Below are 144,179 nucleotides of genomic sequence, written 5' to 3'. Positions count from 1 at the left end.
TCAGAAAGATTTAAACTGTCAAGAGGAGTAAAACAAGGTTGTCCACTATCGGCATATCTATTTATGATGGCCATCGAAATGTTAGCTATTAAAATCAGATCCAACAATAATATCAAGGGATTAGAAATCCAGGGCTTAAAAACAAAGGTGTCATTGTACGCTGATGATTCATGTTTTCTTTTAAATCCACAACTAGAATCACTCCACAGCCTCATAGAGGATCTAGATACATTTTCTAACCTCTCTGGATTACAACCAAATTATGACAAATGTACTATATTACGTATTGGATCAATAAAAAATACAATTTTTACATTGCCATGTAGTTTAACAATAAAATGGTCTGATGGTGATGTGGATATACTCGGAATACATATCCCAAAGGAAATAAATGATCTCACTTCAATAAATTATAATAGAAAGGTAGTAAAAATAGATAAGATCTTGCTACCATGGAAAGGTGGGTGCCTGTCAATTTGTGGAAAAATCACCCTGATTAACTCTTTAGTATTATCCCAGTTTACCTATTTGCTTATGGTCTTGCCTACGCCTAGCGAACAGTTTTTTAAATAATATGAGAAAAACATATTCCATTTTATTTGGCAAGCCAGACAAAATTAAACGGGCCTATTTGTATAATGAATATGAATTCGGAGGACATAAATTATTAAATATTAAAGCATTAGACCTATCACTAAAAGCTTCAGTCATACAAAAGTTATACTTAAATCCGAACTGGTTCTCTGGCAAATTAGTATGATTGTCTCACCCAAAGTTCAAGAATGGCCTTTTCCCTTTATTCAGATTACAACCTCTCACTCTCAGTTATTTGAAAAGGAAATCATCTCCCAAATATCACTATTTCCAAAACAAGCCATAGAAAGTTGGTTGCAATTTCAATTTAATCCTCAAGAAACGACAGAACAAATAATGCAACAAATATTGTGGTTAAACTCAAATATCCAAATTGACAAAAAAATATTTTTTTGGACAACATAAAAAAATAAAGGTATAATCTTCGTAAATGATATCATAGGTAGGACTGGTGGAGTTATGTCGCACATGCAGCTAACAAAAACATATGGAAATGTCTGCTCTACCCAAAATTACAACCAAATAATTGCAGCATTACCGCAAAAATGGAAGAGGAAAGTGGAAGGAGGAGAAAGTAAGAAACTTGTCTGTCGGCCTTGCATTAAATAACATAATTGGTTAAGGAAAACTGTGATAAATAAAAAAGTATATCAGCTTCATTTAAGGACCAAAGGTTTGACAGCCGTCCCATACAGATTGCAAAATAGTTGGGAAGAGATTTTTGACGTACCGATCCCATGGCATAGTGTTTATGAACTGATACGCAAAACGACACCGGATTCAAAACTTAGAATCTTTCAATTTGAATTATTATATAAAATTATTGCTACCAATAGACTGTTATTTATATGGGGGATACAATCTTCCCAGCTCTGCAGATTTTGCTGCGAAGAGACAGAATCATTAGATCATTTGTTTTGGTACTGTCCATTTGTAGCATGTTTTTGGACACAGGTCCAGGAATTGCTAAAGGATTGCAATATTTATCTGGAGCTAACCTTGCAGATAGCACTACTGGGTGATCTGAAAAGACATAGTCAATCGATCAATAACATAATAATACTATTAGCAAAAATGTTTATTTTCAATTCACAATCTGTAGGAACAATGAGAATAGAAAGGTTCTGAACTTTTGTAAGACATCACAGTACAGTTGAAATATATATGGCAAATAGAAATCCTATATGGATGGTGTTAAAAGATAGATGGGAGGTGTTGAATGGAATTGAAGGATGGGACTAATAACAACTAACAACAAACAATAACAAGATAACTAATAATGTAGACACGCTGTGTCCATAATAAGTGTATGGGTTGTAGGTTGGGAGCTTTTGTGAAGGAGCACAGTTAGAAAGATATGGCATATAGAAGCAAACCGGATGGACATCATGAAAATGATTGGAGAGGTTGAGAGTAGAATAAGTTCAGGAGAAAGAACAAACAAAATGTAATTACTGTAAAATTGACTGTGTCCATAAAATGTAGATAGTGGGTATGGGCTGGAAGTAGAGGCCTAGGCGTTGTTGTTCACTAGTTTACTCCAAGTGGGGAAAGGGTGGCGGGGTTGGAAAGTAATAAAGGGGAATATATATATATATTTAAAGGATATGTATGTGTATGTATGTATGTATGTGGGTGTGTATGTGTGTGTGTATGTGTGTATATGTATATGTGTATGTATGTGTGTATGTATATATATATATATATATATATATATATACACTGCTCAAAAAGATAAAGGGAACACTAAAATAACACATCCTAGATCTGAATGAATGAAATAATCTTATTAAATACTTTTTTCTTTACATAGTTGAATGTGCTGACAACAAAATCACACAAAAATGATCAATGGAAATCAAATGTATCAACCCATGGAGGTCTGTATTTGGAGTCACCCTCAAAATTAAAGTGGAAAACCACACTACAGGCTGATCCAACTTTGATGTAATGTCCTTAAAACAAGTCAAAATGAGGCTCAGTAGTGTGTGTGGCCTCCACGTGCCTGTATGACCTCCCTACAACGCCTGGGCATGCTCCTGATGAGGTGGCGGATGGTCTCCTGAGGGATCTCCTCCCAGACCTGGACTAAAGCATCCGCCAACTCCTGGACAGTCTGTGGTGCAACGTGGCGTTGGTGGATGGAGCGAGACATGATGTCCCAGATGTGCTCAATTGGATTCAGGTCTGGGGAACAGGCGGGCCAGTCCATAGCATCAATGCCTTCCTCTTGCAGGAACTGCTGACACACTCCAGCCACATGAGGTCTAGCATTGTCTTGCATTAGGAGGAACCCAGGGCCAACCGCACCAGCATATGGTCTCACAAGGGGTCTGAGGATCTCATCTCGGTACCTAATGGTAGTCAGGCTACCTCTGGCGAGCACATGGAGGGCTGTGCGGCCCCCCAAAGAAATGCCACCCCACACCATGACTGACCCACCGCCAAACCGGTCATGCTGGAGGATGTTGCAGGCAGCAGAACGTTCTCCACGGCGTCTCCAGACGCTGTCACGTCTGTCACATGTGCTCAGTGTGAACCTGCTTTCATCTGTGAAGAGCACAGGGCGCCAGTGGCGAATTTGCCAATCTTGGTGTTCTCTGGCAAATGCCAAACATCCTGCACGGTGTTGGGCTGTAAGCACAACACCCACCTGTGGACGTCGGGCCCTCATACCACCCTCATGGAGTCTGTTTCTGACCGTTTGAGCAGACACATGCACATTTGTGGCCTGCTGGAGGTCATTTTGCAGGGCTCTGGCAGTGCTCCTCCTGCTCCTCCTTGCACAAAGGCGGTGGTAGCAGTCCTGCTGCTGGGTTGTTGCCCTCCTATGGCCTCCTCCACGTCTCCTGATGTACTGGCCTGTCTCCTGGTAGCGCCTCCATGCTCTGGACACTACGCTGACAGACACAGCAAACCTTCTTGCCACAGCTCGCATTGATGTGCCATACTGGATGAGCTGCACTACCTGAGCCACTTGTGTGGGTTGTAGACTCCGTCTCATGCTACCACTAGAGTGAAAGCACCGCCAGCATTCAAAAGTGACCAAAACATCAGCCAGGAAGCATAGGAACTGAGAAGTGGTCTGTGGTCACCAACTGCAAAACCACTCCTTTATTGGGGGTGTCTTGCTAATTGCCTATAATTTCCACCTGTTGTCTATTCCATTTGCACAACAGCATGTGAAATTTATTGTCAATCAGTGTTGCTTCCTAAGTGGATAGTTTGATTTCGCAGAAGTGTGATTGACTTGGAGTTACATTGTGTTGTTTAAGTGTTCCCTTTATTTTTTTGAGCAGTGTATATATATATATATATATATATATATATATATATATATATACAGTGGGGAGAACAAGTATTTGATACACTGCCAATTTTGCAGGTTTTCCTACTTACAAAGCATGTAGAGGTCTGTAATTTTTATCATAGATACACTTCAACTGTGAGAGACGGAATCTAAAACAAAAATCCAGAAAATCACATTGTATGATTTTTAAGTAATTAATTTGCATTTTATTGCATGACATAAGTATTTGATCACCTACCAACCAGTAAGAATTCCGGCTCTCACAGACCTGTTAGTTTTTCTTTAAGAAGCCCTCCAGTTCTCCACTCATTACCTGTATTAACTGCACCTGTTTGAACTCGTTACCTGTATAAAAGACACCTGGACTGGCTAGGCCACTCCAGGACCTTAATGTGCTTCTTCTTGAGCCACTCCTTTGTTGCCTTGGCCCTGTGTTTTGGGTCATTGTCATGCTGGAATACCCATTCACGACCCATTTTCAATGCCCTGGCTGAGGGAAGGACGTTCTCACCCAAGATTTGACAGTACATGGCCCTGTCCATCGTCCCTTTGATGCGGTGAAGTTGTCCTGTCCCCTTAGCAGAAAAGCATAATGTTTCCACCTCCATGTTTGACGGTGGGGATGGTGTTCTTGGGGTCATAGGCAGCATTCCTCCTCCTCCAAACACGGCGAGTTGAGTTGATGCCAAAGAGCTCGATTTTGGTCTCATCTGACCACAACACTTTCACCCAGTTTTCCTCTGAATCATTTAGATGTTCATTGGCAAACTTAAGACGGGCCTGTATATGTGCTTTCTTGAGCAGGGGGACCTTGCGGGCGCTGCAGGATTTCATTCCTTCACTGCGTAGTGTGTTACCAATTGTTTTCTTGATGACTATGGTCCCAGCTGCCTTGAGATCGTTGACAAGATCCTCCCGTGTAGTTCTGGGCTGATTCCTCACCGTTCTCATGATCATTGCAACTCCACAAGGTGAGATCTTGCATGGAGCCCCAGGCCGAGGGAGATTGACAGTTATTTTGTGTTTCTTCCATTTGCGAATAATCGCACCAACTGTTGTCACCTTCTCACCAAGCTGCTTGGCGATGGTCTTGTAGCCCATTCCAGCCTTGTGTAGGTCTACAATCTTGTCCTTGACATCCTTGGAGAGCTCTTTGGTCTTGGCCATGGTGGAGAGTTTGGAATCTGATTGATTGATTGCTTCTGTGGACAGGTGTCTTTTATACAGGTAAAAAGCTGAGATTAGGAGCACTCCCTTTAAAAAAACATATTTTACATTTAGCAGACGCTCTTATCCAGAGCAACTTGGGTTAAGTGCCTTGCTCAAGGGCACATTTTTCACCTAGTCAGCTCGGGGATTTGAACCAGCGACCTTTCGGTTACTGGCACAACGCTCTTAACCACTAAGCTACCTGCCGCCCATTTGGGGGAATGGAAATGATGCAGACAATTACATTGATGGAAGTTACAATCTATCTGCAATATTAAAGCTGATCTACCCCCCCCCCCAAAAAAAAAAAAAATAATAATAATAATAATAATAATTTGAAGGGGGAAAAAAAGAAAAAAAGAACAGCTGATAATGGGTCCACTGAATTCCAAAATATTTTTCTTCGTAGTCACCTCCGCCGCTGTATGCATAGCAGGTTGAAGATGTCTGACTATGCAAACCGATACTTAGCTTTCCAGTCACTGAGTAAGCTTTGAAGCAGTGCCTCTGATGGACAACCAACCTAATAAGGGTTTGTGGAAACAATATCATTCACTGTCACATGTTTTCAACCAAGCTCGAGCTGTCATGACAAGCCTAAAACAACAGGATATTATGTGAATGAATGGCGTGACTTCAACTGCAACTCTACTGTATCTAGCTCCCTGACTGCTGAGCTGTCCAGTTGTAGAGGACTTGGAAGGAGTCCAACCTCACAAGACTGGCCTATACCTGTTAGGAAACCCACCATTGACACAGAACTGCCCTATGTGTGCTTTGCCAAAAGGTTATGACAATCTCTGCGATTTAAGGCACATTTCTCACATGCCTGTTTCTGCCTGTTTGCCAAGTTAATTACCGTACACCACAAAGGCTTGGCTGAATAAATAGTGTTTCTGCTACCTGCATTTACAGGGCCCACTGCAGTAATATGGTGCTGAAAGTTTTGCCTTGAACCGCAGAGCAGGGTCCAAAGTCAACACTGTCAAACCAGTCTCCGGTTCACCTCCATCTGCAGCGAGTTGAGCAGGTCAGTGTTTAAAGCTCGACTATGAGATTCCAACCACACCTCTCAAAATAACATGGTGGCCAACTGTGTCATGGTGGAAAGACAGCAGGGATGGGATGTGATGAAAACCAGGATGGGTGGAGACGAGTTTGACAATAGGTGACGATAATGTCTCCTTTATCTGTGACAGGACCTAAAGTAATGTCTCCATGAGGCCATCCAGCCAGGTTCCAGAGCCATCACCTACTGTCTGGCTGAAACACATCCAGTCCATCCAGCCAGGTTCCAGAGCCATCACCTACTGTCTGGCTGAAACACATCCAGTCCATCCAGCCAGGTTCCAGAGCCATCACCTACTGTCTGGCTGAAACACATACAGTCCATCCTCACTTCTTATGACAACAGGAGGGGAAAAGGCCACCTGTTATTCTGAAAGATAGTCAAAAGGACCTGACAAAGCATAAATGTACAGCTTCTACTAATACTCCTGTCTGTGTGCTCAGCAAAGCTCACCATTCTAGGTGACCACCAAAGCCACAGTGGATTATCTGGTAGCAGAGATAGAGCTCATTCCGGCGGAGGGTGTGTGGGGGAGGAGCTCAAGGGACTGGGGGAGATGGGGTTGAGGAGGTACTAGTGGTGGGGGGAGAGGTAGGCCACAAAAGCCACAGCCCTTCAGAGGAAATGGGAGCGAGGGAGGCCCTTCTTTTCTCACCATATCCATCCTCCTTCTCACTTCCTGGTCCGAGAGCAGCAGGGTGTCATTAGATGGGCTGGCAAACCAACGGCAGCCACAGGCAGCTCCCTGCACAGCACACCACTGCTTCAAATACACCTAGCTACGGTCTTACAGCTCCCTGTACAGCACACCACTGCTCCAAATAGACCTCTCTGTCATTTCTCTCTGTAGCTCTCTCCCTCTGTGTCTGTCTCTGTAGCTCTCTGTCTCTCTCGCTGTCTCTCTCTCTCTCTCGCTGTCTCTCTCTCTCTGTCTCTCTCTCTGTCTCTCTCTCTCTCTCTCTCTCTCTCTCTCTCTCTCTCTCTCTCTCGCTCTCTCTCGCTGTCTCTCTCTCTCTGTCTCTCTCTCTGTCTCTCGCTCCCTCTCTCTCCTGAGGCAGTGAGTAGAAACCTTGCCTTGAGAAATTGTGACAATTGCGGTTTTAGCATGAACTGCGGTACTACAAGCAATACAAATGGGTACTGAAATGTCCAGTAGAAATAGTCATGTTCTAGATAGGGAGTCAATAAGACTTCTTCTGATCATCCCCATCATGATTTATGTGTTTATTATCTGTTCCAGGCCACATTGGAACCCCTGTAGCCTGCCTGGTGAGAGGGACGGGTGCCTGGTTAGATGAAACACTACCTATTGACACCTGGTGTGCATCCCAAATGGAACCCTATTCCTTACACTGTGCACTACTTTTAACATGTGGGCCCATAGGGCTCTGGTCAAAAGTAGTGCACTATATAGGGAATAGGGTGCCATTTGAGAGACAGCCATGACGTCAAGATGGGGCTGGCCTTTCACTGTGAAAACAAACATGGCAGGGTGGTGGAGAGAGGAGTGGAGGGAGGGAGCCCCTCTGCCTAAACATCCCCCAGGAGACAGATAGTCACGCACCTGGCCTTGTCCACAGCAGAGGCGTGAACGCTATCTCTCAGGAACACATCGGATAACATGGAAAATAAAACACACACTCACACAAACATGCAGTAGGTACACAAAGCTGAAACACGCAGTAGGTACACAAAGCTGAAACATGCAGTAGGTACACCAAGCTGAAACATGCAGTAGGTACACAAAGCTGAAACATGGAGTAGGTACACAATGCTGAAACATGCAGTAGATACACAAAGCTGAAACATGCAGTAGGTACACAAAGCTGAAACATGCAGTAGGTACACAAAGCTGAAACATGCAGTAGGTAGGACCTTTTGGGGACCAACAATTGATTCCCATTCAAAATACTATTTTCCTTAAACCCTACCCTAAACCTAACCCTTACCCTAACCTTAACACCTAACCCTAACTCCTAACCTTAAAACCTAACCCTAAACCTAACCCCTAACCCCTAAACCTAACCTTAACCCTAATTCTAATCCTAACCCTAACCCCTAAGCCTAAAATAGCATTTTTACAAGTGAGGACCGGCAAAATGTCCTCACTTCTATTAATTTTTGTCGGTTTACTATTCTTGTGAGGACTTTTGGTACTCACAAGTATAGTAAAACGTTCACACACACACACACACACACACACACACACACACACACACACACTATGGTTCAGGAGTCACAGATTCCTACTGCCCACTCAACCTTTGACGTGCTCTACAGAGACCCTACCCAACTGAAACATCAAAAACACGGGAGTGTCATGGAAAACTTTTATTCTTATACCCTTCTGGGTGTGTCCCAAATGGCACCCTATCCCAATATAGTGCACTACTTTTGACCAGGGCCCATAGGGAATAGGGTGCCATGTGGGACACAGCCTCTGTTACATATATGTGTCTCATCTGACTACTAACCTCCTAAAGCCAAGACCGTGGCGAGGCCCTCCGCTGCTCTGGAAGATAAAACATGCTTCCAATATTTGTCGAGCAGATTGAAACAATCCTTTTTGCGCAAGAGAATTGAATCTCATAGTGAAGGAATGTGAAACATCCCTTTTCGCCGGGGTTCCTGTTATAAACACACACATTAAGAATAATGCTTCAAGAATTCCACTTTAGAAATGAGTGGAGTCGGGTGACGACGACCTACATGTAAGAGGGATGTGAATGTTAACAGAGGAGCGGGCACCACAATGATTCAAAGAGCCATCCTGCTCTGCCGCGGCAGGAAATCCCCAGTGTTCGGGGGCAAGGACAATTCCGGGTCTTCCTGTTCCCTCGCCTTTGCTCAGCGGCCGCGAGGCCCGGTGCTTACTCACTCCCTCACTCAGCTGAAGACCTGTAGCCCATCTGGTCCTAATCAAACACAAACACCCTGTCCCCGAGCCCATCACTATGTGAAAGAACGGGCTCCATATGCTGTGTTATCCTAGCCACGGACTTCACTGAGAGACGTGCTGTACAAATTGCCAGAATGAGGGCGCTCATTCTTCACACTAAACTGGCAGAAAACAACCACATTTATGGCCATGGCATTCCACCCTTTATGATTCGCTACGGTCTTCCCGCGGAAACCCACATTTCCGTGTGTTTTTTTTCTCTTGGTGGAGGAAGACTACTGGATTTCTGTGATTCCCAGCTGGAGTTGATAAAGCTCCAGCGGTGACTGGTGCGACTCTTCCCTCCAGAACTACAAGCCGAGCCAGCGATGTACAGTAACTGCAGATGTCTCTATTGACCTAAGAATAACATAAAAGGGAGGATAACCATAAATTGGAGCGGGAGGAAGACCGCCAGTCACGATTCTGGGACCGGCCCAAGCCAAAGACGACATCAGAGGTGCACGAAAGAGCACCGAAAAATATAGCGAATGTAATCCAAAGGTGATAGCGAAGTTTTCCTAAAGGAATCCGTCACAACTGCAAGGTTAGGGAAACAATTCACGGACAGCTGTCATTGGTTTGATATTGTTGTGACAATGACATGCAGTTTGAGTTTCCACAGGTGGATTATACCGGAAATCCATGATGAGCAATACCCTTCGCACTGACCATGAACACAAGCTGTGGGACTGGGCTCCTGTCCGGAAGGTGCTAAGTTCAAACCCAGGTTGGCACATTGTAATAGAATTCATAATATGCTGCCTCAGTGTGTATTGAACTGTCTGACTAGAATGTGAAAAAGTAAACGCAGACAGGGCCTCTAGTAAATAACTCAGTCATAGTAAACTACTGCAATACACGTCCGAAAGGTGAATGGGGTTGTTTTAAGGTGACAGCCAAGCATGGCTAAGCCAACTGTTTCTGTCTTTCGTAATGTGACATATTCGTGAGATGTGTGTATACTCTGCGATACTGAACCACAGCATACGTCACTGTAACAACACAGAGCAGTTAAGGGCAGTTAAAGGTCCAATGCAGTCGTTTTTATCTCAATATCAAATAATTTCTGGGTAACAATTAAGTACCTTAATGTGTTTTTTTGTAATAAAAATTTAAAAAAAAAAAAAAAAAAAAGATTCTTAGCAAAGGGCAATTTCTCAATCAAGAATTTTGATAGGACTGTCTTGGAGGGGTCTGAGTGGGGAGGGGAAACTGAAAATGAGCTGTTATTGGCAGAGAGGTTTGGAACTCTTTCTAATTGGTCTATTATTGAATTTACTGCATGGTAATGTCACCATGGAAGGCCAAAACTCCATTCACCGAAATAGGCTGACATTTCTGGCATTTTTCAAACAGCTCTTACACTAAAAGGGCATTATGATAATTTTCACAATTTCACAGTATCATTCCAACCTCATAGTGTGGGAATATATATAAAACACAGGAAAATCACGTTTTTGACTGCACTGGGCCTTTAAGGGCAGTTTACCAGCCTGGTGTTAGAATGAGAGTCTGCATCACTGTACATCACCCCACATTACAAGGAGTCTTACCCTGGCACTGGACTCCCTTCCCTTAAACCAGAGTGTGCCTCTTCTCCTGGCCTTACAGAGTAAAAGCATCCCCTAGTGCCAATATCCACTGCAGGGCCAGGACAGGGTGCTGGAAAACATGTCCTCTTATAGTAAGGAGTCAACTGGCAGCTTTAGTCACTATGTTAACTTTATTACATGTAAATAACCGTTAAAGTATATTTGGTGTGTTTCTGTATATTTTCTGTATATTTCTTGTGTTGACTTCATAGTATGTTTCTGTATATTTTCAGTATATTTATTATGTTTCTGTATATTTTCAGTATGTTTCTGTATATTTTCAGTATATTTCTTGTGCTGAATTCATATTATGTTTCTGTGTTATTGCCTACTTTTTAAATTATATAGTATTTGTATTTGTGCTATTTTTTACCTACTGCCTATTGTTCCTATTTCTATGTTTTATATTGTTAGTGCACTGTTCAGATGACAGCTCGCAAGTAAGCATTTCATTGTACCTTTACGCCACACTGCATCATGTGCATATGATGAATAAACTCTGATTTGATCTCAGAGGACACCAAATAAACAATCCCTCTCCAGTATCTATGCACATACAGGTCCCCTGGTAATGTCAATATAGGGTCATGATGGCAGTATCAGAGGACATTTTGAGGTCTAACCTCATTTAGCTGAATCGTAAACATGCAAAGATAAGCTGTAGGACAAATGGGGCGGCAGGTAGCTTAGTGGTTAAGAGCGTTGTGCCAGTAACCGAAAGGTCGCTGGTTCTAATCGCCGACTAGGTGAAAAACCTGTCGATGTGCCCTTGAGCAAGGCACTTAACCCTAATTGCTCCTGTAAGTCGCTCTGGATAAGAGCGTCTGCTAAATGACCAATTTATTTATTTTGATTCAAATGTTAATTCATAGTCTATACATTCTCCCTATCCACCCTGCTTCATTACTTTCTACTGTCTACTACACTACATCCTCCCTATCCACCTTGCTTCATTACTTTCTACTGTATACTACACTACATCCTCCCTATCCACCCTGCTTCATTACTTTCTACTGTCTACTACACTACATCCTCCCTATCCACCTTGCTTCATTACTTTCTACTGTCTACTACACTACATCCTCCCTATCCACCCTGCTTCATTACTTTCTACTGTCTACTACACTACATCCTCCCTATCCACCCTGCTTCTTTACTTTCTACTGTCTACTACACTACATCCTCCCTATCCACCCTGCTTCATTACTTTCTACTGTCTACTACACTACATCCTCCCTATCCACCCTGCTTCATTACTTTCTACTGTCTACTACACTACATCCTCCCTATCCACCCTGCTTCATTACTTTCTACTGTCTACTTCACACAGCCTTTAGACTCCTATCTGCATGTTGTAAATACCCATCACTCGTCTCAAAGCCACTGTTTACACATCTGATAAGCCCCCATTGTTGTCACCTGTAGCTTCACTGGGGTCACGTTTCATTCCCCCTCATTAGAAGAGGCTCTTAATGGCTTTTATACCTCACCCTGAGAGAGCTGTCTGATTAAAGGGCAGGCTAAAACAAGGATACTAACTAACGGAAACAAGGATACTAACTAACTGGGCAGGCCCAGATGTTGACACGCTGCATAGTTACCGGTGCCTACACTCATCGTATAACATCTCATGATGTTTTAACGTGGACTTGCAGATGTCTCTTAAAGACGCCTGCCACCTACTGTACTGTACAGTCCTATACAGTACATGCCCCGTGGTCTTGTAAAGTACACAGTTAGTAGTACACAAGTCCCTCAGCAAACTTGTTTCTGTTCTGTTTTAGTTTTTTGGGGGCGCGCTGCTTGGCAATGTGCTGTACCCCTTTCAGAGAGGGGGAGAGGAAGATTAATCTAATTGGCTCATGTTCAGTCCTCTCGGTGACAAGTGTGGAGTTCCAGGGTTTGGAGAGGGTTGTGAGACGTTTGTATCGGCTTCGGGCTGAGTCAGGGAAGGAAGGGGGAGATGGATGACGGGAGAGCCAGAGGATGAGGTTCATCTCGTGTGACACAAATGTGTCATTCCTGCTTCCTGTTTACTCAGAGCATGCTGAGGCATCTGCAGCACAGAGGCAGAACAGGGGTTAAATCTAGCACGTAGAGCCTTTGTAGAGCCACCTTTTGCAGCAATTACAGCTGCAAGTCTCTTGGGGTATGTCTCTATAAGCTTGGCACATCTAGCCACTGGGGTTTTTGCCCATTCTTCAAGGCAAAACTGCTCCAGCTCCTTCAAGTTGGATGAGTTCCGCTGGTGTACAGCAATCTTTAAGTCATACCACAGATTCTCAATTGGATTGAGGTCTGGGCTTTGACTAGGCCACTCCAAGACATGTAAATGTTCCCTTTAAACCACTTGAGTGTTGCTTTAGCAGTATGCTTAGGGTCATTGTTCTGCTGGAAGGTGAACCTCCGTCCCAGTCTCAAATCTCTGGAAGACTGAAACAGGTTTCCCTCAAGACTTTCCTTGTATTTAGCGCCATCCATCATTCCTTCAATTCTGACCAGTTTCCCAGTCCCTGCCGATGAAAAACATCCCCACAGCACGATGCTGCCACCACCATGCTTCACTGTGGGGATGGTGTTCTCGGGGTGATGAGAGGTGTTGGGTTTGCGCCAGACATAGCGTTTTCCTTGATGGCCAAAAAGCTCAATTTTAGACTCAATCTGACCAGAGTACCTTCTTCCATATGTTTGGGGAGTCTCCCACATGCCTTTTGGCGAACACCAAACGTGTTTGCTTATTTTTTTCTTTAAGCAATGTTTTTTTCTGGCCACTTTTCCGTAAAGCCCAGCTCAGTGGAGTGTACGGCTTAAAGTGGTCTTGTGGACAGATACTCCAATCTCCGCTGTGGAGCTTTGCAGCTCCTTCAGGGTTATCTGTGGTCTCTTTGTTGCCTCTCTGATTAATGCCCTCCTTGCCTGGTTCGTGAGTTTTGGTGTGCGGCGCTCTCTTGTCAGGTTTGTTGTGGTGCCATATTCTTTCAATTTTTTAATATTGGATTTAATGATGCTCCGTGGGATGTTCAAAGTTTCTGATATTGTTTTATAACCCAACCCTGTTCGGTACTTCTCCACAACTTTGTTGTATATGCAGTGCACAATAGTGTCTTCAGGTAGTGTTGATACAGAATGCCTTGAAATTCAGTGGGGTGTTCAGAACACCAGTATTCCATACTGTGGCTTATCCATCTTCTCCACAGTCTCTATCGCTCAGGGTGAGATGGTGCCAAAGAGTTCCAGACCACACTCTCTTCACGAGGGCTCAGGCTCTCGGCCCGTTTGATGAAGATCGCTGAAAGCTTATTGGCTCTCGGGCTGCGCGACCCTCACTGATCATAGGGCCTCCCTTTACTTAGGGAAGAAGCCCAGTCTCTTTTATGTCCCATCATGTGTTTACGACAGGCTATTATGATCAGCTGCTCTGACTAGGGCTGCGTCATAAATGACCCCTTACTGCCTAGTGCAGAACTTTTGAATGGAGCCCTATGGGCGCTGGTCAAAAGTAGGGCACAACATAGGGAATAGGGTGCCGTTTGGAATGCAGACTAGGTCAGTCAGCGTTGAGATGAAAACAGAAGTTGAGCATTTGCTAATGGGTTCGGAACACTCCATCAATCAGGTTGTGAGATGGGTATGCTGCTAGACAGAGGGACATAACACCAACTGTGCTACACTAGGAGCCTACAGACAAACAGATAGCGTTCTATAAATCCTATAATGAGGGAAATTATATTGCTTCAGGACCATGGAGGATAGTGCTGTTTAGAGAGGCTTTATTCTATCTTGTCAATGCTCCATGAAATGTGGAATGCAGCGAGAGGCCTGAACGCAAGCTGGGACTGTGATTGAAGAAATGGGAGGAATGTCAGCAAAGCTGTTGAGACATTGTGTACACAGTGTGTGTGTGTGCACACTGAGTGAACAAAACATTAAAAACACCTTCCTAATATTGAGTTGCACCCCCTCGTTGATTTAGGGTGCTGGCAAAGTAGAGTGGATTGGACCTTGGCAGAACGTAGCATCCTCTCAGAGCCAAAACGCTTTTAAGACATAGTCATCTGCTAGCACCACTCCATCAACGCAATGTCACACACAGGCCAAACAAACACGGTGAGAAATCGGTGCCCGTGCCCATTTCTAGATGATCGCTGGGAGTATGATACGATTAGCACATTCAATTGAGTTTAAATCATGTTCTGGACAGAAACCACTTAGATTTTCTCTGCACAGAAAAAGTAAATCTAATGGACAAAAAGTGAAGAGCTTAACGTCTCGTACTTTCACAGCCAACAATATCCGATTCTCCCCCACTGGCCGCCTGCCGAGTGTAATAGTTTAAGCAGAGAGCACCATATGTGCACTGCAAATATGTTGGTTTAACTCTTAAGGAGTTAAGAGCAACCTGCCGTGATTATATCAAGTGTTACATGCTCTTCTTCTTCTTCTCTCCTCTTGAACAGCTTATTATAGTTGGCGGAGAAGTAGAAGGTCTGGTTTCTTGACTGGCGTCCAAGGCAGTGTTACGATTGGCAAGATAACGGCATCTCGCCTCCGTCAACAGAACCTGATTGTCCTGAGTTTCCACCGAGTTCTACCCCCGCCCCACATTGTGATATGCTGACTGGAACTTGAGTCATCTCCAAGTCGTGACTTAACAACCTTGGGTCATTGTTTTTTTTTTATCTAAGCATTTATTTGTTTGAAGTACAACGACGGCGGGCAATATCCCCTACTACGAGTAGAGACGTATCACTGGCGCTTTGACAATTATTAAAAGTCGGTTTCCACAGGTGCAAATGGATATCATCAAACCTCAGTGCATCTGACAAAACAGTTTTGGAGCTTTTATTCAATGAAGCTAGAAATTGACTGAGTGCGAGTCTCGCTCTCTCCCTCTGTGTCCAGTGAAGCACCGCTAAAGAGCAGCGCTCGTGGCGGAGTGCTTAAAGCCTCACGCAACGCACCCCATTTCTCTTCATTAAAGCCTCCTGACGAAAACCAAATGGGGCTGGAGGGGGCCGGCGGGCAGTCCACCCGCACCGTGCCCAATTAAGGTCCTCTCTGAACAGGGCCCAGGCAGCCGATTCCGCTGCCAAACCCTAAACAGCGGTCAGGAGTTAATCTGCCCGCATGGCGCAGCACGGTGCGTCTGCCTGCCATATGAATGACCTGACACATCATCATCCATCGGTGGGCAACGCCGTGCGGGCACAGGGCTATAAAAGGAGTCGTGTGAGAGACGCGTGCCTCTCGCTTTGTTTTGACTAGTGCTGCTTATGTCTGCTGGAGTTGCCGGTCCAACAAGCAGAGAGGCATAGAGCTGGTCAGACTGTACACATGCTGCAGGGGGGGAGGTTATTGTACACATAACAGGCTCCTGTCAAAAGCAACTCCATCTGAAATAATATGCTATGTGTGGGTATGTGTCCTTACAGCGTAGTACAACTTGCTCAGTGACCTGTTCTTGTATTTTTAAGTGCGGGTCAATTTGCCAATGCACCATGACTCATGAAGCTGTTTTTTCTTGACAGATCAACACTGAGAGCCTATGGCTCTTCTTGTGGCAGCACCACACCCAACAGCAACGCCTGACTGTTTGGCTACAGCTTTCTCTGATATCTCTGCAATGCTACAAAACTATTTACCATGTGTCCTACTGGTGGTCACTGCAATGCAGCAGCTAGTGTATGTAGACAGAGTGCTACAAGCTAGCGGAGTGATTGACAGCGCTTAAGGGCTGGTTGTCCCAAAGAGAGAAATCACTCGGGTCCATTCCTTCAAAAGAACAGATGCATGCATTAGCTCAACATCAATGAAAAAGCCAGTCAAAGTGTGCAATTTGTGGAGCACTTTGTGGCAATGCAGAAAATGAGTCTGTCTGCAGGTCTAGACCATGGTGATTGAGGGACTTGAGAGGAGGCGATAGATTGTACCGAACGGGCCATGTGCACATAGATTAGGGCTTGGTCATCGACTCGATCGCACTGAACCTTTTGTGGTCATAAGATAAACAACACATTCCCATTTCACTTAGCTGGCTGCATCCAAAGCTGTGTCCCTTTTCAGCGTTATTCCATTTTGAAGCAACTCTGACTTATTTGGAATGGAATGCCATAAAACCTGATTTTCATGCCTAGTTTCACTGATACACTGGCTCCAGAGTTAAATGCTTGGTGCAAATATAGGGCAAACGCAGTAGTCAGCCTCTGGCCTGAGGTCGTCACTATTTAACACAGCCACAAAGTCACAAACCCTGCCTATTTCTACAATTCATCTTCTTAAAATCTGCTTTTAAACGTAACCATAACCTTAACCACACTTCTAACCTTATGCCTAACCTTTACCTCAAAAAGCACATTGTAGTTTAGATGAATTTTTACGATATAGCCAATTTTGACTTTGTGGCTGTGTTATCTAGTGGAAAACCTGGCCTGACAAAGTAACTTATCATTCTCTCACTCAACCGTTTCATGGGCAGATACTGTATGTTATGTTAGATTTGGGTTACAGAACGGTTACGGAAAAGTTTGTTATAACAGTAGTTTTTTTTGAAAGCTTGAAGTCATTGCACGGTGATTCATCTTCAATGCTCCGTTGTGGGAGCGTTTTATTTGATCCAGACTAGGCAGTGGAACCTCTGGCAGCAGAGAAGCCAGTCCCCATTCTGGACTCTAATACAATTTTCCACCCAAACAAATGGCGTCATGGCACCTGTCACAGCCAGCACAGCGAGAGCTCAGAGCAAGGAGAGCTATCCCAGGGGGCAATGCTCCTCTGGTCCAGTGATGACCTGGTTGCTAGGAGAATTTACCTAAGTTAATTAATTCATCCACTACCCAATACAGTTTCTTCTCAGGTTCTTTATTCATATTGACAATGTCTCAGGGTTCTGTTACTGTTAGCTAAATGCTAAGTCATCAGGGGACTATGATGCTGTACGAATTGGACTATGAGGGCACTTAACCAAAGCTTAACCTTGAGCAGCCATGTAGACTGACTAGGAAGAAGAGAAGGAACAGAAAGATATGGCCACCGCTGAGAACATAAGTAATACTCCCAGGTCGTTGAACAGGACATGTTGGAGACATGTTTCAGTGATGAGTTGAAGCTAGGTCTCTCACCAGCCAGGTCTCAGTGGGGGTCAGGTCTGAGGCCTATGATTGGCTGGGCCTCCTGGAGCAAGTCAGATCACAGCGTGGAGAGAGCGCTGCCCCCTCGGCCCCTGTGAGAAGCGCTTAGATTGCTGGACTGTGAAATTACCACCAATACACAGCAAAAATGTCTTCTCCCTGTATCATGGGGCAGGAATGTTAATTTCAACCCCACCAGACTGTGCAGTGGTGAGATGGCTGTATTACCATTCTGTGTCCTCAGCACAGAGACAGAGTTCAAATATATAAACAAACAAAAAGGGGAAGAAATGTAGAAAACACAACAAAGTCCCACAGAGCTCCAGAGCAGCAAAAGATTGTTGGCAGAGGTCAGACGATTTCAAGTTTTGCAAATGCTTCGCAGATGGGCTGCCCCACAGCCAAGCACAAACGACAGCACACACAAAAAAACATCTGAATAAATATATAAATAACAAAATAATACGGTTCGCTCCTAAACCCTCAGGAAGTAAATGGAGGATGACTGAAGGTTTAAATTGAGACACCAGCCGTAATTAGATCCGGATAATGATTTTTTTCCCTCTTCTTTTTTCGTTCAGACCCAAGACATATTCACTGCACGCCCACTTAAACATGAGGTCAGCAGAGCAAAGATTGGCTGGGCCGAGGCAGTGGGATTGGTGGGAAACCGTCTCTCTCCCCGTGCTAATACCCGCTGGAGCCACTGTGCAGAGCCGCTGAGGAATAGGCCTAATACACACACTCTATTGGCAAAAGCAGCAGTGATGCTCCACTGAATGTTTGCACAAATGGGGTTGCACCTACTAATTATGGTAATAGCGTGCACTTAAAGGCTGACGTATGGACAAACTGTTGCGGTGGGCTGGCATGGAGTGCGGACTAAGGTCGTGGCTCAGAATGCTGAAGCCAGGAATCCGCTGTCCTGGTATAACCTTTTTTGAGACAGACATTTTGTTTTCATTTTCCTCTAATTCGTTGTATTAAATTGGCTCTTAAAAGCAATTTCTGCAAAGCACCTGGAATAAAAGGATTTGGTCGCCCTTAACTTTGTTTATCTTGGTGTGGGGATCTGGCATCGCATCTCTGGGATAAAGCTCTTAAGACTGCAGACCCTCTCCATTCCCAAAATATCCCTCGTGGACTAAAACCCCCTCCTTTTAAGTCCAAAGTTATCCGCCGACAGGTTGATGTATGCTCTGTTAATTTGCTCAGGGAGATAGGCATTCCCTATTCAACTATCATATCTTGCTGCTACATCTGGGCAAACCTACCTATCTTATTCTTGTGGGTTTATGCACACAGCTGGGTATCAACTAAGTTAAGATAAGCGTTGAGCTCAAAGCTACACTGTATGTGTCTCTCCCAGAGTTTGAACTTGCAGCCCTCTGGTCACAAGTTCATCTCCCTTCACAACTTAGCACTACTGTTCAAAGAGTACATGATGCCAACACAGAGTACATGAGGCCAGACACAAAGTAAATCAGGCATGCTTAGGGTTGCAAAAATCCAGTAACTGTCCCAAAATTCCCAGGTTTTCCAGAAATCCTGGTTGGATTTCCTTTTTATCCCCTCCTGATTCTGTGAATCTTCCAATCGGAATTTCTGGAAAACCTGGGAATTTTGGGAAAGTTACCGTAATCTTGCAACCCTAGTTCATGCTACACTGATCTGAAAACAGTGGTGTAAGTCTCCTCTTCCAGTGGGCCTGTGCTGTGCCACTGGCTGCGTCAAAGAGCAGGGAGAAATGCTACAGTACTTACTAGGACAGCAGTAACAGCAGTACTCAAACCAGACCCCCAGAGGAGTACTCACATCAAAGCAGCGCTGCACTAAGCCTCTCTCCTCCTCCTTCTCCCTCTCTCTGCCTCCCTCTCTCTCTATCTCTCCCGCTCTCTCTGCCTCCCTCTCTCTCTATCTCTCCCACTCTCTCTGCCTCCCTCTCTCTCTCTCTCTCCCTATCTCTCCCGCTCTCTCTGCCTCCCTCTCTCTCTTTCTCAGTTTATTTCTGCCTCCCTCTCTCTCTCTTTCTCAGTTTCTCTCTGCTTCCCTCTCTCTCTCTCAGTTTCTCTCTGCCTCCCTCTCTTTCTCTTTCTGTCTTGCTTGCACTCTTCCTCTGTATCTATCACCCACTTTGTCTCAGTACAGTAGGTCTACACCTCCCTCCCTATCCACTTTTCTCTTGCTTTCTCTGTCTGCCTGGCCATTAGAAAGGAGGAGGAAGGGGAAAGAGAGAGAGAGAGAGAGACAGAGAGAGAAAGAGGCAGAGAGAGAGAGAGAGAGAGAGAGAGAGAGAGAGAGAGAGAGAGAGAGAGAGAGAGAGAGAGAGAGAGAGAGAGAGAGAGAGAGAGTGAGACAAGAACCAGTCAGACTTGAAGTCCCTGCGGGGAGTGGTGCTGCCTTTATCTATAGGAGACATCAGGGTTGTCTTGGGCCTATCGTACAACGAGAGCGGTTTGGATCGTGTTGCCTGAGGATGTGTAGAGGCTAATACTGCTGTAAAGAGAACGCTGTGTCCCCCCGAGGACATCCACACAAGACAGAGAGGAGATAAAGCACAGCAAGACTCATTACTGAGAGAACGGAACAAAATGACGCAGGCCAGATGACAAGACAATGGAAGGTTTTTCGATTTTATGTGATTTGATATGAATAAAACAGCCTAGCACATTGTCTCCAGGGTTCAAAACAAAAGGTTGTTGTGTCAAATGAAGAAATAAATATAGACTTTTCTGTCATTGTCATCTTAAGGCTGGTGTGAAGCATATCAGTGGGGGTTAGGTGTCCATGCAAAGCATTATTCACTATCTCTGTCTTGGTCGAAGTGAAAAACAACATGTATTGTGGGAAAGATAGCTTACAACAGAAGTACAGCCATGAATCATCTTCACATTGCAGACTTGATAATCACTTATGTCATTTACTAGGGTAAAGAGATTTTTGCTGTCAAGTCACATGATCAGGAACAACCCAGGACCCTATTTATGAATGGTGCTGAGCTTTCCTAGCCAGCCCAGAGGGGGAAGCTGTAGCTGTGCTGTGCTATGGGGCAGAGGCAGAGGTAGAGGAAGCAGACAGTCAGTAAATGGATTAAATGGGGGGGCACGTTCACAAACCACAACAAGGCTTTAGCGCCTCGACGCAGCAGCGATTACAGTCTTTTCCACCGTAATGCAGCTAGGGAGACGTGGGGCTGGCAAGCCAGAGACAAAGCATTGTATTTACTGGCATTAGCAGAGACAAAGGGCAGGGGCTAGGGGATTAATCATGATCACCCTGTCAAGTGGGGAGGCATCAAACACCGGTCACAGAAACGCAGGAGGTTAGGCTACATGCTAGGCTGCATGCTAGGCTACATGCTAGGCTACGTGCTAGGCTACATGCTAAACTATTTGTTTTCTCCTCTTAAGCAGAGAACATTAAAGACTGGAGCTCTCCTGTGTGCCTGAGCGTGTTAAAACAAAAAAGGAATTACAATGAAATCCGGGTGTTGCTCTGTACAATGTCCCTGGTCGATGCAATTCCAACAACGCGGAGAGAGGAGTGAAAGTGTTTTTATTGTTTCGTTACATTCTAACCACCTAACCAAGAGAGACGACCAAACCTAAAAATCTATCGAAACGTGTTTTCTTAAGTTTAGTCATTCACAGTCAATGGACGTGGTAGCTGTATTGAATTTGACAGCATATGTGGTCGTGGTTCATGAGACAGTCTGTCACTGGGCGATATGTTTTCTATTATCTTATTGGACGATTAACTGAGACGCAGGCTCATCCTAAATGCATAAATCACTCAGACGTAAAACTCATTAATCTACTGGCCGTGCAGCAAGAGTTGCACTGCATCCCAAATGGCACCCTATTCCCTATATAGTGTACTTCTTTTGACCAGGGCCCACAGGGATATAGGGTATTACATAGGTAATAGGGTGCGATTTAGGACGCAGACTAAGATTTGGCCTTGAGAGGGATTTGAGAGATAGCAGGACCCCTCACTGGTAAAAATACTCTCATCTCCACTCGCATTAACGCATTTCTATTTGTCAAAATCACAATTTACACATCAGACCTGTTATTTGTCATGACAAAAGGGTATGAGATGTCACACACTGCCTGACAGGCGTAGAGGGTGAAGACATGACGACAAACGAAGAGGTGAAAGCTATTGCTTTTCAAACAATGTGTCTGGCAGGAGTTGCAACCCCTCCTAGTCGGAGTGCTCCGAGCAGCCCTGTACCACCCTGGTTCAGCGAGCTAGCTATTCATCCTCTAACTATATTTTAATGAGGGCCTGGTGAACTTGTATATGATTCTGATTAAGGTCTCTGGATGCTGGCCTGGGTTGTTCTGTTATGGCTTAGTCCTCCCTGGTAGCCGGTGCCAGCTCCAATAATGTTTACTCAGTTGAATAACATAGCATGAGAAAGTCCAGGGCTGCCCATCTCTACCATGACTAGCCTCTGTTGGGTTCTTTAAAACCTTTATGAGCGCGCGCGCACGCACACACACACACACACAGACACACACACACACACACACACACTCACACAGCTACAGGTAGGGAAAAAAGTATTTGATCCCCTGCTGATTTTGTACATTTGCCCACTGACAAAGAAGTGATCAGTCTATAATTTTAATGGTAGGTTTATTTGAACAGTGAGAGACAGAATAACAACAAAAAAATCCAGAAAAACGCATGTCAAAAATGTTATAAATTGATTTGCATTTTAATGAGGGAAATAAGTATTTGACCCCCTCTCAATCAGAAAGATTTCTGGCTCCCAGGTGTCTTTTATACAGGTAACAAGCTAAGATTATGAGCACACTCTTAAAGGGAGTTCTCCTAATCTCAGCTTGTTACCTGTATAAAAGACACCTGTCCACAGAAGCAATCAATCAATCAGATTCCAAACTCTCCACCATGGCCAAGACCAAAGAGCTCTCCAAGGATGTCAGGGACAAGATTGTAGACCTACACAAGGCTGGAATGGGCTACAAGACCATCGCCAAGCAGCTTGGTGAGAAGGTGACAACAGTTGGTGCGATTATTCGCAAATGGAAGAAACACAAAAGAACTGTCAATCTCCCTCGGCCTGGGGCTCCATGCAAGTTCTCACCTCGTGGAGTTGCAATGATCATGAGAACGGTGAGGAATCAGCCCAGAACTACACGGGAGGATCTTGTCAATGATCTCAAGGCAGCTGGGACCATAGTCACCAAGAAAACAATTGGTAACACACTACGCCGTGAAGGACTGAAATCCTGCAGCGCCCGCAAGGTCCCCCTGCTCAAGAAAGCACATATACATGGCCGTCTGAAGTTTGCCAATGAACATCTGAATGATTCAGAGGAGAACTGGGTGAAAGTGTTGTGGTCAGATGAGACCAAAATCAAGCTCTTTGGCATCAACTCAACTCGCCGTGTTTGGAGGAGGAGGAATGCTGCCTATGACCCCAAGAACACCATCCCCACCGTCAAACATGGAGGTGGAAACATTATGCTTTGGGGGTGTTTTTCTGCTAAGAGGACAGGATAACTTCACCGCATCAAAGGGACGATGGACCGTCAAATCTTGAGTGAGAACCTCCTTCCCTCAACCAGGGCATTGAAAATGGGTCGTGGATGGGTATTCCAGCATGACAATGACCCAAAAGACACGGCCAAGGAAACAAAGGAGTGGCTCAAGAAGAAGCACATTAAGGTCCTGGAGTGGCCTAGCCAGTCTCCAGACCTTAATCCTATAGAAAATCTGTGGAGGGAGCTGAAGGTTCGAGTTGCCAAACGTCAGCCTCGAAACATTAATGACTTGGAGAAGATCTGCAAAGAGGAGTGGGACAAAATCCCTCCTGATATGTGTGCAAACCTGGTGGCCAACTACAAGAAACGTCTGACCTCTGTGATTGCCAACAAGAGTTTTGCCACCAAGTACTAAGTCATGTTTTGCAGAGGGGTCAAATACTTATTTCCCGCATTAAAATGCAAATCAATTTATAACATTTTTGACATGTGTTTTTCAGGATTTTTTTGTTGTTATTCTGTCTCTCACTGTTCAAATAAACCTACCATTAAAATGATAGACTGATCATGTCTTTGTCAGTGGGCAAACGTACAAAATCAGCAGGGGATCAAATACTTTTTTCCCTCACTGTATGTCTTACTATACTTGTGAGTACTTTTTTGGGACCAACAATCGATTCCCATTCAAATTCCTATTTTCCCTAAGCCCTAACCCTAACCCTAAACCTAACCCTAACCCTAACCCTAACCCTAAACCTAACCTAACACACACACACACACACACACATACTCACACACACCCAGAAGCTGAAACAAACAAACTGTAGGGTGGGAAATCTTTCACACAGTTTTCCTCCAATCCCCTGGCTCTCTCTGTATTAACACAAGACTGAAGCGATATTTTTAACGCAGAAGTCCCAAAAATAACAAGTGGTATAACACTTTCTATCAGTCTGTCTCGCAGTCTGTCTCTCAGTCTGTCTGTCTCTCAGTCTGTCTCACAGTCTGTCTCTCAGTCTGTCTGTCTCTCAGTCTGTCTCTCAGTCAGTCTGTCTATCAGTCTGTCTCTCAGTCTATCTCACAGTCTGTCTCTCAGTCTGTCTGTCTCTCAGCCTGTCTGTCTCTCAATATGTCTCTCAGTCTGTCTCTCAGTCTGTCTGTCTGTCTGTATCTCAGTCTGTCTCTCAGTCTGTATGTCTGTCAGTCTGTCTCTCAGTCTGTCTGTCTATCAGTCTGTCTGTCTATCAGTCTGTCTCACAGTCTGTCTGTCTATCAGTCTGTCTCTCTGTCAGTCTGTCTATCAGTCTGTCTCTCAGTCTGTCTGTCTGTCTGTCTGTCTCTCAGTCTGTCTATAAGTCTGTCTATCAGTCTGTCTGTCTGTCTGTCTCTCAGTATGTCTGTCTATCAGTATGTCTCTCAGTCAGTCTGTCTATCAGTCTGTCTCTCAGTCAGGCTGTCTCTCAGTCTATCAGTCTGTCTATCTATCAGTCAGTCTATAAGTATGTCTCTCAGTCTGTTTCTCAGTCGCTCAGTCTATCTCTCAGTCCGTCTGTCTCTCAGTCTGTCTGTTTCTCAGTATGTCTGTCTCTCAGTCTGTCTCTCAGTCTGTCTGTCTATCAGTATGTCTGTCTATCAGTCTGTCTATCAGTCAGTCTGTCTATCAGTCAGTCTGTCTATCAGTCTGTCTACCTATCTATCAGTCTGTCTCTCAGTCTGTCTCTCAGTCTGTCTCACAGTCTGTCTCTCAGTCTGTCTCACAGTCTGTCTCTCAGTCTGTCTGTTTCTCAGTCTGTCTGTCTCTCAGTCTGTCTCTCAGTCAGTCAGTCAGTCAGTCAGTCAGTCAGTCAGTCAGTCAGTCAGTCTGTCTGTCTGTCTGTCTGTCTGTCTGTCTGTCTGTCTGTCTGTCTATCAGTCTGTCTATCAGTCTGTGTCTCTCAGTCTGTCTGTCTCGCAGTCTGTCTGTCTATCAGTCAGTCTGTCTATCAGTCTGTCTACCTATCTATCAGTCTGTCTCTCAGTCTGTCTCTCAGTCTGTCTCACAGTGTGTCTTTCAGTCTGTCTCACAGTCTGTCTGTCAGTCTGTCTCACAGTATGTCTCTCAGTCTGTCTGTCTCTCAGTCTGTCTCTCAGTCAGTCAGTCTGTCTGTCTGTCTGTCTATCAATATGTCTATCAGTCTATCTGTCTCTCAGTCTGTCTGTCTCGCAGTCTGTCTGTCTATCAGTCTGTCTCTCAGTCAGTCTGTCTATCAGTCTGTATCTCAGTCTGTCTATCAGTCTGTATGTCTGTCTGTCTCTCAGTCTGTCTGTCTATCAGTCTGTCTATCAGTCTATCTATCAGTCTGTCTGTCTGTCTGTCTCTCAGTCATCTCTCAGTCTGTCTCCTTCTCACTCTGTCTGTCTCTCAGTCTATCTCTCAGTCTGTCTGTCTGTCTGTCTGTCTCTCAGTCTGTCTCTCAGTCTGTCTCTCAGTCAGTCTGTCTATCAGTCTGTCTACCTATCTATCAGTCTGTCTCTCAGTCTGTCTCTCAGTCTGTCTCACAGTGTGTCTCAAAGTCTGTCTCTCAGTCTGTCTCTCAGTCTGTCTGTCTCTCAGTCTGTATGTCTCTCAGTCTGTCTCTCAGTCAGTCAGTCTGTCTGTCTGTCTGTCTATCGGTCTGTTTATCAGTCTGTCTGTCTCTCAGTCTGTCTGTCTCGCAGTCTGTCTGTCTATCAGTCTGTCTCTCAGTCAGTCTGTCTATCAGTCTGTATCTCTGTCTGTATCTCAGTCTGTCTCTCAGTCTGTATGTATGTCTGTCTGTCTCTCAGTCTGTCTGTCTATCCGTCTGTCTGTCTGTCTCTCAGTCTTCTCTCAGTCTGTCTCTTTCTCACTATGTCTGTCTCTCAGTCTGTCTCTCAGTCTCTCAGTCTATCTCTCAGTCTGTCTGTCTCTCAGCCTGTCTGTCTCTCAATATGTCTCTCAGTCTGTCTCTCAGTCTGTCTCTCAGTCTGTCTGTCTGTCTGTATCTCAGTCTGTCTCTCAGTCTGTATGTCTGTCAGTCTGTCTCTCAGTCTGTCTGTCTATCAGTCTGTCTGTCTATCAGTCTGTCTCACAGTCTGTCTGTCAGTCTGTCTCTCTGTCAGTCTGTCTATAAGTCTGTCTCTCAGTCTGTATCTCAGTCTGTCTCTCAGTCTGTCTGTCTGTCTGTCTGTCTGTCTGTCTGTCTGTCTCTCAGTCTGTCTATCTATCAGTCAGTCTATAAGTATGTCTCTCAGTCTGTTTCTCAGTCTATCTCTCAGTCCGTCTGTCTCTCAGTCTGTCTGTTTCTCAGTATGTCTGTCTCTCAGTCTGTCTCTCAGTCTGTCTGTCTATCAGTCTGTCTGTCTGTCTCTCAGTCTGTCTCTCAGTCTGTCTGTCTATCAGTATGTCTGTCTATCAGTCTGTCTATCAGTCAGTCTGTCTATCAATCAGTCTGTCTATCAGTCAGTCTGTCTATCAGTCTGTATCTCAGTCTGTCTCTCAGTCTGTCTCACAGTCTGTCTCACAGTCTGTCTCACAGTCTGTCTCTCAGTCTGTCTCACAGTCTGTCTCTCAGTCTGTCTGTTTCTCAGTCCGTCTGTCTCTCCGTCTATCAGTCAGTCAGTCAGTCAGTCAGTCAGTCAGTCTGCCTGCCTGTCTGTCTGTCTGTCTGTCTGTCTGTCTGTCTGTCTGTCTGTCTGTCTGTCTGTCTGTCTGTCTGTCTGTCTGTCTGTCTGTCTGTCTGTCTGTCTGTCTGTCTATCAGTCTGTCTATCAGTCTGTCTGTCTCTCAGTCTGTCTGTCTCGCAGTCTGTCTGTCTATCAGTCAGTCTGTCTATTAGTCTGTCTACCTATCTATCAGTCTGTCTCTCAGTCTGTCTCTCAGTCTGTCTAACAGTGTGTCTTTCAGTCTGTCTCACAGTCTGTCTCTCAGTCTGTCTCACAGTCTGTCTCTCAGTCTGTCTGTCTCTCAGTCTGTCTCTCAGTCAGTCAGTCTGTCTGTATGTCTGTCTATCAGTATGTCTGTCTGTCTGTCTATCAGTCTGTCTATCAGTATATCTGTCTCTCAGTCTGTCTGTCTATCAGTCTGTATCTCAGTCTGTCTCTCAGTCTGTATGTCTGTCTGTCTGTCTATCAGTCTGTCAGTCTATCAGTCTGTCTATCAGTCTGTCTGTATGTCTGTCTCTCAGTCATCTCTCAGTCTCTCAGTCTATCTCTCAGTCTGTCTGTCTCTCAGCCTGTCTGTCTCTCAGTCTGTCTCTCTGTCTGTCTCTCAGTCTGTCTGTCTCTCAGTCTGTCTGTCTCTCAGCCTGTCTGTCTCTCAGTCTGTCTCTCAGTCAGTCTGTCTATCAGTCTGTCTACCTATCTATCAGTCTGTCTCTCAGTCTGTCTCACAGTGTGTCTCTCAGTCTGTCTCAAAGTCTGTCTCTCAGTCTGTCTCACAGTCTGTCTCTCAGTCTGTCTGTCTATCAGTCTGTATCTCTGTCTGTATCTCAGTCTGTCTCTCAGTCTGTATGTATGTCTGTCTGTCTCTCAGTCTGTCTGTCTATCCGTCTGTCTGTCTGTCTGTCTCTCAGTCTTCTCTCAGTCTGTCTCTTTCTCACTCTGTCTGTCTCTCAGTCTGTCTCTCAGTCTCTCAGTCTATCTCTCAGTCTGTCTGTCTCTCAGCCTGTCTGTCTCTCAATATGTCTCTCAGTCTGTCTCTCAGTCTGTCTCTCAGTCTGTCTGTCTGTCTGTATCTCAGTCTGTCTCTCAGTCTGTATGTCTGTCAGTCTGTCTCTCAGTCTGTCTGTCTATCAGTCTGTCTGTCTATCAGTCTGTCTCACAGTCTGTCTGTCAGTCTGTCTCTCTGTCAGTCTGTCTATAAGTCTGTCTCTCAGTCTGTATCTCAGTCTGTCTCTCAGTCTGTCTGTCTGTCTGTCTGTCTGTCTGTCTGTCTGTCTGTCTGTCTGTCTGTCTGTCTGTCTGTCTGTCTGTCTGTCTCTCAGTATGTCTATCAGTCTGTCTGTCTGTCTGTCTCTCAGTATGTCTGTCTATCAGTCTGTCTCTCAGTCAGTCTGTCTATCAGTCTGTCTCTCAGTCAGGCTGTCTCTCAGTCTATCAGTCTGTCTATCTATCAGTCAGTCTATAAGTATGTCTCTCAGTCTGTTTCTCAGTCTCTCAGTCTATCTCTCAGTCCGTCTGTCTCTCAGTCTGTCTGTTTCTCAGTATGTCTGTCTCTCAGTCTGTCTCTCAGTCTGTCTGTCTATCAGTCTGTCTGTCTGTCTCTCAGTCTGTCTCTCAGTCTGTCTGTCTATCAGTATGTCTGTCTATCAGTCTGTCTATCAGTCAGTCTGTCTATCAATCAGTCTGTCTATCAGTCAGTCTGTCTATCAGTCTGTATCTCAGTCTGTCTCTCAGTCTGTCTCACAGTCTGTCTCACAGTCTGTCTCACAGTCTGTCTCTCAGTCTGTCTCACAGTCTGTTTCTCAGTCTGTCTGTTTCTCAGTCCGTCTGTCTCTCCGTCTATCAGTCAGTCAGTCAGTCAGTCAGTCTGCCTGCCTGTCTGTCTGTCTGTCTGTCTGTCTGTCTGTCTGTCTGTCTGTCTGTCTGTCTGTCTGTCTGTCTATCAGTCTGTCTATCAGTCTGTCTATCAGTCTGTCTGTCTCTCAGTCTGTCTGTCTCGCAGTCTGTCTGTCTATCAGTCAGTCTGTCTATTAGTCTGTATACCTATCTATCAGTCTGTCTCTCAGTCTGTCTCTCAGTCTGTCTAACAGTGTGTCTTTCAGTCTGTCTCACAGTCTGTCTCTCAGTCTGTCTCACAGTCTGTCTCTCAGTCTGTCTGTCTCTCAGTCTGTCTCTCAGTCAGTCAGTCTGTCTGTATGTCTGTCTATCAGTATGTCTGTCTGTCTGTCTATCAGTCTGTCTATCAGTATATCTGTCTCTCAGTCTGTCTGTCTATCAGTCTGTATCTAAGTCTGTCTCTCAGTCTGTATGTCTGTCTGTCTCTCAGTCTGTCTGTCTATCAGTCTGTATCTCTGTCTGTATCTCAGTCTGTCTCTCAGTCTGTATGTATGTCTGTCTGTCTCTCAGTCTGTCTGTCTATCCGTCTGTCTGTCTGTCTGTCTCTCAGTCTTCTCTCAGTCTGTCTCTTTCTCACTCTGTCTGTCTCTCAGTCTGTCTCTCAGTCTCTCAGTCTATCTCTCAGTCTGTCTGTCTCTCAGCCTGTCTGTCTCTCAATATGTCTCTCAGTCTGTCTCTCAGTCTGTCTCTCAGTCTGTCTGTCTGTCTGTATCTCAGTCTGTCTCTCAGTCTGTATGTCTGTCAGTCTGTCTCTCAGTCTGTCTGTCTATCAGTCTGTCTGTCTATCAGTCTGTCTCACAGTCTGTCTGTCAGTCTGTCTCTCTGTCAGTCTGTCTATAAGTCTGTCTCTCAGTCTGTATCTCAGTCTGTCTCTCAGTCTGTCTGTCTGTCTGTCTGTCTGTCTGTCTTTCTGTCTGTCTGTCTGTCTGTCTGTCTGTCTGTCTGTCTCTCAGTCTGTCTATCAGTCTGTCTGTCTGTCTGTCTCTCAGTATGTCTGTCTATCAGTCTGTCTCTCAGTCAGTCTGTCTATCAGTCTGTCTCTCAGTCAGGCTGTCTCTCAGTCTATCAGTCTGTCTATCTATCAGTCAGTCTATAAGTATGTCTCTCAGTCTGTTTCTCAGTCTCTCAGTCTATCTCTCAGTCCGTCTGTCTCTCAGTCTGTCTGTTTCTCAGTATGTCTGTCTCTCAGTCTGTCTCTCAGTCTGTCTGTCTATCAGTCTGTCTGTCTGTCTCTCAGTCTGTCTCTCAGTCTGTCTGTCTATCAGTATGTCTGTCTATCAGTCTGTCTATCAGTCAGTCTGTCTATCAATCAGTCTGTCTATCAGTCAGTCTGTCTATCAGTCTGTATCTCAGTCTGTCTCTCAGTCTGTCTCACAGTCTGTCTCACAGTCTGTCTCACAGTCTGTCTCTCAGTCTGTCTCACAGTCTGTTTCTCAGTCTGTCTGTTTCTCAGTCCGTCTGTCTCTCCGTCTATCAGTCAGTCAGTCAGTCAGTCAGTCTGCCTGCCTGTCTGTCTGTCTGTCTGTCTGTCTGTCTGTCTGTCTGTCTGTCTGTCTGTCTGTCTGTCTGTCTGTCTATCAGTCTGTCTATCAGTCTGTCTATCAGTCTGTCTATCAGTCTGTCTGTCTCTCAGTCTGTCTGTCTCGCAGTCTGTCTGTCTATCAGTCAGTCTGTCTATTAGTCTGTCTACCTATCTATCAGTCTGTCTCTCAGTCTGTCTCTCAGTCTGTCTAACAGTGTGTCTTTCAGTCTGTCTCACAGTCTGTCTCTCAGTCTGTCTCACAGTCTGTCTCTCAGTCTGTCTGTCTCTCAGTCTGTCTCTCAGTCAGTCAGTCTGTCTGTATGTCTGTCTATCAGTATGTCTGTCTGTCTGTCTATCAGTCTGTCTATCAGTATATCTGTCTCTCAGTCTGTCTGTCTATCAGTCTGTATCTCAGTCTGTCTCTCAGTCTGTATGTCTGTCTGTCTGTCTATCAGTCTGTCAGTATATCAGTCTGTCTATCAGTCTGTCTGTATGTCTGTCTCTCAGTCATCTCTCAGTCTGTCTCCTTCTCACTCTGTCTGTCTCTCAGTCTGTCTCTCAGTCTCTCAGTCTATCTCTCAGTCTGTCTGTCTCTCAGCCTGTCTGTCTCTCAGTCTGTCTCTCTGTCTGTCTCTCAGTCTGTCTGTCTCTCAGTCTGTCTGTCTCTCAGCCTGTCTGTCTCTCAGTCTGTCTCTCAGTCAGTCTGTCTATCAGTCTGTCTACCTATCTATCAGTCTGTCTCTCAGTCTGTCTCACAGTGTGTCTCTCAGTCTGTCTCAAAGTCTGTCTCTCAGTCTGTCTCACAGTCTGTCTCTCAGTCTGTCTGTCTCTCAGTCTGTATGTCTCTCAGTCTGTCTCTCAGTCAGTCAGTCAGTCTTTCTGTCTGTCTATCAGTCTGTCTATCAGTCTGTCTGTCACTCAGTCTGTCTGTCTCGCAGTCTGTATGTCTATAAGTCTGTCTCTCAGTCAGTCTGTCTACAGTCTGTCTCTCTATCTGTATCTCAGTCTGTCTCTCAGTCTGTATGTCAGTCTGTCTCTCAGTCTGTCTCTCAGTCTGTCTGTCTCTCAGTCTGTCTGTCTCTCAGCCTGTCTGTCTCTCAGTCTGCCTCTCAGTATGTCTCTCAGTCTGTCTCTCAGTCTGTCTGTCTCTCAGTCTGTCTGTATCTCAGTATGTCTCTCACTCTGTCTGTCTCTCAGTCAGTCTGTCTCTCAGTCTGTCTGTCTCTCAGTCAGTCTGTCTGTCAATCTGTCTGTCTGTCTGTATGTCTGTCTGTCTGTCTGTCTGTCTCTCAGTCAGTCAGTCTATCAGTCTGTCTCTCAGTCTGTATCTCAGTCTTTCTCTCAGTCTGTATCTCAGTCTTTCTCTCAGTCTGTATGTCTGTCTGTCTGTCTCAGTCTGTATGTCTGTCTGTCTGTCTCTCAGTCTTCACTCAGTCTGTCTCTTTCTCACTCTGTCTGTCTCTCAGTCTATCAGTCTATCTCTCAGTCTGTCTGTCTCTCAGCCTGTCTGTCTCTCAGTCTGTCTCTCAGTCTGTCTCTCAGTCTGTCTGTCTCTCAGTCTGTCTGTCTCTCAGTCAGTCAGTCTGTCTGTCAGTCTGTCTATCAGTCAGTCTGTCTATCAGTCAGTCTGTCTATCAGTCTGTCTCGCAGTCTGTCTCTCAGTCTGTCTCACAGTCTGTCTCTCTCTCTGTCTCACAGTCTGTCTCTCAGTCCGTCTCACAGTCTGTCTTTCAGTCTGTCTCACAGTCTGTCTCACAGTCTGTCTCTCAGTCTGTCTGTCTCGCAGTCTGTCTGTCTATCAGTCTGTCTCTGTCAGTCTGTCTATCAGTCTGTCTCTCTGTCTGTATCTCAGTCTGTCTCTCGGTCTGTATGTCTGTCTGTCTGTCTGTCTCTCAGTCTGTCTGTCTATCAGTCTGTGTATCAGTCTGTCTGTCTGTCTGTCTCTCAGTCTTCTCTCAGTCTGTCTCTTTCTCACTATGTCTGTCTCTCAGTCTGTCTCTCAGTCTCAGTCTATCTCTCAGTCTGTCTGTCTCTCAGCCTGTCTATCTCTCAGTCTGTCTCTCAGTCTGTCTGTCTCTCAGTCTGTCTGTCTCTCAGTCTGTCTGTCTCTCCGTCTGTCCCTCAGTCTGTCTTTCTCTCAGTCTGTCTGTCTTTCTGTCTGTCTCTCAGTCTGTCTGTCTATCAGTCTGTCTCACAGTCTGTCTCTCAGTCAGTCTGTCTATCAGTCTGTTTGTCTCGCAGTTTGTCTATCAGTCTGTCTCTCAGTCAGTCTGTCTATCAGTCTGTCTCTCTGTCTGTATCTCAGTCTGTCTCTCAGTCTGTCTGTCTCTCAGTCTGTCTGTCTCTCAGTCTGTCTGTCTCTCAGTCTGTCTGTCTCTCAGTCTGTCTGTCTCTCAGTCAGTCAGTCAGTATGTCTGTCTGTCTATCTGTCTGTCTGTCTGTCTGTCTGTCTGTCTGTCTGTCTGTCTGTCTGTCTGTCTATCAGTATGTCTGTCTCTCAGTCAGTCTGTCTATCAGTCTGTCTCTCAGTCTGTATTTCAGTCTGTATTTCAGTCTGTCTGTCTGTCTCAGTCTGTCTGTCTATCAGTCTGTATATCAGTCTGTCCGTCTGTCTGTCTCTCAGTCTTCTCTCAGTCTGTATGTCTGTCTGTCTGTCTCAGTCTGTCTGTCTGTCTGTCTGTCTCTCAGTCTTCTCTCAGTCTGTCTCTTTCTCACTCTGTCTGTCTCTCAGTCTATCTCTCAGCCTGTCTGTCTCTCAGTCTGTCTCTCAGTCTGTCTCTCAGTCTGTCTCTCAGTCTGTCTCTCAGTCAGTCTGTCTATCAGTCAGTCTGTCTATCTGTCTGTCTACCTATCTATATGTCTGTCTCTCAGTCTGTCTCACAGTCTGTCTCTCAGTCTGTCTCTCAGTCTGTCTCACAGTCTGTCTGTCTCTCAGTCTGTCTCACAGTCTGTCTGTCTGTCTGTCTGTCTATTAGTATGTATCTCAGTATATCAGTCTGTCTATCTATCAGTCAATCTATCAGTATGTCTCTCAGTCTATCTCTCAGCCCATCTGTCTCTCAGTCTGTCTGTCTCTCAGTCTGTCTGTCTCTCAGTCTGTCTCTCAGTCTGTCTGTCTATCAGTCTGTCTGTCTCTCAGTCTGTCTGTCTTTCAGTCTGTCTGTCTCTCAGTCAGTCTGTCTATCAGTCTGTCTCTCAGTCAGTCTGTCTATCAGTCTGTCTCTCAGTCAGTCTGTCTCTCAGTCTGTCTATCAGTCTGTCTGTCTATAAGTCTGTCTGTCGCTCAGTCTGTCGCTCAGTCTGTCTCTCAGTCTGTCTCTCAGTCAGTCCATCTATAAGTATGTCAATCTATCTATCTATCTATCTATCTATCTATCTATCTATCTATCTATCTATCTATCTATCTATCTATCTATCTATCTATCTATCTATCTATCTATCTATCTATCTATCTATCTATCTATCTATCTATCTATCTATCTATCTATCAATCAGTATGTCTCTCAGTATGTCTCTCAGTATGTCTCTCAGTATGTCTCTCAGTCTATCGCTCAGTCTGTCTCTCAGTCTGTCTGTCTCTCAGTCTGTCTGTCTCTCAGTCTGTCTGTCTCTCAGTCTGTCTGTCTGTCTCTCAGTCTGTCTCTCAGTCTGTCTCTTTCTCTCTCTCTCTCTCTCTCATGGCCTCCTAGGATGGCTTATCTCGGACACAGCGTGCCGGCCAGAAGGAAGTGGGAACACAAGCGAGATTCCAAGAGTCCCCCGGGCCAGACTACTGTTGAGACAGAAAGAGAGGACTGGGCCAGACTACTGTTGAGACAGAAAGAGAGGACTGGGCCAGACTACTGTTGAGACAGAAAGAGAGGACTGGGCCAGACTACTGTTGAGACAGAAAGAGAGGACTGGGCCAGACTACTGTTGAGACAGAAAGAGAGGGGATTGAGAAAGAGAGGACTGGGTCAGACTAGCGTGACGTGAAAGAGAGGAGGTTGTGTTCAGAATATGCAGTATTGGGTAAGCGCTGCATCAGACCCTTGCGGTCAGGTTTTACTCAACAAAAATACATTATATTGAAAGAGAGGGGATTGAGAAAGAGAAACGGGGTGGGACTAGTGTGAGGTGAAAGAAAGGTTGTGTTTAAACCACTCAGAGAGCAAGACAGGAGGTTTGTGTGGGACTAGACTTTGAGCACGAGACAAGAGATTGGCAGGGTTCAGTTTACAGAGAAAATGGATTCTTAAGTAGTTGAAAAGTAGTCTATGCAACAAACCTTCTACAGGTGCAGCGTATAAACCAAGGCCTTGCTGGAAATGGAGGGAACAAACGACACGTGGAACAGACCAGCATCACATGCAGACAGAGTACAACAGTATCAACACTGATTAGCGCTGAGGAAGTCTGTCTGATTCCCTCCCAACAGATGGCAGCATGGGACACGGCTTAGAGAGAGACAGATCCCCCATTAGACGAACCCCTCATTCACCACCATCTGCATAACACCAGCAAGAGACACAGACGAGATGACCTGATTGGGCAAAAAAAAAGAAGACAAATGGAGCGAGCGGTCCAGCGTTCTCCCTAACAAAGCCGATATGTAAACAGAGGCGGTGGCGAAACACCTGCTAGCAATCTATTAACACGCTGAGAGGAGGGGGGCGCCAGGGCGAGGTGGGGGGAGGAAACGGCCCATCTATTATCCTAGAAACTGATCTGCTCTATTAGCATATAAGCCAAAGAGGCCTTGAGTGTGGAGTAATTTGGGGGGCTGCAGGTAGTACATACAGGGGCTAATGCACTTAATTAGGTTGCATCCATAATGGCACCCTATTCCATATATAGTGCACTACTTTTGACCAGGGCCCATAGGGTCTGTTCTCAATAGTGGCTAGCGCAGAGTAATTAGAGAGAGGAAGGAGGAGGGGGGAGAGAGAAAGAGAGGGAGAAAGAGAGAAAGAGGGAGGGAGAGAGAGAGAGAGAGAGAGTGGGCCCCAGTGCCCCTGGTCTGTAAAGTAGACTGGTAATATTAGTTCTGCGTGATTTGGGTAATTACTTCAAGAGCTGTAGGACGTGCCTGGCCACCGGAAATACTCCAGGGCCCACGCACGCAGCACGTTGGTTCCCCCATAATGCTGAGCGGTGCATATAGATGGCATCCTACTGAATGACCTTAACATACGCTGCTACTATTTAAAGGTTTTCCTTCTGGGTTTCAGATGAAAAAACAACCTCCCAGGCATCGGTAACAGTCGACATCCTAAAAGGTTTTCTTTGCTGAAAGGTGCAGAATAAATACGTGTTTTGCGTATGCATGGAGCCGTGCAGATACATAACTCACCGAGCTGTGTCACCACACACAGTGACCAGTCAGCACTTTAGCCAATTAATAAATAAATGGCGACCAGTGTCTGTTTTAATGCCGAAGCTAAATGTAATCCAGGGTGTTCCGTGACAGTGATGGAGAATCTGGGCTGTCATCATGGAAAATGGACAGGGGCTTGTCTTCACAAGACAGATTTCCTCCCTTTTCGCTGTTTAACACTTATTTGGGCTTTCAAAAAACCTCACCAAAGCTCACAAAAACCTCAAGGCTGCCATTTTGTAAGGAGAAGAGGGTTCTGACTTCGATGGACAGGTCAGGAGGTCTCCTGGTGTACAAAAGACCCGGGAGAGGTCTATCACTGTAGAGGTGATCACAATACAGGACGGGCCATTCATTAAAAACATCTCCATACAGCACTCACTTGGTTTCCTCTCTCTCTCTTCTTTTAGGTTCCACTTCCTTCTTTTGCCCTTTTGTGTTTTTCTCCGGTTGTTCGAGGACACACAGCAACCCAAACGTCGGCCCAGACCCGGGTTCAAATACTATTTGAAATCCTTTCATATGCTTTATTTGGGCATGATTGCACTTTCCTGGCGCAATGGTATCAATAGAATAGTCATAAAATTGCAAACCCAGCCCATCTGCCATCCTGGAGAGCAAACGCTAAAAGTATTTAAAAGATTTCAAGTAGTATTTGAACCCAGGTCTGCATTGGACACAGGCAGTAATGTAGTTATGCCTTAGAGTAGGACTTTAGACCAGACAAAGTGAATGGTTGGCCTGGGAGGCTCATTAATCATCCATGCTGTGTTGAAGGCACTCCTGCAGTAAAAAGGTCAAATTCGATATTACGTCGCCCCATTATCTGTTATTATGCTACCAGACAAGGAATCATACAGGCATTCCGAACGGACGCCGTTTCCTGACTGCCACCCCTGGATACGGGAGAGGAAGTAATCATTCAACTAGCATCGTATGACTATTGTCAGCACAAGACAAAACCCTTCATAGCCCACCCAAATGGAAAATTACAGGCATGTTTTCTATTCGACTTTGGTCCATTCAGACCATTACACCACCTCAAGACAAACCAAAGAAATAGGCTTTACAGTACAGCTAGCTACAGTCCTTCACACGATGTACAGGCCAAACCAACACAGACACTACCTGATACATAGTAGCTGAAGATAAGCGTCCATGCTCACTGCCATAAATAGATCCACCCTGGGAATACACAGTACACGTCCTGGGTAGAGCTGGTGCCTTTTCCAGCCTAGAGATCCAACTTACAGTACAGCTGGTCTGAACCAGTCCGATGCCACTGCTGCTTCCCAGAAACCCCCTGGAGGGAGATGTTTTGGGTGGCAGTGGCGTGTAATTGCTCTCATACACCCTAGCTCTTTATGAATGGACGATGTCAATTAATAATCATGACAGATGAACGGTGACTGTGGCGGCTCCACACCACACAGCCTGTGACCACTCCTGCTGCGATCCGTGCAGATGCCTACACAGCTACCGACTGCTAAACAGTACATGGTGATTGTCTATAGTAAGCTATAGACAGTTGTGGTAACAACAGAGATGGACTAAGACAGTAGTCATGGTGATTGACTATAGTAGGCTATAGACATTTGTGGTAACAACAGAGACGGACTGAGACAGTGGTTATGAAAAGTAAATGCTACTGATCTGCTCTTTAAGAAGAAAACATTCATGCAGGTGGGGAAAGATCCAGGATCGTGCTGCTTGCTCAGAGATTTTTGTGCGCACACACACACTTATACCCACTGCACTAGTAATTGACCGTAACCCCACTATTCACTATTCTCCACAGCAGCCGACACTAAGCTTGACATTAAACAGTGTCTGTGAGTAGTGAGTGTGAATTTAGAGACATACCTTGAAAAGCTCCATCTGATTGGGGTTCTGTTATGTTTGGAAGTGATAAAATGGTGGAGCTTTCCAGGAGGGATCATAAAGTAATTATCATACAATAGCAATGTCACGCTCTGTATAAACTCTGTGAACACTGTGTGCAATGGGATCCAAATAAAATAAATAAAATATAATTTCTAAGCCACTCTTACATACATACACACACACACACACACACACACACACACACACACACACACTATGCACAAAAACACACACTTGCATAATGCATGCAACTAACTATAAACCCTTTGTTCTCAGCGGATAAAGGTCTCTGAGCAATTGTACTGTATGTATAATCAGTCTAGAGCATAAGGGATATAGAAATCGTACATTTAGATCAAACGCAGCTGCATGCTGTAGAAAATAAAAATCCCCTCTATTGGAGACAGACACCCAAGAGGCTATCAAATAGAATCCATTGTCAAACTCTCTGAGAAACTAAAACCCTCAAAGCAACCCTCTGTCCAGTCTACTATACAACCACCCTATCACATTCTTATCCCAGTCACTCTCATCCATTCATTCATTCACTGCTTTCTGTCCTAGTTCTCGTGAATGGTTACTGAATGTGACCTCTCGGACCGCTGGCTCTGACCCTTACCTGCTTGGTGGACAGGTCCCCCTTGGAAGGCACGCTGGGGCTGCCCATTGGGCTCACGGGGGTACTGCGGCTGCCCCCGTTGAACAGTGCCTGCACCGACGCCAGCCACTTCATGATGGAGCCTGACGGGTGGAGGGGGGCCTTGGCTTCAGTTGTGTCCAAAAAAAGAGTCTGGAACCTTGGCACGGCAGTCACAGAGGGTCAATGTAAGCTATGGTCTGGAGCTGTGATGACGTAGAGCACTCTGCGGTTGTTGTCTACCTTGTAGGACTGTTTCTAAAGCTGGTTCCTGTCCTCTCCTTGTAGGACTGTTTCTAAAGCTGTTTCCTGTCCTCTCCTTGTAGTGCCTCAAGCCTATCACAGCACAGGGGACATGGGCGTGACTAGCTCAGCTCGCTCGCTCCCCCCACCAGCCACCAGCTCCAGTGACACTCAATCCTCTCACCCCATCCCACAACCATCTGTCACTTTCTCTTTACCCTTCCACTTTTCTCCCCTATCCCCCTCTCCTAGCCCACCAGCCCCCCCACTGAGCCCAGGGTGATTACTGATGGCAGTCTGCACATCAGATAGATGGCTAGCATTAGCGTAGCTTGGCGTGCATCATACGCAGTCTGTGGGACAGTGGCCTTCTCCATGGTTGAGCAGGGAGCTAGAATAGGGGGGTGGGGACAGGGCTGGTGTAGGGTGGGCTGAAGCTATAGGGAACCAGATCTAATGTTTCAGCCCAGAAGGTCAAGTCGCCCCAAGGTCATCGGTGACTAGCCAAAACAATTCCACACAACCCGAACACAAGCAGCTGGCTGGCCACTGAGAAGAGCAATAACTGGTGTGACTGATTACAATGGTGCATGTGCATTTGTCACTGGATAGTCTATCCAGCCCTTACTCCTCTTCCCCAAGTACTACTGATGGCTGTTTAGGTCTCTACTACATCCAGTCACCTGCAAGAGGAGAACTGTGTGTGTTTGTGTGTTTGTTTGTGTGTGTGTGTGTGTGTGTGTGTGTGCGTATAGGTTCCACGAGTTAGGAGTGGTCAGGGTTGGCAGGCAGGCCGGTATCCATGGACACACACCTCCCTGCGGTGCGCAGCTTCAGCATAATTTAAATGTTGTCACAGAGCATCTCGTCATGGCTGCCTAGACCCTGCATGCCTTCACAGTGAGGGGGACAGAGACGAAGAGGGCCACTACATCACCCGGACAGCCCTGTAGTCCGTCACCACTTCATCTGGGCTCTGGGGCTTCATCTAGGTACAGATCTAGGATCAGCTTCCACTCCCCCAACCCTAACCGTAACCATTAGTGGGGGAAATGCAAAACTGACCCAAGATCAGTGTCTAGAGGCAACTTCACCCTACTTTAATCAGGACACAGTGACATGAGGACAAGGCATTTAATTAAACCAAGACATTTAGCTCCAACGCAACAAAGGAATGAACCATGAATATATAATGAACATGTAAAATGCATGAGGTAATGCCAAATCACTACATAGCTAACATCCTAAAAAGGTATAGAATAGATCTGAATGATTTCACTCGTTCATCACTGACAACCCTGTAATATAGCTTAGCCTACATTATTCATTGCGGCCAAGTGCTCCAACATGCAATGGGGTTGTACTGTAGTCAGAATCTGTTTCGCTCAAGTCATCCCAGGACAAGCTTTTATTTTCCATCTTTCATGGGAAGAATGTCCTCGACATCCCTCAACTGTCATTATCAGAGCCATACTCTCACAAAGATCGGACAGGTGGTTAGACTACAGTACCTCTCTGACAGACAGGTGGTTAGACTACAGCACCTCTCTGACAGACAGGTGGTTAGACTACAGTACCTCTCTGACAGACAGGTGGTTAGACTACAGCACCTCTCTGACAGACAGGTGGTTAGACTACAGCACCTCTCTGACAGACAGGTGGTTAGACTACAGCACCTCTCTGACAGACAGGCGGTTAGACTACAGCACCTCTCTGACAGACAGGTGGTCAGACTACAGCACCTCTCTGACAGACAGGTGGTCAGACTACAACACCTCTCTGACAGACAGGTGGTTAGACTACAGCACCTCTCTGACAGACAGGTGGTTAGACTACAGCACCTCTCTGACAGACAGGTGGTTAGACTACAGCACCTCTCTGACAGACAGGTGGTTAGACTACAGCACCTCTCTGACAGACAGGTGGTCAGACTACAGCACCTCTCTGACAGACAGGTGGTCAGACAACAGCACCTCTCTGACATTTGAAGAGATAGTGACTGATGTTATCCACCACCACAATGAACCTGCTTGATAATAACAACCCATCCCAAGAATGTGTCAATATCCCTGGCTGTGTCTGACTAAACACACATAGTGCACCGGGCTGCAGGCTGGAGCCATCTGGGGAGGGAAGCCTCCATATTGGTGTCCATGTGGCGCTGAAGATAGGGCCAATGGCTTAGGATGCATACCAAATGGCACCCTATTCCCTATTTAGTGCACTACTTTTGACCACGGCCCATAGGGAATAGGGTGTCATTTGGGACCGACCTCTAGAGTTCGATGTATTTTCTAAATCCCTATCGCAGCGTGCCACTGCATATTTCTGTGAGTATACAGGAAGAGCAATGTGTGTCTGTCTGTCTATCCTGGAGACAAAACACACACTCTGAAAACATGCGAAGTGATCTGTTGTGGAGGAAAGTGATCTGGTGTGGAGGAAAGTGATCTGTTGTGGAGGAAAGTGATCTGTTGTGGAGGAAAGTTACAGTGAGGGAAAAAATTATTTGATCCCCTGCTGATTTTGTACGTTTGCCCACTGACAAAGACATGATCAGTCTATAATTGTAATGGTAGGTTTATTTGAACAGTGAGAGACAGAATAACAATCCAGAAAAACGCATGTCAAAAATGTTATAAATTGATTTGCATTTTAATGAGGGAAATAAGTATTTGACCCCCTCTCAATCAGAAAGATTTCTGGCTCCCAGGTTTCTTTTATACAGGTAACGAGCTGAGATTAGGAGCACACTCTTAAAGGGAGTGCTCCTATTCTCAGCTTGTTACCTGTATAAAAGACACCTGTCCACAGAAGCAATCAATCAATCAGATTCCAAACTCTCCACCATGGCCAAGACTAAAGAGCTCTCCAAGGATGTCAGGGACAAGATTGTAGACCTACACAAGGCTGGAATGGGCTACAAGACCATCGCCAAGCAGCTTGGTGAGAAGGTGACAACAGTTGGTGCGATTATTCGCAAATGGAAGAAACACAAAAGACCTGTCAATCTCCCTCGGCCTGGGGCTCCATGCAAGATCTCACCTTGTGGAGTTGCAATGATCATGAGAACGGTGAGGAATCAGCCCAGAACTACACGGGAGGATCTAGTCAATGATCTCAAGGCAGCTGGGACCATAGTCACCAAGAAAACAATTGGTAACACACTACGCTGTGAAGGACTGAAATCCTGCAGCGCCCGCAAGGTCCCCCTGCTCAAGAAAGCACATATACAGGCCCGTCTGAAGTTTGCCAATGATCATCTGAATGATTCAGAGGAGAACTGGGTGAAAGTGTTGTGGTCAGATGAGACCAAAGTCGAGCTCTTTGGCATCAACTCAACTCGCCGTGTTTGGAGGAGGAGGAATGCTGCCTATGACCCCAAGAACACCATCCCCACTGGGGTGTTTTTCTGCTAAGGGGACAGGACAACTTCACCGCATCAAAGGGACGATGGACAGGGCCATGTACCGTCAAATCTTGGGTGAGAACCTCCTTCCCTCAGCCAGGGCATTGAAAATGGGTCGTGGATGGTATTCCAGCATGACAATGACCCAAAACACACGGCCAAGGCAACAAAGGAGTGGCTCAAGAAGAAGCACATTAAGGTCCTGGAGTGACCTAGCCAGTCTCCAGACCTTAATCCCATAGAAAATCTGTGGAGGGAGCTGAAGCTTCGAGTTGCCAAACGTCAGCCTCGAAACCTTAATGACTTGGAGAAGTTCTGCAAAGAGGAGTGGAACAAAATCCCTCCTGAGATGTGTGCAAACCTGGTGGCCAACTACAAGAAACGTCTGACCTCTGTGATTGCCAACAAGGATTTTGCCACCAAGTACTAAGTCATGTTTTGCAGAGGGGTCAAATACTTATTTCCCTCATTAAAATGCAAATCAATTTATAACATGTTTTTTTTGTTTGTTTTTTGTTATTCTGTCTCTCACTGTTCAAATAAACCTACCATTAAAATTATAGACTGATCATGTCTTTGTCAGTGGGCAAACGTACAAAATCAGCAGGGGATCGAATACTTTTTTCCCTCACTGTATCTGTTGTGGAGGAAAGTGATCTGTTGTGGAGGAAAGTGGTCTGTTGTGGAGGAAAGTGGTCTGTTGTGGAGGAAAGTGGTCTGTTGTGGAGGAAAGTGATCTGTTGTGGAGGACAATAGAAATAGAAAAAGTGACAAGCGCTGGTGGCATTCCAGGGAAAAGAATGACTGGTGACTCACCCCAGTGTGTGTGTGTGTGTGTGTGAGCAGGGGAGCTATGACTTGTAGACCTAATGAAAGCCGTTCTGGTACAGTGTAAGCAATATAAGCTGTTCAACATCACTCGTAAGGAGGCAATTAGATGTTATATGATGCAAAACCAAGCAATAGTACATCTTAAACATTAAACAAAGACAATAACAATGAATGAACTAAGTGCACCACACATTTCTGTGACCAACAAAATGAAAAACTTCAAGCTGAACACATTGTGTCACGTGTTGTTATTGAATCTCAGATGAGAATGATAAAGTCTTCCTGGTGAAATGAACGGGAAGCAGACCTCTTAACAGATCACTTGGCAAAGCTTGATTCCCATACTGTGTGCATATGAGTGCAAATAACTATTATTGGCTTCACTTCAGATGTAACCTGGCGATATGTGGTGATTTTAAATAACGTATTTTGCGTACCTTTCATATACTTGATGTCTGAAAAATGTTCTCTTAAGAAGAGAAGAGAATGTTAGTAAGGCCTGTATGACATCCCTATACCAACCATAGACGCCTCCAGAATACAGACTTCCCTCTGGTTTCACTGCAACAGACATCCCTATATCAACCATAGAGGCCTCCAGAATACAGACTTCCCTCTGGTTTCACTGCAACGCTAGACTTTCGCTATCCTGGTCACCGTGCCAGACTGTTGGCTCAATAACCGAACACCATCTCTCCCAGATAGATAGGTGCGTCCCGAATGGCACCCTATTCCCTATATAGTGCACTACTTTTGACCAGCGCCCTATGGGCCCTTGTCAAAAGTAGTGCACTTTATAGGGGATAGGGTGCCATTTGGGATGCAATCATTGAATTGGCTCTGGAAACTCTACAGTCTCAGCACCACCGCTCCCCAGTCCAAGCGCACAAACATCCAGCTCCAAACATGTTGAAGAATCACAACCAGAGGGGGGCCTTTCTTTCCCAGCAGCCTTTGAGACTAAGGGGGTCGTGGAGGGGCGTCATGAGGGTTGCTGGTGCGCGGGCTCCAGTTTTGGATGCCCTCCACGTTTCCCCTGCTCTCACATCCCTGCTTTTCAGCACTCACTCCATGTTGAATGCCTGACGGAGACGCGGGCTTTCATCCCCGTCCAAGCGGCTAGGGAGAAAATCAAGAGGGCCGTAAACGTCTCCTCATGAGAGAGGCATTAAAATAAACTCACTTGTGGTTCCCCTAATCCAAGCAGGAACGAACAGGCCTCCAGCTCCAGCCCGATAGACATTTTCTCCACAAACCTCAAGAGTTGCAACTTGCCACCTTCACAAAAAGAGGATTCGTTTTGGACACAAAATACTGTCGCGGGTGCCTGTGTATAGGCTACATGCTAGTCTGGGAAATTACTTCAGCTGTCACTCACAAGCTGAAGGTTGAGGCTGATACAGATTGAGTGTGTAAAAGCTCCATTTACTGCAACATGGTTTCATATAGGATACAGTGATGTCATGAATCATAATGAACACCAAACAGAGAGTGAGTTCATTAATTCAACACAGTGCCCTCCAAGAAAGACAGCAAATCCCCATGGAGGTCCTGTCTTGACACAGAGAGAGAGAGAGAGAGAGAGAGAGAGAGAGAGAGAGAGAGAGAGAGAGAGAGAGAGAGAGAGAGAGAGAGCGAAAGAGAGAGAAAGAGAGAGAGAGAGAGAGAGAGAGAGAGACCGAGAGAGAGACACAGAGAGAGAGAGAGCGAGAGAGAGCGAGAGAGAGACACAAAGAGAGAGAGAGAGACCGAGAGAGAGACACACAGAGAGACACACAGAGAGAGAGAGAGAGAGGAGAGAGAGAGAGAGAGAGACCAAGAGAGAGACACAGAGAGAGAGAGAGACCGAGAGAGAGACCGAGAGAGAGACAGAGAGAGAGAGAGAAAGAGAGAGAGAGAGAGAGAGAGAGAGAGAGAGAGAGAGAGAGAGAGAGAGAGAGAGAGAGAGAGAGAGAGAGAGAGAGAGAGAGAGAGAGAGACAGAGAGAGAGAGAGAGACACAGAGAGAGAGAGAGAGAGAGAGAGCGAGAGAGAGTCCTCCACCCAGACGATTACCATTAGTGTGTCAGAGGAAATGATGAGGCCTGAGTCCTACAGCTGGAATGCCCAAACACCAGAGAGCCAGCTGACTCCCAGAAGGGATGAAATGTACAAAGACATTAGGAGTCAACTTCAGCTTCTCTGCCCCCTCCTTGTGAGGTCTCCTCTGTGTGTGCTGGTTTCCTTCTACAATAGAACAATAAGGACACTTAAATATGGACTAGACATGACATTACAGTATTATTCCCTGAAGCGGAGCACAAGTAGCAACTAGCACCGAGCGGTTCTTTTCTGGTCTGTTCATAATCATCACTTGGGTGGTTGTTTGGAAGTGCGGGTCCTCCAGAGCCTGGTTCTCTTCCTTGTTGCACTGGGACTTTTATCATGGATGCACCTCAAACTCACCCCCTCCTCCCAACTCGCCTCAATGGACACCTTCCTCACGACAAAATAAATGTTGTAAATGCCATTAAACGCAGCAGCATAGTGGGCAGAGACGTCCATAAATCAACCAGTGCGCAACGCTGCAACTCTGCTTTAAGTAAAATGTCACAAGTCACGTCTTTGCCTCCGTAACACTTCTTCATCAGTTCGTGTTACCATAAACACGCCTTTGTTTAATTAGGGCTCCCACGTGGCAGGTTGTTTGTAAGCAAGGCAACACAGACGTTCCTAATTTAACAGTGATATACTGCAGGCAGAGACGTGATGTTTTGATACCATTACATACATACAAACATACCGCAAATTACAAGGTTATTGCTGAGATATACAGGAGAGTGGAGTAAATAAAGTGACCTATATAGGGACACCTCTAAGCATCATGGGAGAACCTGGGTGTTGCAGCAGGCAGCACTTGGCTGGAGTTTTCACTGTCTCTTCATTGTCTGCCAGCGGATCTGGGGCGGGGGAGGGGGGAGGGGGGTGGGACGATGCTCGAGAAGTTGAGTTTCTGGCAGATGCTTTTGGACCCACACAGATGTAAACAATTATCCAGCAAAACGCACATGACGGGGAGCGGGGGGCTCCAGTGTTTGTATTAATTGACCACTCTCTCTTAATAACAGGGCAGGAACCCATTTGACTTTCCAGACCAGAGGATCTGGAACAGCCTTAGAAGAAGCCAAGGCAGGCCAAGCCCTCCAACTAAAACAACAGGGAGCTGAACAACAGCCATTCTTTACATGGGGGGGGGGGGGGGGGAGTCTGGCAAAATGTTCCAGTTGAAAATATCATGGACCAAATATCCCCACCCCATAATGCAGAGTTTGTATCTCACATGGCAGCTTCACAGGAAAGCTAAAACAAATTCAGCCTGATCCCATTACCTAACTACTAACATTTCCTGTGATGTGGGTCCTGGGCAGTAGCCCACTGGCCTGTAGGCGCGGAGAGTGAGGGGACTTGAGGACAGGTGGGGTGGAGTGTTGAATGCTGCTGGACAGATTTGATCAAACATACGCTATAACTAAAAAGGTGGTGTAATAGGATCTGCAATTAGATTACAAAAGACCATCCCCAATAAACAACTCACAGGAGTAATATTATTCAGTCAATATGTCAATAACATCCAATCTTCCCATCACTCTTTTTTTCACACAGTTATTTTTTGTCTCTGTTTCTCCTGTAACAGCAGCAGTAAACAGAGCTAACTCTCAAATTAGCTTTTGTAGAACTCCCTCTCTTCCTAGCGCAAATAATCCCCTCCGTTTTGCTGGGGAGCTGGAAAGTTACAGCCCAAAATACATAGGCGTAATAAACAAGCCCTTTCACATGTGTAAAAAAAGAAACTGGGAGTTGTGGGTAAAATAGAGCTGTTGGCATGGCAGCGGTGGAGGCAGGCGGTGATATTTCACCCAGCGGTGAGTCGGGGCGCGGGGCAGAGCAGGAGGAGGGCAGGTGTTATCAGGTCAGCTCATCAAAGAGCCATCTCTCATCTGGGTGTGTGCTGCCTGGCAGGAGATGTGAAAGGTTAGAGAGGTGGAGGAGGAAAAACAGACACACACACACACACCTCTGTAGGAATTTTCACAGTGGAAATAGAAATCAAACCCTGATATCTGATAAAAACTACAACATTAAGGGCTCTATTTGAACAAACCTAATGCAATGGTCAATATAAGTGCTATAGGTTCAGGGGTGGTTCAGAAATATTTTTAGTTATTTTCACTAATCACAATTATTGGCGCACTTGCTGGCGTTGGCGCAAAAGGGATGGTTTTTGATGAATAAACAAGTTGTGGGTGTGTCGAGGCTTGGCACCCTCAGCGGCCAATCAGAACATGCTCCATGGTGAAATATGTGGTTGCTTCAGTTTGTGTATTTTACAGCCTTTTATGTATTGCCTTGGAATCAGGCGCAGGTAAGGGGCGTACCGGGCTGGTAACACGCACCACTGGTTTGGTGCGGGGAGCATGTACGGGCCGTACCGGACTGGATACACGCACCACTAGTTTGGTGCGGGGAGTAGGTACGGGCCGTACCGGACTGGATACACGCACCACTGGTTTGGTGCGGGGAGCAGGTACGGGGCATACCGGGCTGGCGACACGCACCACTGGTTTGGTGCGGGGAGCAGGTACAGGCCGTACCGGACTGGATACACGCACCACTGGTTTGGTGCGGGGAGCAGGTACGGGGCGTACCGGGCTGGCGACACGCACCACTGGTTTGGTGCGGGGAGCAGGTACGGGCCGTACCGGACTGGGGAGGCGCACTGGTGACAGTGCGTAGAACCGGAGCAGGATATACTGGACCGTGGAGGCGTACTGGAGGTCTGGAGTGTACAGCTGGCACAACCCGTCCTGGCTGGATGACCACTTTCGCACGGCATGTGCGGGGCGCTGGCACAGGACGCACTGGGCTGTGAACGCGCACTGACGACACAGTGCGTATCTCCGCATACCTTGGTTCCTCAATGAACACACGCTCCTTTTGTTGCCTGACCAGCTCCTCTCTCCGTGCATCCACTATTTCCTTCTCCCTACGGGCCTCCTGCAGCGCCTCCTCTTGAAGGGAGCTCTCCTGCTCTATTCTCGCTATCAGCCCCCGTAATGTGGTGGCCTCCTCTCTCAAATTGCTGATCCGCAGGTCTTGGAGGACCTCTAAAATAGCGGCCTCCTCCTCTACAGTCAGCCCTTTCACGGCCTCCTGCTGCTTCGTCGACCACCCCGTGTGCCCCCCCAAAATTTTTTCTTGGGGATGCCTCTCGGGTCTCCTTCGTCGTCTCGCATTTTGGAGTCGCCGTCTTTTCTCCCTCGCTGCCTCTGTTTGCTCCCAAGGAAGGCGATCCATACCATCCTGGATCTCTTCCCACGTCCATGATCCTTTTCCTTCCAGTATCTCCTCCCATGTCCAGGCTTTCTGCTTTTCCTGGCCACGCTGCTTGGTCCGTTGGTGGTGGGATCTTCTGTCACGGTCGTTGAGTACAGGATTGGACCAAGGTGCAGCGTGGAATGCATACATGTTTATATATAAAGTAAACACACGACAAAACAACAAAAGCAACGTAACGTGAAGCTCACAATGGCTACACACACACACAAGCCAAACAAGAGTCAAGATCCCACAACTAAGGTAGGCAAAATGGCTGCCTAAGTATGATCCCCAATCAGAGACAACAATCGACAGCTGCCTCTGATTGGGAACCACACCCGGCCAACATAGATCTAAACATACTAGATCATACACATAGATATACACATTACATAGATACTCACACCCTGACCAAACCAACTAGCGAACTCTATGTCAGGGCGTGACAGTCCAATAGTTCATTCTCAGCTGAACAACAAAAGCTTTTCTTGGGTCAAAACTAAGGACCTTAGCCCTCTAACATCTCTTCTAAATGAAGGGTGCGTGTCCGAGTTAGACTCAAGCTTTTCTCCAAGGCAGTCGTCAAATCCACGGAGGCCCTCTATGTTCACGCTTGACTGGTCTTTCTCCAAAGAGCAACTCCAAGAGGAAAAGCCAAATGTCTGTGACATAATGTTACATTACAATGAAATTAATCATGTCTTTCTCTGACAATTCAATTAAATCGGCACGACATTTCACCCTCCCACAATTTCGTATTTTTGGTTCCCTTGGCAGGTGCTTAGTGGTGACAAACCTCTCTGTGTTTCTGTGTCGGATCAAGGGCTTTTCAATAGCACGCATACCCGCACTCACACAAATACACACACAGTGTATTTGTGCATTTTCCCAGAGGTAACTCAGCCAGATGGCCACAAAGCGAATGAGTTTTAAAGTGGGTCGGGTGACACAGATCAGCACGAGGTCACATCCCTGGGCCCAAAACCACACTGTCTCCTTTTAGCCCTCAGTTTGATGGGCTTCAAAGTTTTGGGAAAGACTACCCAACGCCAGAGAAAAGAGGGAGGCGGAATATGCTAAAATACCAAGTCAGTGCAGCAAACGCCAAGGAACTTTCACTGGCCTGACACACTCTCATCCAAAACACTGACTGACCATTGACTTGACATCAAATCATGAAGTATATAGAAGTATTGAAGTCCATCCAACTAAATCAGTCTAAAGCAAGCCAATGTCTCTGGGCCGGTCAGTATGATTTCTGTTGCCCCCCCAAACGTTTTGGCGACGCAGACGGACAGCTGCCAATCCGTAATGAGGAACAAAAATGGCATGGTGAAGTGGTGCATCTGTTGTGGATTTGGCAAGACAGCCTCAAAGAAAACTCTGACCTTTTATAGAAACCATAAAAAGACCGCAGTCAGGGATAGGATAAAAAATTCTGGGTAAACAAAATCTGTTGGCTACACAGATCTGGGATTGGCTGTAAATGTATGTTCATGTTCTCCAAGGTATTGAGAGGACACCACATCGTCTAATCGTCCGGAATATTTCTCCAGGATCTTCCAAAGGAGGGAAATCTATACTATCATTATATCAGTCCCGTAAGGGAGGAAAAAACCTCACAACTCTTGGGGTTTTGGAGAAGACATCTCATCCAGATGTTGATGAGCCAATCCAGTGTTTCGACACATATCAAACGGGAGCATGTGTGTATCCTGTCATCTGTGGCCTCCGAATCATCCGAACATGATATTTTACGGCTGCTGAGAAGGACACCATTAAACCTCCATTTGCACTAACCTCATAACCTCAGGGTCACGTCTAGAAAAAGACATCCCTATCTATCAACCTGATGAAGCCCTGTTCAGGTGAATACATCCCTATCAACCTGATGAAGCCCTGTTCAGGAGAATACATCCCTCTAAACATGATGAAGCCCTGTTCAGGAGAATACATCCCTATCAACCAGATGAAGCCCTGTTCAAGAGAATACATCCCTATCTATCAACCTGATGAAGCCCTGTTCAGAAGAATACATCCCTATAAACCTGATGAAGCCCTGTTTAGGAGATTACATCCCTATCAAACTGATGAAGCCCCGTTCAGGAGAATACATCCCTATCAACCTGATGAAGCCCTGTTCAGGAGAATACATCCCTATCTATCAACCTGATGAAGCCCTGTTCAGGAGAATACATCCCTATCTATCAACCTGATGAAGCCCTGTTCAGGAGAATACATCCCTATCTATCAACCTGATGAAGCCCTGTTCAGGAGAATACATCCCTATAAACATGATGAAGCCCTGTTCAGGAGAATACATCCCTATCAACCAGATGAAGCCCTGTTCAAGAGAATACATCCCTATCTATCAACCTGATGAAGCCCTGTTCAGAAGAATGCATCCCTATAAACCTGATGAAGCCCTGTTTAGGAGATTACATCCCTATCAAACTGATGAAGCCCCGTTCAGGAGAATACATCCCTATCAACCTGATGAAGCCCTGTTCAGGAGAATACATCCCTATCTATCAACCTGATGAAGCCCTGTTCAGGAGAATACATCCCTATCTATCAACCTGATGAAGCCCTGTTCAGGAGAATACATCCCTATCTATCAACCTGATGAAGCCCTGTTCAGGAGAATACATCCCTATCTATCAACCTGATGAAGCCCTGTTCAGGAGAATACATCCCTATCTATCAACCTGATGAAGCCCTGTTCAGGAGAATACATCCCTATAAACCTGATGAAGCCCTGTTCAGGAGAATACATCCCTATCTATCAACCTGATGAAGCCCTGTTCAGGAGAATACATCCCTATCTATCAACCTGATGAAGCCCTGTTCAGGTGAATACATCCCTATAAACCTGATGAAGCCCTGTTCAGGAGAATACATCCCTATCAACCTGATGAAGCCCTGTTCAGGAGAATACATCCCTATAAACCTGATGAAGCCCTGTTCAGGAGAATACATCCCTATCTATCAACCTGATGAAGCCCTGTTCAGGAGAATACATCCCTATCTATCAACCTGATGAAGCCCTGTTCAGGAGAATACATCCCTATCTATCAACCTGATGAAGCCCTGTTCAGGAGAATACATCCCTATCTATCAACCTGATGAAGCCCTGTTCAGGAGAATACATCCCTATCTATCAACCTGATGAAGCCCTGTTCAGGAGAATACATCCCTATAAACCTGATGAAGCCCTGTTCAGGAGAATACATCCCTATCTATCAACCTGATGAAGCCCTGTTCAGGAGAAAACATCCCTATCTATCAACCTGATGAAGCCCTGTTCAGGTGAATACATCCCTATAAACCTGATGAAGCCCTGTTCAGGAGAATACATCCCTATCAACCTGATGAAGCCCTGTTCAGGAGAATACATCCCTATAAACCTGATGAAGCCCTGTTCAAGAGAATACATCCCTATCAACCTGATGAAGCCCTGTTCAGGAGAATACATCCCTATTAACCTGACGAAGCCCTGTTCAGGAGAATACATCCCTATAAACATGATGAAGCCCTGTTCAGGAGAATACATCCCTATCAACCTGATGAAGCCCTGTTTAGGAGAATACATTATGTCATTTGCTCACTCTCTCACTGCCTCCTCTTTCTCTCTCTCTCTCTCTGCTAATAAGAAATACGATTTCCCTTTATAGGGGCAGGACGTCATTGCAAATAATAATCTGTTCTTAATTGACCTCCTGTATAAAGGTTTAATAAATATAAGGAATGTATACTATAGCATTCCATAATAGTTTCAGCCATAGCTCTCGATTGCCATGTACGGAGAAGCATCATTGAAAATCTCCACCAACGTAAACACACTGTGCCCAAGAAAACCCACAGCTTTGGCTTTGGCAAGGCGCTGTCACAGGCCCGGCAGAAAGCCTGGATGAAAGCACTGCTGAGCCTGGCGGCGGCTTGCTTCCACTGCACGCTGCATTAAGGGGAACAACAGGTCTGCAGCAATTCCATTCCCTGCCCAGAGTTCCCCTCATCCCCCCATCCATCCTTTAAAAGGATAACACAGCCCAATCCCTCCTGGACCACGCGCTAACGCAAGGATTTGTTAAGCTAATGCTAGGATATGCTACGCTAACGCTAGGATATGCTACGCTACCGATGCGATATGCTACACTAACACTAGGATATGCTACGCTAGGCTATACTAGGCTACAGTGCTTACTCTCTTCCTGGCACAGGGGCTCAGTAGCCTAACGATAACGTCAGGCCAGAGGATTGGGCTTACTGAGACATAAAAGAAAGGAGTCTGGTCTCTCAGGACACAACAGCATTCAAACTTCCAGGCAGATACCCGACTCGCAGATGTTTGTAGTCTGGCCAGGACACACCATCATTTACATTACATTTACATTTTTAGTCATTTAGCAGACGCTCTTATCCAGAGCGACTTACAGTTGTCCGCTGTGCGCCAAAGCCAGAGTCTGTCTCTTAGACACTGTTCACTCACTCACTCAAGAGTTCCTCCATCTGTGTTCGCATTTGTGTATGTGTGTGTTTTAGTGTGTGTATGCACATCTGTGTGTGTGTGTGTTTCAGTGTGTGTGTATGTGCGTGCGCATGTGTGGGTGTATGCACATTTGTGTGTGTGTTTTACAGCTCTGTGAAATGGATTCACATCACATGTGAGACAAAGGAATGGGCTAATAAATGGGAAAAATGTGAAGACAGACAGTGGGACTGAAAGATGGACAGCTTTATGGACGCCCACTTCTCACTACTTCCTGGAGTCTCTTTTGACATTAGGTGAAGCAAAGCCACAGGATATTCCACTTCATCCATCGGCAGATGGCAGAGGTGACAGTTATTGTCCAGGGGTGTAAGCACTAGGAACCAAATGGAAGCAAACGGGATGAAACGGGGAGGGACCTACCTGAATGTGTCCAATAGAAACTCCTGTTTTCATTGCAAACTGTTTTCCGGTTTGCTACAGTGTGTGTTTGTGTCCTCAGCATAGGAGGGGATGGATTATGGATTATTATCATTATCTGAACAGAGAGGCATAATTCCGTCTGTTATAATGATGACAACTCTATCATCTACTAGTTATTTATTTAATTGATCATTCCCCCGCACCCCTTTACTGCTCAGAGATTCTGGGCAGAAAGTGGCAGACAAAGGAGCCAGCAGGCGTCCGTGATAGCGTTAGGTCTTTTTGATGTTATTTTGAACAAAGTTTGGTAACAGAATGACAGATTGTTTGTGCCGTCATTCTGTTACCAAACTTTGCATCTGCACTGTTCTTCAAGAAAATGTGTTTTTGTGAAATGTTCAGTGGAAATTGTTAAAAGTAGTCCTTGTGCATAGAGTTGTCTGGTTTGTTCAACTTGCCAATCATTGTTTTTTATTTGGACATACATTTTAAAGTAATACATCTGAGTCTCAGGATCACTCTGTTACCGTGGAATTGCCCAACAACAACTCTCAACGGCTGTTTTCATATGGGGATGAAGAACACAGTCTACTTCACATGAGCACTGCATTCATTCGTTCCATGGTCTTATTGATAGTCACAAATGGAAATCACTCCACAACGCTTTGGTCTGCATCCCAATTCTCCACCTTCCTCCCAAAGTCTGCACTTGTCTCCCTGTCATGGATTTTAAAACATTGAATTGGTGTTAGTATTGGCTTGAGGGAGTTTTCACCACGACAGGGTGCACACTTTGGGAGAAGGGTGAAGAATCTGGACGCAGCCTTTGTTCCAGATAAGAACAGGAGTTTGATCTGCGATCACTGACTGGAAATGATGTTCTGAATGACAGCACAGCAGGAACACCAGCAACATCAACTGAAAGGTGAAATGTCTAACCACAGCCAGCCAGCCCCGGTCCTCTGCTAAAGAAAAAGGCCATTGAGCCAGACTATACCTGCTTTGTCTCTCGCTAATGACTCCATGTTTCAAACCCAGCGGAGGCTGAATAATTCAATAAATCGCCTGCTGGGCCCAAGGCAAATATTAATACTCCTGGATGGTCATTTCAAAAGACAAAAACAGTGCGTCCCAAATGGCACCCTATTCCCTATATATGGGCTCTGGTCAAAAGCAGTGCACTATATAGCGAATAGGGTGCCATTTGGGACGCAGACATACAGCCATTTCTCTTGGATCCATTATTTATGGAGACCACCTGAGCTGGGGGAGCTGAGCCCTCTAGAAGAGAAGCCAAGACCACCATCTTGGGGGCCAAGACCACCATCTTGGAACGTGCAGGGTGACATTTTCGACACTTCCGCTGCCTGACCACAGAAATGCACCAGTTCAGAGTCAAACAGAGAACACAGGGCTGACTCCTCACTGGGATGGAGCCATTTATCACTCTAGTTCAAAGTCAAACAGAGAACACAGGGCTGACTACTCACTGGGATGAGAACATTCATCACTCACTAGGTGCTAAAGGGCCGTCACGCCTCTACATCTCTCTGTTTCTCTCTCTTCCTCTGTGGAGTCTCTTTTGCCCACTGTCTTGCTCTCTCTATCTCCCTCCCTCCGTCTCTGTGAGGACTCCCTCTCCATGTCTATCTCCCTCTCCCTCCATCTCTCTCACTCTCTCTCTGGTGACATACAGTAAGAACCTTGGTCGGTGTTTTCAGGCCAAGACGGATGAGTCAACATCTACCATCGCTTGTTACTCTAATGACCATGTTTAATGGGAGGAAGGGGGCCAGGGGGATGGCTGGGTGGGTGAAGAGGTAGGTGGGTGGTTGGGTAACTCAGAGGTTCCTTCCAAATGGGCCATCTGGTTCTACCGAACACACAAACATACCCAACAAAAAAGACTGTGGAAAACGCATCTGGAAGACTAATGTTTACAGTCTCACTTGGCCACTGTTCCCACTCAACACTTGGAGAGGAACTGGAACTGAGTGCCAAGCACGGCGCTACCAAAACAAGTTTACATTGAAGCCTTTTTTTTATCTGATCTGTGTGTGGTCAGCTTCCTACTCAATCAGCACTCTTTCTGCGTCCCAAATGGCACCCTATTCCATCAATAGTATACTTTTGAACAGGGTCCGTTACCAGAAGTAGTCCACTATGTAGGGAATAGGCTGGCATTTGGGAGGCATTGTTTACGTCCGGCCCTTCGAGGCTGAGGGGTTCGCTGTTATTGCTCTCTCTGTCACTGGCTGCTTTGAATGAATCTGTTGTTTGGACGGGCCAAGCTCCGGTCTTAAGGAACATCCATAAAAACATCAACAGGAGTCTCTCCAGAATAGTCATGGTCAGACCCACCACTCTACACTGCTGGAGTGTTCAGTAGGCTGCAGTGACCTAAACAACAACACAGGATCCAGTCTGATACTGTGACGGTGCCGTACCAGCTTCTACTCTGGTAAGACAGAATCAGCCTTCGAGCTAGCACTGTGGCAGCGTCCCAAACGGCACCTCACTCCCCTGGACCACCCATACGTAAAAATGTATGCACACATGACTGTAAGTCGCTTTGGATAAAAGCGTCTGCTAAATGGCATATTATTATTATTTATTTATTACATAGTGCACTACTTTTGACCAGAGCTCTATGGGTCCCGGTCAAAATAGTGTACTATATAGGGTGCTATTTGGGATGAAGCCCATCCTCTGGTCTTTTTGAACAGCTGCAGTATGGTTGGATATGAGAGAGGCTGTGTTGGAAGCCTTGGGCATTGGGGAGACAGACCCACTGAATCAGGGCTCTTTCCCTGTTCTGAACCAGAACAGAAGCGACTAACACAACCGCAGGTGCAGCAGAGGCAGAGGCAAGGACAGGTAAACCACCTCCATTAACAGACCCTGGAAAACACACAAACAGCATTAGCACTGGGCAGTCAGGGGACATGGGGATATGACAGAGATGAACCTCTTAAATATGAGAGACAGAGATACAAACAGCTCTCTAGTGTCTCGTGGGTTCAAACACATTTTATTTCAATTCTGAGAATATACACACTTTAGTATTATATTATAGTATTCAGCACTGTAGTATTTATTTAGTACCGTTCTAGTATTTAGAATGTGTCACGCCCTGGCTCTGGGACTCTGTTATGTTGCGCCAGGGTGGGTTGTTTCTATGTGTTTTGTGTGCTAGGTTGTTTATCTAGTTCATTTGTTTCTATGTTGGCCGGTGTGGTTCTCAATCAGAGGCAACGTGAATCAGCTGTTGCTTGTTGTCTCTGATTGGGAACCATACTTAGGTAGCCTGTTTTGCCACAGTGTTTGTGGGATCTTGTTCCGTGTTGGTTTGTGTAGGTAACCAAGGACTTCACGTTATCGTTTTGTTGTTTTGTTTTGTGTGGTGAAATAAATAAAGTATGTTCACTTATCGCGCATTGGTCCACTTCCTTCAGCGATCGTGACAGAATGACGTGTGAAGTGATTTTTCATAAGCCTAAACCATTACATCCATGATGTAGTCCATCTGTCAAGTATTTCTTGATTTAGTGCAAATTAGACTTGTCAGGCCGTCATTGTAATTAAAAAAAAAAATAACTGACTCGCCTGGTTAAATGAAGGTTAAATAAATCAATAAAATAAAATGTTTCTCTTCAATTTAGATTCCCGGTGAAGGTGTATCTCCTTGTTCTGTTTGGAGTAGGCTGAAGTTGCCCCTAGACGCTGAACTTGGGTCAGTTTTGCATATGCCCACTAATGGTTAAGGTTAGGATTGGGGGAGGGGAAGCTGATCCTAGATCTGTACCTAAGGGAAACTTCACCCTGGAGCGGTCTGTTTACCGAGCGTCGCCATTCTATTTGTCAACCGCCAACGTTCCCCGGTTAGCAGCACGGTTGCACAACACTTATTCCGCTGGGTAATTATTGCAATAGTATGGCTGTACAACAGACTAAACATCCTCTGTCTACCTTATCATTACATCCATTACTTAGCCCGGGGTTGGCAGTGAAACCCTTTTGGGGTAATTGCACACTTAAATAATTAAAGCCACTTAAGAGATCACCAACGAATGGGAGGGATGGGGTTAGGAAGGAAAACATGGGATGCGTCCCAAATGGCACTCTATTCCCTAAATAGTGCACAATAAAGATCCTATGAGCCCTGGTCAAACGTAGTGCACTATAAAGGGAATAGGGTGCCGTTTGCGACGTAGCCATGAGGTTATGTCACATGGTTCAGTCACACATTATCTTCTAGTCTCTTACGTCCCACGTATTACGACTGTTAAAAGCCAAAAGCCACTAGAATATTAGTCCAAGTGTTGTTGTTTTTTAATGCTGCCCCCCTAATAGTGCCTCTTTGCCATACATGTCTGAGTGTGTTCAATTTAGGATTATGCGGCCTCACACGCATGTAGACAAGATGTGGCCCTTTTGTTGGACGAAGCATCGAAGCCAACATGGGGGATTCATTTGCAGTCATGACGAGCTGAGGATGGATCTCTTTCACAGGCTTCATGGTTGGCTTGAGGACACCGGGCACATGCGTATATTATGATGTCATTTCCCCTGACGATTCAATACATGGACTCGGTGATGTCACTCGCAATCGATTGATATAATGCTTTTGCTACTGTGGAGTTAAGGGGTTAGGGAAAGATGAGCAAATGCTTAAATAAACAGAATTAAAAGATGTCTTGTCAGGGAGTTGGTAAGGAGTGACAGAACAAACAAATTGAAACTAGCACACATTAATCACAAAGTAGGAAAAGATGCCTTGTGACCATAGACATTAAAGTGTCCAAATGGTGTTCAATCATGTAAACATATTATACTGCCTTTTGGCGGCTCAGTTAAAACAAAGCCACTGAATCAGGGACGGCCTGTTCAATAGGGCGATATGGGCGACGCACTGCCAAACGGGAAAAGGAAGGGATTTTTTTCTAATCAATTATATCACGGCAACAGTAGTTATCAGTGTTCTAATCTGATCTGACTGCCACTAAATGTCAAATCAGGCTAAAGTCGTGCTTCAAATGGCCCCGCCCGTTTTTGGGGCGATTTCAGTCAGGTTGAAAATCGCCCAGAAGTCTCTCATAGCCTGTCATGTAAAATCTATTTTTTTCAAATTTCAAAGCTTTCAATACATTCTCTATGGGTGTCTGTGGGCTTGCACTTACGCGCTTTCGTCATACGTGACGTAACCATGAACGTAACTAAGAAAATAGCGGCTAGCAGCGTCTCTGTTGCGACCTGCAGTGTGGCGTTATTTTATGTTTTTAATTTGTAGACTTAGTTTACAAACATTCTGCCAACCATGGATTTCCAGTGGTGGGTTTTGGACTGATCTTGTTGATCGTGTACATACCCGCTACGAACGGACTAAATAATGAAAACGCTGCTGGCAGCGGAATCCAATACAGCTGGGAGACTTGGCTGGATGACAGAGTCCCGGACAGAGAAGTGGAGCCGGCCGGCTTCACCCTGGTCAGAGCGGACCGCGATCCTGGTAAGAGAGCGACTCTGTACCCCCGACATTGAACTGCTTTCTGTGTCACTGCGACCTTACTATCTGCCCCGTGAGTTCCCCCAATTGTTTGTTACCGTTGTGTACTGTTGATAATCACAAGTTTACTGGAGAACTGAGACCAAGTAGAGACTTTGGACAGGGTGGATATGGTATAATAAAGGCAGTTTATTCAGAGGTAAAGATATCTGGAATCGCGTGCACGGACCCGTTCGTCAAACTCTTAGGGAGCTATCTGAAGAGAGCCCCGAAAACATTGTGTGCAGACATTTTATACAATAAATGATGTAGGTTGAATCTAGTAGTTCTGATCTTCTGATTGGTCCTGATGAGTTGGGCGAGGTCCCCTCCACTGTTGCATTGGCTCTGAGTCGGGTTCTCTGTCTTCAAATGTTCAGCCTAAAGAGAGGGGATTTTTGTGTGTGTGTGTGTGTGTGTTTAACAGTGATGATGTGTGTGTGTGTGTGTGTTATCAGTGATGATGTGTGTGTGTGTGTGTGTGTGTGTGTGTGTGTGTGTGTCCTCAGAGCAAGAACTCGTGAGTTGGAAGAACTGAGAGACCTATGGCGTGGGTGTTGTCCTTGGCCACCTGCTGACAAGGCTGACAAGATAGGACTCTTTTGTCCATTGTTATAGGATAGGAACAGCATTGATTGAAAACAAACGCCCAACACAAAATGGGTCATGCACAAGATTTTAGTCAGACCAAGCTATAACATTATATATTTACTACGACAGTACATTCAACCAAAAGCTAATATAACAAAGGCATCAGAGATTATTTATAATCTGTCACAGAAACTGGAATCCATCTCCCCAGATCAGTCAATAAATGCTTCTGGTATTGACTTATATGCTGCCCCTGTCTTCATGTTGTTGCTGGACATATCTTTTTTTAAATGTGTGTAGGTCACCTAAATCATCAGAAAAATTGCCCCTCCTGAGAATTTTTTCAGGAGCCGCCACTGCACTGAATCAATTAACCCCTTCTTCACATTTATCCTCTGCCCAAACCCTGACCTTCCTGGCCAGGGAACGAGGGGTTGGGTTTCTTGCTGCTGGGGATAGCTAAGGGGGGAGAGGGTTCTGGGGTATACCAACAGCTGCATCCACAGAGGTACACAGACTTATAAAAACCTACAACCTGCTGTTTAACATTCAGACCTAGTGATATGAGACGAGCCTGCAGTGAGTCAGCCAGCTAGTCAGCCAGGTAGTCAGCCAGGTAGTCAGCCAGGTAGCCAGCCAGGTATCCAGGGAGCCAGCCAGGTAGTCCGCCAGGTAGGCTCACGCTGCCTGAGTAATAATGGCCTCCCCAATTCCCGGAGGGAGGAAGACTGAGTAAAACACCTAGAAACGTCTGTGCAAGCACAGTCGCTAACACTCACACAAACGCACCCATGCATGTACTGACACACACAGATATGCAGGCACACACACACGCATACAAGTGGGCACACACACACACACAGCAGGCCTGTCCTCCCAAGCCAGCCACCTGCTGTTACGTAACAGGGTAATGTCAGAGCATTAACAGATTTAAATAGCACCTATCTGGAGTAAAAGAGAGGTCTACACAGATCATAGGCTCGAGTTGTTTCCCAAATGGCACCCTTATACAGTGCACTACTTTTGACCAGGGCCCATAGAGCTCTGATCAAAAGTAGTGCTCTAAATAGGGAATAGGATCCCATTTGGGACGCACCCTACTATACAGATCATAGACCCAGTCACACTACAGAGAGTGGTGATGAGTGATGTTTCGCCCCCACAATGTGGTTTTCATTATAGGGGGGTAGCCTGTTTAGTTATCTCTCTAAATCCTACAGACGTAGTGTCATAGTGTCCCCATTGTTTAGATATCTCTCTGAATCCTACAGACGTAGTGTTATAGTGTCCCCATTGTTTAGTTATCTTTCAGAATCCTACAGACGTAGTGTTATAGTGTCCCCATTCTTTAGTTATCTCTCAGAATCCTACAGACGTAGTGTTATAGTGTCCCCATTGTTTAGTTATCTCTCAGAATCCTACAGACGTAGTGTTATAGTGTCCCCATTGTTTAGTTATCTCTCAGAATTCTACAGACGTAGTGTTATAGTGTCCCCATTCTTTAGTTATCGCTCAGAATCCTACAGACGTAGTGTTATAGTGTCCCCATTCTTTAGTTATCTCTCAGAATCCTACAGACGTAGTGTTATAGTGTCCCCATTGTTTAGTTATCTCTCAAAATCCTACAGACGTAGTGTCATAGTGTCCCCATTCTTTAGTTATCTCTCAGAATCCTACAGACGTAGTGTTATAGTGTCCCCATTCTTTAGTTATCTCTAAGAATCCTACAGACGTAGTGTTATAGTGTCCCCATTGTTTAGTTATCTCTCAGAATCCTACAGACGTAGTGTTATAGTGTCCCCATTCTTTAATTATCTCTCAGAATCCTACAGATGTAGTGTTATAGTGTCCCCATTGTTTAGTTATCTCTCAGAATCCTACAGACGTAGTGTTATAGTGTCCCCATTGTTTAGTTATCTCTCAGAATCCTACAGACGTAGTGTTATAGTGTCCCCATTCTTTAGTTATCTCTCAGAATCCTACAGACGTAGTGTTATAGTGTCCCCATTCTTTAGTTATCTCTCAGAATCCTACAGACGTAGTGTTATAGTGTCCCTATTGTTTTTCCCCTGGAGATGCCTTCTGAAGCAGCTTAGTGTGGTACGTCTGGGCTGATTCATTCACAAAAACACAATCCCTCTCAAGTCCTCCTCCGTAGAGATGAAGACATCCGAGCGCCTTGCCAAAACCACTTCAGCAATCACATGCTACAATCTTCTCCAAATAAATATCCCAAAAGAGAGCCCACAGAGGGCCAGTGGCCCGTCAGAACACCAATCTCCCAAAGGAGAGCCCACAGAGGGCCAGCGGCTCGTCAGAACACCAGTCTCCCAAAGGAGAGCCCACAGAGGGCCAGCGGCCCGTCAGAACACCAATCTCCCAAAGGAATGCCCGCTGAGGGCCAGCGGCCCGTCAGAACACCAAACCATGTGTGTTAAGTGTAACCCCGTGAGAACAGCAGACACAAACCATATTCCTATTCATTGGCCAGATAGACCATTGTGTCCTGGGCGCCGCTTTCCCTTCCAGTGCAACCAACCAAGACAAGGCTGGCAAACTTCACTCCCCGAGCCAGACTGACAAATTACAAGCTGTAAGATCTTGGGGTTTGTGAGGACAGTAGTAAAGCACCAAAGGCTGGACAGTATCGTTCAGAACAGTAGCATTATTGATCCAATGGATGGGTGGTATAGTTCAGAACAGTAGCATTATAGACCCAGGGTGGTATAGTTCAGAACAGTAGCATTATAGACCCAGGGTGGTATAGTTCAGAACAGCATTATAGACCCAGGGTGGTATAGTTCAGAACAGTAGCATTATAGACCCAGGGTGGTATAGTTCAGAACAGTAGCATTATAGACCCAGGGTGGTATAGTTCAGAACAGCATTATAGACCCAGGGTGGTATAGTTCAGAACAGTAGCATTATAGACCCAGGGTGGTATAGTTCAGAACAGCATTACAGACCCAGGGTGGTATAGTTCAGAACAGCATTACAGACCCAAAGGCTGGGTGGTAAAGTTCAGAACAGCGTTACAGACCCAAAGGCTGGGTGGTATACAAAGACAGTATATGAATAGAAAAGGTGTGTACAGCAGTAGTTATATAGGATGAGCCTTGACTAGAATACAGTATATAAATATGAAGTGGGTAAAACAGTGTAAACATTATTAAAGTGACCAGTGTTCAATGATTATGTACAAAGTGCAGCAGTCTCTAAGGTGCAGGGTAGAGTACCGGGTGGTAGCCGGCTAGAACAGTGACTAAAGTTCAGGGCAGGGTATTGGGTGGAGGCTGGCTAGTATTAACTATTTAACAGTCTGATGGCCTGGAGATAGAAGCTGTCCCAGCTTTGATGCACCTGCACTGTCTCCGCCTTCTAGATGGTGATGTAGAAAATTGTGTTTAACTTATAGTCTACTGAAAAATCCCCATTAATGGTAGCGGGGTGAACAGGCTGTGGCTCGGGTGGCTGAGGTCCTTGATGATCTTCTTGGCCTTCCTGTGACACCGGGTGCTGTAGATGTCCTGGATGGCAGGCAGTGTGCCTCCGATGACGCGTTGGGCTGACCGCACCTCCCTCTGTAAAGCCCTGCGGTTGCGGACTGTGCAGTTGCTGTACCAGGCAGTGATACAGCCTGACAGGATGCTCTCAATGGTGCATCTGTAGAAGTTTGTGAGGGTCTTAGGGGCCAAGACACATTTCTTCAGCCTCCTGATGTCCAAAAGTTTGCACCGTACACACGGCCACACGGTCACTTTCCCCAGCGCCTGACACCCTCCCTACCGCAGCCACTGACTGAGCCACCCAATGGCTGCTTAGCTTTCCAAACCCTCGCATCCCTAATTGAAGCACACGGCAGTGGCAGAGCCTGTGATCAAGCGCACGTCATTCCCTTTGATCTGGCCATGCCTCTGTCCAGTGTCCACACCTCCCTCTTGTGGTCAAGACAGACCAGACCACCACAGTGTAAAACAGGGGAGATTGTGGGCATCATGTCATAACAGACATATATGGATTACCGGGTTTAGGGCCTTTGCTGTGGTGACATGAGGTTCCACACTGCTGCCTTGCAGTGCTCAGGGCCTCTGGGAGGTTAGGAGAGGAGAGAGGCGGAGAGGGGGAATATTTGTTTGGTGGAGAGGAACAGCCACTAAATTAACTTGAGGCAGGTGAGAAGGAAGTATCAAAACAGAATTAATGGTAAATCCCAAAGCTATATGAAGGGAAAATGGGAAAATATAACAGTTTGATGGATAGATGTATACCTTGAAAGTTTGCTCCTCTTCACACAACTACAAAGAACAAGTCTGACTCAGAGAGAGAGTTCTGATTCTTGACTAAGCTGTAATAACAAGGCAATAATGTATATTACTAATACAGCTGTAAAACAAGGCAATAATATATATTACTAATACAGCTGTAATAACGAGGCCATAATATATATATTACTAATACAGCTGTAATAACAAGGCCATAATATATATTACTAATACTGGTTTGAATTCCCAGACAGAGTAGGTGAAAAATATACCGATTTGCACTTGAGCAAGGCACTTAAACCTAATTGCTCTTGTATGTCGCTCTGGATAAGAGCGTTTGCTAAATGACAAAAAAAAAATCCAGATTACAATAAAAAATAAATGCTTTTCGGGGGGGAACCACCACAAAACCCTATGGGCATGCAGTGTGTATAACTGATACCCTATGGGCATGCATTGTGTATAACTGATTCCACACGGCGAGGCTGGCAACAATACAACAGAGAGACTATGCATTCCCAAGGGATTCCCGGGAGTCAAAGAACATGTGGACATGGATCACCGCTCCTTAAGCAATCTGCATGTGTTCTGCCCCGTTAATCTGATGGAAATGCGTTGACCCATAGCAGAAATGAATGAGATGTGCTTTCATCCTGGAGTGTAAACAAGGTAGGGATTTATCTCTCATCCCCCCTTAATTAATTCAGATTAAATTAATTAACTACTACGGCGGAGAATGCTAAACGAATTACTAATTCGATTTAATCAACACAAATAAGCGTTTGATAGGCCGGGCCTCATCATTTCCATGGCATTCGTTTACTATTCAGACGGAGCTCATACATTCCACCTGGATAGATTTATTGACGGTCGTGTTATCTCATCACTTCAAATCAGGGTTTAGCAAAGAAGAGTGTCATCCAATGTTAACCTGATGAGAATCAGTAGACAAGGGAGCATTGTGATCTCTTGTCTACACACACACACACACACACACACACACACACACACACACACACACACACACCAGTACAACTCACAAAAGTCAGACCGTAACTTTATCATTTATGACAGAAGCCACCTCAGGCAAACTTGGATGAATCACCACTCTGGTAAAAACACACAAACAAATCACACACAACACCGGCAATCATCTTTATTAGTCACCTGGCTGCCAATAAAAGTGTTTACATGCTACCGTAGAAGGCAGGCCCGTAGCATCCGCAACTAATGGTACGGTTGAGTGGGCCTAATTCCATGCGTTTACTGCGACAATGACAGGTTTGGGGAGCATACCAAAAGGCACCCTATTCCCTACATAGTGTACTACTTTTGACCAGGGCCCAAAGGGTAGTGCACTATATAGGGAATAGGGTGCCATTTAGGATGCAACCTTGGCCTTCCTCAGGTCTAAAACATAATAATAAACCATCTCCCCCCCAAAAAATTGAAACTCGTCCGGGCCCTCTGTTCCAGAGGTTGATAGTGTCCATGTCTGGCATACTTTAGCGCTGATGAGATTTACAACGGCATAATTGATGGGGGAACTGCAACCAGACAGTATTTCCTCGAACCGCAGGCATGAGGCTTCGGCACACAAAGCTGCTGGATAAGGCTTCTCCCCGGCAAAAACAATTAAAGAGTGGATGATTTGTGAGGTGAACTCCTGGTCCCCTTTTTGGATCACTCTACTCTGAGGAAGTCAGAGTCAGGGAAGAGAGTGTGCACAACAGAGGACAATGCCTTTAACATTTTACTGCAGTGAGCTAAATCAGGGTCACACAGAGTGTTTCTTGGTAGTCTTGAACAAATCTACCAAGAAACAAAAGTATACACCTAACACACATGGTTATGGGCTTACAAAAAATAAGACACCTGACCATGTCAGATATAGAGTTGAAATGTATTACATTATGATTTTGCATCCCAATATTATACTTTATATACATCATAGAACACTGAAATATAACAAAACTGTTTGACAGTAAAACACTGGATTTTCACCGTAAAAAAAACAAAAATGTTATTAATTATAGCATTCCACTCATGAGGCCAAAGGGGGCGCTTTTGGTCATTGACTGCAGGAAAGGGCTACAGATAGGAAATTAACAAAGAGTCATTCATACATTCATTCAGCCACCTTGCGTGCGTTGAGAGGCGATGAGTTCAGAAATAGGCAGGTATGGGTCTGATGAGCGTCGGTAAGGATAGAGGGGGACTGACAGTGCTGTGAGCAGCGATGAGGAATGAGGAGACTGAGAGAAAAAAGGGGCAGCCTCATGGGCTCCGCTGATGCCTTCCAACAACAGACGTGTGCAAACAGGAAATACCCCCGGGGTCGTACATGTGTTCCCGTTCAGCAAAACCACTCAGGTAAAAAAAAACTATAAGGAACGGGAAAAAAGAGTGGAGGATGGCATAGCACAGATAAAAAATGAGTGGAGGATGACATAGCACAGATAGAACCTCTAAATGGACTGTAACTACACTGTACAATATCCACAACGTGCTGATGCAAACCCAGCTCTGTTTTCCAAGAAGAGCAGCTGATAAAAACTATGAATGAACGGGACCTATTTTTCTTTTTCTTCTAGGAATACCTGTCTGGGAGGGTGATATTCTCAGAGAAGAGGCCGCTTCCCACATTGGGGAGAGTGGTGGTGAGGTTTTTCCGACGGGGGGTTCCGGTCCGGAGGGGGTCGTGTCTCTTAGATGTTTCGGTAGCTGTTGGAGCAGGATTTGGCTTTGGTCTGACTCACCGTGGCTTGACTGTAATCCTACAGCCCATTAGAACAGAGGAGAGGGGCCATTTTCCAGACCTCCACATGACTTGGCCCCTAATAGTTAACATAAAGGAGACTAGTGACCGTTGCTGACAGGTGTATAAAGTCGAGCACACCGCCATGCAATCTCCATAGACAAACATTGGCAGTGGAATGGCCTTACTGAAGAGCTCAGTGACTTTGAACGTGGCACCGTCATAGGATGCCACCTTTCCAACAAGTCAGTTTGTCAAATTTCTGCCCTGCTAGAGCTGCCCCGGTCAACTGTAAGTGCTGTTATTGTGAAGTGGAAATGTCTAGGAGTAACAACGGCTCAGCCGCGAAGTGGTAGGCCACACAAGCCTAAGATCACCATGCGCAATGCCAACTGTCGGCTGCCGTGGTGTAAAGCTTGCTGCCATTGGACTCTGGAGCAGTGGAAATGCATTCTCTGGAGTGATGAATCACGCTTCCCCATCTGGCAGTCCGACGGATGAATCTGGGTTTGGCGGATGCCAGGAGAATGCTACCTGCCCGAATGCATAGTGCCAACTGTAAAGTTTGTTGGAGGAGGAATAATGGTCTGGGGCTGTTTTTCATGGTTCGGGCTAGGCCTCTTAGTTCCAGTGAAGGGAAATGTTAGCGCTACAGCAAACAATGACATTCTAGACCATTCCGTGCTTCCCAACTTTGTGGCAACAGTTTGGGGAAGGCACTTTCATGTTTCAGCATGACAATGTCCCCGTGCCTGTGGGCGTACCAGTACAAGTCAGTTGCTCAGGTTTCCCAGAGGCTCAGAGGTGGCCCCTCTGACACTGACCTGGGGAACACAGCCAGAGATGGGAAAGGCCATGGAGAGAACCAGAGAGGACGACGATTAGCTACTGTCAGTCAGAGCTCCACTAACTGTACCTCAAATGGAGGGATACCCCAATACTCAGTACCCAGTTCTCTCTGCACTGCTGTGGTAAGGCGACACACACACACACACACACACACACACACACACACAATGTTCACTGTGATTTAACACCACAGGTGCCCCCGAAACCCAAAGCTCTGGCAGGGTGAACCTGTTGAATGAAAAGACAGGATTGAAGCATTAAAGAGCAAAGTAGAGGCGGAAGTCGTAGAATAACAGGAGCGGAGTCGTACCTACAGTGGGGAAAAAAAGTATTTAGTCAGCCACCAATTGTGCAAGTTCTCCCACTTAAAAAGATGAGAGAGGCCTGTAATTTTCATCATAGGTACACGTCAACTATGACAGACAAAATTAGAATTTTTTTCTCCAGAAAATCACATTGTAGGATTTTTAATGAATTTATTTGCAAATTATGGTGGAAAATAAGTATTTGGTCAATAACAAAAGTTTCTCAATACTTTGTTATATACCCTTTGTTGGCAATGACACAGGTCAAACGTTTTATGTAAGTCTTCACAAGGTTTTCACACACTGTTGCTGGTATTTTGGCCCATTCCTCCATGCAGATCTCCTCTAGAGCAGTGATGTTTTGGGGCTGTCGCTGGGCAACACGGACTTTCAACTCCCTCCAAAGATTTTCTATGGGGTTGAGATCTGGAGACTGGCTAGGCCACTCCAGGACCTTGAAATGCTTCTTACGAAGCCACTCCTTCGTTGCCCGGGCGGTGTGTTTGGGATCATTGTCATGCTGAAAGACCCAGCCACGTTTCATCTTCAATGCCCTTGCTGATGGAAGGAGATTTTCACTCAAAATCTCACGATACATGGCCCCATTCATTCTTTCCTTTACACGGATCAGTCGTCCTGGTCCCTTTGCAGAAAAACAGCCCCAAAGCATGATGTTTCCACCCCCATGCTTCACAGTAGGTATGGTGTTCTTTAGATGCAACTCAGCATTCTTGGTCCTCCAAACACGACGAGTTGAGTTTTTACCAAAAAGTTATATTTTGGTTTCATCTGACCATATGACATTCTCCCAATCCTCTTCTGGATCATCCAAATGCACTCTAGCAAACTTCAGACGGGCCTGGACATGTACTGGCTTAAGCAGGGGGACACATCTGGCACTGCAGGATTTGAGTCCCTGGCGGCGTAGTGTGTTACTGATGGTAGGCTTTGTTACTTTGGTCCCAGCTCTCTGCAGGTCATTCACTAGGTCCCCCCGTGTGGTTCTGGGATTTTTGCTCACCGTTCTTGTGATCATTTTGACCCCACAGGGTGAGATCTTGCGTGGAGCCCCAGATCGAGGGAGATTATCAGTGGTCTTGTATGTCTTCCATTTCCTAATAATTGCTCCCACAGTTGATTTCTTCAAACCAAGCTGCTTACCTATTGCAGATTCAGTCTTCCCAGCCTGGTGCAGGTCTACAATTTTGTTTCTGGTGTCCTTTGACAGCTCTTTGGTCTTGGCCATAGTGGAGTTTGGAGTGTGACTGTTTGAGGTTGTGGACAGGTCTCTTTTATACTGATAACAAGTTCAAACAGGTGCCATTAATACAGGTAACGAGTGGAGGACAGAGGAGCCTCTTAAAGAAGAAGTTACAGGTCTGTGAGAGCCAGAAATCTTGCTTGTTTGTAGGTGACCAAATACTTATTTTCCACCATAATTTGCAAATAAATTCATAAAAAATCCTACAATGTGATTTTCTGGATTTTTTTTCCTCATTTTGTCTGTCATAGTTGACGTGTACCTATGATGAAAATTACAGGCCTCTCTCATCTTTTTAAGTGGGAGAACTTGCACAATTGGTGGCTGACTAAATACTTTTTTTCCCCCACTGTAAGTAGTACATTATTTGGGCTCTGGCGCAGCAAAACATTACCCAGCATGCATTGCGTTGTGGTGGAGGGAGAAGGAGTATTTCTATGACACAGAGTGAAATTGTATCTCATCCGGGAGCCAGCCAGACAGGTCGGTTTGGCCCGCGGGCCAACTCTTAACGAGGTGCAAGAGTGATCAACTCCCCTGCCCAATGACAGCGCCCCGCCCAGACCTCGTCTGAAAGCCACCCAAAACAAACCACCGAGGCATGGCGCAGGAACTCAGCAGAACAAAGCTGTCTAACCCCATACTGCCCTGAAATTATGACATGTCTTTTATGTCACAGAGCCTTTATTTAAACAGACCATTTCTTCATAGTTACAGAGAGATACTGTTATGTGGGCAGCTTATCTCTCCCTTTTCTGTTTCCCTTCCTCCTTGTTTTGTCCCCTCTTTGTCTGTTGTATCTGTATGTGGGTTTGTCCCCATTATGTTGGTGCGTCTGCCGGTGTGTGTCTGGAGTGGATCGGGGGGCGTGCTCAGGATCTGCCTCTCCTGTGCAGCTGCGGGTTGTTTCCAGTGATTCCTGCCTACGCAGCTGCATCCTATTCTCTCATCAACCTGCACTACTAATTCCTGGGCATGGCTCTCCACCGGCGCCAGATCGTTGTTCTTACTAGAGCGGTAACTTGGCTCACCAGTAGAGTTAAATTGTCTTTGTCTTCAGCCTGGCTCTTTACTCTCCTTAACCTGTCGTTTGTTTTGTCTTCAGTTCAGATATACCTCCCAACCTGCCTGCCTGCCTGCCTGCCTCAGCCTCTCCTTCCTCCGGAGCCGACTAGCCCACTCTGTTCCTTTTCTTCAGTTGTTTTTGGACTAAGACAAATTGAACTTTTATTAAAATAATTTTTGTTTCTTCCACTCCCTTAGTCGTGTTTTGTTTCTCTGAGTGCTGGGTTTAACCATAGCTTAACAGAACGATCTGGCCATGGACCCAACAGAGAAACAGCACGGGGCAAACGAAGACAGCTTCCAACAAGCTATCCAGGCTCAAGGAACGTTGCTAGGACAGCATGACCAACTGATTCGGACTCTTTTGGAAAATATTCATCAACTGCTGAACCAGGTGACTCAGTTAACAACACAAGTCTCTAAATTGTCTGTTATCAGTTCTCCATCTCTCTCTGACCCCCAGTTTGATGCACCCCAAGTTGTTTCCTCTGACATTATGCAGGCTTCGTTCCATCGGGAACCCCCTGTCACGTCGCCTGAACCGTTCAATGGAGAATTGGACAAGTGCCGGGGATTTTTGCTTCAGTGTGACTTGATTTTTCGGCAGAGACCACTGTCGTTTTCTACTGATTCCTCTAAGGTACATTATGTTCTGGGGCTGTTAAGAGGGAGAGCTCTGGTTTGGGCTGAGGCTGTGTGCTCAAATCAAACTTTGACTGGATTGACTTTTGCTGATTTTTCTGCTAAATTGAAGACTGTTTTTGACCATCCTGACCATGTGGGTAATTCCTCCAAGATACTTTTTAATTTGAGGCAGGGTTCTAACAGTGTGGCTGAGTACTCTATTGAGTTCTGGACTTTGGCAGCGGACTCCAAGTGGAACAATGTGGCACTTCAAGGAGCATTTCTAAACGGTTTGAATGAAGCCATTAAGGATGAACTGGCTGCTCGTGACGAGCCACATGATTTACATTCTCTCGTTTCCCTGTCCATTAAGCTAGACAACCGGTTGCGGGAGAGAGGCGGTCGGCCACATCTAGGAGGACGAGTTCCCCAGCCTTCAACCACTCGAGTCTCGCCTCCCCGGAGCCGGCAGCTTCTTATTCCTGATCCCATCCCGAGCACAGAGGTGGAACCAATGCAAGTGGGTCGAGCTCGACTACCTCCAGCAGAGCGGCAACGGCGCCTCCAGGCAGGTGAGTGCCTGTACTGTGGAGACGCCACACACATTCTGGCTACATGCCCTAAGCGACCAAAAGACAAGGCTCGCTCGTAACGGTGGGTCTACTTGCGAGCCCAGAGTTAGATCCTGAACCCATCATTCCCCGATTACAAGTACCTGTAACCTTACGTTTCCAGAGTCATTCCCTGCCACTCTCAGCTCTCATAGACTCAGGTGCAGAAGACAACTTTATTAGCCACCAGTTCGTTACACAAGCTCGTATTCCCGTGGAGCCACTACCTACCCCCATTTGAGTCACAGCCCTTGATGGGCGCCTCCTCGCGGAGATAACTCATCAAACCACCCCCGTTTCCCTAGTGATTTCTGGCAATCATTGTGAAAGCATTCAGTTAAGAGTTATGTCTGGCTCAGCTACCCCCCTAATCCTTGGCTTCCCCTGGTTGGCTCTTCACAACCCACAAATTGATTGGACACGTCACACCATTCTCAGTTGGAGCACTAACTGCCATTCAGAGTGCCTTAGGTCAGCGGTTCCCCCCACTAAGTGTAAACCAACTCATCCCTCAGCTCCTCCCGATCTGTCATCTGTCCCCAAAGAATACCATGACTTAGCTGAGGTTTTCAGGAAGGACAAGGCTCTGTCTCTACCACCACATAGGCCTTATGATTGCCCTATTGAACTGCTTCCTGGTGCTCCCTTGCCCTCTAGTCGCTTATACAATCTGTCCCGACCGGAAAGAGAGGCAATGGAGCAGTATATTGGTGATTCTCTGGCCTCGGGCATAATCCGTCCCTCGTCGTCTCCTTTGGGTGCAGGTTTCTTTTTCGTTGAAAAGAAAGACAAGTCGTTACGCCCCTGTATCGATTTCAGGGGTTTAAACAACATAACTGTTAAAAACAAGTATCCCCTTCCACTCATCAACTCAGCTTTTGAACCTCTGCATGGCGCCACAGTTTTCTCCAAGCTCGACCTCAGGAACGCTTATCACCTTGTCAGAATCCGAAAGGGAGATGAGTGGAAAACCGCTTTCAACACTCCACTGGGGCATTTTGAGTATTTGGTCATGCCCTTTGGGCTCTCAAACGCCCCTGCTGTATTCCAAGCCATGGTGAACGATGTTCTTAGGGATTTTTTGAACCGTTTTGTCTTTGTATACCTGGATGATATTCTTGTTTTTTCCAAGTCACCCGAGGAGCATGAGTCACACGTCCGTCAAGTCCTTCAGCGGCTCTTGGAGAATAAGCTGTACGTCAAAGCAGAAAAGTGTGAGTTCCACAAACAGTCTACATCGTTCCTTGGTTTCATCATTGAGAGCGGGCAGGTGAAGGCGGACCCCGAGAAGATCCGGGCAGTGACGGAATGGCCCACACCCACCACCCGTAAGCAACTTCAACGATTTTTGGGCTTTGCTAACTTCTACCGTAGATTCATTAAGGGTTTTAGTAAAGTGGTGGCACCCCTTACTAGACTCACATCCCCAAAAGTCCCTTTTCTGTGGTCCCCTGAGGCGGAGCAGGCGGTAGGGGTTTTGAAGGAACTGTTTTCCACCTCCCCCGTGTTGATACACCCCAATACCTCTCTGCAGTTTATTGTGGAGGTGGACGCGTCTGACTCAGGTGTGGGAGCAGTCCTCTCCCAGCGCTCCCCCACTGACCAAAAGCTTCACCCCTGTGCTTTTTTCCCCAAGAAATTGTCACCCACAGAACGGAATTACGACGTTGGAAACCGGGAACTGCTGGCGGTCAAGCTAGCACTGGAAGAATGGCGGCACTGGCTGGATGGAGCTGAACTGCCATTTGTGGTCTGGACAGACCACAAAAACTTGGCTTACATCCAAGCCACTAAGAGACTCAACTCACGCCAAGCCAGATGGGCCCTGTTTTTTAGTAGGTTTAACTTTATTCTAACATACAGACCGGGGTCAAGAAATGTTAAACCAGATGCTTTGTCCCGCCAGTTTGCTGACCCTTCGGAGATCAGCGAGCCTGAGGCAGTCTTACCTTCCTCATGCGTCGTGGCGGCAGTACAGTGGGAGATCGAGTCTCTTGTGAAGACTGCACTTGCCACGGACCCGGGACCGGGTGATGGACCTCCCAACCTACTCTTTGTTCCCGAGACGGTCCGGTCTCAGGTGTTGCAGTGGATTCACACCTCCCGTTTTGCTGGTCACCCTGGGATGAGACGCACGTTGACGCTGCTTAAGAGACATTTTTCGTGGCCTTCAATGGAAACTGACGTTCGGGCTTTTGTGGCAGCCTGTTCAACCTGTGCTCGGGGCAAAGCCTCCCATCAGTCCCCTTCGGGGCTGCTGCTACCCCTCCCAGTTCCCAGCCGTCCCTGGTCCCACATAGCCATGGATTTTGTCACCGGCCTACCCAAGTCTGAAGGTAATGATACTATACTTACCATTGTGGACAGATTCTCTAAATCTGTTCACTATATAGCATTACCAAAATTACCGTCTGCCAGTGAGACAGCGGACCTCCTAGTCCAACATGTATTCCGTCCCCATGGAATACCTGTGGACATCGTATCTGATAGAGGCCCACAGTTTACTTCCCGTGTTTGGAAGGTTTTCTGTTCTGCTTTGGGTGCTTCCGTTAGTCTGTCCTCAGGGTTTCATCCCCAGACCAACGGTCAAACAGAAAGAGCCAATCAAGACCTCGAAGCAACCCTTCGTTGTGTGGCTGCTCAACATCCATCATCCTGGGCCAAACATCTGCCTTGGATAGAGTACGCCCACAACTCCCTCACCACCTCTGCCACCGGCCTTTCACCCTTCGAAGTAACCATGGGTTATCAACCCCCTCTGTTTCCTGCTCAGGAGAAGGAATTGGCTGTTCCTTCGGTTCAGGAGAACCTCCGCCGCTGCCAGAGAGTGTGGAGCGACGCTCGGGAAGCGTTGCTTCGGACCACCGACAGGAACAAGACGACAGCGGATAGGAGCAGGACTCCCGCACCTGTGTTTCATCCTGGTCAAGAAGTTTGGCTGTCATCAAAGAACGTACCTCTTCGTACCAAATCACGCAAGCTGTCTCCTCGGTACCTGGGTCCGTTTGTGGTGGAGTCCATCGTTAACCCCGCTGCGGTTCGTTTGAAGTTGCCTTCAGCCATGAAGATACACCCTACTTTCCACGTCTCCCAACTGAAACCTGTGTCCTCCAGCTTTTTGTGTCCGCCGGCAGATCCACCTCCACCGTTTCGCCTCATTGACGACCATCCGGCCTACACCGTCAGTAGGCTCCTGGACTCTCGGAGGCGGGGTAGGGGTCTCCAATACCTAGTCGATTGGGAAGGTTATGGACCAGAGGAGAGGTCTTGGGTCCCTAAGCGTTTTGTGTTGGATCCTCAGCTGATCACGGACTTCCATCACGACAACCCTGACCGGCCTGGTGGGTCGCCAGGTGGCGACCATTGAGGGGGGGGTACTGTTATGTGGGCAGCTTGTCTCTCCCTTTTCTGTTTCCCTTCCTCCTTGTTTTGTCCCCTCTTTGTCTGTTGTATCTGTATGTGGGTTTGTCCCCATTATGTTGGTGCGTCTGCCGGTGTGTGTCTGGAGTGGATCGGGGGGCGTGCTCAGGATCTGCCTCTCCTGTGCAGCTGCGGGTTGTTTCCAGTGATTCCTGCCTACGCAGCTGCATCCTATTCTCTCATCAACCTGCACTACTAATTCCTGGGCATGGCTCTCCACCGGCGCCAGATCGTTATTCTTACTAGAGCGGTAACTTGGCTCACCAGTAGAGTTAAATTGTCTTTGTCTTCAGCCTGGCTCTTTACTCTCCTTAACCTGTCGTTTGTTTTGTCTTCAGTTCAGATATACCTCCCAACCTGCCTGCCTGCCTGCCTCAGCCTCTCCTTCCTCCGGAGCAGACTAGCCCACTCTGTTCCTTTTCTTCAGTTGTTTTTGGACTAAGACAAATTGAACTTTTATTAAAATAATTGTTGTTTCTTCCACTCCCTTAGTCGTGTTTTGTTTCTCTGAGTGCTGGGTTTAACCATAGCTTAACAGATACAGGGCAAGAGCAGAGAAAGTAGCTAAGGTGTCGGGGGGATTGAACCCCTGACCTTCAGGGCTCTGATATGTGCAATGTACCAGGGGTGATGCCACTCAACCACACCGGCGTACAGTTCAAATCAAATCAAATCAAATTTTATTGGTCACATGCGCCGAATACAACAGGTGCAGACATTATAGTGAAATGCTTACTTACAGCCCTTAACCAACAGTGCATTTATTTTTAACAAAAAAAGTACAAATTAAACAACAAAAAAAGTGTTGAGAAAAAAAAGAGCAGAAGTAAAATAAAGTAACAGTAGGGAGGCTATATATACAGGGGGGTACCGTTGCAGAGTCAATGTGCGGGGGCACCGGCTAGTTGAGGTAGTTGAGGTAATATGTACATGTGGGTAGAGTTAAAGTGACTATGCATAAATAATTAACAGAGTTGCAGCAGCGTAAAAAGGATGGGGTGGGGGGGCAGTGCAAATAGTCTGGGTAGCCATGATTAGCTGTTCAGGAGTCTTATGGCTTGGGGGTAGAAGCTGTTGAGAAGTCTTTTGGACCTAGACTTGGCACTCCGGTACCGCTTGCCGTGCGGTAGCAGAGAGAACAGTCTATGACTAGGGTGGCTGGAGTCTTTGACAATTTTGAGGGCCTTCCTCTGACACCGCCTGGTATAGAGGTCCTGGATGGCAGGAAGCTTGGCCCCAGTGATGTACTGGGCCGTACGCACTACCCTCTGTAGTGCCTTGCGGTCGGAGGCCAAGCAGTTGCCATACCAGGCGGTGATGCAACCAGTCAGGATGCTCTCGATGGTGCAGCTGTAGAATTTTTTGAGGACCCATGCCAAATCTTTTCAGTCTCCTGAGGGGGAATAGGCTTTGTCGTGCCCTCTTCACGACTGTCTTGGTGTGTTTGGACCATGATAGTTCGTTGGTGATGTGGACACCAAGGAACTTGAAGCTCTCAACCTGTTCCACTACAGCCCCGTCGATGAGAATGGGGGCGTGCTCAGTCCTCTTTTTTTTCCTGTAGTCCACAATCATCTCCTTTGTCTTGGTCACGTTGAGGGAGAGGTTGTTGTCCTGGCACCACACGGCCAGATCTCTGACCTCCTCCCTATAGGCTGTCTCATCGTTGTCGGTGATCAGTCCTACCACTGTTGTGTCGTCGGCAAACTTAATGATGGTGTTGGAGTCGTGCCTGGCCATGCAGTCATGGGTGAACAGAGAGTACAGGAGGGGACTGAGCACGCACCCCTGAGGGGCCCCCGTGTTGAGGATCAGTGTGGCAGATGTGTTGTTACCTACCCTTACCACCTGGGGGCGGCCCGTCAGGAAGTCCAGGATCCAATTGCAGAGGAAGGTGTTTAGTCCCAGGATCCTTAGCTTAGTGATGAGCTTAGAGGGCACTATGGTGTTGAATGCTGAGCTGTAGTCAATGAATAGCATTCTCACGTAGGTGTTCCTCTTGTCCAGGTGGGAAAGGGCAGTGTGGAGTGCAATAGAGATTGCATCATCTGTGGATCTGTTGGAGCGGTATGCAAATTGGAGTGGGTCTAGGGTTTCTGGGATAATGCTGTTGATGTGAGCCATGACCAGCCTTTCAAAGCACTTCATGGCTACAGACGTCAGTGCTACGGGTCGGTAGCCATTTAGGCAGGTTATCTTAGAGTCCTTGGGCACGGGGACTATGGTGGTCTGCTTGAAACATGTTGGTATTACAGACTCAGTCAGGGACATGTTGAAAATGTCAGTGAAGACACTTGCCAGTTGGTCAGCACATGCTCGGAGTACACGTCCTGGTAATCCGTCTGGCCCTGCGGCCTTGTGAATGTTGACCTGCTTAAAAGTCTTACTCACATCGGCTACGGAGAGCGTGATCACATAGTCATCCGGAACAGCTGGTGCTCTCATGCATGCTTCAGTGTTGCTTGCCTCGAAGCGAGCATAGAAGTGGTTTAGCTCGTCTGGTAGGCTTGTGTCACTGGGCAGCTCGCGGCTGTGCTTCCCTTTGTAGTCTGTAATAGTTTTCAAGCCCTGCCACATCCGACGAGCGTCAGAGCCAGTGTAGTACGATTCAATCTTAGTCCTGTATTGACTCTTTGCCTGTTTGATGGTTCGTCGGAGGTCATAGCGGGATTTCTTATAAGCGTCCGGGTTAGTCCCGTTCCTTGAAAGCGGCAGCTCTACCCTTTAGCTCAGTGCGGATGTTTCCTGTAATCCATGGCTTCTGGTTGGGGTATGTACGTACGGTCACTGTGGGGACGACATCATCGATGCACTTATTGATGAAGCCAGTGACTGATGTGGTGTACTCCTCAATGCTGTCTGAAGAATCCCGGAACATGTTCCAGTCTGTGCTAGCAAAACAGTCCTGTAGCTTAGCATCTGCGTCATCTGACCACTTTTTTATTAACCGAGTCACTGGTGCTTCCTGCTTTAGTTTTTGCTTATAAGCAGGAATCAGGAGGATAGAGTTATGGTCAGATTTGCCAAATGGAGGGCGAGGGAGAGCTTTGTATGCGTCTCTGTGTGTGGAGTAAAGGTGGTCTAGAGTTTTTTTTCCTCTGGTTGCACATTTAACATGCTGGTAGAAATTAGGTAGAACGGATTTAAGTTTCCCTGCATTAAAGTCCCCGGCCACTAGGAGCGCTGCATCTGGATGAGCGTTTTCCTGTTGATTTATGGCCTTGTACAACTCATTCAGTGCAATCTTAATGCCAGCATTGGTTTGTGGTGGTAAATAGACAGCTATGAAAAATATAGATGAAAACTCTCTTGGTAAATAGTGTGGTCTACAGCTTGTCATAAGATACTCTACCTCAGGCGAGCAAAACCTCGAGACTTTCTCTTCCTCACGCGAATGACAGGGATTTGGGCCTTGTCAGGTGTCTGTATGATATCCTTCGCGGCCACCTCATTGAAGAAAAAATCTTCGTCCAATACGAGGTGAGTAATCGCTGTCCTGATATCCAGAAGCTCTTTTTGGTTATAAGAGACGATGGCAGAAACATTATGTACAAAATAAATTACAAATAACGCGGAAAAACACACATAATAGTACAATTGGTTAGAGGGCTGTAAAATGGCAGCCATCTTCTCCGGCGCCACTTTCTCCAGTTACAGGAGTTATAAAAGGATAGATATGTGCAAAGTTACATTTTATATTTTTAACATTTTTGTCATTTAGCAGACACTCTTATCCAGAGCGACTTACAGTTTAGTGAGTGCATACATTTTTCATAAAAAAAATTTTTTTGGTCTTTTTTTTTTTGCCCTTTCCAATGACTACAGTAAAATGCTATTGAGCTATTTCATTTAATTTCATCAAAGACAATCACACATAATACAGTTCAAACAGAATGTGAGGGTGATTCTGCAAGCAGAAAATGAGGATATACAGTGGGGAAAAAAAGTCTTTAGTCAGCCACCAATTGTGCAAGTTCTCCCACTTAAAAAGATGTGAGAGGCCTGTAATTTTCATCATAGGTACACGTCAACTATGACAGACAAAATGAGGAAAAAAAATCCAGAAAATCACATTGTAGGATTTTTTATGAATTTATTTGCAAATTATGGTGGATAATAAGTATTTGGTCAATAACAAAAGTTTCTCAATACTTTGTTATATACCCTTTGTTGGCAATGACACAGGTCAAACATTTTATGTAAGTCTTCACAAGGTTTTCACACACTGTTGCTGGTATTTTGGTCCATTCCTCCATGCAGATCTCCTCTAGAGCAGTGATGTTTTGGGGCTGTCGCTGGGCAACATGAACTTTCAACTCCCTCCAAAGATTTTCTATGGAGTTGAGATCTGGAGACTGGCTAGGCCACTCCAGGACCTTGAAATGCTTCTTACGAAGCCACTCCTTCGTTGCCCGGGCGGTGTGTTTGGGATCATTGTCATGCTGAAAGACCCAGCCACGTTTCATCTTCAATGCCCTTGCTGATGGAAGGAGGTTTTCACTCAAAATCTCACGATACATGGCCCCATTCATTCTTTCCTTTACACGGATCAGTCGTCCTGGTCCCTTTGCAGAAAAACAGCCCCAAAGCATGATGTTTCCACCCCCATGCTTCACAGTAGGTATGGTGTTCTTTGGATGCAACTCAGCATTCTTTGTCCTCCAAACATGACGAGTTGAGTTTTTACCAAAAAGTTCAATTTTGGTTTAATCTGACCATATGACATTCTCCCAATCCTCTTCTGGATCATCCAAATGCACTCTAGCAAACTTCAGACGGGCCTGGACATGTACTGGCTTAAGCAGGGGGACACGTCTGGCACTGCAGGATTTGAGTCCCTGGCGGCGTAGTGTGTTACTGATGGTAGGCTTTGTTACTTTGGTCCCAGCTCTCTGCAGGTCATTCACTAGGTCCCCCCGTGTGGTTCTGGGATTTTTGCTCACCGTTCTTGTGATCATTTTGACCCCACGGGGTGAGATCTTGCGTGGAGCCCCAGATCGAGGGAGATTATCAGTGGTCTTGTATGTCTTCCATTTCCTAATAATTGCTCCCACAGTTGATTTCTTCAAACCAAGCTGCTTACCTATTGCAGATTCAGTCTTCCCAGCCTGGTGCAGGTCTACAATTTTGTTTCTGGTGTCCTTTGACAGCTCTTTGGTCTTGGCCATAGTGGAGTTTGGAGTGTGACTGTTTGAGGTTGTGGACAGGTCTCTTTTATACTGATAACAAGTTCAAACAGGTGCCATTAATACAGGTAACGAGTGGAGGACAGAGGAGCCTCTTAAAGAAGAAGTTACAGGTCTGTGAGAGCCAGAAATCTTGTTTGTTTGTAGGTGACCAAATACTTATTTTCCACCATAATTTGCAAATAAATTCATTAAAAATCCTACAATGTGATTTTCTGGATTTTTTTTCCTCAATTTGTCTATCATAGTTGACGTGTACCTATGATGAAAATTACAGGCCTCTCTCATCTTTTTAAGTGGGAGAACTTGCACAATTGGTGGCTGACTAAATACTTTCTTTCCCCACTGTAGAGGCCCTGGCTATCCTGGAGCGTTGGCCTTCTCTGAATCATCTGAAATCAATGGCTGTTTATTTGGGGGCTGCAGTGTCTGATAATGAACTTCCCAGTATGGATTCATGCCGTGCACTAACTCTACCGCCCCGCCTGCTCCCCCTCCCCCCCCCCCCCCCCTCTGTCTCTGTCTCTCCATCTGTCTCTCTGTGTCTCTGTCTCTCTGTCTCTCTGTCTCTCTGTCTCTCTGCCTCTGTCGCCCTCTCTCTGTCTCAGTCTCTGTCGGTGTCTCTCCATCTCTGTCTCTGTCTCTGTCTCTCTCTCTCTGTGTCTCTGTCTCTCTGTCTCTCTGTCTCAGTCTCTGTGTCTCTGTCTCTGTAGCCGTCTCTCCATCTCTGTCTCTGTCTCTCTGTGCCTCTGTCTCTGTCTCTCTGTGTCTGTCTTACTTCTGTCTGTCTGTCTGACTCTCTCAATCAAACATCCTCTCAACTCACCACACTGTCTCCAATTAACGTGCAATCAGCCACACTGTAACGAGAGCTTAAACCTGCAGTGGGATAACAAATAGAATGAGTCCCAAATGGCACCCTATTCCCTACATAGTGCACTACTATGGGTCAAAAGTAGTGCCCTATGTAGGGAATAGGGTGCCATTTGGGACACAGATATACAGTAACAGAAGATACCCAGGAGCCCAGAACATTTCCACTGCAATTACCACTGGATACCCTCACCTGTGTTTTAACAGGTGTAGAGTGAAGTTGCCCCTAGACGCTGATCTTGTGTCAGTTTTGCATTTCCCCCACTAATGGTTAAGGTTAGGATTGGGGGAGGGGTAGTTGTTCCTAGAACTGTACCTAGGAGAAACTTAAACCCAGAGCATTTTGACAGAAAAGCCAGTGCGAGCCCTGCAGCCTCTGCTTCCTAAAGAGCACGCACAATTGACCCTGGTATAATCAGGCGGAAGTGAGCAGGGTTGCCAGTGGCAGAGCTTGACTGCACTTGTTAAACAAACCTCTGCAGTATTTGGCGCTTTCATTAGCGGTCGGCACAATTATTTTATTTTTTTACATTTTAGTCATTTAGCAGACACTCTTATCCAGAGCGACTTACAGTTAGTGAGTGCATACATTTTCATACTGGCCCCCCGTGGGAAACGAACCCACAACCCTGGTGTTGAAAGCGCCATGCTCTACAAACTGAGCTACAGGGGACTCACAACTGAGGTCAAAGCGTTCGTGTTGAATCTGGTAACTGTGTGTGTGTGTGTGTGTGTGTGTGTGTGTGTGTGTGTGTGTGTGTGTGCATAATGTGACAGATATGCTGCCTGTTGAGATGTTGACAGGAAGGTTGAGGAAATTGGCATCTTCTGTGTGTGTGTGTGGGGGGGGGGGCCTTACCTTGCATGACCACGGGTGTGATAGCATAACACCCCAACAGATGGCACTGTTCAGTCTGTGAAATGACTATGAGGGGAGGGGAGGGGAGGCAGACTGGAGGAGCATGGTTAGCCCCCTGACACTTAGACAGTCCTGATGCATCTAACCTAGGAGGTGATGACACGCTGTAGATATGAGCTCTTAATGGGATAAAGCGTTTTTGGGGTGGAGCGGTGGAGCGGTGCTCTCTCCTGACAGGCCTGAGTCTGAGGCATTGCTGATGTTAGCATCATCTATCTGTCTAAAGAGGGGACACAGACAAACTGGCCTCTTATTGTGTGTGTGTGTGTGTGTGTGTGTGTGTCTGCGTGTGCGTGAGTGTGTGTGCGTGTGCGTGAGCGTGTGAGTGTGTGTGTGTGCGTGAGTGTGTGTGTGTGTGTGTGTGTGAGTGTGTGTAGTCATAAAGAGCTGTGTCTGGCAGAAACAGAGGCTATTGGGAGGCAGAGAGGATATACCGGCAGGCTTTGCGTGCCCTCCAAGTTTCACAAGTTATTTACTTTCTGATCGACTGACCCATTTTGTGTGAGGGCTGAATCAATCTCGCTTGAACTGGGGGAGAGAGGGAAAGAGTAGAGATGGAGAACTGGGGGAGAGGGGGAAAGAGGAGAGATGGAGAACTGGGGGAGAGAGGGAAAGAGGAGAGATGGAGAACTGGGGGAGAGAGGGAAAGAGGAGAGATGGAGAACTGGGGGAGAGGGGGAAAGAGGAGAGATGGAGAACTGGGGGAGAGAGGGAAAGAGGAGAGATGGAGATCTGGGGGAGAGACAGTGCCAGGGAAAAGGTCAGCTGCCTCTTAAGCATTTCTTCATGATAAACAGGTGGCCTGGATACTACACTCCCTATTTACAGGAGAGTCTATAAATGGACTGCTGCAGGGCACTGTATGTTGGCCTGTGCTCTGGGACCCATGCAGAATCAACTAACAAACACCACAGAACACTACGATCAGAGTTGAACAGAGAAAAGAGTACACTGCCTGCACAGGATAACGCTCAATCGCATTAGCCATTCTACCCCATTGAGACATGCAGCACTTCCCAGTTCCAAATCAACCCATGGCCCCTACCCCAATGCAGATAATTTACATCTTCAACGATCGTGTAGGTAATGGCAATGTAACAATATAGTAATTGGCTAGACTGCATTGCATCTCAATTGCAAAGGGCTATAGTCCCCAGACCTCAAATCTGTCCTAGCTCAGAAACCTGGGTGAGGGCGACAGCCACGTTTGTTTCCCCGTTAGAGCGTAACCCCCCATTAGAACGCTGTTATTACCCACACAGAAAGACTAATGCCTGGCCTCTCAACACATATGGCTGATCTGAGCGTGTCCCTGCACCTGGGGACCTGCTGGTGACCACAGGGGAGGAGCGGAACTGACACCATCAATTACCCCCCAGAGACCTGATGCTCATAGATCAGTCAGTACTAAACAGCTCAAGTTGGCTAGCAGAGTGTGAGAGGAATCAGTGGGTTGCTGAGTAATAAGAGAGGATGGGGTTAAATGTGTAGCCTTTTGCGCCATTAACCCACCGGGGTCAGCCGCTGTAATTGAACTGTCAGAGCGTGACTCATGTTGCTAATAAGAGTTTTAATAGGCGGACACATTGCAGATACATTCAAAAGAAAATGTGGGCCAGCAAACACTTATGTATTCTGAAAAGGAGACTTTTGTCTTCACAAGTGGGTTTTACCACTGTGCGAGGTCAGAGGTCAGGGGGTTATCCTAACCCAGAAATCGCACCAATTTCCTTTCTCTCTCTTTCCCTGATTGACTCTATGGACCAACCTGAGCCCTGCACCACTCAGTTCCACCACCACTAACTACAGGGTATCTTGTCCCAACCTGAGCCCTACACCACTCAGTTCCACCGCCACTAACTACAGGGTATCTTGTCCCAACCTGAGCCCTACACCACTCAGTTCCACCACCACTAACTACAGGGTATCTTGTCCCAACCTGAGCCCTACACCACTCAGTTCCACCATCACAGGGTATCTTGTCCCAACCTGAGCCCTGCACCACTCTGTGTCTACCAGTCTACCAGCTATAGATATTCCTCTAGAATTTTAACCAAGAGCAGGAGAGAGATAGAGATAGACAGACAGAGGGGATGTAATGAAGTGCTTTCCCATTCTGAGAGCTGGGCTACATCCCAAATGGCACCCTACTCCCTGTATAGTACACAATGGGAACTAGTCAAATATAGTGCGCTACATAGGGAATAGAGTGGTATTTGGGATGTAGCAGAACTGTTGGTCCTCCGCTGCTTTGGTCCGCCTCCGCCATTAAAGACACATTAGAAAGACGGATGGTGTAGAGAGGCAAAATAACGCCCCCCTCAAAGGCCTCTGTGGACCGTCTGAAAGGGGGCCATATTTCACCCCATTTCATTGACAGGCCTGGTTTTTTGGGAGAATAACACAGGGGTAAATTTACATTGTGGTCTACACCGAAGACTCCTTGCAGGGTTCGTAATCTCCATTCTCAACAAGCAGGCTATTGTATTAACGCTATAATTTGAAGCGTTCGCTGTTTCCCCACCGTTTGGCCTTGCTTTTGAGTTTTCTTGTTATTTCAGTCGTATCAGGGTAAGACATAACTGCACTTAAGTTGTCAGCTTATGAGGCGTTCGCTCCGAATGAAACACTCAACTAAATTGTGAAAACTGTAATTTGATGAACATACAGTAGAGTAAGCTGCCTGGTTGGGGAAGAGATCAAGTACTGTACATGTCATTTATAGCCGGGGCCCTTGCCATGGAAAACCTCAAATAGCTCTCCAATTAAGCAATTTTCTCTGGTTTTGCAGGCCAGTGATTATTTAGGGAGAGGCTTGTTCTGGGTTTGTCTGGGAGGCCCTGGCGGTCTGCAGAAGGCCCATGTCTGAGGCACGTCCCTCACCCCCGGATTCCTTCATTCTCGCACCGGTCAAGGTATCACATTACTGCAGCACCGCTGTAGAAAAAGATGCCTCCCTTCCTGTATCTTTTACATATCCCTTATTCTGAGCCTCCATTTTCTGCTGTTTGTTTGTGTAAAGGGGTGTGTGTGCTGTGTGTGTGTGTGTGTGTGTGTGTGTGTGTGTGTGCATCCCACGACCTTGCATCATCTCCGGCTCCACCCACATCATCTCTATTTCTGTTCCCATTAAGATGGTGTTCCCACTCTTTTACTCGCGCTCCCATCCCCCGCTTCCATTTTCCTGGAAAGAGTGCTGCTGTGGGGAAGAGACAGACTGCCGCCCCGTGTGACGCCTGGTGCATCAGCTGGTGGAGAGTGCTGCAATCTGGGGTCTGAGGGATGCATCTTGGGCGTGGAGCGCCATGCTGAGAGCCTCAGGTGGGCTGCCGTTCAGCTGGCCACGCACAAATCCCTTTAATTCACAAGATAGAAATAATCCCTTTAATTCATCAGATAAAACCCTGAGGATTCCTGTTCCATTGTAATAATAGTGTAATAACACCGTAACAAGACTAACCGGGCCATTCATTGCATTGCTGTTGGTAGTCGCTAAGCCCGATACGATTATGATGCAATGCAAAGCTATCAAAACAATTACGGCAACAGAAACAGATCCCAGATCTGCGTGACATCACTCCAGGATGAAGACTATTTACGACTCCACAAACAAAACTATTTTTGGGGTGAACAGAGTTCAAACACGGAACTCGCAGGAGAGCGTTGCGTAAACCTGCTGCCAGAGCTCGAGGTGAGCCTTCTCCTTTCCAAAAAACAGCTGATGAAAGAGAGGAGAGAAGTGGAGGAGCGAGGGATCTGGGGGAGGAGTGTGGAGTTTTATAAATAAGATGGAGCCTAGCCAAGGAGGTTGCAAACTGGGCGCCAATGGGAGGAAGTGCTGGATTTAGCATTTAGCGAGGCGCTATCCAGACCCAGCGCCTAGCGATTTACCTTGGCTTGCACATTCACACACAGCGTTACCCCCCTGCCAGTTAATGGGGAAATAATGCAGAGGGAAACCTACACTTAATAAACAGGGGGCTGGAAAGACGCTGCTAGAAAATATTCTCCTTTTTATTAGACCATATTGGGTCCGGATATGAATGGTTCCACTCATTTTAATGGATGTTAGTCAGTAAATATTAGAGCTGAAATCATGATTGTGGTCTTTTCTGAGGCGTCAGGAATAGGTTATGCGTGCATTGAGAGCTCCATCTGTGGGGGAGGGAGGAAACAACCAGGGTGGCTGGCAGAGAGACCACGTGGATTCAATACAGTGAGGATTTAGATCCAAGAGGAAAGGCTTTCCGGTAATATAGAATCATGTGCCACATTAAATGATGGTCTACCCTCTCGCTGGTACTGAGGACATAAAGAACTATAATAGAACTTTCCTCAAGCGGAGGGCTTCAAAGGGTTCCATGTCTGAACTCTAAACTGAAAGCTGATGTGACATTCCCCGATGACAAGTGATCAAATGATATGAGCGGAACCGGGGAACTAACTCACTCGGGATGGAACTTACTGTATATTTTACCTACGAAGCACATGAAGCACACGGGTTCCTGGGTTCAACGGGTCACCAAGAGAGCTCCATTATCTGAGCCCCCCTTTCTGCCAAGTCGGAAAATGAGGAACGACTGATCGTTTTACACGGCTATTCTTACAAGGGCAAGAACCCCGGGCTAGCTACTGCTGCATGGCAGGAAACTCTGGACCAGGAAACTCTGGACCAGGAAACTCTGGACCAGGAAACTCTGGACCAGGCCCCTCTGGACCAGGCCCCTCTGGACCAGGCCCCTGACCTCCCCTACTGATTTATCCCTCTCTCCTTTCTCCTGAGCTATTAAGGGTAAGATAATATTTTCATATTGTTTTATTAAACACCATGTGGGCTTATTTATTACCCTTGTCCCCAGACGGCCATACCTAAAGCAGCAGTCGTTTGCACAACCCCTAGCCGGAGTGAAAAGGCCTATTGAAACTCTATTAAGGGGAAAAGGGATAAAATATGGAGCCATCGCTGAGTGTGCCCCCAGCTAAATAATATGACCGGCTGTGTGTGTGTGAGCAGTGGTGTAAAGTACTTAAGTAAAAATACTTTAAAGTACTACTTAAGTAGTTTTTTGGGGAATCTGTACTTTACTATTTATATTTTTGACAACTTTTATTTTTACTTCACTACATTCCTAAAGAAAATGATGTACTTTTAACTCTGACATCCAAAAGTCCTCGTTACATTTTTTATGCTTAGCAGGACAGGAACATATTCCAATTCATGCACTTATCAAGAGAACATCCCTGGTCATCCCTACTGTCTCTGATCTGGCGGACTCACTAAACACATGCTTCGTTTATAAATGATGTCTGAGTGTTTCCCAGGCTATCCGTTAATAAAGAATACAAATAACAGTTGTGCCATCTGGTTTGCTTAATATAAGGAATTTGAAATAATTTAAGTATATTTTAGCAATTACATTTACTTTTGATTTTTAAGTATATTTAAAACCAAATACTTTTACTGGGTGACTTTCACTTTTACTTGAGTCATTTTCTATTAAGGTATCTTTACTTTTACTCAAGTATGACAATTGGGTACTTTTTCCACCACCACTTTTTCCACCACAGAGCCATAAATGAATTGTGTATTGCGACACTCCATGGCAATAGATTTTTAGAAACACACTGTGCCATCCAGGTTTTGGTCGTTATTAATTGAATAAAAAAACTGGGACGAGATTTAAATATTTAAGCTTGTATACAGCGGCATCGGTGCCTAATGGTCTTCTTGCTGTTCCTTTAAGACACTGCCAACCCTAGTACAAGTTTAGGGTCAGGCGTATCAACAAAGCAGAATACTAAACAGTGATATGAGTTGATATCTTGGAACCAAATAGTAACGCAGCATTTTTTTATCTGCATCAAATCACCCGGCAACCAGAGAGCAACACTGCTGCACAATCAACATGCGGCAGTGTTGGGGATATTACAGATCACATATCTGATCAAAGATGGACCAGTTAGTGCATAGGTTTGGCAATTACTCATTAGATAGTTCAAGCAGAATAGATTAAGGATGTGGTGGAGGATAATGGCAGAAGAACCTGAGTCGGCAACAGAGATGGAGGAGGAGGAGGGATCTTTGCCAGGGTGAATCGGTTTGTGAATCATTCATAAGAAATTAGTGTGGTGGCAATTAGGGCTTCCTGAATCATTCATAGGAAGCACTGCATGACAGGCATCCGGCCACTGCAGCCAGTTTAAACAGATTAGCTTTGCCTTCGACCCCTGCCTGCCTGTGTGTGTGTGTACTCTGGAAGCAACTGCTCTGCATCAAGGTAGCTCAACAACTGAACGTCTACTGCAGAAACACAAATCATACATGTGAAACAGACACACATACAGGTTCAGACACAAGGCAAGAATATACTGAATCTGTCACGCTCTGGCTCCGGGACTCTGTATATTGAGCCAGGGTGTGTTTATTCATTGGGTGTATTTCTATGTTGGTATTTCTGTTGGGTTCATTTCTATGTTTGAGATAATGACTCCCAATCAGGGGCAACGAGTGTCAGCTGTGGGCTGGTTGTCTCTGATTGGGAGCCATATTTAATCTGTATGTTTTCCTTTGGGTGTTGTGGGTTTTTGTTCCTTGTCAGTCATTGGTACTGTGGACGTTACGAATCGTCTATTGTTTTGGTTTTGGCACTTTAATTAATAAAGTCTATCATGTTCGCTCAACACGCTGCGTATTGGTCTGCTCCTTTGGAAGACGATCGTGACAGAAAAACCCACCATACAACGACCAAGCAGCGCGTCCAGGAACACACGCAGGAGGTGACTCTGGTGGATGTCCTCCTCGGTTGGGGGCAGATCACCGAGGAGGAGGCCGTCCGGTACCGGAGGGCTATGAAGGGGGAGACCCAGGCAGGAGAGGAGCAGCGGCGTCAGCAGTGCCATCGTCGGACGGACGAGAGGCACCCCCAAGGATTTTTTAGGGGGGGGCACACGGCATGGGTGACTGGGCAGCAGGAGGCTGCCACAGGGCGTAATAGGAGAAGAGGAGAGAGGGCCACCGGGGTTTGGGGGCCAGAAGGCAGGTTGGCGGAGCCTGGATGGAGAGCAGAGCCAACTCCCCGTACTCAGGCATGGCAGCATGAGACTGGGCAGGTTCCGCGGAGTGCGGAGATGCGCACTGTGCCGCGAGTGGTCCGGCATAGTCCGGTACGTCCTGTGCGAGCACCCCGCACGTGTTGTGCGAAGGTGGGCATGCAGCCAGGACGGAGTGTGCCGGCTCAGCGCTCGCGGCCTCCAGTGCCTCTCCTCGGTCCCGGATATCCTGCGCCAGTGTCACGTGCTGTTATGCCAGTACGGGTACACAGCCCTGTACGTCCTGTGCTGATGCCTCACACCGAGTGTGTGAAGGTAGGCATTCAGCCAGGACGGGTTGTGGCAGCTCTTCACTCCAGGTCTCCTATCCGTCTCCATAGCCCGGTCCGGCCTGTCCCTGCTCCACGCACCAAGTCGACGGTGTGCGTCGACAGCCCTGCCCGGCCTGTCCCTGCTCTACGCACAAAGCCTACGGTGTGCGTCGCCAGCCCAGCCCGGCCTGTTCCTGCTCTACGCACAAAGCCTACGGTGTGCGTCGCCAGCCCAGCCCGGCCTGTTCCTGCTCCACGCACAAAACCTACGGTGTGCGTCGCCAGCCCAGCCCGGCCTGTTCCTGCTCTACGCACAAAGCCTACGGGGTGCGTCGCCAGCCCAGCCCGGCCTGTTCCTGCTCCACGCACAAAACCTACGGTGTGCGTCGTCAGCCCAGCCCGGCCTGTTCCTACTCCACGCACAGAGCCTACGGTGTGCGTCGCCAGCCCAGCACGGCCTGTTCCTGCTACTCGCACCAAGCCAAGGGTGCGAGTCGTCAGCCGGATCCAGCCTGTTCCTGCTACTCGCACCAAGCCAAGGGTGCGAGTCGTCAGCCCAGTCCGGCCCATCCAAGCTTCCCGCACCAAGCCAGCGGTGTGCGTCGTCAGCCTGGTAAGGCCTGTTCGTCCTCCACGCACCAAGCCAGGGGCGCGTGTCGTCAGTCCGGTTCCGGCCAACGGGGCTAGACAGGACCAGGGGTACTTTGGGGGGTTGGAAAGGAGGTGGGGATCAAGGCCGGAGCCAGAGCCACCGCCGAGGAGGTATGCCCACCCAGCCCTCCCTTGTTTGGCCCTTATTGAGGCGCGGTCGCAGTCCGCGCCTTTAGGGGGGGGTACTGTCACGCTCTGGCTCCGGGACTCTGTATATTGAGCCAGGGTGTGTTTATTCATTGGGTGTATTTCTATGTTGGTATTTCTGTTGGGTTCATTTCTATGTTTGAGATAATGACTCCCAATCAGGGGCAACGAGTGTCAGCTGTGGGCTGGTTGTCTCTGATTGGGAGCCATATTTAATCTGTATGTTTTCCTTTGGGTGTTGTGGGTTTTTGTTCCTTGTCAGTCATTGGTACTGTGGACGTTACGAATCGTCTATTGTTTTGGTTTTGGCACTTTAATTAATAAAGTCTATCATGTTCGCTCAACACGCTGCGTATTGGTCTGCTCCTTTGGAAGACGATCGTGACAGAATCTCTCTCACACACACACACACACACTCTTATGGCTAGTAATAACCAATCTAGACTAACTATTGTCCCTTTTTAGTATCTCCCCAATCCCAACATTTGCAGTGCAGGTATTGCCAGGGTATCTGTGATATGATCACACATGACATTTCACAACGAGGTAACATGTTAAAATCCAGCTAAAGGCATTAGGGACAGGGGAGGGTGGTGGTGGTGGCTCACTGGGGAGAAACAAAATGGAGAGGTTGTCTCACTTTGGCCCATCTCCCCACATCAAGTGTTTCAGGCACCATGGCCACTGAGGGAGCAATATTCCTGTCAAAACTGCTTGGACTCTCTCACAAGCATAAAATCGAAGTAATGTGACAGACGCATTCATCCCAACGGAAAGACTCAGAGGGCTGTTGGACAGTGCCGTCGTCATGGAAATGAATGTTTTGGCCTGTGGGCTCAGAGGAAGGCTCACCAGCCAAGCTCCTTGCCACAAGGGTGAACAGGTGGGATGGGATATCTCACGTTCCCCTGCCTCGCCGAAGGGGCTTCACCTGTATGCTGCACGCGAGTGACATCCACACACACCACCTGTCACCGACCTGACAGCAGAACACAACCGTCACACACACACACCGACAGGGACGAGTAGGAACACACCTTCCTATCTCCAAGTTACACTCGCATCCGTCGCCATTTTCCACATCGTCATGTAGTAGCAGACAGACAGTGTTGTCCGTCTCTCCCAGGCTGGACGCTACATATGTGTTTCAGAGAACATCTCTTTCCGTCAGTGACATGCAAAGGGCCCTTAGGGTGTCCTAGAGTACCCTTTAATCAATGGAGAGCCCTGTAAGTCATAAGACAAGTCCCTGAGCTGCTGGGCTACACGACTCATTGAACAAACATTGAACACGCACACACACACGCACACACACACACACACACACACAAGTACACACATAAGCCTTGTATGCATGCTGCTGATAGACTATCTCACTAATTCTATAGCTTTGGGAGGAACAAGCTCGTATTATGGATTTTCTTATGAAAGTGAAGGTAATTAATGATCGAAACAAGACTTACTTAGCGGCGGAGGCACGCTTCACCTTGATAGCATCTCTACTCTCTCTCTCTCTAATGAACTGCACAGAGAAAGGAAACATCTTTAGAGCAAATTAGGAATCCTTCCAACTTCACAGCACGCAGAGACTACTGGCTTCTATTGAGGCTCCAAAATGAGGGAGCTACAAGAGCAGAATTACTGCTGACTGTTTCAAACAGTCGCCCCGGAAAGAATTATATGAAGTCTTGTCAGAGTGAGGAATGTCCCAGGATAATGACTGTAGTTAAATGTGGGGAGAATAAAGTTGAACGGAGGAGACGGCAGCGGGTAGTAGGGATTTACGCCTATTGATTTTTTGGGCGGTTCAAGCACAGGTCAGTCTGACACTGCCAGCTGTACCTGAAATCTGATAAGTGAAGCTGGGTGCTAGCAAGACAGGCCCGCGAGGCCCCAATACACTTTAGAGTGTGGCCCCTGGACTACAGTACGGCAGAGCCGTTTCATAACTAGGCACAATCTAAGAGAACTTGATTCACAGCAGGAATGAATTCAAAGGTATAAACATGGCAAGTCCTTCATCTCTATTTAAATAAGGTACAGCAGCAAAAGGGACTAAGAGGAGATGATAATCTCCACATTCCTCAGTTAAGCCATTTTCCAGGTGAGCTGAACTTAACCGCGTGAAATGCCTCATCATTTGCATGGGTGACACTGAGCCCACTGCAGTGGAAAAACACTAGCTCCTTTATTGAGTCTCTGCATGTATTCCATCCTATGTTTGGTCGCCACTCACCATTATATAAATGACTGCATGCCACGTCACGGACAGACACTGAAATCTGAAGTGTATTTGTTTTTGTTGATCTGGCCAAAGGGACATTTGTACTCTGGTAAAGGAAAGCACCTGCCACTGGCTGACCAAACAGCTCACCTCACGTGTGAACTGTGATTCATTCTGTTCCCGGTGACTCATGGGAGGGGACACAACCAGGCGTGAGACAGGTCATCCCCCCCCCCCCCCCCGTGATGTAGTGGGAACCGAAGAGCGAGAGGCAGAAGGTTAGCCCTGACATGTTTAAAATGACTTGACCTATGCCGCTTTCCATCTCCTGGCACGGTATCTGCCGTCATGGCTGCGTTAGCGTCCTCCCAGGGCACTTGCAAGCCTGCCTGTTTGATTTGCAAGCCTGCCTCAAGCTCACGCCGACATTCAAACAAAGGAGCCCACAAACAAACGATAGGGACTTTGACAGTTGATCGAGGTTAGTGTCTCCGCACTCACACATGGCCTAACCTCCCTTGTTCCTCAGAAGACCTCGGAATGAACTATTGCTCAAGAGATCATGAAAAATGTATGCAGATTTCTTTCGGGTAATGAGGGACCAAATTGGGTGCAGATAATACAATTGCAACTGCGGCAGAGAGGCTGATTATTCAGGGTTCGACAGATCTGGATCTTAACGAAGTGGCTGACAGGTTAAAATGAACTAGAGGAAACTCTGTTTTTATATAAAGAAGAGGCCTTAGTGAATGGAAAATTGGGACTAACTTTTGCTAAGCTTCCCTTTGGCCAATGTTTTAATAAGAAAGACAAAAATGTGTGTAGGAGAGCAGCCCATCTGGTGTATGAACTATAAGGTTAACCTCATCCCATCTGGTGTATGAACTATAAGGTCAACCTCATCCCATCTGATGTATGAACTATAGGGTTAACCTCATCCCACCTGGTGATTGAACTATAGGGTTAACCTCATCTCACCTAGTGTATGAACTATAGGGTTAACCTCATCCCACCTGGTGTATGAACTATAGGGTTAACCTCATCCCACCTGGTGTATGAACTATAGGGTTAACCTCATCCCACTTGGTGTATGAGCTATAGGGATAAACTTCATCCCACCTGGTGATTGAACAATAGGGTTAACCTCATCCCACCTGGTGTATGAAATATAGGTTTAACCTCATCCCACCTGGTGTATGAACTATAGGGTTAACCTCATCCCACCTAGTGTATGAACTATAGGGTTAACCTCATCCCACCTGGTGATTGAACAATAGGCTTAACCTCATCCCACCTAGTGTATGAACTATAGGGTTATTAACCTCATCCCACCTGCTTGTTAGCTCTCCGCCTCACACTTCAGTGACAAATGACTTAAATGTAAAATGTAAATATGACTTTGCCATGTTCCCAACACAGGTGTTTTTATTCATAGTTAAAATCAGCCTTTTCCGCTCAGCTCATATTCTGCATCCGTTACAGGCATATCAAAGACAAACAAATACCAGTTAGTACTTTATTTTATTTCCTGGTGACTTGGGCTCTGTGGTCGGTTTCCTGCTGCATCTGGTCAGCAGGATGGTCGGAAGGACAGGTCATCAGCAATCACAGTGTTTGTTTCATCTGGAACCTGTGATTTAAGACAACCCAAACTGTCACGCCCTGGCTCTAGGGACTCTTTTATGTTGAGCCAGGGTGTGTAGAGTCTATGTTTTGTGCTCTTTGTTTTCCATTCTAGGTCTTGTATTTCTATGTTGGCCAGAGTGGTTCCCAATCAGAGGCAACGAGTGTCAGCTGTTGCTGGTTGTCTCTGATTGGGAACCATATTTAAACAGTCTGTTTTCCCTCAGTGTTTGTGGGATCTTGTTCCGTGTTCCTAGTAGGTTGTGTTTGAGCTAAGGACGTCACGTTATCGTTTTGTTGTTTTGTTCGTGTTATCTTTCAGATTAAATAAATATGTTTGCATTCAACGCTGCGCATTGGTCCTCTGTTCCCGACGATCGTGACACAAACAAACACAATAATGGAAGTGATCTAAGGCCATGAGTTCAGTTGGGTTCAGGCCTGTGGCTCAAAAAGAGGACATGCACATGCTCCAAGGTTGTGAGTGTCGGCATTTAATCATCACATCCTTGATTGGGCTTGTCATCAGCACGCCACAGCCCCGTGGCGGAATCCCCGATGACCTTGCGGACACGACTTCATAAATTCTGCCCAGCTTTGATCAAACGCTGCCGGGTTTCAGTGGCGGGTTTCAAGATCCACACGCTGATGCCAGAAAAAGTAATAGCCACTATACATCACCCACTATCATATCACCACAGCCCTGAAGGAACACGACCCCTTCCACACTGCAAGCAGGAAGCCGTTCACCCCCTCCAAATCCGCAAGGTCACCTTGCCTACCTACAGCACCGCTCCACACACGTCTGACATTTCAATTGTTCGGAATTGAATATACATGCATCACCATGAATTATTAAGCAGCCTCCACCTTTCAAACTCACTCATTGGTTCCCCCGAGTGAGCTCACTACATCTCCGCCTGTAACACACCAACCAGATAAAATGTGTATGAGGAGGAGAGGATAGAGAGGGCGGTAAGAGAAGCAATGGTATCTCTAGGGTGTTGTCTTGGGTACGGGAGCCGTTTTCACAGACGGTATACGGTAGCACCTTGGGGAGGAGGAGGCGCGATCAAAACACCCTTCACTCAAAAGCCCGGGCCGAGGTTCTGTGAACCGTCTGCGTGTCCAGACGGTTATGAAATACTATTTGCACGGGTGTCCAGCTCCTGTATGCAGTGGAGTCCCTGACGTATGTGGACGCCAGCCAAAAAGAGCATTTGCCCTCTAATGGATTCTCAAAAGACATCTGACGATTGAAAATGTCTACAGGGTAGTGGTGTATCAATATAATGCATCTCAGACTTGTACCCAGAGGCAGTCACAATGCATTAGCTAGCACAAGTAGAGATAAATCACAGCCGGTTGGCCCCAACCTCCCACCTGAGGAGTATAGCTGGAGATGGTGTGTCTGAGGAGAGAGGTCTTCCTCTCTCTGTATACATCTCTCTATCTCTGGTGTGAACAAGCAAACACAACAGAAGCTTGTCTGTCTAGCGAGACAGCAATCCGCTGCTCCAGAGAAACAGAACTGTGAAAGGTGAGAAGTGACAGAGATTTATCACAAAACAACAGAATGCACAGAGATCCCGCCAGATGTCCTTTATGGAACCATGGGCAAGTGGGATTGTGTTGGTGGACTCTGTTCATATTGTCTGTGTTACACATTTTCTCAAATGACTGCAGAAGATAAGAATCTGGGCAATCCCACGGACTTAGATTTGTCCACTTAAAATGTATGTTAAACAAAAACCAATGATTGCAATGTTAAACATATCTGTTGGACATACATTTAAAAGTGAAAAATCTGATTCTCAGTGTCTCTGTCACCGTGGAATTGCCCAGCTGTTAACCTGAAAGCTTGACTTCAATTTAAGTTGTGTTTAGAAGTTATTATCAGTCACACATAATACATTAAAACAAACTTAGCCAACACATGTTTAAATTCAGGTACTTGCACTAGTCTCAACTCAGAATATTGTTTTGGTGGTAAGAAAAACCATCTTCTATTTTGTAGCCCTCGCAGCCAATTACATTTCTCGTAGCTATTCAACATGCCCTTTCTCATGTAGAGCATCACGGAGGTGGTGATTACTTTCATGCAGGTTTGTTTTTCATATTTAGCTGTCTTGTTCAATCAGATCGTACATTAGTTCCCTCTAAACATAACTACGTTATTCCGCCCGCTCACAGGAAAAAGTGCCAGTGTGAGCTCTTATCAAACAATAAACAAATCCATTTGGGACAAACTATAAATCTCATGAGCTTGGTAAAATGGAACAATGACGGCGCACAAAAAGGATATTACTCAGCGTCACTCAGTGCAAATGATCAGATGATGACAATACAACAGAGTTTCTACTTTCCACTTTTCTTCGACACCTGATGAAGCTCATTCAGAAGTAATAAACAAGTTATATGTGACAATTATGCAACCTAAATGAGTGTCTTGTGATAATTATGCGCATTAGTGATTTTCATGAGGCTCACAAAGAATGGGATAAGAATACTTTCTTGGGTTGATCCTGGGCTTGCATTTGGGACCACCCACAGAACAGATACCCTCTAAAACACCTTCACACATTCAGTAACACGCTCAATCTCTCTGCTCCTGAGAAGTAGTCGCCAGACATCCATCCCTTCACTATCAGGGACTGCAGAACATTCCTCTTAATTGACATCCTTGGCCGGGGCCCACGGGCGCTTCATCTGTGCTATATGGCCATTGTAAGGCACCTTATCTCGCCAGTCGACTTGGCATGGGGTTGTGTTTGCTAATTAAATCTGAGCGAGCTTGGCATGTGTCCGTATAATTAAAGCACCAGGTCCGCTATCGCTTCTGTCGCCACCCTGAAACAATGCCCTGCGTCGGGCGTCACTTTGCATAATGGAGCCCGAGCAGCATGCGAGTGAGCTGGAAGAGGCGACGGGCGTAAGGGAGGAAGGGTGTTCGCTGGTAAAAGTCCCATGCGCCAGAGTCTCGGCCAGTGAATGGTAATTAGACTGAACAAGTGCCAAGCCCAATTTCGTGAGAGAGAGAGACAGGCTCAGGTGAAACCCTCACTGGGTGCTGTTCTCCTATTGAGACCTTAACATCAATCCGTTCTGAGCTTCCATTTCTCTGCCTGTCAATCTGGGGGGATTTTATAAAAGAGACAAGACCACCTACCTAATCCTGTCCTCCTGTCAATGCTGACTGGTAGCTTCTCATGATGTATTCTCTCTCCAACAGACATAATTCGGATATATCAATGTCAGTCCATTACCCCAGGAGAAGCAAACATACATAATACTGGATATAGGGGCCTACATTCTGGACATACTTTGGGGACTCTCAACATTTTTACATTCATATTTTTTTAAAACATTTTTACATCCAATGAAAGTCAGCTAGATACTTTTCATGGGTTTAGCTATACAATAAGTATCAGATAATTGAATGCTGAAACTGTGTGTTTTATCTGCTGACTTCTGATGCCAACTGAATTTGCTCCGGTCTGGTGACAAAGAAGCACCAGCAAAGAAAATAAACATTTCCCAATTAATGAATGATGTATCTCCTACTCACATGCTTACTAGCAAGTCATTAATGACAAAAGGACTTCAGAGTTCCAAAACACTGTTGCTTTAGGGATTGTACCCTTCAGAAAAACTGAAAATACAATAATCATCAGAAAAAGGTAAACAAACCCAACTATTCTTTCTCCCAGTACATTAGATCTAAAGCATGTGAACAAATATCATCTCATCTTAATTCTACAACTAATTTATCTTTATGTGGTTCAAAGTTGCTAAAATTACACAGTCAAGGCTTTAAGATCAACTTGCCAGATATAGTAATTAGCATGTTTTCCTATTTTATGTCGTATCATAATCCTTGAGGTTTTAATTGTGCAAGATGTTCATATAATTGTATAATTTATTTGTGATTATTTCTACCTCCTACGTTAATGAGTGTTAGGTCAACTCATTTAAGTCCCTCTATTGAAGTAATTTAAGTCACTCTAGAGACGTCATTTAAGTCACTCTAAGTCATACATTAGCGTACACAGGCAGTATTTAACTTACATCCAGTACTCCACAATCCAAATAACTGGTAGTAGCCAGGATAAACCTATCACACAGGCGACCCTGAAGGAGTTGATGTGAATGACTGAAAAAATACCAGAGGATGCCTGTTGACACTGGGTGCTGCAGAAGCCCTTGAGGCTCTTGTCGACAAATTAACACATATTTCAAAAGCATGAAAAACACAAATACTGCATGTAACCCCAGGGTGTTGCGAGCTATGGCTGTGACAGGCTTGTACTACACACTCTGCCTGCCATGGTTAACTACTGCATGGCTGAGTACTGACTGCAGTAAGGTTACGATGTGCATCAAGCATTACACTTTGCCTGCCATGGTTAACTACTGCATGGCTGAGTATTGATTGCTGTAAGGTTACGAGGTGTGTCAAGCATTACACTCTGCCTGCCATGGTTAACTACTGCATGGCTGAGTATTGATTGCTGTAAGGTTACGAGGTGCGTCAAGCATGTGAGAAAAAGCCTCCAATGTCCCATTAGATAGAGGAGGTCATGTGTGTTGCCACTGAGTCGATGAGTCAATGAGAGACTCCACAGTAGTGTGTGTGTGTGTGTGTGTGTGTGCATTCACACATTAATGCTTTTCTCTGTGTCTGTGTGTATACTGAGTATACATGACTTTTCAGTTCCACCATGGTGGCAAACCTCGTGCTTCACTGCGCCTGCAGTTCTGTGGAGCCGGCTGGCAGCAGGGACGATGCATTTGAATATTCCCAGCTGTTATCTGCATGTCTTTATGCTCCTCTCACCCCCTTGGCAGCAGACCACGTAGCGCTGGGTGGTACAGACTGTTTTAATGTAGCAAAGATGAGCCAGCCAGATATTTCCCTCTCTTTCCCTCCCTCCACCATCCCCGTGGCAAGAGAAGGAGGAGAGACATTCAGACATTTAATCCACATTTAGTCATGCTGCAAATTGATTGCAAAGGGAGGAATCTTTTTTAAAAATTGAACTGACATCATTATCACACTTTTACTGAAAGTAATTTTGTGTCTTTAGAGCGGGATTGATAATCTTCCTTTGAGGGAGGTTTAATATCATCCAACCAGATGGATGAACGTTAGATTAAATACCAACTGTGAACAATTAGAGGATTTCACAGGGAGAATTGTGAAAATGAATGACTGTTCGATTGCTAGAGTTGTATACAAAACATGAAGAGCACAAATGAACTGGAAAAGTACTGATGAGCTAGTACTGATGGTTTATGATACTTAAGTCATTTTAAAAATGTTGATCAATGCTTTCGCACATCTAATTGCTGAGACTATACAGGGAAATCACAGGACAGAGACAGCAAGTAATTCACTAGAGTAATGAGATGTGAACTGCAGTAACTGACTCTATAGACAGCGTACAGATCTCACTACTCTTACAAACAGTATAGTGCGCTTGTAAAAAAAGTTTTGCCTGTCTTGTTGGAGTCAATCAGGAAATAAAGTAAGTCAATGCAGTATTCAATGTAGCAGACAAAATGCCCCAAATTGAGGAGAAGTGGCATTTAAGAGCTATCCTCTGGATTTGCTGCAGAGCAAACGTCACGATTCAGACTAAAGCCGGGGAAACAGTGGGGGGGCTGCAGAGTCCTGCCAGCCAAATGAGGGCGAATGGGAGTGCAGGGGAACAGAAAAGACCCAGAATCCCTCTCATTATGTGAAACGGGACAGGAACTACATGGCAAATTGGACACTAATTTAACAAAAAACCACTGGGAGAGGTCACAGGCAGTGTAACTCCAGAAAACCGAGTCGGCAAGCTCCGGGACGCGCATGTACAGTAACTCTGAGTATTTGGCATTGCGTGCTCCCCTCTCCATCAGAATTTGATGGGATAATGCAGGATGTTCTCTCAACGAGCGGCGGGCTAGCTGCCATCTACAACATCCCTTTCAGTGGCACTTTAGCTGAAGGGGGCAGAGGGGGGAACACTCGTGGAGGGGGAGGACAGGGGCAGAGAGGGAAACACTCATGGAGGGGGAGGACAGGGGCAGAGGGGGGAACACTCGTGGAGGGGGAGGACAGGGGCAGAGGGGGGAACACTCATGGAGGGGGAGGACAGGGGCAGAGGGGGGAACACTCGTGGAGGGGGAGGACAGGGGCAGAGGGGGGAACACTCGTGGAGGGGGAGGACAGGGGCAGAGGGGGGAACACTCGTGGAGGGGGAGGACAGGGGCAGAGGGGGGAACACTCGTGGAGGGGGAGGACAGGGGCAGAGGGGGGAACACTCGTGGAGGGGGAGGACAGGGGCAGAGGGGGGAACACTCATGGAGGGGGAGGACAGGGGCAGAGGGGGGAACACTCGTGGAGGGGGAGGACAGGGGCAGAGGGGGGAACACTCGTGGAGGGGGAGGACAGGGGCAGAGGGGGGAACACTCGTGGAGGGGGAGGACAGGGGCAGAGGGGGGAACACTCGTGGAGGGGGAGGACAGGGGAAGAGGGGGGTACACTCGTGGAGGGGGAGGACAAGAACAACGGGAGGAAGCAGGCTCGCTGGTGTTGTCCACAAACACGGACCCCAACTGCCAATGTGACACTCCATCCCTCTGCCAAGGTGACACTCCATCCCTCAACCAAGGTGACACTCCATCACTCAGCCAATGTGACACTCCATCCCTCAGCCAAGGTGACACTCCATCCCTCTGCCAAGGTGACACTCCATCCCTCAGCGGCTCCTCTGTCACTTGTTGAGGAATTGACTCCATCTCACTACACTCTCTCCAGTCTCCACGCTGACTACTGCTTCAAATAGCCTCCTCACTTCACTGCTAACACGGTTGCTCTTTCATCAATCAAATGCAGACAAAAGTGTCAGACAACTTCTTTGCTCAAACAATCATCCCTCCTGATAGCCGACAGCAACAACAAACAGAACCCTCTCTTTGTTTCGGAAATTGGTCTCTCTGTATGGCAAAAGCAAACACGTTTCAATTTCCTCACAGCTCAACAGACTTTGTGAATGCTGCTCGGTGTCAAAGCGTCAACGATCCCTGTCATTGCCTCATGTTGTTTCTATGCATCTTTAGAAGGGGTGTATTTGTCTAGTAGTCAATGAGTTCATCCAGTACAATGTTTTCTCCCCTAAGGCGTCTAGCAAAAACCTAAGTGGTGACAGATGTTTGGAACAGGTTCTTGTTTTCCTCTGTGGATTAAAACATCCTTGTTTGACCCCCATAGAGGCCCTACTCTACCCTGTATTGCCTACAGAATCCCTGCGCTGTGAATTGACTAGCACATTCAACGGCTCACAAAACAGGGTAGAGGTTACCACAGCAACTGCGAAGAGGAGGTTGGACAAGCAGTGCCCAGAGACAGATCTAAAATAAAACTTTCACAGAAATAGACTTCCTTCATGCTGCAACAGTTGTTACATCTGACACGAGCACAGAATAAAATGTTGTACAATAGTTTTATAACAAGCAAGCCTGAACACTTACCTTGACAAAAGCTTTTTTTCCTTTAAACATGTTCTAAAGAGTGTCAGGAAGAAGTTAAAAATGTTTAATCTTCTTCTTCTCACTGTATATTTACTGTGTGTATGTCAGGGCTGGGGTCAATTCAAATTGAAGGCAGTCCATTCAGGAAGAAAACTTAAATAACAATTCAAAATGTGAAAAAACGGCATCTATTTTCAATGACTTCTCAATAAACTGTGGAGAAGAAGCTATTTATTTAAAACGTTTTTCCATTTTAGAATATTAAATTAAATCACTTCCTGAATTGACTGCCTTCCATTCGAAATGACCCCAGCCCTGGTGGATGTTTTTATGTACAGTGGGGAAAAAAAGTATTTAGTCAGCCACCAATTGTGCAAGTTCTCCCACTTAAAAAGATGAGAGAGGCCTGTCATTTTCATCATAGGTACACGTCAACTATGACAGACAAATTGAGATTTTTTTTTACAGAAAATCACATTGTAGGATTTTTAATGAATTTATTTGCAAATTATGGTGGAAAATAAGTATTTGGTCACCTACAAAGAAGCAAGATTTCTGGCTCTCACAGACCTGTAACTTCTTCTTTAAGAGGCTCCTCTGTCCTCCACTCGTTACCTGTATTAATGGCACCTGTTTGAACTTGTTATCAGTATAAAAGACACCTGTCCACAACCTCAAACAGTCACACTCCAAACTCCACTATGGCCAAGACCAAAGAGCTGTCAAAGGACACCAGAAACAAAATTGTAGACCTGCACCAGGCTGGGAAGACTGCATCTGCAATAGGTAAGCAGCTTGGTTTGAAGAAATCAACTGTGGGAGCAATTATTAGGAAATGGAAGACATACAAGACCACTGATAATCTCCCTCGATCTGGGGCTCCATGCAAGATCTCACCCCGTGGGGTCAAAATGATCACAAGAACGGTGAGCAGAAATCCCAGAACCACACGGGGGGACCTAGTGAATGACCTGCAGAGAGCTGGGACCAAAGTAACAAAGCCTACCATCAGTAACACACTAAGCCGCCAGGGACTCAAATCCTGCAGTGCTAGACGTGTCCCCCTGCTTAAGCCAGTACATGTCCAGGCCCGTCTGAAGTTTGCTAGAGTGCATCCAGAAGAGGATTGGGAAAATGTCATATGGTCAGATGAAACCAAAATAGAACTTTTTGGTAAAAACTCAACTCGTCGTGTTTGGAGGACAAAGAATGCTGAGTTGCATCCAAAGAACACCATACCTACTGTGAAGCATGGGGGTGAAAACATCATGCTTCGGGGCTGTTTTTCTGCAAAGGGACCAGGACGACTGATCCGTGTAAAGGAAAGAATGAATGGGGCCATGTAACGTGAGATTTTGAGTGAAAACCTCCTTCCATCAGCAAGGGCATTGAAGATGAAACGTGGCTGGGTCTTTCAGCATGACAATGATCCCAAACACACCGCCCGGGCAACGAAGGAGTGGCTTCGTAAGAAGCATTTCAAGGTCCTGGAGTGGCCTAGCCAGTCTCCAGATCTCAACCCCATAGAAAATCTTTGGAGGGAGTTGAAAGTCTGTGTTGCCCAGCGACAGCCCCAAAACATCACTGCTCTAGAGGAGATCTGCATGGAGGAATGGGCCAAAATACCAGCAACAGTGTGTGAAAACCTTGTGAAGACTTACAGAAAATGTTTGACCTGTGTCATTGCCAACAAAGGGTATATAACAAAGTATTGAGAAACTTTTGTTATTGACCAAATACTTATTTTCCACCATAATTTGCAAATAAATTCATAAAAAATCCTACAATGTGATTTTCTGGATTTTTTTTCCTCATTTTGTCTGTCATAGTTGACGTGTACCTATGATGAAAATTACAGGCCTCTCTCATCTTTTTAAGTGGGAGAACTTGCACAATTGGTGGCTGACTAAATACTTTTTTTCCCCACTGTATGTATGTATGTATGTACAGTTGAAGTCGGAAGTTTACATACACCTTAGTCAAATACATTTAAAATCAGTTTTTCACAATTTCTGACATTTAATCCTAGTACAAATTCCCTGTCTTAGGTCAGTTAGGATCACCACTTTATTTTAAGAATGTGAAATGTCAGAATAATAGTAGAGAGAATTATTTATTTCAGCTTTGATTTCTTTCATCACATTCCCAGTGGGTCAGAAGTTTACATACACTCAATTAGTATTTGGTAGTATTGCCTTTAAATTGTTTAACTTGGGTCAAACGTTTCGGGTAGCCTTCCACAAGCTTCCCACAATAAGTTGGGTCAATTCTGGCCCATTCCTCCTGACAGAGCTGGTGTAACTGAGTCAGGATTGTAGGCCTCCTTGCTCGCACACGCCATTTTGCCACAACTTTGGAAGTATGCTTGGGGTCATTGTCCATCTGGAAGACCCATTTGCGACCAAGCTTTAACTTCCTGACTGATGTCTTGAGATGTTGCTTCAATATATCCACATAATTTTCCTTCCTGATGATGCTATCTATTTTGTGAAGTGCACCAGTCCCTCCTGCAGCAAAGCACCCCCACAGCATGATGCTGCCACCCCCGTGCTTCACGGTTGGGATGGTGTTCTTCGGCTTGCAAGCATCCCCCCTTTTCCTCCAAACATAACGATGGCCATTATGGCCAAACAGTTCTATTTTTGTTTCATCAGACCAAAAAGTTTGATCTTTGTCCCCATGTGCAGTTGCAAATCGTAGTCTGGCTTTTTTATGGCAGTTTTGGAGCAGTGGCTTCTTCCTTGCTGAGCGGCCTTTCAGGTTATGTCGATATAGGACTCGTTTTACTGTGGATATAGATACTTTTGTACCTGTTTCCTCCAGCATCTTCACAAGGTCCTTTGCTGTTGTTCTGGGATTGATTTGCACTTTTCGCACCAAAGTACGTTCATCTCTAGGAGACAGAATGCATCTCCTTCCTGAGCGGTATGACAGCTGCGTGGTCCCATGGTGTTTATACTTGCGTACTATTGTTTGTACAGATGAACGTGGTACCTTCAGGCGTTTGGAAATTGCTCCCAAGGATGAACCAGACTTGTGGAGGTCTACAAAAAAATGTCTGAGGTCTTGCCTGATTTCTTTTCATTTTCCCATGATGTCAAGCAAAGAGGCACTGAGTTTGAAGGTAGGCCTTGAAATACATCCACAGGTACACCTCCAATTGACTCAAATTATGTCAATTAGCCTATCAGAAGCTTCTAAAGCCATGACATCATTTTCTGGAATTTTCCAAGCTGTTTAAAGGCACAGTCAACTTAGTGTATGTAAACTTCTGACCCACCGGAATTGTGATACAGTGAATTATAAGTGAAATAATCTGTCTGTAAACAATTGTTGGAAAAATTACTTGTGTCATGCACAAAGTAGATGTCCTAACCGACTTGCCAAAACTATAGTTTGTTAACAAGAAATTTGTGGAGTGGTTGAAAAACGAGTTTTAATGACTCCAACCTAAGTGTATGTAAACTTCCGACTTCAACTGTATGTATTGCCATTCTGGAACAATAAAGATCTATTGAATTATCTTGAAGTAATACTCTTACACCATAATGGTAAACCATGAAAGGAATAAAGCACTTTAAGAACTTTTAACTGAACTTTAACAAAGTCAAGAATTCCCCTGGTTCAGATTAAGAGCATAAACATCATCCAAAATATAAAGGTATTGCTAAGGACTTTACTCCCACCTCTAACACTGTGATAAAGCCAGGAACCATAGTCACTGTTTATCTTTGAGATTTAATTAATTTTGTAGACTGATTGACCTCTCTGCATTCCATAACACCGACATAGTTATTCAGACCACATCATAGTATAATGAGGATCACAGTGCATTCTAACTCTTTATTATTGGGAAGGGGATACCTAGTCTGTTGCACAACTGAATGCATTAAACCGAAATGTGTCTTCCACATTTAACCCAACCTCTCTGAATCAGCAGTTGTTGGTGAATAACTGCCTTGCTCAAGAGCAGAATATTTCAACCTTGCCGGCTTGGGGCTTCGAACCAGTGACCTTTCAGTTACTGGCCCAACACTCTTAACCGCTAGGCTACCTGCTCCAGTATGTTGGGAGATAACCCATGGGATTCCAGCTTGTACTTATTACACTAGTGAAGGCATTATCGCCAAGGATACATTAACAAATCATTTCATGGCAGTTGCAGGACCAGGCAGTTACTGACATGGAAATCATGTCATGGGGAAGTAGGGATGACTAGGTCCTAATAGCAACATACAGAGACAACGCTGTATCTCAATACTATTGGGATCAAGACAATGTTTCTTTTTTCATTGGTTTGAAATGTGAGGAACGTGAGGTAGAATATGTTAAGTGTGTTTGTGAAGGTGGTTAATTTCAATTTAAACTGAGACGGTGAGTGAGGGAGCCAACCAGCCAGCAAGCCAGTCAGTCAGTCAGTCAGATCAGTTCCAAACCATCTCCAAGCCCCTCCTAGATAGCTCCAATTTGCCCTCTGATAGGTCAGGTTAGTGAGTGCATGAGGGTGTGTTTGCGTGCTCAGATAGAAGATGGAGAGGCGGGCGAGGGGGACAGAGGGAGCCTCATGTACTCTGTCAGTGTATTGTACTGTGGTGACAGTGTGGTTATAGTGAGGGATTAAAGGAGAGGGGGGATTAGGATTCCTCCACAGCTGGGCGATTGATGTGGAATCACACAGGTGCTCCACAATACCTTTTTTCTCTCTCTCTCTCTCTCTCTCTCTCTCTCTCTCTCTCTCTCTCTCTCTCTCTCTCTCTCTCTCTCTCTCTCTCTCTCTCTCTCTCTCTCTCTCTCTCTCTCTCTCTCTCTCTCTCTCTCTCTCTCTCTCTCTCTCTCTCTCTCTCTCTCTCTCTCTCTCTCTCTCTCTCTCTCTCTCTCTCTGCCTCTCTCTCTCTCTCTGCCTCTCTCTCTCTCTGCCCCTCTCTCTCGCTCTCCAGTCTTAACCTTTGCCCCTGTAGAAGCCAAGTCTAGAACGACACGCAGGAAACACCTGCAAAAGAAGGGCTAATTAGGTCAGCTGCCAGCTCTCAGTCTGAGCAACAGGGGACTATATCACCTCTGTGTCCTGACTGCTACATGGAATCCTTGCTGAATTCTACAGTATGTGTTGTATTGACCGGTCTAAGCAACAATGCTATTACCAATGCTGTAAGGCAGGGGTGTCAACCTCATTCCACTGAGGGCCTAGTGGCTGCTGGTTTTTGGTTTCTCCTTTCAATTATGACCTAGACAACCAGGTGAGGGGGAGTTCCTTACTAATCAGTGACCATAATTAATCAATCAAGAACAAGGGAAGAGTGTAAACCCACAGACACTCGGCCCTCCGTGGAATGAGTTTGACACGTGCAGTAGGTGGTTCTGAATCAGGCTACTATCATGTAATATAACACTGTTGTAAACACATTTCAATGGACCTTTGAGAGAGACACTGCCACAGAAAGTTACTGGATCAAAGGTCTTTCAAATTAAAATGCTACAGTAGTAATGAGGACAAATCTATTCCCAAAAGCAGATCATTATCAGGTGACTAATCTACCGTTCCTATCCCAGCGGGCAAAGCTGGTTGAAATTACGTCACAACAACCACATTTCAACCAATAATATGGGTGTAATGACATTATTGCAACCATATTTTTGGGGTGGTAATGTGGTTGTTTTGCCTGCTGGGATAAGGCTACCGTTTCTGTGGTTTGTCCCTGCGTCTGTCTGCAACCCTCGTCCTCCTATCTGTCTGGTTATCATGATTTACTCCACAAGCCATCTGAAGGTCTGTCGCCCGCCACAGGAGGAAGAGCTGGGAAATGGATCAAAGACACACGTGTGTTTCTCAGACCGATACACTCCGGCGACACCCAATCTACTTCCAGGAAGCTCTTGACACGTTAACATATAATGGCAAAGACACTGGCTGAGTCCCAAATGGCGCATTACTACCTGCATAGTGCACTACAGTTGACCAGTTCCAATGGGGAATGCCATTTGGGTGCAACCATTGCTATCCCTTCAAATATACCATAGCTGTGCAACAACATTCTTAAATGCCAAATCAATGTTTGGAGGGAGGGGGGGGGGGGGGGGGGGGGCATGTATTACACACATGCATTGATTCATAAATTGCACATTTGCCATTCTGAATCGCTTTAATAAATCAGGCCAAATTCAATCAAAACAGTACTATTGCTGGAAATCTGAATGGCTGGGCGGGAGTTTGATCATCATAGTCAGACAAAAGTCGATCTGGGGGTGATGAACTGACCACAGATACTGGGAGCCAATGATCAGGCCAATTTCCTAGATGAATAGATGGCTCGTGAGATCAATGTGTTTTCTCTGTTAAGATGCTTGGCAAAGACAGGGACCTTCTCCAGGCCCTAGGGGGGATATGTTTTGCTGTCCTGCTGGATCAAGGATGACAGACTCCCTCACCAGGCGTTTGTCTTCACATGGTCTTCGTACCCCTGCACATCGACTCGGTACTGGTACCCCGTGTATATAGCCAAGTTATGATTGCTCATTGTGTACTTATTCCTAGTGTTATTATCTTTCTATTTTTGTATACATTTTTTATCACTCTGCATTGTTGGGAAGGGCCCGTAACTAAGTATTTCACTGTTAGTCTACACCTGGTGTTTACAAAGCACGTGGAAATAAAATTGTATTTTATTTAAGAAAGGGTTGGTCAAAGTTAGATAATCAACTAAAATGTCCAAATCCATCTTCATCTTGGATTATCCAGATTTAAGATCTTCTTGGTCACAACAGGATCTCATATGATTTTTTTGAAAATAAAGGGATATCAGTTTTACATTGCTCCTGAAATAGGGGACCTCAATGGATAATTGCCTCGGTTTTCAGCATGCTTGTTACCAGACTCATGAATCCGCTGTATGGGTGATATAGCTATACACAGTATTAATGGACCAGCAAATGAAATGTTTCTAAAGACCCTCATTATTGACCTACACCTCTCAAGGGACCAGTATTAACTGAATAATACAACCCAGAACCCTGGACTATCCTCTGTTAGTCTGTTACTGCATTCAGTTATACTGCATTCAGTTATAGGAATTGATGATGACAGTCGGAATTCTGATAAAGTATTAACCTGTTGCAAGCTCTTGTCATCTTGAATACTAATTTTGATCCACCTTTACCTTAAGTGAATGGAAAGCCATCCAGAATGATGTCATCAAAGAATTCATCAAAGAGGAGAACTGTTTCCTCAATATCTTTCCGAGCCTCACTCCACCTACGGAAAAATCTCAAAATATGCCATTCCTCCAGAGTTTCTATTCCAGATCCGAAGCTTCTCTCTGGTATCTGCATAGAGGTATCCCCCGTTACTGCCTTGGGTTGGATTCAAAGAGAAATTACACAGGACTACAGCTGTTTTCCATAGAATTAGAGCTCCATATAAGCTGTTGTTTCCATTTAAAAGATGAATACCCTCCTCCCCCCCTCTAAAAACAGGTTTATAATGGAAAACATACGAGCTTCTGCCAGTACACATTTTATTTTCCCATCATTCATTTGTTAGCCAAAAATTGCAATGGGGACATCAGGTATCATTAGCAAGATCGAAGAAATGGAAATAGCTTTCTCGACCAATCCAGAATGAGAAAGCTGCATTTTTCAGATGCTAATTAGTCTCCATGTTACTCATTCCGTTATTTTCTTCCAGAATAGTTATCAGAATGACATCCAGCGCCACAATTCCCTTTGCATTTGGCTAATGAAGAGGCAGCGAGCCACTACTTTGGTGACCTCTCCGACGCACTCAGTCACGCACTACTATTAAACTCTTCCTGTCTGTGTCGACAGGCGTAATGCCGGGTTGGTTTCCTTCAAAAGCACATTTACTAGAAATGAGCAATTACTAAAACGCAGCCAGATGTTGGAAGTGTCTAAGGTACCGTTCTCGCTTGATTGGAGCAAAATGCTATTCATAGCCAACTGGCAGGGAGCTTTAAAGGGAGCTAGTGCAATGTGCTCTCAGAGAAGACGTGTTTTGGTGATGGAGGATGAGCAGTTGTAGACTGGTCTCCTGGGTCATCGATAAGACATGTATAGGCACTGCAATTACCGCAAACACGTCTGTTACATTGAAATATTTTACATATGATGAACTAGGCTACGCATTTGTTCATTTATTAACCATTTGCTGGACGCTATTGTTCCACGACAGCATATTTACGTAAATTGCAAAACATTTCAGCATATTTTTTTATTTTATTTTTTTCCATATTTTGTAAATAAGTATGCCACGTTATAAGAATAAGTAGTATTTGCTATGCAAATAAATAAGTATATGCTACCCATCTTATCTTATACAGGCATACTAGTTGAGTTCAATGACAATCTAAAAGTAATCATGGCTTGATCTCTCAATTAATCTGAGGTGCAAAGCTGGTTCGGAGGGTGCCCCTTGCCCAGTAATAGCCACCAGAGAGAGAGACCAGAAAATGAGAAGGGGCTAAATTAGAAAATCACATCCAATTAACACATCCAACTGAGCCCCCTGCAGTCCCTCAGGAGTTTGTCAATGAGATTCAAAATGGCACCTTTCCATTAGTGCAGACATGGTCATGTTTAATGTGATAAACCAGGCGCCGCTAATTTCGACAAGGATTTGATAATGTCACCCTTCCCTTGTGCCAGGCTGTTCTTTCCATGTCTATCTCTCTCTGTTCTCCCTCTCTCTCCATCAATCCCTTTATGCTAGCAGTAGCCTGACTAGCCAGAAGCTTGTTTGACTACTGAGATGTGTCTGGATGACGGCTCCAGTCGCTGAGGGGGGAGTCTGACCTTCGACCATGGCCTGTGGTGAAGCAGCAGTGGGATTCCGGTGTGCCACGACTGCCCTGAGACCTGGGCCACTGCCTTTTTCATACTGTTCCCTGCAGGAAACGGATGGATGCATGCTCAATGTAATAAAACTCTCCATGTGAGTCGCCTAACTGTATGAAAGTTCAAAGGTCGATTGCTGGTCCATAACAATTGAAAGCTTTCTGTAAAGATATCAACTATTCAGTAACTACAAATGTATTTTGGAGTAATTATCGGACATGTTTGGGATCATTGTCTTAGTATAAGATATCGATGCAAATTTTCCTTGCATGTTAAATTCTGGACATGTATTTCAATATTCATTCATCTAGAGGAGACAGGACTCAGACAGCCAAACTGAGCCTTTTCCATACAGTGAGCAGACAGCCAGACAGCCTTTTCCATACAGTGAGCAAACAGCCAGGCAGTCTTTTCCATACAGTGAGCAAACAGCCAGGCAGTCTTTTCCATACAGTGAGCAAACAGCCAGGCAGTCTTTTCCATACAGTGAGCAAAGCAAAAACAAGGGGCCTAAGGTATGCAAACTCACTGACCCTGTGACCCTGTAAAAGACAACTACGAAACAGACAGAGGAGCGGGATAAAACCCACATGATTGATATGTGAAAGGAGGTACCAGAGGATTCGTGTCCGAGTGTCTCTAAAAGGGATTCCTCCTGTATTCTATCGGCGCTGTCCATCTCCAGGGCATGGGAAGCGGTTCCCAATTCAGCCTGAGCCCTGTGATCTGTTGGGCATGTTGGGAGGAAATGGATATTGTGTGGTTCTGCCCAGACCTTGTTTGTCGTGACCTTGAGAGTTCTTCCCATGGCTGAACTGGGCCCTGTGAAATGTGCAGCTGACCACAAGAGCTGCCCAGGCCAGAAAACATCTCCCAACCTGTGGGATCATCTTCCACTTTAGTGCTTCCTATGCAAACACTTTCCCACTGCATAAGGAATTCTCTCTCTCTCTCTCTCTCTCTCAAAATATTACAGACAGCTACAGAGGCTTACGTAAGTAATACCAACAACAATCTCTCACAGAGAATACACAAGTGTACTGTTGGGAGGGCACTACAGCAGGCGATATACAGCAGTTAATCAGTGGAGGTGCCAAAAATACCCCATCAATCCCAGGCCAAGCAAGCAGATCTCCTCACACTGCTAGTGCGAGGAAGAGGCAGCAGCTGTGTGGCTTATTATAGACCATGACTCCCTGCAGCGTCTACATCAGGCCATGGAGGCACCGGCTCAGGGATGAGCTAGCTACTGTAGAAGACACAGTGTAGAACTGTACGTATGATTGGTATGATTGATTGATTAAAACAAACTATTATCTGAAGAATTAAACTGGAATTAGTCACTTGTGTTTAGAAGTAAAAGGCTCAAGACAAGAAAAATAACGTTTGCTTCTTTGATGGCATTAAGGACACTGTGTTGTCTTCAGTCACAGTGTTTTCTTCAGTCACAGTGTTGTCTTCAGTCACAGTGTTGTCTTCAGTCACAGTGTTGTCTTCAGTCACAGTGTTGTCTTCAGTCACAGTGTTGTCTTCAGTCACAGTGTTGTCTTCAGTCACAGTGCTCCTGGAGAAAAGGTTCACAAAGTCATCATCTACATTTCTCACCTGTCAGCTTGTCAAGTGTGGCACGCATGACTGCCAACACATCCTTCCTTTTCCCCACCAACACGTCCTTCCTTTTCCCCACCAACACGTCCTTCCTTTTCCCCACCAACACGTCCGTCCTTTTCCCCACCAACACGTCCGTCCTTTACCCCACCAACACGTCCGTCCTTTTCCCCACCAACACGTCCTTCCTTTTCCCCACCAACACGTCCGTCCTTTTCCCCACCAACACGTCCTTCCTTTTCCCCACCAACACGTCCTTCCTTTTCCCCACCAACACGTCCGTCCTTTTCCCCACCAACACGTCCGTCCTTTTCCCCACCAACACGTCCGTCCTTTTCCCCACCAACACGTCCGTCCTTTACCCCACCAACACGTCCGTCCTTTTCCCCACCAACACGTCCTTCCTTTTCCCCACCAACACGTACATGCATGTTTCAGAGAATGAAAAAAAAATGGGGTGTGCCTCTGTGCCTTGTAACAACTCAATCACAGAGCCTCTCGGGATAAAGCTCTCTATCCAAGGTGAGAGATGGAGGAGGAAAGAGGGGGAGGCTCCAAATCCCTTCCTTATGATTAGTTTCTCATCTGGGAGCATTGACACAAATACCTCTGAGATTCGAGATGTCTTGGTGGGAATGAAACCGCTAGTGAGAAGGCCTGTCACCTTCGCTCTTACGAGGGGAGACTTTACAGGAGATGAGACATGGGATTGTTTGCAGAGATGAAACATGGGATAGCTCAAATGAGGAGAGCGTCTCGTGATAATGTATCAAAACAAAACTTATCTTGGTTTTATTTCCCCTGTGGTTGGAGCGTGCCACACTACACCTGGGCGTATGAAGCTACAGATCAGTCACGCAGATTGGTCCGACAGGAAGTGGGGCCACGAAGGCAGGACGTGATCCGGCGGAAGTCAGGGACTTTAGGCCCTTGTTATTATGACTCAGCTGTTAGTTGATGCATCGCAATGCAGAGTAAAAGCATACATGCTTTGTTCTTTCAAAGGTTTTCCTTTGGTCATGAAGACGCTGTGTATTGGAGTGTTATCAATAGTACATCCATTCATATAGAAATGGTAGACCATGAGCTGCAATTGCATTCCAAAGTTAAAGGGTCATCATCAGACGAGCAAGCAGCCACATGCAATGCTCACACACATGCAACGCATTGGAAGCAATGACCAAAGATGACTGTGTAGATCAAGGTTATGTAAGTCGACTGGGGCTGATCTTCATTTCGGGTGGGTGACTGGGCACAAGATCTGTGCTGGTGTCCCTGTCACTTCAGTTTCATCAAGACCGGTGCCTTTATGGAGTGACCAATGCACAAATTCGTCTTGCACACGCTCCTGTGCACTTTCCCAGCCCCGAGAACTCTCCATGTTGAACACTGCCCCAAAACCTGTGAGTCACTTCTGACAGATCTAATTGCAATGATAGAATCAGAGCACTGAGTAGCCCAAAGTCACAAAACCACTCCCTGTGTTGGGTCTGGGTAACAGTGGTAGTCAGTCAACACCATTTCCTGTGTGGGGTCTGGGTAATAGCGGTAGTCACAACAACATTTCCTGTGTGATGTCTGGATAATAGTGGTAGTCAGTCAATACCATTTCCTGTGTGGGGTCTGGGTAATAAGTGGTAGTCAGTCAACACCATCCCTGTGTGGGGTCTGGGTAATAGTGGTAGTCAGTCAACACCATTTCCTGTGTGGGGTCTGGGTAATAGTGGTAGTCAGTCAACACCATCCTGTGTTTTTTTCACCTTTATTTAACCAGGTAAGCCAGTTGAGAACAAGTTCTCATTTACAACTGCGACCTGGCCAAGATAAAGCAAAGCAGTGCAATAAAAACAACAACACAGAGTTACATATGGGGTAAAACAAAACATAAAGTCAAAAATACCACAAACAATATATATACAGTGCAAATGTAGCAAGTTATGGAGGTAAGGCAATAAATAGGCCATAGTGCAAAATAATTACAATTGGTATTAACACTGGAATGATAGATGTGCAAGAGATGATGTGCAAATAGAGATACTGGGGTGCAAATGAGCAAAATAAATAACAATATGGGGATGAGGTAGTTGAGTGGGCTAATTTCAGAAGGGCTGTGTACAGGTGCAGTGATCGGTAAGGTGCTCTGACAACTGATGCTTAAAGTTAGTGAGGGAGATAAGAATCTCCAGCTTTTTTTTGCAGTTCGTTCCAGTCATTGGCAGCAGAGAACTGGAAGGAATGGCGGCCAAAGGAGGTGTTGGCTTTGGGGATGACCAGTGAGATATACCTGCTGGAGCGCATACTACGGGTGGGTGTTGCTATGGTGACCAATGAGCTAAGATAAGGCAGAGATTTGCCTAGCAGTGATTTATAGATGGCCTGGAGCCAGTGGGTTTGGCGACGAATATGTAGTGAGGGCCAGCCAACAAGAGCGTACAGGTCACAGTGGTGGGTAGTATATGGGGCTTTGGTGACAAAACGGATGGCACTGTGATAGACTACATCCAATTTGCTGAGTAGAGTGTTGGAGGCTATTTTGTAAATGACATCGCCGAAGTCAAGGATCGGTAGGATAGTCAGTTTTACGAGGGCATGTTTGGCAGCATGAGTGAAGGAGGCTTTGTTGCGAAATAGGAAGCCGATTCTAGATTTAACTTTAGATTGGAGATGCTTAATGTGAGTCTGGAAGGAAAGTTTACAGTCTAACGAGACACCTAGGTATTTGTAGTTGTCCATATACTCTAGGTCAGACCTGTCGAGAGTAGTGATTCTAGTCGGGTGGGCGGGTGCCAGCAGCGTTCGATTGAAGAGCATGCATTTAGTTTTACTAGTGTTTAAGAGCAGTTGGAGGCTACGGAAGGAGTGTTGTATGGCATTGAAGCTCGTTTGGAGGTTTGTTAACACAGTGTCCAATGAAGGGCCAGATGTATACAAAATGGTGCCGTCTGCGTAGAGGTGGATCTGAGAGTCACCAGCAGCAAGAGCAACATCATTGATATACACAGAGAAAAGAGTCGGCCAAAGAATTGATAATAGTGGTAGTCAGTCAACACCATCCCGTGTGGGGTCTGGGTAATAGTGGTAGTCAGTCAACACCATTCCCTGTGTGGGGTCTGGGTAATAGTGGTAGACACTGTTGACATCAAGAAAGCACACTCAATACGAATTGCTAGGAAAACCTTTTGAAGTAGATTTAGGGGAGAAAATATCTGTTCATTTAAGGAAACAACTCTCTGTTCATTTGAGGAAACAACTCTCTGTTCATTTGAGGAAACAACTCTCTATTCATTTGAGGAAACAACTCTCTGTTCATTTGAGGAAACCTTGGGAAAATCGGCAAAGACATGATTCACCGATTCACCTGCATATTTCAGAAGCACAATGAAGAATGAACAAATCACGTTTCACTGGGGCGGAAAATGGCATTAGTCCCAAGGTAAACTATGCATCAGGATAAACCTGTTGGTGGAGAAGCCCACAGGCCACTGTCAGTCTCAGATGTGGGAAAGATGTGCACCATTTCAAAAGAATGTACATCAGATCAGATCAGATGAGGTGAGGTGACATGACAGCACTTCAGGCCTGTATTTTCTTAACGTGATAACGTGAGCAATCAGCACCAAGAGAAATCTGTGTTTAAGCATGTCTTCATTGAGCGTCCTGCTTCTGTAAAACAGTGGTGGTAAGACAAAAGTGGTAGGACCGGGGACAAGACTTGCAGAGCGGTAGTTTATCAAAGCATTTGTAGCCTTACTGGAGATGGGCACAATCTTTTAAACACATTTACATTTCAGTCATTTAGCAGACGCTCTTATCCAGAGTGACTTACAGTTAGTGCATTTACCTTAAGATAGCTAGGTGGGACAACCACATATCATAGTCATAGTAAGTACATTTTCCTCAATAAAGTAGCTATCAGCAAAGTCAGTGCTAGTAGGGGTGAAAAAATAAGGGGAGGGGGGCTGTGGGATTATTTAAGATACACTTTGAAGAGGTAGGGTTTCAGATGTTTTCAGAAGATGGCCAGGGACTCTGATGTCCTAGCTTCAGAGGGAAGCTGGTTCCCATTGGGGTGACAGGACAGAGAATATGAAAAATCTAAGTCAATATAAGTAGCATTTTTTTTCCAATCACATATCGATATCATATCAATTTTATGAAAAACATTCCAACTGTGTGAATGTTTTATTTTTTGTTCTCTTCCACAGCTTTGTGAAGTCCAGACAGCTGCTTGCTGATTGCCCATCGGTCACGTTTGAATGTTCTGGGGGCCTAACCTACCCAACCACTTTGTATACAATGGTAGGCCCAGTGATGGCCCATCAGCAGGTAATTAAGTATGCTTAATTGAGAGCCTGTAAGATGGTTTTGTACCTGGACGAATGGTCATGTATGCTCTTTTACATAATAGTGATTAACAGCAAGGATAAACTGATATCACGCTAAGCCTTACCATATGGATATCAAACTAAATCGATCTCATATTTAATTATCAATATTGGTGCCCACCACTAATCCATACATACAAAACCCACAGAGATAGACACAGTGGCAGTACTCCATCTTTTGGCTGATATGAGCCTGCATGAGAGCATACCAGCGTCCTTCTCTGACCCTCCCTGACACCCGTTAAGAACACAGCTGCTCAGATAATCCTGTTATCTGTTATTAGAGGGACGGGGGACGGCCATGCTTACAGAATGTTGATGTAGGTACACGAGAGCCAGGGGAATCCAGCCAGCATCTTGTCAGGTTGCCTTTAATACAGGTAATCTGTACCTGGTTGGATATACTGCAGATTGATGGTAGGTGGTGGGGGGGGGCAATACACACACACATCGCAAATGTGCAAATTGTCATTGACAGCTTGCTGGTGCGTTAATGGGAATTTCGTGGAGATTGTGAATCACACTTCTGTATGTGCATATATAATGTTACCATCCACATGCTTCACACGTGCTGCATGCATGTATATTTCATGTATATTGCATGTAACATTATCCAGGTCCACATAGGCTACCGTCTTGCCTACACACATACATTTCATTTGAATTCAGATCACAGTTGGAAGCCTCCTAGTATTCAGCACTATGCAGAGGTTGTAATGCCATTCTAACAGTACAGATGTCCACATTTTGACACCTGTAATGTTCGATAAACCATGACGTGACTTTTAGTTACCGGGCCATTCCAGCTGTCACGTCAACTTTGAGTTCTGATGCTTTCATGACTCCCAAAGTGCTGTGTGTGCTCTCTTGCACTTTGATTGAGAGAATACGTCTGTCAGGTTGAGGTTTCACATGATTACCATTTAGATTGCCTGCTGTATTGGGTACAAATCACTCTTTCTCTACAATGCAACGCCGATACATGTCGCCATGCTGGCCCAAATAATGGGATTTCAATTTAACAATATACGACCCTGGTTTGGGATATGTTCGTCTTTACGACGCAGCGATATTTCAGGGAAATCGGCGCGGCACATTCCATACCGCGAAGAGAGGCTTCAATTAATGTTTATGGTACCCATAGACATTCCATACAGGCCGGGGCAATCCATTTGAATTCTCCCTCCGACTGTAACCCCTCTTATAGCTGTGTGATTTAACACAGGGACCTAATAGGTATAGTGTGGCTGTATCTCAGTGGCTGCACAATCAATGGGGAAATTCAAGCCGGCAGGGGAAGCAATCTCATTTGAGTGACGTGCAGCACCAGATAAAGAGTTCATGCCAATAACTACACCGAGCGCGGCGAGAGGGATACAATTCCTGATGGTATCACAGGATTGTGAGGGATTCAGATGCGGTAGCTCTCATCGTGGCCCAGTTGGAGATGGTGTGGCGTTAACTGAGGGGACACAAGTCATCGCAGGGGTGGGGGGGGGGGGGGGGATTGTTATACACTACATCCCCATTGTCCTGCCTGGGGTTATGAGATAAATAGGACAGCCCAGAGCTCATTTTAAATATCATATGGGGTCCCTGATAGCACAATTGGCCCAGTGTCGTCCGGATTTGGCCGGTGTAGGCCGTCATTGTAAATAAGAATTTGTTCTTAACTGACTTGCCTAGTTAAATAAAGGTAAAAAAAAAATAAAAAAAAATAGCAGGTGCGCAACTTTCACTGGGGACGGGGGGGGACATTCTGAAATTCGTGAGCGTCTCACCCGTGACTCTGTCGTATTTTGACATGTTTTTGCTCAGACTTTATTCGGCGGTCGCAGCCCACTAATCCCACATGGAATAAGATGCCGAGCCATAAAGGGGTCAAGTGGCGTGTGGAGGACGAGGCTGAAGGTGCCGTGGGGCTCCTTAGTGCTGATATCGCCGCCGAAGAGGCGACTCGGTATAATCTGTGAGCGAGCGTGTTGCCGTGAGCTACCTGGGACTTGAGGTCGAGAGGGTTCATCACATCGACACTCTGTTGCACATCTGGGAAAGGCAACACTGTTGGAACAGATTTAGAGATTGAGTCAACACATACACTTGCTTGGGACTAACGGGAATGTATGCAAAACAGTGACCCCATTACCAACTGTTTTCTACCGTTTGATGGTATTGCTTCTGTCATCAATGATTTACACATTATCTTAAATGATTAGCATTATCTGTAAAGTAGATTAGATTAGATTGCGCTAGCTGTTATTGTATTTGACATTTCCTCTTTGAACAGCCAGTAAAAAAATACTACAGAATGTGCTATCAAACTGCCACACACACACACAACCCATAGAGCAAATGCTTGTAAAAACCAGTAAATACAGCAATCTGAATAGGACTTTACAAGCCCAACTATGTCAAAGGAAATGGTAGTTTTACAAAGCGTTATCCATCTCTCACTCAGGATCATAGATGGTACCTCAGTTATGAGGGAACCATAATCAACCTCCAAGTATCTTCACAGGGATTTTACAAGACGCCCTAAAATTGACCAGTCCCAGACAACAAAACAAGTTTGTGTTACAACATGGCTCGCATTGCCAGGAAGTGTAGTCAGCTACTCGCACAACCATCGCCTACACAATAGCAGGTGGACTTCCTGGGGTAGATGAACCCTCCTGGTGGAGGCTGTCTGCGTGACAGGGATAGTAGATGAGTTCTGTCGCCACTCATGTGTCACCCTCCAGTCTCCACCTGTCGGCCCTGCTCTGTATGCACGGCAGACAGGTGCTCTGACTGGCAGGTCCCCGTCCGCAGCCAGCCTCCATCAGGCCTGAGGGGTTGGCGGGCGGAATCATGGGCACATTAGTTCCATGTCACTCTCCACGGGAGTATGGCTAATTGAGAGCAGGTGTGTACAACAGAGTCCGCTGTGTCTCCGCACCAATTTGTCCACCTAATGGGTTTTTGAGAGGGAGGGGTGTACCACAATGGAGGTGAGGGGGTCTATTTTCTATTTTTGATTAAACTGGTGCGACCGGAAAAAAGCCATCCAAAGACTAAATGCACTGTATTAGCCTTGGCGGTTACGTTTGTTGATAGAACATTGCAAACGTGGACATCACTGACAGACCTAATCATTTACATTGAAAGCGCATGACTCTAACCGAAGCTGTGCACTCACCGGTATTTCAATTCATTACACGCTGTGTGGTATTCTCCAAGGCCTTTCTATTGGGAACTCAGTATATGGACGGCAAAGAGCTGTCAATATGAGAACCCGTTGGTCGATTCCTCAGCAAAGTGGTAAACAAGATGAAAACATTTGATAAAAAAATGGAACCATAGCAGGAGGGGGAGGAGGGGCAACGGGGAATGGAAGAAGCGGGGGATTCCCATGGAGCTGTTTACAAAATGGAGACCCTAAACTGTGCATATTTGACGGCATAACCAGTACGAGTGTACCAAGGCTGATTAGGCTAGCTCGTTAATGACCCTTAGGCATACCCTCTGTATCAACAACAACACCTTGATACTCATCGTTTGATTCGTATGTACAGACCCTGCTTATTGTAGATGGGATGATGTCCATGTCCGCCCAAAATATTGATGTGGCGGCCTAAATCATTGACCATGTGGCTTCACATAACATCAAAGGCTGGATCAATGAACATCTGTAAGCTGTGCTGGGCTGTAGACCCCAAAGACCAGAGTGTGGTGTGAACAATGTTATTAAATAGTCAAGAATGTCTAGAATCAGCTAAATAAACCAACACCCCAAATGTAATCGACATTCAGTGAGCCAAATCTTTTTGAACGACTGCTATGTACGCTCTGTACAATAGATACGTTCCAAACACCGTTTACAAAGATGCGTTAGAACATCTGCATTGGAATGTGGCGTGTAAATTATTCATATATGTGTTGCGTATTCTCACCAACTGCCATCCGTTCTCCTCTGTTCTGACATTAGCATGTAGATCTGATTTGGACAGATTCAGAAAATACAAAATAACACTATCTAAATTATTCACCACTCATTTACAAGCTCCGGGGCCACAGTAAAACATTTTTTTTGATAGTTTAGTTACCACAGGGGGCTAGGCAGCTAATTTTGACAGGATTCGGAGATAGCTCGCTCCCCCGAGGGCCTATAGATGCACAAGTGTAACACACCGGTGTGTGGAAATGATGCATGCATACAAAATCACTGGAGAGAGAGAGAGAGAGAGCCGGGAGGGCTGGCTCTGGAATCCACTTAAATTCCAACTGGACTAGACCTCCAGAGAGGTACTGCTCGAGAGAAATAAGAAACAGCCAAGAGGAATTCTAGTAGAGGAACGAGCCCCCTGATGATTGGTGGTAGGCTGCGTCCTCTACTACCTACATAGTGCACTACTTTTGACCACAGGCCCTGGTGAAAGTAGTGCACTATATTGGGACTAGAGTGTATTTTGGGAAGCAGCCGTAGACGTCCAACCAACCCTTGGTTGCACACAGTCGCCACCCAGCCTGCCCACCCAGAGCCAATCAGGTGCTTTAATCATTATCCCTTGGGCGGGGTGAACTTCACATCATCAGAGCTTGGTCATTCAAAGGGACAAAAACCAGCAGTGTGGAGAGACACTCTCTGGAGAGAGAGGGATGGAGGAGGAGAGAGAGGGATGGAGGAGGAGAGAGAGGGATGGAGGAAGGAGAGAGAGGGATGGAGGAAGGAGAGAGGGATGGAGGAAGGAGAGAGAGAGAGGGATGGAGGAGGAGAGAGAGGGATGGAGAAGGAGAGAGAGGGATGGAGGAGGAGAGAGAGGGATGGAGGAGGAGAGAGAGGGACGGAGGAGGAGAGAGAGGGACGGAGGAGGAGAGAGAGGGACGGAGGAGGAGAGAGAGGGACGGAGAAGGAGAGAGAGGGACGGAGAAGGAGAGAGAGGGATGGAGGAAGGAGAGAGAGGGATGGAGAAGGAGAGAGAGGGATGGAGGAAGGAAAAAAGAGAGAGAGAGAAAGCACACACACACACAGTTCCAGAGAGAGAGCCGTGGGCTTGATCATCTCCATTCACACTGTGACCCAGTGAGGAGTGAAGCAAGCCTTCTGCTGGCAGCATGCCCCCTCCCTCTGGCTGAGTATTCACAGGGGAGCCCTGCCCTACGCTGCCCCAGTGCCAAAGTTCTGCAACTACTCTCCTTTTCAACCCTCCCTTAAACAACCTCAATGCCACTTCTTCTCTAATTGGTGTCTGCAGCCTTACACTAATAGTCAGGGGTGATAGACCTTAATATGATACTGTCAGTCTACAGTGTATTTGTGAAAAGGGCATTAAAAAGCCCATTAAGTAAGCATTTCACTGTTAGTCTACACATGTTTTTTACGAAGCGTGTGACAAATAAATTTGATTGATTTATCTTTATTTTTCTGCACAGAGCAACATGGTTGTGTCCCAAATGGCACCCTATTCCAATATAGTGCACCAATATAGTGCACTACTACGGGCCCAGGTGAAAAGCAGTGCACTAAATAGAGAATAGGGTGCCATTTGGGACGCAGCCTGTGCCTCTGAAGTACCCACAAAGGCAGATGTAGCGGCTCTGATAAGTGGCTCTGGGGCCCCAAACAATCAACCAATCGTGACAAGCCTTTTCAGACCAGTAATGGTCAGATACCAATACATCTGCAGAGAGAGAAAAGTAACACATGCTTGGGTTGAAGGTCTGTCTGGCCTGCACAACTATTCAACTCCATTTTGTCAATTGAGCATTTAAATAACACTGGAATCTAAAACATGGGGGTCTGTAAGGAATCTCTGGCTTAAAATCATATTTTTCCTAGCCGGGAGCAAAAATGACTTATCTCTTGGCATGGCAAACTTTTTCAAACCAAACCGCGAGCAAGTATGAATATTTAACATCACCTTTTTCCCATCGGCTCTCCCCTCGCATGCTGGCGTTCGAAGAAGGCTTCATTAGCCAGAAATCTGCTTCCATTTTGTTGCTTTCAAAAGCGAGCAGACTTAAAAGTTCAAGAGAGATTATCCTGATCAATATTGGCCTTGTCAAAGTCAGGCTACATTCAAGTGTTTGCTTTGTATTAATGTTCTTGTTTTGTCTTTATTTACCTCAAAGGGTCCTGTTTTTTTTTCCTTCAAATTACATTCAATGTGCTAAGCCGGTTATGGATTTATATAAGAATAATCAAAGTTAATGGCTGAACTATTAATTCAATTCAGTGGAGTTGAAGAATAAATGGGTGATTTTTTTTTTTTTTCTCTCTGAAAGTCTTTCTTTGTTCTCTTATGAGATCGTTTACATCTTCAACACACCTCAAGTTCTGAGAATAACTAAGAATACAAGGCATTGGGCACACACACCCACAAACACGCACTTCCTTGCTAGCCTCACTCAATACTGTTGTATTACTAAAAGGTCAAATGTGAGCTCTCCTCACAGGAGGCTGTGGGCCTAAAATGGAAAAATAATAAAGCACCATGTCCTTCTATGAGATGATAATAGTACCACAAACGTCAGATCTGATGTACGACCGCACGTCTGCTGCACTCTGATGTTCCAGGCAGGAGAATAATTGCGCTTATCGGCAGCACTTGGTTAGCGGGAATCAGGTCAGGTCGGGGTAGCTGTCCAAATTGGGCCCCATACTGTGAGCCACGCTCCCGCTGATAGAAAAAGAGAGAGGAAGAGAGAGAGACAGACATAGGGGGGGGGGGGGGAGAGAGAGAGACAGAGAGACAGAGAGAGAGACAGAGACAGAGACAGAGACAGAGACAGAGAGAGAGAGAGAGAGAGAGAGAGGGAGAGAGAGAGAGAGAGAGAGAGAGAGAGAGAGAGAGAGAGCCCACTGGGACTCCGGTGACCGCTAACAAATGTAATCTAACCATCATTCAGCATATGCCTGGAGTCCACTCCATCCAGGACAATGCCCTGTTTTCAGAGTGGAGCCACACAGCTAGCCTCAGCACAGCACTAACTATCTACTCTGTAAAGCTGAAGAGGAGTGGGAGAGTGGATACCATATTGTTTTCTGTAGTAACTATCTGTCTTTTTAATTCATTTTTTAGATTTCATGCTATTCCCAGAGTATTTTACATAAAAGGCCACGGCTCAAACAGTGTGTAAATATGTATTCCCAGGCGGCGGGGAGAGCTCTGCCCAGGGAGATGCCAGACAAACTGAGATGAAAGACTGTAGGGGCTAGGGGGAACAGAACGGGCACCCTAACCATTTCCACCAGTTTGTAAATAACTAAGATAAGACAACAGCTATAGAGAGATATAGCTCAAAACAAGCCACTGGGATTTGGACCACACAACAACTAAAAATTAGCGTCTTGGTGAAACAATAAAGACAGATATAAATTCAGTTGGTCTTCCCCTGCATTGAGGATTATATCACTTGTTAATAGAACTGTTTGGTTTTCCACTGCATTGAGGATTATATCACTTGTTAATAGAACTGTTTGGTTTTCCACTGCATTGAGGATTATATCACTTGTTAATGGAACTGTTTGGTTTTCCCCTGCATTAAGGATTATCCCACTTGTTAATGGAACCGTTTGGTCTTCCCCTGCATTAAGGATTATCCCACTTGTTAATGGAACTGTTTGGTTTCCCCCTGCATTGAGGATTATCCCACTTGTTAATGGGACTGTTTGGTTTTCCCCTGCATTGAGGATTATCCCACTTGTTAATGGCACTGTTTGGTCTTCCCTGCATTAAGGATTATCCCACTTGTTAATGGCACTGTTTGGTCTTCCCCTGAATTGAGGATTATCCCACTTGTTAATGGACCTGTTTGGTCTTTCCCTGCATTAAGGATTATCCCACTTGTTAATGGAACTGTTTTAAAGCAAAGCAGGATAGATGTGTTCATAAAAAATTGTATGGGTGGCGCCAGTGGGAATCAAACCCACAACACTGACTTTGCAAGCACCATGCTCTACCAACTGAGCCAGACAGGACCACTCAGAGCAGGAAAGATGGAAGAAGGGGATGTTGTTCCTACCTTCTTCTGGTCTTCCAGCTTTTGACTGGTCGTCTTCTTGCCATGCTTGCTGGCCTCCGACGGTACTTCCATCCCTGGTTCCAAACAAGAATAAACTCCAGGAATAGTGAGAAAAAATAAGCCAGTACAAAAAATTTAACGTAATCGGACCAAAGGGGGGGGGGGGGGGGGGGGGGGCTACAGTTGGCCGGAGGTGCAGGCCTGTGTCCGGCTCACACCATTACTCGGACACAGGGGATCCATGGAGCAGCTGGTGGTTGGTGGGACTAAATGAGATAGGGGGAGGGACAGGGGAAGAGGAGGAAGGATAGGGGGAGGGGAGGGACAGGGGAAGAGGAGGCGGCGATTTCAGAGAGGAGTCAGGCTGCCCGGGGGCTACCCAAAGAAGTACATCGCAGTCAGCAAGACGAAAACACTGACATCCTCACACACTAAGAATCTCAACTCGCAGGTCGGCGTTTTCCACCCAGATAATCCTTGTTCGGTGCTCTTCTACCTACGGGTGTTTTCTACTGCGGCTCCAAGTCCCAGCTCCAGCTCTTCACATCTGTAAAACAGACAACACGATTCAGAAACCAAAAGAAAAATAATGGCCCAGAGAGACAAGACAACCAGAGTTAGTATCACAATTAAGAAGTCAGTGCGAACGAAACAGTTCTCTCTCTCTCTCTCTCTCTAGAAAATCTAAATCCTCTAAGGTGTAATACATATGGAGGGGGCATCTGCATATCAAAGTAAATATGTTGCTATGGCATCCTATGTATAATGAGATGGGATGCATACTAGGAAGACAAGCTGTTTGTTCTTTTGTGTGTGCATGTGTGATTGTTTTCTTATATCCCTCCGATGTTTTCCACAAAGGCAGCACAGTGGGAAGGATTGAGTCATCTTGAGGTTGGGGAGCTGAGATTCTGAGGAGTCCAAGGCAGGGAGTGATGACCACAGACAGAATTGATGGCTGGCCCTGCGTAGCCCCTTTGGTACACAGGGCCTCAAAGCCTGCTGTTTGGTTCATGAGGCCAGTGGGTTTACAAACAGTTCACATTGCACTCCAGAACATTTGCAACAATACGTGGCCTGGACTTGAAACTAAAGCTTGTCAGTTCATGATTTATAGCGCAATGATGATTAGATTCAGATTGTAATTGTGCACAACTGAATCAGAATCATTACTTTCGTCAAACAACTTTTCAATTAAAGCTTTATCGATGTGCCAAAACATGAATCAGTGGCGACTGGCACAACTCTTAGGTTTGCGTCCCTAATGACACCCTATTCCCTATGTAGTGCTCTACATTGGTGCACTACATAGGGAATCGGGTGCCATTTGGGAGGCATGCTTACAGTAAATCCAATAGTGATAGCTCCTACCAGACACCAGAGGGTCACATACGTAGGCTCTGATTGAACCATCCATGGAATCAATATCCCACCGTCATTTCAGATCAGCCGCTCGTCGTCAGACGACAGATGTGGGCCAATCAAAGGGCTCCTGTGACCCCAGAGTGTGACAAAAAAACTCGCAACAGAGGAGGCTGGTGGGAGGAGCAATATGAGGACGGGCTTATTGTAATGGCTGGAATGGAATGGAGTCAAACATGTGGTTTCCATATGTTTGATGTGTTTGATACCGTTCCATTTATTCCATTCCAGCCATTACAATGAGCCCGTCCTCCTATAGCTCCTCCCACCAGCCTCCTCTGACTGGCAATAAGCTGTGAAAACTTCAGAGAACCATGGGTTAATAATCATAATGCAGTATAGGCTTCCTGGTGAAAGTGGAATTGTAGAGAGCTACTGAAGACTTTCAACAATAGACGTAAAAATACGCTGGAGATCTCAGAGGACTGGACAAACAAATAACTGCGGAATCAACAAATGAATTTCCCTGAATGCCAAACATACTAAATACGATGCACCGCCTAGCTCCAAGACTTCCCAGGCAGCGTCATGCGAGGGGCTCTCGACGCACCGCCTAGCTCCAAGACTTCCCAGGCAGCCACATGCGAGGGGCTCTCGACACACCGCCTAGCTCCAAGACTTCCCAGGCAGCGACATGCGAGGGGCTCTCGACACACCGCCTAGCTCCAAGACTTCCCAGGCAGCGACATGCGAGGGGCTCTCGACGCACCGCCTAGCTCCAAGACTTCCCAGGCAGAGACATGCGAGGGGCTCTCGACGCACCGCCTAGCTCCAAGACTTCCCAGGCAGCGACATGCGAGGGGCTCTCGACGCACCGCCTAGCTCCAAGACTTCCCAGGCAGCGACATGCGAGGGGCTCTCGACGCACCGCCTAGCTCCAAGACTTCCCAGGCAGTGACATGCGAGGGGCTCTCGACGCACCGCCTAGCTCCAAGACGAGACTTCCCAGGCAGCGACATGCGAGGGGCTCTCGACCGTCTGCATATTTCATGAGTGCTAATTTACCCTTTCTTCTCTTGAATATTACAAAAGAAACATCGGGATGCGCTGGGAATTGCATGGCACATTTTCTCTTAGCGACAGAGCTGGGAGGGAGGCAGGGGCCTCGGTTCGTATCACTGTCTAGGATTGACAGAGTACTGGGTAGCTCCCCAAACTAGGCCACCCAGTCCAGACATTATTCCCCACCTGTTCTCACTGCAGCATCAACAGCCATGTAGACTAAGCCATAGCAATGTAAGGAGATTGGTCCTCAACAAGCCTTTCTAATCTAGACATTGCGGGATTTCAAAATGCACCATGGCAGAGACACTGTCGCACAACAGAAAGGGCAATTTTGTGTCTTGGCAGCTAAATGGAGTGCTTTCAGTATTCTATAGAATCCTTGAGACATTTGATTCAACAGTCATACACAGACACATATTAGGCCCTGGTTTCCCTGACAGGCTTCTACAGTTCAAATCAGGGTGTGTGTTGTTTGTGTTGCCTCCCTTTCCTCCACATTTAAAAACGTCTGTCATTATTATGCACTTTGCAGACCTGAGAGAAACGAGACACCTGCTGTTCCAAACAGCACCTGTTATCCCCTACCTAGTGCACTACTTTTGACCACAGCTCTATGTGCCCTGGTCAAAGGTAGTGCACTATATAGATAATAGGTTGCCATTTCAGACGCTGACAGACATTCTGCATCTGTCTCCCTCTGTGTGATTAGCCTGATCGTCGCTAAGCTAACACCAATCATATAACAGGCCCCCCCCCCCGCTCCCGCTGCAGTGCCATTGACAACAAGCTATTATAGTGCTCATCATCCGCAGGGGGGAGGCCTAGAAATAATCTGCTCATGGAACGGCACTTCACTTGGGCAAACTGACTCTCAACACAGACATGAAAATGTCTCATTCTTACACTGTACTGCAGGTGGTAAAAACACAATTTGTAATCTAAAAATATGCTTAAAAGACATAATAATAATGTTTAGTTTTTAGGCTTTTGTACGGTAGTTCAATGATGCTAAAGTATTAACATATTTATGAGGGGTGGGCCAATGCTGTTTAATCACAGGCCTGTACCCATGAGCCCCGGGGGTTTCACATTCTTAATCTTGACAATAACTTGACATCTTACTCTCCCTGTGCCACTTGGTATTCAACGGGTGTCGGTAACTCTCTACAATGGTCAATACAGTATGATTCATGGGACTGGACTGTGACTAGACACTGCTAGTTTAATTTGAAGAGATGTAAATTACTCCATAGATCTGCACTGATTTCCTCAGGGAGAGCAACAGGAATGCATGCCTATTAATCTAGGCAAAGTTAAAAGGTCATTCCCCGTGAAAAATACCCAGCCGTCATACTGTAATACACTGACAACGTTCAGTCAATACAAAACCCTCTGAGGGTGCATGGTGAGACCCTATCCCATTTAAACGGATCTGAAAAGCTTGTTAAGATATACAGTTGAAGTCGGAAGTTTACATACACTTAGGTTGGAGTCATTAAAACTAGTTATTCAACCACTCCACAAATTTCTTGTTAACAAACTAAAGTTTTGGCAAGTCGGTTAGGACATCTACTTTGTGCATAACACAAGTAATTTTTCCAACAATTGTTTACAGACTTATAATTCACTGTATCACAATTCCAGTGGGTCAGAAGATTACATACCCTAAGTTAACTGTGCCTTTAAACAGCTTGGAAAATTCCAGAAAATAATGTCATGGCTTTAGAAGCTTCTGATAGGCTAATTGACCTAATTTGAGTCAATTGGAGGTGTACCTGTGGATGTATTTCAAGGCCTACCTTCAAACTCAGTGCCTCTTTGCTTGACATCATGGGAAAATCAAAAGAAATCAGCCAAGACCTCAGAAAGAAAATGGTAGACCTCCACAAGTCTGGTTCATCCTTGGGAGCAATTTCCAAATGCCTGAAGGTACCACATTCATCTGTACAAACAATAGTACACAAGTATAAACACCATGGGACCATGCAGCTGTCATACCGCTCAGGAATGAGACGCGTTCTGTCTCCTAGAGATGAATGTACTTTGGTGCGAAAAGTGCAAATCAATCCCAGAACAACAGCAAAGGACCTTGGGAAGATGCTGGAGGAAACAGGTACAAAAGTATCTATATCCACAGTAAAACGAGTCCTATATCGACATAACCTGAAAGGGCGCTTAGCAAGGAAGAAGCCACTGCTCCAAAACCGCCATAAAAAAGCCAGACTACGGTTTGCAACTGCACAGGGGGACAAAGATCATACTTTTTGGAGAAACGTCCTCTGGTCTGATGAAACAAAAATAGAACTGTTTGGCCATAATGACCATCATTATGTTTGGAGGAAAAAAGGGGGTGACTTGCAAGCCGAAGAACACCATCCCAACCGTGAAGCACGGGGGTGGCAGCATCATGCTGTGGGGGTGCTTTGCTGCAGGAGGGACTGGTGCACTTCATAAAATAGATGGCATCATGAGAAAGGAAAATTATGTGGATATATTGAAGCAACATCAAGACATCAGTCAGGAAGTTAAAGCTTGGTCGCAAATGGGTCTTCCAAATGGACAATGACCCCAAGCATACTTCCAAAGTTGTGGGAAAATGGCTTAAGGACAACAAAGTCAAGGTATTGGAGTGGCCATCACAAATCCCTGACCTCAATCCTATAGAAAATGTGTGGGCAGAACTGAAAAAGCATGTGTGAGCAAGGAGGCCTACAAACCTGACTCAGTTACACCAGCCTTGTCAGGAGGAATGGGCCAAAATTCACCCAACTTATTGTGGGAAGCTTGTGGAAGGCTACCCGAAACATTTGACCCAAGTTAAACAATTTAAAGGCAATGCTACCAAATACTAATTGAGTGTATGTAAACTTCTGACCCACTGGGAATGTGATGAAATAAATAAAAGCTGAAATAAATAATTCTCTCTACTATTATGTTGACATTTCACATTCTTAAAATAAAGTGGTGATCCTAACTGACCTAAAACAGGGAATTTGTACTAGGATTAAATGTCAGGAATTGTGAAAAACTTAATTTAAATGTATTTGGCCACTGGCCTGGTGCGAGGAACAGGAACGGGCCGGGCCAGACTGGGAACACGCACCACTAGTCTGGTGCGAGGAGCAGGAACGGGCCGGACCGGACTGGGGACACACACCACTGGCTTGGTGCGGGGAGCAGGTACGGGGCGTACTGGGCTGGCGACACGCACCACTGGCTTGGTGCGGGGAGCAGGCACGGGCCGTACCGGACTGGGAACATGCACCAATGGCTTGATGCGAGGAACAGGAACGGGCCGGGCCGGACTGGCGACACGCACCACTGACTTGGTGCGGGGAGCAGGTACGGGGCGTACCGGGCTGGGGACACGCACCACTGGCTTGGTGCGGGGAGCAGGTACGGGTCGTACCGGGCTGGCGACACGCACCACTGGCCTGGTGCGAGGAACAGGAACGGGCCGTACCGGACTGGGAACACGCACCACTGGTCTGGTGCGAGGAACAGGAACGGGCCGGGCCGGACTGGGAACACGCACCACTGGTCTGGTGCGAGGAGCAGGAACGGGCCGGGCCGGACTGGGGACACACACCACTGGCTTGGTGCGGGGAGGCAGGCACGGGCCGTACCAGACTGGGAACACGCACCACTGGCCTGGTGCGAGGAACAGGAACGGGCCGGGCCGGACTGGGAACACGCACCACTGGCCTGGTGCGAGGAACAGGAACGGGCCGGGACGGACTGGCGACACGCACCACTGGCCTGGTGCGAGGAGCAGGCACGAGGTGTACCGGACTGGGAACTGACGTTAGAGATCTCCGACTGTACCAGTCTTTCACTCTCCAAGCCCAGTCCTCCTCCCATGAGGACTCCTCCCTGAGCCCCCACGAGTGCAGTGGTCGGGGCTCTTTTCCATCGATCCCCGACCACCCTTTTAGCCCCCCCAAAATGTTTCTTGGGGCTGTCTCTCGGGCTTCCTCCTCGGCCGGCGCCTTCTGTGTTGCTGTTGCTCCTCTCTAAACCGGGCCTCCACTGTCTCCTCCCAAGTACGGCGATCCATTCCAGCCTGAATCTCCTCCCATGTCCAGGATCCCTTTCCGTCCAGGATCTCCTCCCATGTCCAGGATGTCTGCTCCTGTGCACGCTGCTTGGTCCATTTTTGGTGGGATCTTCTGTCACGTTCGTTGAAGGACGGGTCAGACCAAGGCGCAGCGTGAAATGCATACATGTTTATTATCCAAAATAAACACACGAACAAAACAACGTAACGTGAAGTCCTCAGGCTAAACACAACACAAGCCTCTACATGGAACAAGATCCCACAACAACTGATTGCCAACAGGCTACTTAAGTATGATCCCCAATCAGAGACAACGAGCGCCAGCTGCCTCTGATTGGGAATCACACCCGGCCAAACATAGAAACACACAACTTAGAATGAGAACATAGAAATAACAACATAGAACTCCACACCCTGACTCAACATACTAGAGTCCCATAAGTCAGGGCGTGACACCCCGGCTCTCCCAAAGACAAAAGACAAGTTTAATTTCATGAACAATAAAATTGATTTTTACTGCTGGAAAGAAAGCAATCTATTTCAACTAGCTGGCTAATGGGTAATAACCACAGCCACAAGAAGTAGCAGTAGACTGGACTGATACAGAAGGTGGTTGAGATGGCAGTCCAGGAACAGAGAATAATAAAACAATGACATTGTCTGTGGGAGGAGACTGAAGACACATGACTTAAAAGGAAGTGATGACATCAGTATGAAGAATCCAAGCGGCTAGTATGACAGTCATGTTGGTCAATACTATTGAATATACACTGAGTATACCAAACATTAGGAAGACCTTCCTAATATGGAGTTGCCAGGGGAGGTCTTGAATGCCAGGAAGGTTAGTTACCATGGTGAGCGGTAATGAGCAGAAACAATCCAAGCAGAACAATCAGGCAAGGTGAAAACGGAAGGCAACTTAACAATGATAAGGAGACTTTTGACCAGACAGCTGTTACACTTAAAGCAAGTGTGGGAGGGATACATACAGTGAGGGAAAAAAGTATTTGATCCCCTGCTGATTTTGTACGTTTGCCCACTGACAAAGACATGATCAGTCTATAATTTTAATGGTAGGTTTATTTGAACAGTGAGAGACAGAATAACAACAACAAAATCCAGAAAAACGCATGTCAAAAATGCTATAAATTGATTTGCATTTTAATGAGGGAAATAAGTGTTTGACCCCTCTGCAAAACATGACTTAGTACTTGGTGGCAAAACCCTTGTTGGCAATCACAGAGGTCAGATGTTCCTTGTAGTTGGCCACCAGGTTTGCACACATCTCAGGAGGGATTTTGTCCCACTCCTCTTTGCAGATCTTCTCCAAGTCATTAAGGTTTCGAGGCTGACGTTTGGCAACTCGAACCTTCAGCTCCCTCCACATATTTTCTATGGGATTAAGGTCTGGAGACTGGCTAGGCCACTCCAGGACCTTAATGTGCTTCTTCTTGAGCCACTCCTTTGTTGCCTTGACCGTGTGTTTTGGGTCATTGTCATGCTGGAATACCCATCCAAGACCCATTTTCAATGCCCTGGCTGAGGGAAGGAGGTTTTCACCCAAGATTTGACGGTACATGGCCCCGTCCATCGTCCCTATGATGCGGTGAAGTTGTCCTGTCCCCTTAGCAGAAATACATCCCCAAAGCATAATGTTTCCACCTCCATGTTTGACGGTGGGGATGGTGTTCTTGGGGTCATAGGCAGCATTCCTCCTCCTCCAAACACGGCGAGTTGAGTTGATGCCAAAGAGCTCCATTTTGGTCTCATCTGACCACAACACTTTCACCCAGTTCTCCTCTGAATCATTTAGATGTTTATTGTCAAACTTCAGACGGCCCTGTATATGTACTTTCTTGAGCAGGGGGACCTTGCGGGCGCTGCAGGATTTCAGTCCTTCACGGCGTAGTATGTTACCAATTGTTTTCTTGGTGACTATGGTCCCAGCTGCCTTGAGATCATTGACAAGATCCTCCCGTGTAGTTCTGGGCTGATTCCTCACCGTTCTCATGATCATTGCAACTCCACGAGGTGAGATCTTGCATGGAGCCCCAGGCCGAGTGAGATTGACAGGTCTTTTGTATTTCTTCCATTTGCGAATAATCGCACCAACTGTTGTCACCTTCTCACCAAGCTGCTTGGTGATGGTCTTGTAGCCCATTCCAGCCTTGTGTAGGTCTACAATCTTGTCCCTGACATCCTTGGAGAGCTCTTTGGTCTTTGCAAGTTGGGCGGCAGGTAGCTTAGTGGTTAAGAGCGTTGTGCCAGTAATCGAAAGGTCGCTGGTTCTAATCCCTGAGCTGACTAGGTGAAAAATCTGTCGATGTGCCCTTGAGCAAGGCACTTAACCCTAATTGCTCCTGTAAGTCGCTCTGGATAAGAGCGTCTGCTAAATGACTAAAATGTAAATGTCTTGGCCATGGTGGAGAGTTTGGAATCTGATTGATTGATTGCTTCTGTGGACAGGTGTCTTTTATACAGGTAACAAGCTGAGATTAGGAGCACTCCCTTTAAGAGTGTGCTCCTAATCTCAGCTCGTTACATGTATAAAAGACACCTTGGAGCCAGAAATCTTTCTGATTGAGAGGGGGTCAAATACTTATTTCCCTCATTAAAATGCAAATCAATGTATAACATTTTTGACATGCGTTTTTCTGGATTTTTTTGTTGTTATTCTGTCTCTCACTGTTCAAATAAACCTACCATTAAAATTATAGACTGATCATTTCTTTGTCAGTGGGTAAACGTACAAAATCAGCAGGGGATCAAATACTTTTTTCCCTCACTGTAGAACACAACCAACATAAATACTGTTAACAAGACTGGAATATTAGGCTGTGATCGAAATGAGGCACAAATCTATGAATAGTTATCTAAACAAATCGAAAAACGAATGACTGAGTATGTTTAATGTAATACTATCCTTCCATTCTGCATGTAAAATACCATAGGTGTAGTTCAAACCTCTTATTATTTGTGTGTGAAACTGTTTTTTGAAAAGAGCTATTGGCAGCAACCTTAAGGTTCGTAGCTTTATGTGTGCAACATAAATGCATTAGTTGCATACAAGTGGAGGTGGAGAATTAATGGAGGCAGATGTTTTCAGGGGACAGCAGGTGTATTCAGTGGACAGCAGGTGTATTCAGTGGACAGCAGGTGTATTCAGGGGACAGCAGGTGCATTCAGGGGACAGCAGGTGCATTCAGGGGACAGCAGGTGCATTCAGGGGACAGCAGGTTTATTCAGGGGACAGCAGGTGTATTCAGGGGACAGCGGGTGTATTCAGGGGACAGCAGGTGCATTCAGGGGACAGCAGGTATATTCAGAGGGACAGCAGGTGTATTTAGGGGACAGCAAGTGTATTGAGGGGACAGCAGGTGTATTGAGGGGACAGCAGGTATATTCAGGGGACAGTACGTGCATTCAGTGGACAGCAGGTGCATTCAGGGGACAGCAGGTGTATTCAGGGAACAGCAGGTGTATTCAGGGGACAGTAGGTGTATTCAGGGGACAGCAGGTGTATTGAGGGGACGTAGGTATATTCAGGGGACAGCAGGTGTATTCAGGGGACAACAGGTGTATTCAGGGGACAGCAGGTGTATTCAGGGGACAGCAGGTGCATTCAGGGGACAGCAGGTGTATTCAGGGGACAGCAGGTGTATTGAGGGGACAGCAGGTGTATTGAGGGGACAGCAGGTGTATTCAGGGGACAGCAGGTGTATTGAGGGGACAACAGGTGTATTGAGGGGACATAAGGTGTATTCAGGGGACTGCAGATGTATTCAGGGGACAGCAGGTGCATTCAGGGGACAGCAGGTATATTCAGGGGACAGCAAGTGTATTGAGGGGACAGCAGGTGTATTGAGGGGACAGCAGGTGTATTCAGGGGACAGCAGGTGTATTGAGGGGACAGCAGGTGTATTCAGGGGACAGCAGGTGTATTGAGGGGACGTAGGTACGTAGGAGGGACTAACAAAGAAGACATGTTTGTTTCTCCACCTCCAGTGTTGTGTGGCTCCTATCTGCAGGTGTATTGAGGGGACATAAGGTGTATTCAGGGGACTGCAGGTGTATTCAGGGGACAGCAGGTGTATTCAGGGGACAGCAGGTGCATTCAGGGGACAGCAGGTATATTCAGGGGACAGCAAGTGTATTGAGGGGACAGCAGGTGTATTGAGGGGACAGCAGGTGTATTCAGGGGACAGCAGGTGTATTGAGGGGACAGCAGGTGTATTCAGGGGACAGCAGGTGTATTGAGGGGACGTAGGTAGGTAGGAGGGACTAACAAAGAAGACATGTTTGTTTCTCCACCTCCAGTGTTGTGTGGCTCCTATCTGCAGTAAACATTACAGTGCACACATGTTCATAGCAAGACATTGAGAATTCAAGGAAAATCAAGTTGAAAAACGCATCAGTGTTGGAGTTATGTGAATACAGATGTCACTGTGAGCCTTTTAGCCACATGTTATGCATCCATTACAAACATTTCAGTTTCAGTACCACCATGAACAACCTTCATTTCCTATGTTTCTCTGAGGCCTCTTCTGTACTGTCTACTTCACTGGCGCAACTGAACCAGTCTGGGTCGGCGAGAACCGGTCTGGGCCAGAGAAAGCCCATCCAGGGCCCTACAGAACCAATTTAAAAAACAGGATCCAAAAGTGCCTAAGGCTAAAGTTTCCTCTACAAAGAATATTTACAGTCAAATGGTCTTTCAGATAAAATAGGTATTTCAGAATGCCTTTGCAAGTTGGACGGTGTATACCATGTGTATCCTATACATACAACTAATACAACTTGAAACTCTTTGGTCCTCAAACCACAAACCTGGGTGGTGTGTCTTTATTTCACACAGTTAGAGACAGAGAGGGGTCTACTGAAGACAGAATGGCACATTTAGGACAGAGACAGAGATAGAGACAGAGAGAGATGTTGAGGGTAGACAGACACAGACAGAGAGAGAGATGTTGAGGGTAGACAGACACAGACACGGACAGAGAGAGAGATGTTGAGGGTAGACAGACACAGACACAGACAGAGAGAGAGATTGTCAGGGTAGACAGACACAGAGACAGAGAGAGAGATGGTCAGGGTAGACAGACACAGACACAGACAGAGAGAGAGATGTTGAGGGTAGACAGACACAGACACAGACACAGACACAGAGAGAGAGATGGTCAGGGTAGACAGACACAGACACAGACAGAGAGAGAGATGTTGAGGGTAGACAGACACAGACACAGACAGAGAGAGAGATTGTCAGGGTAGACAGACACAGAGATAGAGAGAGAGATGGTCAGGGTAGACAGACACAGACACAGACAGAGAGAGAGATGTTGAGGGTAGACAGACACAGACACAGACACAGAGAGAGAGATGGTCAGGGTAGACAGACACAGACACAGACAGAGATGGTCAAGGTAGACAGACACAGACACAGACAGAGAGATGGTCAGGATAGACAGACACACAGACAGAGAGAGATTGTCAGGGTAGACAGAGACAGAGACAGAGAGAGAGAGATGGTCAGGGTAGACAGACACAGAGCCAGAGAGAGAGATGGTGAGGGTAGACAGATAGTCAGAGACAGAGAGAGATGGTGAGGGTAGACAGACACAGGCAGAGACAGAGCAGGGGGAACAGACTGCCAGGGCATGAAGCGACACAACTGCAGACAACTGCAGACATAAATAGCTGGCAATTTATCATGACGGGATGCCCTTTGGAGACTTGCCCGCTGCATACAGTACTATACGGTGTGAAAACTAAAAGATAGTTCCCCCCCAAAATAAATCATGTTTTGCTTGTCCTTGCAACAACGAAAAAAGAGAGCCATGAAAACCATCTCAGCGAATCGTCATTTAGTGCCCGGCTTGATTGGTTTGTGCAGAAAGCTCCATGGCGAAAATGACCCTGGCTTTTCCGTTGTCACGGTAACCAAGGGGAGAGAAAGGCAGACGGGGTGTGTGAATGTGTGTGTGTGTGTGTGTGAATGTGTGTGTGTGTGTGTGCGTGCGTGTGTGTTGAATGCTGCAGATAGGTACCCAGCGTGACTTGTCTTTAACCCTGTAATCCTCAGTGAAGGGAGAGGAGTCTGATGGGCTGTTTGCACCGTCGTCTCCCTGGCCATAGTGTCATGATGTGAAGTGACCTCCCATGGGCCTCCAGCTGTTAGCCACTGTCCATTACAAGAGCTTACAATTGTTTTCAGTGGGAACATTTTGGCACAATGATCTAAGCAGGGATCAAATAGTCTCCTCCAACATGCAGCCCTTATCTGTGATCAGTGTATTAGAGAGTATATGAAGAGCAGCCACTTCTTAGGCTCTGATCTGAGGCCTGTCAACCCCAAACCAAGTATGAGCGAGTGGAGTGGAGGAGAGGAGTGGAGGAGTACACCCGTCTTTGTTCTCCAGTCTCTACCATCTCCCCTCCGCTGTGGCACTCCCTCTCTCACTATCGTCAACGCGATTCTTTCCGCTGCTTTGTTCCCCTCCCCAGCCTCTTCTGACAGCGGAGAGAACATATCGAGAGAGAGAGAGAAAACACCTCCATTCACCCATTCATCTCAATACAACGTGAATTATAGCTGAATTATGCTTAGATTACGTTGTTAATGCGCTTTCTACCCGGCCAACCCCTGCACAAGCCAGGGCCCATTCTAAACCGCAGGGTGTATTAGAGGGGCATGTAATCTTGTGATATTGTGTCGGGATTAAAATCTAATCTCATTACAGAGGGTGTCTCGCTGAAGGAAATACACTGCTTTAAAGCTGGAGAGAGAGAGAGAGAGAGGGAGAGATATAGAGGGAGAGAGAGAGATACTGGCTGTGAAATCTCAATTTCCTAGCGTGAACAGCTAACATGTGGGGAAGGCGTTGATCCACCAGCGGCTAATGAACGTGCACCCGACGCCACCACAAAGACCAGGGGGATGAACGCAGCGCCTCTACTCTGTTAGCATTTCTACTTGGCACGTTCACGCTACATCAAACCCCTTTAATTACAAAGATATACACACACGTAATTGCCAATGTGATATACAGCACGCTCCGGAACGCAGCTACATTTCTGTCCATTTTAAATGCGCTGCTGCTGTCCAATGAGCGCCTCGCCCTGTTAAATATAACAGATTCTCGGACTCAATAATGGGGGCCAAAATCTCATTTCGACACACAGCCACAAATCCCAAGGGGCTGCTGCCGTGACGGGCTGGGGAGGCACGCAACAGCCTGTGACTAGAGCATACATGAACACCACACACACATGCTTCACGCCCTGTACCAAACTCATACACACATACACACAACCCCCATCCTCCAATCCACCCCTGCACACAGACAGACACACACACACATCATAACTCATCCGAAGCCTATCCCCCCACTCCTACTCACCGCCCACTCAGACGTCCCCTCCCAACACACTGTGCTTATTGAGCCTTGGGTGCATTCCTAAATCACGAGAAGGGCCCGGAATGAGAGATAACAGCACACGGCAATGTTACAAATCATTGATTGCAGAATCCATCATCTTTTTTATTCAACACAGGGGGGATACTATACGACCACCTGAGAAGGCAGTGGGTGGGGAAATAACTACATGTAGCGCAATCAAATCTAGATAAGAGCATCAGGGGTTCTTTCACAGCACACTGCCTGTGATTACGGAGAGCGAAGAAGAGATCGGGCAATAGAGCTAGTATAGAGTCTCTGTCTCTATTCAGTGAAATCCAAGGTTTTTCTCCTTCCGGAGGCGTTTGAGTAAACATCTGAGGAGATATTCAGCTGTTATTCTGTTTCTAATAAAGCCACTGATGAATACCCAGACACTATCCAGTAACTGTGAGAGGAATATCAGCGTTGAATCACAGGATGCGTCTCAAATGGTGCCCTAGTCCCTACATAGTGCACTACTTTTGACCAGGGCCCATAGGGTTCCCATAGGGCTCTGGTCGAAAGTAGTGCACTATATAGGAAATAGGGTGCCATTTGAGACGTAGCCACAATCTATTCAGCTCTATTCCACTAAGACTGATGAGTCTTCTGAATCCTTCACTGACAACATTGTCTTTATGCTGAGTGAATGTCAACTCATCCAAGGTATGACAGCATAAAAATGAAGCCAGTTATTGGAAAGCTACGCCAAATATGGCGAGGCTTCATGAAGCACACTAGATTAGACAGATTACCAGTCATTATGGAGATGGAGTTTGTAATTACGCCAGATAAAGTAACAGAGCCAGTCGAATAATCTGCGTCGTTCAAACATCGTTAGTATTCATCTAGCCCCTTCTGATCAACTCAGTTGTTTCTCATAAGACGGGATGTGGTGTAGACACAGATAACCAGGGTGGAATAGTAAATAGAATACTAGAATGACATGGAGTGACCACTCTGGTGTGAAGTTTCACCTAGGTACAAATCTAGGATCAGCTTCCCCTCCCCCTCTCCCAATCCTAAACCTTAACCATTATTTGGGGAAATGCAAAACTGACACAAGATCAGCATCTAAGGGCTTCACCCTAAACCCAGTGACTTGGGATGATAAGGGAAACAGTGGTGTGGTTGAGTCTCTGGGGGCTGTGTGACTGCAGTGGGGGAAGTGAGATCAGACAATCCCACTAGCTGGCCTGCAGAATTAATCAATCCATCCCAGAACCTTTGATCCACTGACCCCTCTTGTGGACGCCAGGGAGGGAGCGAGGCCCTGCAGCAATTTGTGCTCGTTGGCTCTGGTCTTTGCCAAGGAGGATCAGTTATCTAAGGGACGTGTGTGTGTGTGTATGTGTGTGTATGTGTGTGTGTGTATGTGTGTATGTGTGTGTGTGTGTGTGGTAGGGGGGGGGTTGGTGGCAAGGACCCTTCAACACCCCTGTATACCATTAGCCAGTCTGTGATGTACTGCCTCACACAGAGGGGCTGGCTACCCTCCCCTCCTCTTAACATTGTCTCCCTCCCTCCCCCACCCATCCTCCTCCTCCCCTCCCATCCACACACCTAGCATCTTCCACCACCATCCATCAGGCAGACCCTTACAGATGGGCCTGTGAATAACCAGCGTGTCATCAGAGAGGGGAAGGAACCAGGAATGTTTAGGAGCAAAAGGGAGCCTCAATTAGGGTTAATTAGTAATTCATCAAAGCGTCCTGCGTATCAGACAGGGTGGCAGAGTGAGCGCCAGATGTCTGTGTTGGGGAAGCAAAGCAACATGTGTAGGGAGAATTTGAAGCGAGACGCGAGCAACGGCTGCTCAATTGGAGAGGTCTTTAAAGGATACTTGTGTAAGCTATATGATTACAGTAACAAACAAATGGAGTGACGCATTTAAACTCCAACAGAATGCATTTAAAACACCGACAGTATGCATTTAAAACACCGACAGTACGCATTTAAACACCGACAGTGTGCATTATATAAAAAATAATCAATCAACTTAATCAATCAACTCCAACAAGTCGCTAACATGTGAACCAACCAGAGAGGAGAAGAAGGCATCCAGGATATATCACTTACTTCAGATCCTCACCTGAACCCAGCCTATAGCGTATCCCCTTCACTAAAAGCAGCCATCTCAGACCAGAAGCCTCCCAACACTAGCCCAAGCAACATCCTACAGCAGGTATCCACAAACAGAGAGCCTGAAGCGAAGAAGTTCCGTCCGGGAAATCCAATTGCACCATGTTAACCCCTCATTCTTTCCTTCCGTTGCCCCGAGGACAGATCCGCCTGGTGCTAAGTTGGATGGGTGAAGAGGATGGAGGGCTGTGCGGAGGGGGGAGCAACTTACATCACAGGAGACGAGCCCCTCAATGTCTGCATCCTCGCGCACTAAACCAGAGATGAGCCAGGGAGAGGAGAGGAGAGGAGAGGCAGTGGAGAATGAGAGACGATCCCTCCCCCGCTACACACACACCCCGCCCTGGAACAGAGATTGCATTGCACTGATGAAATTTTAATGGTTCTTTTAGGAAGAATAATGAACAGGCGGGTCCCGGGGGGGGGGGGGGGGGGGTTGTGTGTGTGTGTGTGTGTGGACATCGCAGCACACTACTGTACACCCCTCTACCCCCATACATACACACAAACACACACACACATATACACCCCGTCTCTCTTCACACACACGTGGGCTTACACTCCACAACATCAAACACTCCGACTGACAGCTCCTCCTCTAGACTAGTCAGTAGCACTGGGAGGGGACAGCAGACAGGGATTCTACACATCCTCAAACACTCTGTTGGTGTGCACACACACACACACACACATTGATACCCTTACATGCACACACACACACACACACAAACTACTTTGCACACATCCAAACACACACATGCACGCGCATACACACCAACGGTGTGGAACAAAGAGCAGAGACAGCAGGCAGGCAGCTTGTGGAGGCACCAGTAGCACCATGATGGGGTGGAGGACGCCATAAAAGGGGATCCTGCCTCTCAGCTATGCACCCTCTGCTTCTGGAGTGTAAAAACATAAAGAGATGACGAACGGTAAAAGGGAGACAACCACCAGGAACCTCGTCAACCATCTGCAGAAACAGTTGCTCGCAGCCACATGGCTCATGAAGCTAAATAAATCAGTGAGGGTAATTTACTATGTACATACAGACAGGATTCCTCTGGATTAGGAGCAAATAGGCTGAAATCCTGTTAGTCGCTGAATGTGGCTTACCGTTCATTACAGCTGACAGCGTGGCGATAGGGGTCCTGAAAATTCTATACTGTCAGGGCGACGTGTATGCGGTGAGCGAAGTCAAGCGCAGAACACCGAGCTACTGGCAGACAAACTTTACTAGCACAGTAATCAAAATACAAACAAAACCTCCAAACAGGGAGGAAACAAAATACGCATACACCCGAACACTGCCGACCTCACGGAAAACAATCACACACAATAACCAATGAGAGACAGGGGGTTATAAAGGGAATACAATATAACATAATGGGAAACAGGTGAAAACAATCAGGACAAACTAGACAAACACCGAAACATAGATCGGTGGCAGCTAGTACTCCGGGGACGACGAAAGCCGAAGCCTGCCCGAGCAAGGAGGAGGGAGAGATTCCGTGACATATACGCTCTGCATCACTATGGGACCGGAGGCGGATGGGTTTGCTCTCAACACTAAAAGCTTATGCTGGGGGAAAGGTGTCTATACTGAACAAGATAATAAATGCAACATGTCAAGTGTTGGTCCAATGTTTCATGAGCTGAAATAAAAGATCCCAGAAATGTTCAATACGCACAAAATGCTTATTTCTCTACAATTTTGTGCACATATTTGTTTACATCCCTGTTAGTGAGCATTTATTATTTGCCAAGATAATCCATCCACCTGACAGGTACTGTCACGACTTCCGCCGAGGCTGCCTCCCCTCCTTGTTCGGGCAGGTTTCGGCGTTCATCGTCACCGGCTTACTAGCCACTGCCGCTCCATATATCATCATTCCATTTGTCTTGTCTTGTCAATCACACACACCTGGTTCTAATCCCCTCATTAGTCCGTGTATAAGTGTTCCCTCTGCCCCCCTGTCCTTGTGGCTGATTGTTTGTATGTGAGAGTAGTGTAGCTCGGTGGAGCTAGTCGTACCATTTTGTTGCCAGGGTAGATATTTCCCCTGTGCCTATGTATTGTATGGAGATACCGTTACAGTGTATTGCCAGGGTAGATAGTTTCCCCTGTGCCTGTTTCGTTTGCCGCTATTCCAGTGTATTTTGTATGACGAAGGAATAAACTCTGTATTCGGTGATTACCCTCCTGCGCCTGACTCCTTCCAACACACTATCCAAATTGCAAATGCTAAAACCAATTGGTTAGGACACCTCTCTTCAATCCTGCGTTTACCTCTGTGGTCCTCCCAGTCATAACTTACCATGATTCAATGGGTTTGCTGAACCGGCTGAGACTCTGCTTTAAATTTGTTTCGGAGCGCAAAAATGGTTCCTTGAAAAGTAGCCTCCCAAACAAGGTAATATCCCGAAAGTCAACTTTGTTTGGCAGGAAATTGCTTTCATCCTTCACACACGCCCCCACCAAAGTGCTGCACGATTGGTGTTCTGCGTCCCAATAGGCAATTCCCCTCCCTGAATCAATAACCTGTGAGACTCTGTGAGCTCCTACATCTCGGCTAATGGAAAAGGAGCATCTTAAATAAAATCTTAGGCAAACAACCCCTCTGTTTCTGCCACCAACTCATAATATTCCTCTCACTGGATGGACTGGATCGGTCTGCAAAAGTGGCTCTTTCTGTTCTCGTAAAAATTTGCTGAGGCACTTGAAAGTTTCCTCAGAGGTTTTCGAGAAAACAACAAAACACTGGAGACGTGCTATGAAATGACGACAAAACACTGGAGGGCTTTTACAAGGCTGTTTGAGGTCAGTCAATGATGTGAGAGGGAGAGAAGCTTGAAAATTACTTGAGAAAGCAAAGGGGCTGATGGGAACATTTATGGCGTGCAACACACAGCTCTAGAATAGTGAGGGTAGAAGGCCTGATCAAGGGCCGGTTTCCTGGACCCAAATTAACTAAAAAGCATGCTCAATGGAGAATCTCCATTCAATGTAGGGGTGTCACGATATTAGTATCGCAATACCACAATACTAATTTACCCCCCCTACCCCAAAACAAAACACAAAGCAAACCAAACTCTTTAGTTCTTTAAAAACCTGCTTTATGTATAGAAAATAAACACATGACTCTGGGTGACAACAGAAGACAGTGTGTTTGCAACATTAGGGCAGACTGTTGTCCTCAGGAAATGGAGTTCACTTCATGTTTTGTTTCCTTGCCGTGATACTCCCGAGTATCGTGACTACCCTAATTCAATGTGCTCTCCCTCCGTCCTTGTTGACCCCTCATCGACTGTGGATCGACTGTGGCCACTGGTAGTGACAAAGGCAAATTGAATCGGTCAGAAGACGCCGCTGTTCATTGAAAGATAAGGGGCGTCAGTAAGCAGGGGAAATGTGGGAGCCAGTAATACCTTTCTGTGGGGTTATCAATGGCATTAGCCAGGTGCGGTTGGGTTTATATGTGAGTCCAGGTGCGGTTGGGTTTATACGACCGCAGTTACGAGCGATCACAGGGCTAGGTGCAGCTCCCAGAAAATGTGAGGCAAATTTATATGGGTAAATGCTCGGCAAGCCTCCAGATGTCCAGCCTCCAGCCGGCTTTATACACCCCCAATTTTGACAGGCACACTGGGCTAAAAATGGACCAACCCATCTGGCATTTGCCCAAACTACCCTATGGTCAGTTCGCCCCTGAAGAGGTGGAGGATACAGTATTTCCCAGGTGCAGAACGGAGGGGATTTGTGATGGCCAATCATCCATCCCTTTGCACGGGAATCGCGTGAAGAGGGAATCGTAATTTCAGGCAACGTACTGCAGCGTCCTAGATAAACAGAGTATACTGCCTGGAAAACGGCAGGCTTTTGGCATGTCTTCAACGCTCTCCATTAGAACTCATCTGGTTGGAAAAACTGCTGGGGGATAGATTTCACCCACCTCCTATTACCTGGTTAATACTGATATCAAGTTACACAGATGAAATCAGAATAACGTTGCTTGGGGGGAAGGGGGGTATTGGAGAGTGTGTGTGTGTGTGTGTATACACACATTTAGCATGCACATGTTGAAAGCTCACAGGTCTTTCAGGTCTATGTGGAATATAGGCCTTCTAAGAGAACGATTGAACTGATGCCCAAAAAGATGGGTGCCCTGAAATCTGTCCATCATATTATAACTCTGCCTTTTGTTGTTTATACAGGCACCTTACTGACTGAAAACAGCATTCATGGAGGACACCTTGTATCTGCTACAGGGGTAGCCATTTCAAATAAACACACAATAACCGCTATTTAAACACCTTAATGGTAGGTAAGAGGTTATTGCCACAGACGGAAATCTCTCATTCATTTTGTGCAATGGAGATCTAAAATGATACCCAACCGGGTTTCGACACAGTGCTAT

Source organism: Coregonus lavaretus (genome assembly GCF_964263955.1).
Source record: "Coregonus lavaretus genome assembly, chromosome: 5".
NCBI classification, from domain to species: Eukaryota; Metazoa; Chordata; class Actinopteri; order Salmoniformes; family Salmonidae; genus Coregonus; species Coregonus lavaretus.
The sequence above is the reverse complement of the archived record's forward strand: the minus strand, read 5'-3'. Positions refer to the sequence as shown.